Below are 144,179 nucleotides of genomic sequence, written 5' to 3' on the forward strand. Positions count from 1 at the left end.
CTCTACTCCACTCTTGTGAGACCTCACCTGGAGTACTGCATCCAGCTCTGGAGTCCCCAACATAAGAAGGACATGGACCTGCTGGAGTGTGTCCAGAGGAGAGCCATGAGGATGATCCGAGGGCTGGAGCCCTTCTCCTCTGAGGAGAGGCTGAGAGAGTTGGGGCTGTTCAGCCTGGAGAAGAGAAGGCTCCGGGGAGATCTTATGGCGGCCTTCCAGTACCTAAAGGGGGCCTACAGGAGAGCTGGGGAAGGACTTTTTACTAGGGCATGTAGCAATAGGACGAGAGGGAATGGCTTTAAAACTAGAAGAGGGCAGGTTCAGATTGAATATTAGGAAGAAGTTTTTCACTTTGAGGATGGTGCGGCACTGGCACAGGTTGCCCAGAGAGTTTGTTGAGGCCCCATCCCTGGAGGTGTTCAAGGCCAGGCTGGACGTGGTCTTGGGCACCCTGGTCTAGTGGGAGGTGTCCCTGTCTATGGCAGGGGGGTTGGAACTCGATGATGTTCAAGGTCCTTTCCAACCTAAACCATTCTATGATTTGGGCTCGGTTTCTGCTTCCCCCATAACTTTATATACCTTTATAGTGGCTTATGTACTTTGATTGTTATTCATCTTTTTTTCTTTAGGCATAGGTGTGCCTCCTGTTACGCCAGCATGGCAGGGTTGCATAACAACCATGCAGAGGCTAAAGATTTTAATTTCTTAAAGTGTTCCTTCTCCCCAGAAAATCTTTTTTAGTCATTTTCTTCTTCATTCAAAATTCAGTCCTCTTCCTCCAGTTCAGTGTCACTGCTAGCATTTGGTAAAATCACTCCTATAATGAATTTGAATTGAGACATATTAGGGTGACCAGTGGCTTAATGGCTCAATGGTAACTACTCCTTGAATCAGCTCCTGGGTAATAAGCGAGGTAAGAATAGCTCCTCATCTTGTGTGCTGCACTACCTGAGGCTCCTGCGGGCAATCATTATTACGTGCTACTTCCATATACTGTTTGGCCAGATAATGCCTTGCAATTAGGCCTTAAGAGCCAGCGATGGAAAGCTCTCCATAAAAGCTGATTATATTAGAGCCCAGCAGCGCATCTGTACCACCATTCTCTGAGATTTGTTGCCTTTTTAATGGCTCACTATTGCTGCTCTGATCCAGAGGCAAGCTGTTTATCCAGCCTGCTGCAGGCCAAATCTTCAGCAGTGGTGCTCTGGCATAGCTGCAGTGAAGTCAAGGGAAATAGGATCTGGCTCCTTCCCACTTATATCCCTTTAACATTCCATAATGTTAGTTGTATTCTGTCAGTACTTTTCTGTTTCTTTTATTGCCGCCTTCATCTTCAACCGGTAGAAATAGCAAGTCAACATTAACTCAATGGATCCGTTGTTGGAATCAGGTTTGCTTCATGCTTTTTGCATAGACAACCAAATATTTATAGGAACTGTGGGAGACAGCACAAAAATAGAAAACCTTGAGAGTCTGGTGAACGTCAATACAGTTTGGGACTAAATCTTCACTGACCCTTATGGTTAGACTGCCATGCATGGAAGGGATGGACAGCTTAATTTGGTCCCAACAGTAGGCCCGTATCTTGAGTAGACAGAAACTGCTTTGCTCACGCAGAGTAGCAAACAGGCATAACTGGCTCCTGAGGACAGCGCTGCGAGCCCGGGTGTAACAGATTATCCTGGGCTGGGGAATCTATAAGGAAATTTTCAACCTTCCTGCGTTCGGTAAGAGGGCATCCATATGCGGGCCAGGAGCCGCCTTTCCGCTTCCCAAAGCTGCTGTGCTTTGGGAAGGGTGCAAAACAATTGTCTTTTGTTTTGTATTTAGACAAGCAACAGTAACCTCCCCGAGGCTGTCAACGCGGCGCTTTCTCTCCAAGGGCGCACCGCGCGTTATTGTGCAAGCAGAGGCAAGGTCACTTTACCCACATGCCAGGCCAATCAGGAGTTATGAGAGTAAGACTGGTTAGCACTGAGCGTGAACTAATGAGTCCTAATGAGATTTCTGCTCAGCTTGGAGCACATGCAGAACAGGCTTGTAAAACACCATGCAGATGCTTTTTAAAAGACGCAGTGCAAAACCTCACCTGTGAGCTCTTTGGTCTCCAGGCATTTTGAACTTCACCCGGGCTACCAATAACTAGCCAATGTGTGGTCTTCATCACTTGGTTTGGCAGCGTTTAACGGATTGTGTTTCACCTTTGCGCTCCATCTTAGAAACAGCAAAGAAAGGTGATCATGAAAGCTAAAATAATCTTGCAGCCTTCCACAGGCAGTTTGGGTTTTGGTTGTTGTGGCCAATCTGCTTTCAGCTTAGTCCAAAAGGTACTTGTTTTTTTCATCTCAGACAGATGTAACGCAATAGGATGTGTCATTTGTTGATAAATTGTATCATGCTAAACCATGTCATGTGAGTCAAAAGGATAAGGAAAATTGTAGTGGAGGTAAGAAAAATGAAATATGTTGGTGGAGTATGGCTTTTCTTTCTGCTTTCAGTTTACAGCGTTCAATAGATTTAAATCTTTTTTGGATATCTAACGCTTTTCTCCTCTAACCATCATTGAACCATATCCCAGCATCATGACGAGGGTGGTAGCAGCCTGAAGAGCCTTTCTGAGTGGAAGACATGTAATCCCTCAGGGTGTGCCGGTGGGCAGGCTAACACAAATCTGTTAGCGCTTTTTTTTCCTACGCAGGTCACGACCTTCTGGTATATTGGCCAGGTTTCCATTTGGGTAGCTAGACATCTGTTGGGAGTTCAACTGTGGCTTGTAAAGTTTGTTTGAATCCTTTGAATAGCAAGTAAGTCCTATGTAAATGTCAGGTGTGATGGAGTTTTAGAGTCGAGGGGAAGCTGAGGTGTTGACTGGGATGTGGGAGGGAACCTCAGTGCATCTCCGTCCTTCCCCAGGCTTCCCCCGATGGATGCCAGTGAGTTCCCCAGGGCGCAGGCAGCAGCGCTGCTTCTCCATTGCCAGGTCAGAGCTGGATGTGCAGAGAAGCCCAGTGCAGATGCCAAAAGTGGCTGCAGGTGGGCCAGGGGGAGGCCAGGGGAAGGCCAGGAGTCCTATGTGTGCGTTTGCATTGTGGGGCCCTGAAGCACAGCTCCCGGGCTTGGGCCACATCACTGCAGGGATACGCTTGTGCCTCCCTGGGATCTGCCTCTGGAGATCTCTGCTCTGCTCTGATCTCGTCTCCGATCTCCGTGGCGGATCCACCAGGCTGTGGATGTGCCGTTAGTTTCCCTGACACTTAACCTGCATCATCCATAAAACGATGCTAGAGGTCTGTCTTTCTGTGCCGTAGAAGTGGGGACAAAAATGGGCATTAGAATTGTGAGGCGCTTTGAAAATATGGTAATGAGGATTGTAAGGTACCTGAGAGAGATGGAGAAGCTTCTTTTTCATCATCTGCAGAATCTCGTTAGTTTACCCGCCATTTCTTTCTTTGCCTTAAGAACAAGAGGACCTTATTCCTCTCCTCCCTTTGCAGAGAGCTGTGACTGACCTGCTCTCTGAGCTGAGAGCACCTGCAGGCACATCAAGAATCAGAGGCTCCTCTCTGTCACCTTCCATGCCATAACCTGCTTCCTGGCAGAAAAAGTGTCGAATGAAAAGGATTCCAAGGAGGAATATATCACTGGACAGTCCTATGGCACCAGTTCAAGCTTGCTGAAGTAACTGGAAGCTGCTCCTTTTTAATTTTGCCAGGACTCCAGTTGCGTGAAGCCTTAGACATGCCCACCTTTCCTTTCAATGCTCATTTGCTTACATTTAAGTCCGTGTGTCATTTTTCATTATTTTATACGCTGAGGGGCAGATTCTGAATTTTTTAGTCATGTTTGGCAGAACCTTGTTCCATAAATAATCTTATTAACCTCACTGGATCTGTTTGTGGAAAATAGTACTGTTCAGCAGCAGCTGAGGAGTCCCAGCGGGAAGAGCAGGGAAGAGCGGAAGAGGAAAATGGCTGCCAGAAATCAAATCAATATTTAGGTTTTAATGTAGCTCCACATTAATGCAGTAAAGTAATTCTTTTAATTTGTTGTAAAAGCTTCAGCAAGAGTAGGAAAAACCTTGGATGCCCTTCTAGGGATGCTTTAAAACAAAGGTGCAATATTCATTCTCACTGTATAGTGTTAAAAAAAAAGACTCTGTGACTCTTTGGCTCCTAATTATCACCTCAGGCAGCTTATTTAGCCTACCTGTCATGATGGTAAAAAGTATACAACACACTGTAACTCTTGCAAAGTAATTGAGCCACTTTTTTAGCCTTTCTCTATCAATATTAATAACCTACACTAATTGCACAATGCTTTCATTTTTTTTCCCTCCTTTTTCTTCAATCTGCTACAGGGATTAGTTAGTCATTTGCATCTTCTTTAGAGGCCTTAACAAATGTTAATTTGTCATTCTTACCTCTCTTTTTTTTCTTCTTTTTTTTCTATTAAGTGAATGAAATGAATTTCCCGGAAGGATATTTAGTGTCTTTCATGTATCAATCAGGGCTGAGCTCTTCCTTTTCTCATGCAGAGGTGGTTTCTCCTAAACTGTATGAGGTCAAGAAAAGAGAAGATATAGTTTTACGGATTGCAGATTACCTTGAAAATAAAGTCATAAGAAGTAGAAAGTTAAGTGACCTATGGTATGCTGTAAAGATATTTCCATTTCAGACCTCTTTAATGTATTTCAATGCCTGAAATGCTCATCTAATCTGAATGAATCTCGGCAAACTTAGGTTGTCTGCAGTCTATGGACAGGTTGTGAGTATTAGAGGAGTTAAGCAAGTTTTCTTTTTAGAGATGTGTCCGTACTTCAAGCCTTGAAATTCCTCATGTGTGCTCTGCCAGGCTGCTCCCTTTCTTTAACAGGAGATGTTAATTATGTGACACGCTGTGGAGGCATCATTAGGGTAAAGTTTCTTTAATTCATTTCATTTCATAATAAATTGTACTTGAAAGTATTAATGGCCTCTTGAATTTCAATGAGTAAGAAGTTTAGGTTTGCTGCTAAACTGCATAGCTTCCTGGATGGCAGGCTCATGAGCTTGGAAATGGTGGACGGGAAGCGTTGCCAGCCTATTTTTTTCATGCTGACGAACATTTCTCCTTTATTTATGGATTAAAGACTAATAGCCGAGTAGTATATTGTAACCATGCTCAAAAGCAACTCACAGCGTAGGTTTGAGGAAAAGCGTGAATAGTCAGTCTCTATTTTAAACATCCCGGGGAGATTTTTTTCTGAGCCATAAGTAGAATCACAAAAGAATTCAGGTGGAAAAGGAACCTTGGGAGGTCTCTGGTCCCACCTCCTGCTCGAAGTGAGGTCAGCTGTGAGGTCGGACTGGGTTGCCTAGGGGCTTATTCAATCTGGTCTTTTAAGCCTGCATGGAAGGAGACAGCACAACCTCTCCAGCAACCTGTGCCACAGCTTGACTGTCCTCAAGGTGAAAGATTATCTCCTTGTAGCCAGTCTGAATACATCTTGTTTTAACTCATGCCTGTTGCGTCTTGTTCTCCCACCCCTCACCTCTGCCATGAGCCTGGGTCCACCTCTTGATCACCTCCTCATAGCTGGGGACTGCTGTTATGTCCCCACAGGCCATGCCTTCCCCAGGCTGAGCAAGCTCACAGGGTGAGAGGTCCTGCCCTGGCCATCATGGTGGCCTTCCCTGAATTCCTCCACCCCCCCCAAGTTAAACGATGCCTTTCTTCTACTGGGCATCCCAGACTGGATGCAGTGCTGTCGACATGGACTAACAAGTGCCGAGTAAAGGGGAATTATCACTTTTCTCAATCTACTGGCAGAGCTGCTCCTGGCCAGGCCGCACCCAACCTGTATATCGCTGCAGGCCGTTCGTCCTCCCCAGGTTTGGGCTTTCGCATTTGTCCCTGTTGGATTTCATGAGGTTCAACTGGTGCTAATGTGAACGGTGTACGGTTATTGTTGTCCGTAGGCAGGTTGACTTGACACTGCAGTTAGGCAAGGTTTCTCTTGCCTCACATCTCTTCAGATAATGCTTTCCTGGCTGGGAAAGGCATTGGGGAAGAATATATGATGCAAAGTGTGATCCTAGGCAGGCTTCGGTGTCTCTTGCGCATTATTTTGGTCTAGTCAAACCCACTCGCGGACAGTGCAAAGAAAAAGTACTTCTATAATTGTGCTTCTACAGACATGTGATAGAAAGCTAGCAGATGGGCTGCGTCTTTTATTATTGACTGGGGGTGAACAGACCCGAACCTGGGGAGCAGTACTAGATCGGGCGGCAAAGTCTATTCTCTGACTTCAGTGTTGGCTCTTGCATCTGTCTCCCGCGGTCTGAAAATACATAAGGTGCTTATATCCTCAGATTGCCTCTGAAAAACCATATAGATAAAGGGCTGGGTGGGAGCTTGTCAGCCATCAAAGCCACAAAAGTATTGGCGCAGAGTGGAAAAAAAAAAACCACAGGAGAGCGATAACTCCCCCGCTCCCCTAGATCGTAACACAAGCACATCCTCACTGCTGAGAAGTGTCAGCTAAGACGGCAGAAGCGTCCGAGGCCCTTCTGCGCCGGGCAGTGTCCTTCCCCAGTCAAACAGATAGGCGAGGCCATTTCCATCAGATGCTAATTAGGTTTTAAGGAGCGGGGCAGGGGGTGGATAACAGGAGGGAAGCAAGAGACAGTGCATTCGGTTATTGCTGCATTAAAGTCAGTGCCATGCGGCGTGCTGCTCTGCGGTCTGCAGAGGTGCTATTTAATAAGGGAACTAATCACGGCCAAGTTCTGTAGTCAAAAGCCAGACACTCACAGGAAATCTGCATGAGCATAATTCCATACAATTTCTAATCTTCTCCTTATACTAGTGTGTTTTCTCTTCTCGAGTGAATGCACTCCCTCTGGTGGCTAATTTGCTATCTCCTTTTCGCTCTTTTTATACAGTTAGGGTTGCACGCGAGCAGCTGGCTAGAACTGAGAGAGCAATAAGCTACTGCTTTTATTAGGTTAGTTTAATGTTTTATGTTCTCAACACTGAGGGCAGAGATAAAGTCTGGGCATTCAAATGTATTTAAAAATAATCCTCATTCATGGAAACAGATGAAGCTAAAAAAAAAAAATCTGTTCACAAAGACTATTTCTGGAAAGAAGCCTAAACCACTATATTTTTATCAGGTAAATGTTCTGTTGGCCTCAGTGCTATGCTGTTGTAAAACCCAAGTTGGCTATTCACAAAAGGTAAATCAATGATGTGTCAGACTCCCTCTTCTTAATTTCCTCTTAGGCATCTCTCTGTTATGTCTCCCATTGCAAGCTTTTCTGGACAGAAAACAGCTTCTTTTGATCGTAGCACGGCGGTCAGGACAATAGATGCTATTGCTGCCTGTAGAGCCGTAGGAAGAACCTATGTGCTGGAAATCACCAACGGAGCGAGATCTCTCCACTCTTTGAAGGATAAGCTTCGTTTGGATGTATGTCATCTGTGCATACAGTCAACTTATTTGCCTACACGTTTTTATAGAACGCTTCTGGTTAAGCAATGCCAGTGTTACAGTGGCATTCAGTAATTAAACGCTATTCTGAGGCTGGGGAACATTAGCAGGAAGAGTATTTACTTAATTAGCTGTCGTGTTTTGCTTCAAAAGAGAGAAACACCTGCAACTGGTGCAAACTTGCTTGCCTGTAGGTTGATACGCTCCAACACCTGGTAAGCTTCCTGCCCTGCCAAAAAAGAGCTGTTCCCACAGCTCCGACAGCTGGATGTAGATGCTGAGCCAACCATGCCTGCACCGTGGTGGAAGGACTTGGAGTCATTTCAGGATATTTAGAGCAAGTTTAGTGAGGGCAAGAGGGAGAGAGCTGGGGTGGTTACGTCCCGCTGTATCCCCAGCAATCCAAGCGACAGTGTGGCCCGGGACAGTCTCACCGCTGCTTGGTCAGAGGATGGGATCTGCAAAACACCTCGATGTTTCTGGCTCAGTGTTTGCAGAATTAGACCAATGGTAAATTTAGAGGTCAATGCTAACTTTAGAGGCCAGTCCTACCAACCAGATTCTTTTACTACTGTCTTAAGAGAGATCCCTTGGTGACTGCGTAACCTTGAATTAACTGCCCATCCCAGAAGCCATCTAATTACATAATCTATAATATCATCATTGAATTTCTGTCATAATTCACTTAATTGCATGTCTGGTGCTGTAGCGCTTCAATTTGAGAAAATTTCTGTTTCCTTACTCAGGAAAACAGTTTACACTCTCAAGACCAATTTGCCAGCTGGAGCATAGTTCTTTTGCAAAGGGGTGCAAAGATAAGGCTCTTATAAATATCTGAAAGCACCATCATCTCTGCATTTATAGTTTTGACAGTATGTATGTCAATGGCATCACAATCAGCCGTCTCCACGAGATGGGTCCTTGCTCAGAGCACACTGATGCTCTGAAGGTGGCAGAGTGCATCGCTGGGGCAGGTCTAGGGAGGCATGGGTTTGCCCTCTGCGTTTCTTTGAACAAGCTACTGAGGAGAAAGTATTAAACCCTATGATGGCACAAAGATGTGGGGTATTCTATGCCTAGTTTTAAGTAGCTCTCACGGATGCCCTGCAACCGGTCCTCTGGGTTGCCAGGCGTGGAGGTAGCTCCAACTTTGTGCTCAAGAAGTGCTTTGGGAGTGCAACCTCCCAGAAAGAGACCAGGAGGTATCTTGACAGTTTTTTTACCCTCCTTTATGTAGATTTTCTTCTTGAGATGAGACAGTTGTGTTCCTGAGCTGGTAACACACCTGTTTAGAGAGGATCATCAGCTGATTAATCCACCCAGGGGACTGCAGTGATGTGGCTGTGTGTCATTTGGCAGTCGTGAACAGAAATCAGGAGAGTGATTTCCAGTTCACAAAATTAATAGACACCAGAGTCTATTCTCAAGGCCTTAGATTGCATATATAAAACAACCTGGAAATCCTTTTGAATCTCCATTTATCCTCAGATGGTTTTAGTGTGGTCTGGAAGGAGTGCGTGCTTTAGTATGAATGAAATGTCGCTTCCGTTTTGCATAGTAGTCTGATTTTATTGCATTTAATGGATTTAGCTAAATGTCTTATCTCCACAGTACTTCAGGACAATCTTGAGGGGGTTATTACTTATTCTTTTTTATTATTTACTAATCAGCATCTCACTCTTAACTGTTGTAAATGAAAGCGAAGCAATGCGTACTGTACTGATAAAATGGTCTTACCAAACAAAAATGGAAAGGCGTCAACCTCCCTCTAATTTCTCTTCATTATGCTCGCGATTTGCTGCTGGGCCTGACCTGAGGTTTTAAAAACATCTATGTTTTATTAGTTGTGTTAAAATAAAGCACACGATATAGTTTTGAAAGTCAATAATAATTTGGAAGATCTCTTGTAGCCCTAGTGATATTTTTTAATCTCCTGACTTTTGCATATAGAAGAATCGTTACTATCATCTGAAACAAATTTTGTAGTTTGATATATGAAAACCAAAGTTCATCAAATAGCAATGTCTTCATATCAGTGCAAATTATTTTGACATTCAGAAAATGTTATCACTTTTTTAAACTGTCATAAATATTACTATCCATTTCATCAGTATTACATGACCATTTATATTGATGTATTTCAGGATGAAGAGATATGGCTTACATTCATTTGTAACCAAATGTTCTTGTGCCCTGCATATTCCTCAGGCTCCGCCTTTTGTTTTGGGTTTGTTTTTCAGCCTACTTCCAGTCTACGGCTGTAGAAAGTAGAGACTTGCTATTGAATAGACAAAACCAGAAGAACCTCAAATGAGTTGTCTTCCTGGCATTCATTTAAATCCTGAAGCGTAGAGTTAGTTCAATTTGCAGTGGACTATAGCAAATTTTTACCCTATGGGAAATTCTTTGACCATAGGACTGACTTCTGCAGTTTTCATGCCACTGAGTGTGAAGGAAAGTAAAGGTGGTACTCATTTCAGGACGTATTGTAGGTCTAAGATCTCTCAAAGGAAAGAATATATATAAGAGGAAAAACTCACTAATATTTTAGAAAATCTTTTTTCTTTCATTCTCATGAAACTTATTTAACACCTTAGCAAAACAAACTCCATTTTACACTTACAGCTGAATGAACGCTCTGACAATTCATTACAAGCCTATGACTGTTAGAAAGAAGAGATTGTCATGATATTTTTTTGTTACCTTTTTTAGCTAAATCTCACTTTTTCTCATCCTAGGGGGGGGGGGGGCTTAAGTGAGTGGGGAAAAATAGCATATATTTGGTGAGATTTGGTAAAATTAGGGTAACTCTTAGGGTAACTAAAAGACTCAGTTGAATTAGTTTTGAAAATCATATTTGCCTCCTCTCAGAAACACCTACATTTTGATGCTTACTTGAAAGGTGAGAATAGCAGAATCTTTCGGTCAGCATACTTCAGAGAAAAGTTGCTGTATTGTGTCTCATTATGTTTGCTTATGCTTTTTGATGATGGCAGAATAATAATAAAAAAAAAACAAACCAACCCAAAAAACTCCCCAACCCTAACAGCTGCTTTTAACAAGATTAAAATCCTTCTGAGCAATGTGAAGGATCGAATGTGAGTCAAGTTCAGCAGAATTACCCATGGCAATCCAGCTCCAGCGCTCACGTAAAATGCATGTGACTTAACAGCTCTGTGTGTCTGAAACAGCTATTTACAGTTTAAAAGAAAAACAAACAAACAAACAAAAAAAAAACCCCAACGATAAAATACCCCCAAAACAACACTAACAGAAAACCCCACCGTTGTATCTCAGAATTCTCATGTCAGGTGTCTCGTAGCCAAACCCTGGTTCCAGATGACAGCCTGATGCAGCATGACTGAGAGACAGGAGAGACTTGGCAAGGTCCCTTCCCCAAGGATTAATATTTGTATTAATATTTGTAACAAGAGAGATATTTTAGCTCAGTCAAAAAGTAAACAAAACAATTGAGGACTCAGAGAACGGGATTCAGCGTCCAGGCTTTATGATGGTGCAATTGAAGCTGTTTTCCTCCTGTTGTGTCACAAATAGCCATTCTGTATGTTTCTGGGTTTTTTTTTTTCCCAGATGATGAAACTAGTTTGCCAGTCCCCAGGGGCCTTTGGGATGGTGGCGTTTTCTCCTGTTTGGGTTCCTATGGAGGCGTTAAGGAAAACAGGAGATGAATCAGTAAGTGCGTGAAAAATAATTAGTTGAAAATAAAGGCGTGTTACTTAGCTCTGGCTTTAGGACTGTTTATCTTTTAACCTATCCAATAGATTATATACCCTATAAAAAAAAAAAAAAAACAAACAAAAAACAAAACACATTTCTTTTGCCTAGGAGCAACACAAAAGCAGGGGGTCTTGGATCCACGAAGGGGAGCATAAATAGTGTCTCCCCTTCAGGGACAAACGTGCCTGGGCTGTAGAAAGTAAAAATGCTTTGTTGTCCCTTGGTCTTACCAAAAAAAGCATGCGAAATAGCATAGCTGAGAAGGAAGGACCTTTCCCCAGTGCAGAAACCCAGTGCCCTGGCTGGTTTGGCTGGGGCCCGTGATTTCAACACCACTTTAAATATAAAATACATCTGTTGTGGAAAATCAGCATTGCTCATCTCCATCCCCTACCCTAAGGTCATAAAGGATCTGGGGCCACGAACCGAAACCTGCTGAGAAGTCATCCCCCAAGAAGCCACGTGGTTCATCCCAGCTTTTGGGGCGGATCTTCCATTCAGGGAGTTGGGCTGGGAGGTCTGTGCGTTCCTCCCTTGGAGATGAAGGAGAGAGGCACAGATGTGAAGACGGAGATGTCTCCGGTCCTCGCCTGTTTGCTGGTTCTGCTGGCAGGCTGCACGGGATGCCAGCAGCACGCCTGCCGCTGCGCGGGCAGGGTCTTCATTTGTCAGGAGAGCAAAGTGGTCCAGGTTCCTCGGGACATCCCCACCAACACCACCGAACTGTAAGTAGGGAGAGGGAAGGGTTGCAAGCAGCAGCCTTGTTGCTGGCTCTCCAAACAAACTGCTGCCCGGCAAGCCAAGGGTCGGGCTTGGAGGGAGTCGCTCGGGAGACTTACGCCAGCTGTTTGGAAAGCACAGCCCTTCCTCCGCCACTCGCTTAATTAACATCTCGAAGCTCCTCTCCATTACTCTCATCGTGCTCGTTTTAAGATCTCTGTTGAGAAAAGATAGGGAACGTTATAATGCAAAGCGTAGACTAAATTTTAAACAAGCTTCCGTGGTGCCGTGACAGTAAATTGAAGCATAAAGCCTAAGCTTTCTTTACAGCTTGCTTTAGCGTTGTGGAAATGTGTAGTGCAACTTGTCTGCCCCAAACAACTTGATGACGGGCGTTTGTGTTTGTGCTGCGGGAGCTTTCCGAAGGTTTGTGCTTGTTTGCCAAGACGCAACGTAATGTTTTCTTTTCGAAATCGCAAAGGCATTACAGAAAGGACTCTGATAAACATTCAGAGAGTGATCCTCCTCCATCTGAGGAGCAGCAGGGCTGCAGTCGGAGAGAGGGAACGACATAAAGATACAGTACTGCGTTACTCAAGGAAGGGTTTTATCTGTCTTAAAGCCTCTCTTCGTTTTCCGTAAAATAACGTGAGCGATCCTGTATGACAGCTGTTTTCTGTGTCAGTAGCACAGGCGAGCAAAAGAGCTTACGCAATAGCCAGTATGTAACTGTGCAAGTGATTGTTTTCATTTTAACTTTTTTAAAAAAACACATCATATCCCCCCTTGCCTACACCCACAGCCGTCTGACATCGTTACGACCTAAAGCAAAAACAAAAGGAGTAATCCTGGATAAACCCTTTGATTAATAAGTGGAGTGGCAAGTTTGGAGGGAGGACACGAGGAAGAATGGTATGTCACTAATTGGAAAAATATACCCCTGTCCTGGTTTTACACACCACAATATATCCGTGGTTACTATCCCACAGTTTTCCTAGGGCTGGAGTTTTGTTTCATTCAGATAGAGGAGTTCTTACGCTCACTGAATTAGTAGGCTGAGCTAAAAACGTGAGAAAAATGTTTGAATTAACCACAGAAGGTCAGTAAAAGTTTAAATCGTTCTCGCAACTAGAGGGAAAAATAATCCATCTGTGATTTAGGTCATCTAAATCCTGAGTGAACAGTGTTCCAGGCATACACTGCTAATTTTGTTTAATCTTGTTTTGATTGTTTCTTTAGATTATACACTTAAGGTGTGGCTTCTAGGGATTAAGAAAAAGCGGTTTATAATTATTTCTGCAAAGAAGTAGAGTTTTATACTGGCAAAAAGCACCTGTTAGTAAAATGGAATTTGGTTGCAGCGGATCCTTGTTAACTTCTCGAGGATGCTAATTTGTGGGTTCCTCAGCACGCGTGTGCATTCGCTGAAGCAGGCAGACTACAATGTTAGTGCGACCGAAAACGATGAACGAATCTTTTCTTCTGGCAGGGCTGTGCAAATATTGGATTTAGAATCTCTCAGCTTGACTCTCTTCTCACTTACACCAACTTTTGGTTCCTTGGGAGGTAATTCTGGTCCTCTTGAACCAGTATAGCCCCAGGACTGATTTCAGCATGGCTTAAGAATTTGTCCGTGAAAACTGTGTAGAGTTGCTTTGAATATAGCAAATGCTAGTGCTGCGAAAGCCAGACACATTAGCTGAAGAGCTATTAAGTGACAGATAAATCTCAGATTTTTCCTTCAAGGTCAAAGGGGTCTAGAAAAGTGCCTTCCTATGCACCTCTCCGCTGAGTGCCCAGTAGGGTGATTCGGGTGGCTAAAATAGACTTTTCTGCTCCAGGTGCTGTTGCAAATGCATTCTTGGTAATGGAAAAAGTTTGCTTTATGTTTCTTCAAAAAGCCTCAATGAGTCAAAAGGGTTTTAAAGTCAGTGTAGCAACTTGAGCGTAGATGGCCATGATGTCTAAGGACCCTGTATAGGACACAAGCACAGGACTTCTTGCGAAGTATAGCTCCTGCAAGGTAGTTTTTTCACTTAAGAGCTCATTCTGGGAGTGCTGGATGCAGTTGATGTTCATTTGACGTAAAGGAGGGAGGCTTCTTCGGTACACTTAGAGCTCTTCACCTTCGCTTATGTGGTCTTGATAGCTTTTTTTTTAAGCTGTCCTAGTGTCCTTTCCTAGTGCCTTTTTGATTTTGAATAACCTGCCCGTGAAAGCTTTGGAGAGAGAACAGGAGCCTGATAAGCCTCAAGTACTTCTCCCGTTGCTGCGTGTTTCTGTTCCACTACAGCTGTTTCTTAACTTGGGACTCTGGCATGCGGCAGCCAGCTCTGTTACTTGGTAAGAAAACTCAGGATAAACGTAAAAACATTGCCCTCAACAGCCATTAACTCCGCTGTTTGCCGTGGCTGATCTTTTTTGTTATTATTCTTCTTTTTCATTTTGTGAGGGTTGGCCACTGACACGCTCTGCCGTGATGGCATTCCTTGTGGCTGGTTTCCCACCAGAGAGAGTTTACGCTCCGCAGCGAACGTGAGCTCTGCGGCGTGCTAGAGGAGGCGAGGTTTTGCTCCTGGTTGGATTAGCATCTGCTCTAGCAAGGCGCTGCAGAGGGGAGGGCTGGCAGCCTCTTACGGTGAGGGATTGCAGTTTGTACTTACCACGTGGAAACGGAGCAGGGATCAGGAGTCACGGGGTTTCATTCCTCTTCTTGCTGCAGCGTCAACTTTTGCACTTGGAGGCCGACGTCCCGTGAGAGGGTGGTTACAGCTTGCTTTGTACGTTGCTTCTTGCAGATTTGCGAGCCCTCTGGGGGGTGGCACGCTCCGAGTGCTTGCAGGGGAGACGGTGGTTATTAGCTGGTTCGCTTTATAATCTTTGCCTGCAAGAGGCGTTGGATAGAAGAGTTTTTGGCATTTTTTTTTTTTGTAGGCACCGAAATGCCTGTGAGAAATGTCGATGGCTCTGACCATAAGAAGCCAGAGGCTGAAAATTCAGATGGGAAACGTAGGTTCATCTTGTGTTAAAGTATTAGCTATTGATTGCCTCACAGAATGAGAGGGGGGAGCAACTCAGTAGACACCTAAGGCAGTTTACTCCTTGAAGATTTAAACCAGTTTTAAAATCCAGTGTCAAGCCTTGTAATCCATCCTTAGTAGTCACTGAGATTTCATTTAGTCATTAGAGGTCTTGCTTTGAGAAAGTAACGCAAACAAAAATAACTCAGTCTCAGAATAGAAGGGATCCTTCTTAAGATTTAGCGAACTACTTTAAGCAGAAACGTATGAATATCAACTGGGAGCACAACTCAAAATGCCAGGAAAAGCTTGCTCGTTCTCTTACAGCACCCTTCCTTGCTTTTGGGTTTCTCACCGCAGCAGTGCTTGAAATCACTCTTGTCCCAGGGAAAGAGCGAGCTCTGCCCCAGCAGCTATCTGCCACCGTGTGGGCGGTAGACTATATCTCTGATTTGGCAAAGTAACGCAACAATACAAAGCAGCTGAAGAAGGGAGGTGAAAAAGGCTGCTTGGTCCAATTCTGCTTGCAATCCTCTGGAGTTCTGCGAGAGAAATCTTAATATCAGCATTTTACCTGCATGCCATAACTAATGCTGTGATGAAAAGTTATCAGGAAATCAAATTTGGTCATGTTGTATTTGTTACCAAGAGAAACTGCCTCCAACTCAGTTACTTTCCTAATGTTCTCCTGCTCCTAAACTTTACCCCCCTGGTGTTTAGCCATCCTTAGCTGGCATATAAGTGCGGCAGCCGACAGCAGCAGGTACGTGTTGACCAGTTGGTTCCCTCTGCCTGACTTTTCTACACCATGGAGATGATATAAGAAACACCCCTTGAGCATGGAAGCTCCTCAAAGAAAGCTTGCAAACTTGGAAATGTGACTCAGCTAATTAAAAGGAATTGTTTAACGTGTTTGCTTGCCAGAGGCTTCAGTGGGAGAGTGGTGCCAGTTTTAGAAAGGAGCAACTGAGACGACTGAAATAATTGACAACAAAGACGGTCCATCAGTTGGCACCCATCTGTCAAAATGCTATCTAAGAGAAAATTGCAAGTAAAATAAATAAGGCCAGGCTTGATCATGTGGTGTTTTGTATTTTAAAACTGATTCTCTGGCTTCGCTAGACGTCTTAGCCGTTGTCAGAGCGGTTCAGAGGTATGTTATATAGAGCATTTTCTCCCAAGCATCTGCAAACTATAAACAGTGGAGTTCTTGCTCTCTGCATAGGTGTTTTTGTACAATTGCTCAAGGATATTTATTTTAGACTATCAAGTCAAGGCTGAGTAGATGTCTGACCACTAAAACAGTGGCTGCCTTGAAATAACAAGTTGTGTGTCATGTACTGAGTCAGACGTGCTTCCCTGCAACAGAAGCTGCAAATGATGTGAACAGTAGCTGCAGTGCTGTTATTGACAGCTGAAATTAGGATATTTCTTTTTTTTGTGCTTTCACACTTAAAGCTGAAACTACATGGAAACCTGCAAACAATTACAGCTCTTGCTCAGGTGTTTGTACTGGTGGACTGACCTTAATCTAAAAAAGACAGGGTGTGGACAGGGTAAAGTAAGCCAACAAAATGAAAACCCATGAAGTTTTCGAGTCTCTGTGTTATGGTGGTTAACCATGGAGTTAATCGATACACCCGCCTATTGTCAGCAGGGGAGGAGAATATTTGCACAGCAGAGCATAGTCAGAACATATTACATGATATCTAAAGATTCTTCTTCTTTTTTTTTTTTTTTTATTTAAAACAGCTTTGTTTCTGTTGGGGTAGGAAAAAGCCTGCAGTTAGTGCTACATTCGTCTCTTCCTGAATGTGTGATCAGTTCATACTTTGAAGCAGAAAGCCGTAGAGGTTGCTGAACAGTCACTGGCTGTGTATCGGTGGAGTGGTCCAACGCTTATGCTGGATTCTGTATTTGGCATTTTCACTGGGAGGATAAAAAGAAATAGGCAGGGCATAAGAGAGAGAGAAGAAAAAAAGTGACACTAAAGAAGGATAATAAACTCTGCAGGGCAGATCCTCAGCTGGTATGAATTACCGAGTACATATCTCTATAGAAACATCCAGTTTCCAAAGCTGCAGGAGCTTTTCAGCACAAGGAGGTGTGCTGCACGCAATAGGAGTTGCTTCGCAGTGCAGTACTCTCTGCTGGCTTACTCGTGATACTATGGCAATAAATACATAGGCATGACTTCCACCTGAGTTATAATGACTGCAGCTCGATGCATCTATGACAGATGCATGATCGAGTCTGAAGGTGTATATATGTGTGTATATATCTAATGTATCTTTGAAATGAAAGCGCATTCACTTGAAATTTAATGGCAAATATGTGACTTGTGAAATCACTAAGCTTTTTGCAGGGACAGACATCGAAAGCCACAACTTGATTTTGTTAGCATGCAGCATTGAGAGGTTACGAAGGTCTATACCGGCTGATGCCCTTCTCTGGGGTCAGCTACAAGGAGATACTCCCAGTGACCAAGTTCTGGCTTTTCTGGAAGCCTCTGTCTCATGAACACACACAAAAACCAGAGGGCCCGTGTCACACCCCCACACGTCTGATACCAGGCAAAATGGGCTCCACGTCTCCAAAATACAGTCTCTCTGTTCGATGTTTTAGGTATATTCTGCTTCACTTTATGCAAAGAATCAAAACTTGCCTGTTGAATGAGATTATCATCAATGTTTTTCTAAAGTGTTTGCAAGATTAGACTAGTCATTTGTAGGAGTTGGATTTTCTTGTCTTGAATAGGGAGTCTTCATCTTGGGTTCCTCCCCATTCAAATCTTGTTTCGTATAATTATAACCTAGGAGAGTTTGATCCTAATGTTATTCATGAGATACGAGCTGGTAAATACCGAGCTTTAGCGTAGAAACACAGCAAGAGAGAAAAGTCCTGGTAAGATCAGAAATCAGTAGCTTTTAAACTAAAATGTGCTTAACATGGAGAAGTTGGTAAGCTTAGGGGACATTACAAAGTAGGATGGAGGCCTTTTTACACCTCCGACAAGAACACGAATCACAAAACAGACTCGAGGAATCGTGAATTCACTGGCGTTATGCAGCTGTTAATTTTTCTTTGCTTTGAATGCTATGCCACGCTAAACTCTTCAACAGCATGGATGATTTCCTAGCTTCATTTACCCTTACTACGGCTTCTCACAACTCATCAGTTTTCACTGCACAAGACTAAAATGTTGTATTTTAGACTTTGTTGCTTTCTTCTTTCTAACATTAAAATGTATTAACTTCATATTTCATCCCACCCAGGGAGGCCAAGATATTTTGGCTCAGGGAATCTTATCGATACTCAAATGTGACTATTGCTACCTGGGAGAGCAGAGCATAGTTAGACCTATAGACCAGAGTTCTGATGAGTGCTTTTATGAGTTCGAAAGACGTTGAAGTGCTTATGTGCTTCTGTTGTAGTCTTCCGGCTTCGCTGAGTTGCCCTCCCATCCCGTACGCAGGGAGCTCAGGGTATTTATGCAGGGGCAGATGCAGAAAGGCGTGGGGGGGGTGCCCCTCGTGCTCTGACCCAGCAGGGCACAAGCTGCCGTACTGTAAGACCCATAAAGCCAGGACAACTCGTTTGTTATCCCTGTGTCTGCATTTGTCTATGTAGTATGCTCCTCACTCAGGCTTATAAATGACAGCTTGGGAATTTGGGTTAACCGTTTTCTGGATCTGGCTCTTAGCAAAGTCATATCAGCATTGCAGTCCTGAAGAATAAAGCTTATTATCTCCCTCAAAACCCAGCCTCTTAAATTTAAAAAAAAAAAAAAAAAAAAAAAATAAATTAAAAAAAGCTTCTCAAATATTTAATCTACCCAGCAGCATTTCTGAGGTGTAACGGAGAAGAGATCTCCAATGGAAGGTGTCTTTAAAAGCTCCAAATGGCATTCCTCTAGAAGAGTATCGCGCACGAAATGCGTCGCCTGAGTGGCCAGCGGGAGAGCCTGCCGTGCAGCTCAAGGGTTTCCTTTGCAGGTGCCAAGGGGCTCTCGTGGGGCTGGCGTGTCGCTGAAAATACCGGGTATGCGGAGAGCTTAACGAGGGTGGAAGAAGAGAGTGGATGAGGGATGCCGCAAGAACAGAGAGAGCAGTTGCACGGCAGAGGGATGCCAAGCGAATATACATCCCGAAGGGAACAGCTGCTCTAAGTGCCAGCGGTTTGTATGCAGGAGGGAGTCCTGCAAAGCCAAACCGAATTATCTGGCATAGCAAAGAAAAATAAACAAACCCGTTAAACACCCAGCTGAGGAGCGAAAGGAATCCACACAAAGTTCAACACACCTCACTCTCTTCTAACTTGATGGCTTTTTAGTTAGTTCTGCTTAACTTTCCTGAGTGTCCTTGTGCCGGCGAGCTAAAAGATAATTGGGGTAGGTTCACGGCTAATTTAAATTGTCATAGCTTCATTAACTTCAGTGGAAAGAACTAAGTTCGTCTTCCCTGTCTGGCGACGGGGACCTCTGTCAGCCACGTGTTGTTCATTTGGGCAGCAGCTGATTGGTAATTAATATGTGTGCGTCTGTGTTTGGTAAACAAGGTGCTTTGGGCACAAAAGACAGGTATTATTTTTCATAGCAGTCTATTAGTTTTACACAGCGAGGGGTAAGCACTTTGGTAGGAAAAGTCACTTCTCTTTGTTTAAGATCTTGACCTTTTCTGACAAAACCTGTAAATGATTTCACACACTTTGCCTGTACTTTGATTGGACTGCTCTTATTAGCAGTGAAATTTAAGTCATTAAAATGAAGCTCATTTCAAATTATAGGTCAGAGTCAAGCCCGGATTTCATATAAGAGTATAGAAAATTATTTCTTCTAATTATCTTGCATACACAGTAATAAGGAGCCCGTTTTCTGCCTTTACTCAGGTGTAGCTTCCTTGGGTTTGGGTGTCTAGGGTCAGGAAAGCTTGTGATATGTTTGCTTTTGCTTAATGTTTTCCTCCAAACATCCTTAGGTGTTTCAGGAGCTTAGCCTGGAAAGTATGGATGCTTCTTATCTCCCATTGCCTTATCAAGCCACTCAGACGTATTTGCTCCTGGTTAGCTAAAGGAGAATTTACAGACTGTTATTATATGCAGAGGGAGATATGTTTCTGAGTGAAATGCCTTCAACCCAACTCAGTATGAACAAGTTGGGTGTTTTTTTTTTTTGTTGTTTTTTTTTTTTTTTCACAAGTATGTTTCCATCACTTTTGAGCTTTCTGAGCCTCTGTCTTTGCCTGGACTAGCTAAATAACTCTGTATCCTTGACTGTAACATATTCAGAACTTGCTATAGACAGGGCAGCCTCAATTTTAAACGTGTATCTGCTGGATGAGCTGTGGGCTGAAGCTTTCCCCTCTCTCCGTTCTCTTATCTTCTCAAGAACGCGGTTACTACTCGGTGTTTTAGCATATTTGACTGAAAATCCTGTTTTGTGAACGCCTATGGAGCATTGCTCTGGTAGTGGTCGTCCTGACATAGTTTCCCCATAGCGCTCATGAGGTTCTACATTCTAATATGAATCCTTGCCTAAATACAGTTAGTTAATCGGAATTAATTTGTAAATATTTATTTGTAAAAAATCCGTAAATCTTCAGTGGTTTTTCAAAAACACTGCGTGCGTAAACATGCGGTGGGGAAATTCTAAGTCTTCAGTGTTTGATTCATCTTTTATAGGAGAGTGGAAGCAAGGAGGGAATATACTTTCAAATGATGGTCAGCAGATTATTTTTTTTTTTATTTGAAATGGGAGTGTGCAGTGAAGAACTGGACTGATTGTGTGAAGACTGGGAAAGAAAGTGGTGCTTGTTTTCTCAGGAAAGTTTCTGGTGTCCTGTATTTATGTTTGAACACAAAACTGTGGAACGCAGTGGGATACTCCTAAAGCCTCCCCTCAGCCTTATCCCCAAACCAGATCCCACCCAAAGAAGTGAAGGGAACAGCGTGCGTGCACACACCTGCGCACATGCACGGGGTGTCTGTGTGCTTTAACCTCTTCCTCCATCAGTTTGGCTCTGGGCAAAGAAGCTGAGAATGGAAAACAGTAGCACGTGTATGTAGCTGTAACTGATGAAATCACTAAGGTTGAGGTGGGAGAGAGTAGCAACGGAAGGAGGAACTATCTACCTGTCCCTTTTTTCCCCAAAACCTGGAGCATAGGATGGGAAGAACTGATATGTAGTTATTTGCGATTGGTTTTCTTCACCGAAAAGGATTGTCACGTAGGCAGGCTAAGGATTATAATGGTTTTCTTTACACACCTTCTGAAAGCCTTTTCATGGTTTTATATTCTGTGCGATGCCTTGTGCTTCGAAATGATCCCTAGTGTAACATGCTTGCCTACTTTTGGCTTTGAGAGGTTTGGATTTCAGTGCTAACTTCAGCGTAAGCTTTGATTTCTTTTTTTCACTTGTACCATCGCATGATATAAATGCACTGGACTCTTGCCTTTGCTAGCCCAGTAAGAATTTTTGAGGAAAGAGCCTTTGTCAAAGGGCACCCTATTTCAACGGGAAGCACTCGAGGCTGAAAGCACCACGGACACTCGCCCAGGTGAGAAAGCAAATCCGGCTTCAGCAGTGGAAGCGATGTCCTTGCTGCTTTCTCTGGCATCATCAGTCTCTCCACTGCTGAAAACAAGGAGCACAGATCTGACAAATCCATTTCTTCCTTCTTGTTAACTACTGGGAAGCGATCAATTCTGAAGAGTCTTTCCACGGAGTCCAGTCTCCCTGCAGGGATGCTTATAGACACACAGAAATTTCTGAACGAGCAAGGTATAAGAAGAGGGGCTATAAACGCCCCTGCTATGGGAACACAGCGGGCTGATGCTAAAAAACCTGCCTCGTCCCTGAAGTTTTCTTTAGCCAACAGAGCTCCTATGGAAATGTTTGCTTTTCTTTTTTTTTTTGGCAAGCGGAGAGTCATAAAAGAAGTACAGACTGTGTCAGAAAATGACAGCAAAACAAGAAATGCCCCGGCAGAACAACAACTCTCTCTAGGTGGAATTACTGGTTTGGGGAAATACTCACTGTATCCAAATCCCAGGAGCTGTAATTTTCTGTCTGCAGTATATTGTTGCCATGGCAGATGAAGCCCAGACCTCATTCCTCAGTGCTTTGAAATCGGCGTTAGTGGCCCCTGTGAGGAAATACCCTACAAGAAAATCTAGGGTTTGATTCCACTGGCGTTCGTATACATCCTAATTGCTTGCCCAAGCAGCTCCGCTGCCTTCCAGTGGGATGAAGCGCAGGTGTGAAACTACCCATCTGTACGTATTTGCAGATTCAGGAGTTTGTGCTATTGCCGTAGACAGGAAACTGCTCTGGGGAAAAATAAAACGGGTGTTGAAAGCACAAATGAAATAGGTAGCCAACTGTTTAAATTTATTTTAAATTAGTAGGGGAGATTTTAATTGTTTTAATCAACCATATGGAAATTATAAGATTTTCTTAGGGCTCACAAAGCTTTCTATAAATATGAAGAGATTTCACAACATTCTGGGTAAGTATGTAAACATAATTTTATCCATTGCAGAAACGGCAAAGCTGTAGGATGTAAAGGACAAGTAATTTCCCAAGGGTACAGGGTAACAAATCAGTGGTTTAGCTGGGACTATAGCCCCTTCAAGACCTTATTCACCAGACCGTACTCCCGTGACAATATATTTCCTTGTACAAAAGAAAAAAAATTACCTCTTGCACCTTCATATTCCTTTCTAATAACTATTTCTCATCACAGAAAGGCTCAGCGGCATGAAACGCAGGCCTGCTGCTGTGAATCTCCTAAATAAGGCAGTATGAAGTCATAGCTGTACTATTTTTTTAATGTTCAAGTGATGCATATACAGTTTCATGGTTTTTTTTCCCTCAAATATATATATTTACAGACGTGGTACCTCTGCATCATCACCTTTTCCACTTTCTTCATTTCTGTACTTTTTTTGTATCAGTTTCTGTCACTGTATTAGAAGAGCAGCATTTCACACTAGTGTTACAGTCAGTAATTTAAGGACAGCTGAGGTGGAGACTTTTGTGGGCATTTCAATTACGGATAACTGTTGGCTCTGTTATGGTCAGTAGCAGTGACCACAGTAGTTGGCTCTGTTATGGTCAGTGCCTATGGAGCACTAATTGGAAGGTTTTTACCCCTTTGTGAGTTTAGCCACTATCTGTATATGTCTCCTTAGCTAGAATCCTTCATAAATACGTGAATGGTGCATCTACAGCATTGCATTTTTATATACAGTATTCATGTAGCAAACAATATTACTTTGGTTTCCTTCATTTGTGTACATGTTATTGCTGCGTTATGTCGGCGTGGCTGAGCGTATTTCATGGGCCCACACCCCCGAAATCGGGTTGGGTTTTGAGCACTTTAGCCTAGAAGCTGGAGCGCGTCCATCCTGGGCTTTACAGGAGCACTGGACGGGCTGGACACAGAGGCGCGAGTCTCCACAAAATGCCCATCAAGGAGTGCTTGCCCTTGGGCCTACTGGTGGCCTGGTCTGGTGGGGACAGCCTTGTAGCTTCAGGGCTACGGACCACTAGCAGCTGGGCCTTTGCCGTTTTGTTTGTCCATCAGAGGCGTGAGCGCTGTCTGGAAGAAGCGTCCCAGTGGCGCTAGAAAACAGGGAGACTGGCTCTTTGTTCAAGGCTTTGAAAGACTTCCACCACCCCACCCCACCCCCCACGTCAGGCTGCCAAGAGGCGGCCTTGGTTCTAGGTGTAGATTCATCTGTTTAGTGTCCTCCAGGCTGAACACACGTAGAGTTGGTTATCAGCAAAAATAGGGAATGAGGCAGGGGGTGTTTCAGAAGTTCTTGCTTGCGTCGCCTTGAAGATTTTCTGCATTCCGCGGAAAGCTTGTTAACCTCTGCTTTGGAGGGATGGCAGGCTGCTATTTTTATTAGCAGTGCCTTACTTGCCAGCTAGAGTACATCTTTACAATATTCATGGTATAAAGGATTTTGTACATTTCCATAAAGCACCTTATGCTAGTATCCTACTTATATGAACAACAGCTTTGCGCTTCAGCCTTATATTGCACAGAAACACTCAGGGTTTTGTTAATCTGAACTCAACTGATTCAGGTTGGCTCTGGATCCTGGAAGCCCACAGTCCCAGAAACCTTAACCTTCAATATGATGTCAACTGCTTTTCTTAAAACACTCCAAAGGAGAAAGCTGCACCTAGGGTATACGGAGGTCTAAATTTTACCTTCACCTTACCTTCAAGTATAGCAACAGTATAGGAGTTTCCATGGTGTGGAGTTCCTCCAGTCCTTTTCCAACATCAGTATCTGTATTTCAGTAGCTGCTGTAGCAGAACGCAATGACCATGTTTTCTCTGCTAGCCTGCCTAAGAGCAAGGCAAGTTGCTTGGCTTGGCTTGCATGGTCATCTGGACGTTCTTCCCTCTTGTTGATCTTATTGAAGAGGTGATGACGGAAAATACTTTCTGGTAAAAAATGGTGTCAACCTGATCACTAACCATTCCCTGCTATCTCAATGCTGAAATAGTAATACTTAACTGTGTCAGAGGCAACTTCTGCCAGATAAAAGGCTAATCAGCTACAACATCTGTGTGTTTCAGAGGATTACCCTTGAGTGTGTATGCAAAAAGCATACACAAAGGCAGACAATACGTTCGTTGTGGCTTTCTAGACTTTCACTGCACGTTATTTGCTCTTTTGTAACTCAATATATGGGCCCTAAATATTGTTTTGGTGAATGATAACAACAGTAGCGCTCATACCAACTGCAACTTTTGCCAAAAGCAACATAAAATAATCTTGTAAAAACTTCAGTCTTATAAACAAAGCCCTAGGAAATAAACATCCTTTACAACTGTCAAACTCAGAGCAAGTGTTCATTTTCTCGTTGCCAAAAGTGTGCCTCGATCTGAAAAAGTGAGAGCGAATGACCACTATCATGCCTACTCTTTGAACGATCTATTTGCAAGAATAGATATGGATGTTTCATTAAAAAGGGGGAAAAAAAGAAGTGGTTGGTTACTGAGATGAAACAATCAAAAGGGCTGAAATAACAAGCACTACATCTAACCCAGCAGGTCAAGGGGTATAAATTAGTGGCACATTTTCTCGACAAAGTAATTAACTACAAAATTCATACATTCTCTCATTTTTTGCAAGGCCAACTCATCTTTAAAACTTGAGACCTCTTACCATGTAAAACAGAGCAAAAAAATAGGAGATCTTGCAAGGAAGCTGCAATTAGAGTAATATAGAGTAAAGTAATGATGCAGACCTTTGAAATAAATCTGAGGTAAAATGTAACGATTCTGGAAGGGTATGTGTGAAACCTTGCGATGACATTTCAGGTTCCATGGTGACGTTGACTGTCATTTTTGCTGGCCCTAGAGCAAAACCAAACATGGTTAAATAAGTCTCTTGCAGCAAATTCTATCAGCTAGATAAGATGTTCAGCACTTAATGTACAGGACATTGGCTGATTGTGAATGTCGCCGGAGAAGAATGTGAGGCCAACTCATTTTTTTGTTACAAACTCTGATCAGGACGATTCCATCTCCTCATAGAGATTATCACTATGCTGCTGATTGGTTAACCTCTGTTCCCATTATTCAGGCTTATGCATGTGATAAAAGGTCCATCCAATACATGCTGGAAAATCTGTGGAAGAATGCCTATTGATTTCCATTAGATTGTGCCATAATATTGGGCTCAGTCTTTCACTGCATCGCTTCAGCACGTGGTCATCAGTACTGAAGTGTCAGCTAACAAAAGCCATGGAGCTGTGGCAACATTTTTCTCATCTGACTCACGAATAGCTGTGTATATAAAATGGGAGCATTAGACAAAGCCAAGTCCTTATACAATTTATACCCCTTTAATTATCTTCTGTCACAGCGAGTTATCATTGTTTTTAATTAAGCAAATGTCCTTAAACTGGCAAGATGTGCTGTTTCATGCTTTATCCCTCTGGAAATGTTTATTTCTGTTTTGAAATTTTAATATGAAATATCAGGACGGTGGAAGGAGAGCAGAGGTTTCAAGCACTCTGATATCCGGTACTGTTATATTATGTTTCCCTAACTCTGTCCTCAAGGTGAGCAGTCAAGATAAGCCAATGATCTGCAGCCCATCTAATTTGTTTTTCCATCATTTTCTTAAGTTGTCTTATGTGCAATAATCATTACAGTGTAAGTGACACTGCTGGGAAAATCAATTCTTCCTCACTGAATAGAAAATAACTTACACTACACTTGAATCATAATTGGTATTTTGTTTATTTTGTCGGACTTGCAGTTAACCGCTGACTACTTTGACCAAGAAAGTTCTGCATCTTCTGGCAAAGGCACTGCTTGCCATAAAACATCATGAAACCCACTTCCAATTGAAACGTAATAAAAACCGCTTATGGATCTACACTGAATTTTCTGTCAGATATTCGATATTATGTCCTTGAAGATTAAAAAGTCTCTGAATATTTATTAGCAAGATGGAAGGCTATTCCAGATAGGCTTTGAACCATGCTCATCACTGGAGCATGTGAATGACTTTCAGCAGTACATCTGTCATATATTCTATTATTATAAGATTATTATTCCACTTCTGCTGTTTATCTGTAATTCAAGCACAACAATGAAAAAGACTCTTATGTGGGCACAAAGCCCACGTAAGTGATGCCGGCTTTTCAACCTGAGGATGAATGGGAGTTAGCAGAGGTTATCAGCATCATGCATTGTTCTCACACCTCTAGGGTGTCATGTGGCGTGCCAAAACCCGCTTCAGTTATACTGTATATGATGAAATAAATTCAGGGCTGGCAGTCTGTACTTGGCTAAATTTAATAAGAAAGTTATATTGGAGGTGGGGGGGGGAGGGGGGGGAAGGGGGTTTTTAAGTGCTTTAGTTTCCTGTGCGGCACTTGTGCTCCAGAGCTGATGCTCGGAGTGTTTGGGATAAAGCCCCTGCGATGAAGGGGATGCTCACGGTAATCTCCTGGTGATGAACAGTAGAAACCCTCCACCTGCAGACCCAGGGCTGGTTACCCGGGGTCCAACTGAGCCTTGACTAGCTGTTTGGAGCTGCAATATGCTTTTCCTGGGTTACGTTATCAGGCAAGGAGGCCGCTGTTAATCAAAACAAGCTTATCTGAAGCAGGGTCATCCCCCTATTACCCCAAGTAAGGAGGCAGCCAGGATTCTCCATTTTTCCCTGCCCTTGTAGGTGGTGTGTCCGTGCTGTACCCTTACGTGGCCAGGAGACATCTGGAGACCAGCTCTCGCTGTGAGCTCCCATACAGCCCAGGCGAAGGCTCCCTGTGCAGAGTGGGGACCCCACTGCTGGGGCGCTCCTGCTCGGCTCCTCGGTGAACTGGCCCTGGAGTGAGACACTGCAGCTTCCCCGGAGCAAAATACCTCTGGGATAAACAAAACAAACCAACCAACCAAAGAAACACAAAGAAGAAAACAAGGCGCCTGTGTGCAAATGCCCCCTCCCATTGCTAAAAAAATTATTGCGGTTAAGGGTGTCCCATTCACTCCCCTCCAGTGGATAATCCTTTGGGGGAGAGAGAACTCCCAAACGCTCTCCAACACCCTTTCCTAATGTAATATGTGGAGAGACACTTTTCCAGTGATTTGAACAAGAACCTCTTCACCCGAGCATTAAATCCCGTATATAATGAAAGATACTTTGTGCTTGTTTGCCTGTTTGGTTCTATCCTCCCTGTAAATTTCTGCATTTGTCTTCAGGACCAAAGATTCATTTCCTGATTTATTTATTAATTTTTATATTTTTTTTCCTGCTGGGGAAAGGAAAAAGAAAGGGAGGTTGTGTTTGTGTTTGGATAACCAGGAGCATTTTCAGGCTCTGTATCCAACTCTGCGTACAGCTGTTCTAGGAGAGATACTGAAAAGCTGCAAGTGGATTCTTGTGCTACCTTATCTCATTCAGACAAGAGAAGACACCCCTTGGCTTATAACGATAAGCTACAGCCTTGATCGATTTGATCTGTGCTTTTGTCCTTCTTCATAATTTGAGCTATTGATTCTATTTATTAAAACTAATTTAAAAAACACAAGCCCTGAGTGCTCTGCTGTTCCAGATCAGGCTGCTCTGGGCAGTCTGATGTGAAGCTAATCCGTTCACTGCTGATTTATTTTCACTCTGTTTTCAAGCAGAGTTCTGTTCTGTGATTCATTTTTTTGTCCTCTGTTTCTCTCTGAGAAAAAAGACATTTAATTTCACACCTCCAGTTAGAGCAGGGGGGTCTAGATTCCTTTTTCTGATATATGAAGTGAGCTCAGGAAAGTTTGCCTGGCTTATATTCATGCAGGTTTTGCTCAGATGGTGGCCCGCTGTGTATTGTTCTCTGTTGTCTTAAATCAAAGCTCTACCTTTATGCTAGAAAAGAAATCTGTGTATTTGTTTAAATGCACTCGTCTTGCCATATTGGAGTTAACAGGATTTATCATGTTCCTAAATTAAGGCCCAGCAGAGGAAATCCTTTCCCTGCTTCTTCCTGGGAAGCACAGGTTTGTCCAGGGGCTGGGGGATAGCTCTCTAAAAATAAATACCTTTATTCAACCTTAGAGAAAGCAAATGAAGCCTTCAGTATTAAAAACAGATAAAAAAAAAAATAAAGCCTTAATGAGCTCGGCACTTTTTAGGACCAAACTGGATTTGAGTCTCTGGCCAAGAATCAGCATTTAGTGGTATTTATTTACTGTCAGTGCATTTTGCTGGTGATGTTATTGTACCCTTTTTCCCCTTAATTTAACACAATTGTTTAACTCTTCAACCTTCAAATTCTTCAGGTGCTTAAAAGCTCTCTGGGAGTCCTGCTTGAGCAGGGACTGCATATCGTGCCTGCTGCATCTCGCAGCGGTTGCTGCTGTAGCATATTCTTTCCACACTAAAAACACTCACAGTCTGTTCCTAATTTATCCTGATGCCTGCTTGGTCATCGTCTCAGTCCACAGCCTGTGATCTCTTGTGCAATACGTCGTAACTATCAGCTGGAATCAAGCGGGCAAAATATAAGCCTAGATGTCATCATAAAGAAAAATAGGGTAATAGCCTCCAAAGCCTCGTGTTACACATTACTTCAGAATCAATATGGACGCAGAAAGATGGAGTCAGTATTACTGAATGGGCCTCTGTAGGTTAGAAATGCCTTAAGTAGGGCTGTAGGGAGATAGCTTTCTTTTGACTTGAGAGCCACAGGTAGAGTATTCATTGGATACTTGCTTCAACCAACATTTAAGCCAAACCCCAGCTGTTCAGATATGGTAAGAAAGCCAAGCCCCTCGGCTTGTTTATGATGCAATCGTGCCCCAAAACTTCACAGAGATGTTGTATAGCCCAGCAAGGACCTTCTGTGGGTGGTCAGCAGCTCAAATTTGCCCATCAGCACCAACAGAGAGCATGGTAGACCTTCTTTCCACAATCCCCTGCCTTGCCCCCCGGCCCGCAGGCGGGACGGGAGCCCAGCAGAGGCAGGTGACCGATCAGTCTTGCCTCTGTAGGAAAGGAGCCCCTCCTTTGCCACCTCTCTCCCTGAAATATAAGCCGTGGCTATGGTGGGGCAGATCAAGTCTCTTGCGTACAACAGGGATTCATAAGAGCTGCTAAGGGCAGAGTAAGAATAGGACAAGTGTTTAAGATGTATCACCACAATACTTCTCTGGCCTCCAACTAATTCCAGCCCAGGGGATTGCCTGAAGTTGTTGTTGTTGTTTGTTTAGTAACCCTAAATTATCTCTTCTCAAATTATTTGTACGTTCTACCCGTGAGCTCACAGCAGCTTTTTGCTTCCGGGCAAGCTGCACGAAGGAGTTCTGGCAGCCTATGTACGCTGCGTGAAGAGGCAGGTCCGCTTACTTGCTTTGAATCTAGCTGCCTGTGGCCTCACCTCTAAGCTTTTGTAAGGGAAGAGCTGATAAAGCATCGGTCCTTGCCCACCCTTTCCACGACATTTTGTAGACCTTTAGCATCCATTTAAGCTTTCCAGGCTGAAAGGTCCCAGACAAATTGGTTATTCCTCTTATGGAAGCCAGTTCATATCTTTGATCAGTCTTAATGCCCTTCTCTTTACCTTTCCCAACAGTAGTATACCCTTTTTGAGATGAAAGGGATCAGAGCTGCACCCTTTATTCAAAGGCTACGTGAACCACTGGGTTTTTTTTTTTTTACTGTAGAGAAAGGGGAGGAAGGTTTTAGAAAGAGTGCAGCAAACAGGTCACACAAAGCCCTTAAGCATTTAGAGTATTATGAGCCTGAGTCTGCTTTATAGTCCACCTCCCGAAGTGGGGGAGGACAGTAAGGGACAACTTCAGATTTCACGGTGGCAACACATTTCCCCTGTTTAGACAAAGATTATCAAAATGACCTAGCAAAAGAATTTGTGGAGAGCTGAAGCAGCCTTCTAATATTTTTGTTCTTAAAGAGTGCTGAAGTGTTCTTGTCTTGTCACATTTATTTTGGAAGTGTCTTGTAGAGCCAATTCTGTGCAACGAAACAGGAGTCTGAACGCGGCACTGAAAAGGTTACCCCTGGCTCAGTTTTACCCTTTGAACTTCTGGCGAAGGGAGGGCTCTAATCCTTTAATTGTTTTAACCTAAGGAGCGACCCCTTCTCCAGTGATGTACAATAACCTGCACCAGCTGTAATTATTGAAGAGTACTTCAATGCTTCGGTCTAGGCAGAGCTCGCCTGCTTCTGAGAGTGCTGGGATAGGTGGTGTTTGCTTGTGCTGAACTGGGTACGTCAAGCGGCGATCCCCATTTTGGCAGAGCTGTCTCAGGCTGGCTGATGTATATGTCGGCAGAGGGGTGTATCTCTGCAGCTCTGCTTGGCTCAGGGACACCTTGAGGAGAGGGATATCTTGCTTTCCTGTATTTATCCATTTCTCCTTGATTGTCTACCACCTATAGTGTCCTGTAGCAAGGCGTTACATAGCTTAACCACATGCTGTGTGAAGACCGAACTCCTCCTGCTTTGCAGATCTTCTCACCCAGCTCTTGTTTTACTACCCTTGTTATCATACATGTTGGTCACCTTGCTCCTCACTCCCTTTCCAGGTCGCTTAAGACTATGGTATGCAGGCCCCGTGCAGGTCTCCGTGGGATGCCATTCATGACCTTCCTTCGCTCAGATGACTGTTACATCTATCCTTGTTTCTTCCAGTCAGGTGTTATCCAATTTTATGCAGGAAGTTGCCTATCACAGTCATTTAGAAAGCGAATGGAAGGATTTGTAGGAAGCGGGCAGAAGTCTAGGTTTGAACCACTGGGGTTAGATGTTGAAAAGGATATATTTTCCCAGGCAAGCTCTTTCTTAGAGGTCTTTCATGATCTGTAGCTGTGCCATGAGCAGGTCTACTTTCTCCTGTCTCTATTTCACTTTTCTGTCACCCTTTTTAACAAACCCATGTATGTTCATTATTTTTAAGTGCTTCATACTGGGTTCATGTTCAAGAAGCACTCTGAAGGTGAAAGCGCTAAGCGCATCTTCATTCTAAACGTAAGCTAGTCTTCCAGTTGCCAGTGTGGTCAAGCTGGCATCTTTCTGAAACAAGACTTTCCAATGCATTAAAGATCCATGCTTGACCCCAGTGCAATCTTTGCACTGTGTGTTACTGGGAAGAGACCTGTTCATCTTAAAGGAAATAGTACAGTGGGTATTTTTAAGGATATTGGTACACTAGCTGCCATGCTATATTCATCCAGGATCATTATTTTAACATCTGAAAGTAAATCCACGGCTAGTGGAAGATAGAAAAACTCATCATTTGCAGTGTCAAGCTAATCCTTGGTAAAATAATGGAAAACATAATGTTTGGGGGGATTTTTTTTTAGTACAGCGAGAAGTAATAAGGATTCCTGACCTCGTCGTTCCCTTTATATCAAGCTGGTGAAGTCTGTGGGGAAGAGATCTCAATAACAGAGAAAGACTGAGGGAGAAGAGATGCTCTCAGGAGAGTGCAGGATGAAATTGAAAGAGTCCATCCACCTACAATTCATATCCCTGTGAACGTTTCCCTCAGCAATCTCTAAGAGATGAGCTGAGAAAAGTTCTTGACATGGAAAATGTGTGGCTAGGAAGAGCACCAGCGACGTGGGAACACGTGGTGAGCAATGGCAGTAAGCAATAATGTTTACAGGACTTAAATAAAATGTGCAAAGTGTTGCAGGCTGCACTGGATAACCTCCTCTTGGCAGTTGTCATTACAGCGCGAGGACTCCGAGCTCTCCTCTGCAGGCAGGAGAACGTTGCTCGCGTTACCCTCACGGGTGCCGCCATTCTCAGCGCGTTGGGCGTTTCATCCTCTTAGGCAGGCAGCAGCACTTCCAGGAGCCAGTTTCTGCCCCCTGGCAATAGTCAGCCGAGACATCCAGATCAGAGGAAGGTATGACCAGAGGGGATGAATAGGAGGTTTTGCTTCTTTGCATGGTGCTAGAGTAACAAAAGGTGGGGATTTTTCACCTTTGTTGCTTTTAGTCTTACTTCAAACCGTAAGTATCTAAAATGTAAATGTATGCTTTGGTACGTAAACAGAAGAAAATGCTCCGCTCACCACTGTGGGAGAGAAGTGGGAGCATATGGCATCGGCCCAGCATATTTCTGTATTTCAGTGTAGTCGTGTCAGTGCAAGTCTAGCTGGTGCCCTGAGAACAGCAGAGTACGTGCCCTTCATGTCCAGGACCCCTCCTTCGGGAGAAGCTGTTTTCCCAAGACTGCCAGTGGAGTTAGCTGTGTTTGGCACTCGCGCTGCTCTTTGGAAAATACAGCATGTATTAGATAGCAGAGAGAATATTTACTTTTACAAAGCTCATATTCCGATCCAGAGGAAAAAAAAAAAAACAAACAAACAAAACCAAAACAATCAAATCTCCAAGTGTTGTTCCTTAAATTGTTTCTGACCGCTCTGGCATCAAGGAGTATCTGATATCTCATTACAACTTCAAAGAAGCCTTTGGATGTACCCAGATTAATTCCAATATTTGGTGGGGACCCTGTTACTTATTAGCCTGTGTGTGCTAATTAGGGAATGTAACAATGAGTATTTTTCATTCTTTTTATTTTATTAATATTCTGTGATATTTCAGCTGTGTCCCATTAAGCAACGCAGGCATAGTGCCTATGAGGCTATGGATGAGAAAGGAGGTAAAAAGCACACTAACTCTTTCTAATGAATTTGTCAAGCAAGATAAAGTGACAGAGCTAAGTTATTTGGTGTTTTGCTAAACGACGATAGTTCAGCAAGACATTTTGCAGAAAAGCTTTCTCTTTCTCTTTTACCTTCAGTGAGGCATCCAACCCAGAGCTTAAGGAATTTGGTCCCTGGACAATTTGTCTCAGTCAATAAAAATAGCATCATGTATGGAGAGCCTGCCAAAGTCCTGAGGCCTTAGAGGTAGAAACACTACACACAAAGGACACTTGTCGCCTTTCTGCTATGACCTCAGCCCATGAACAAACCACTCTTCACTCCCTGCTGTGGATTAAGATCTTTTTTGCCACGTTCTTGGGACAGGAGAAGAGTTGAAGTGGCCAGCTGTGTGTGAGCAGGATGGCTATTCTTGCTCTGAATCAAAAGAGGGGAAGAAAGTTTTGAAGACAATAGCTAAAAAGCCCCCCATCTGGTTGGACCGTGGACATTTTCCATAATCTTATTTGCCTTGGCAAGTTGTCGACGAGAAAGAACGCAAAGTAAAATGCTCTTTGTGGAAGAACAAAATACCCAGGACTTGCACAATGCTCCTTTTGTTAGGAAAGTATGCAGAGATATATTAATATCAATGGATGCAACACCGAGGGCGTGCTCAGAGCGAATGAATTTTTAATGGCTCCTCACCATAAAGATGGTTGCAGATATCAAGGTCAGATTTTAAGCAAGTTGCACGTTTATCCCATGCTGTACGTTTCTCAAAGGCCCACGTGAGCGAGCTGTGAAGAACGGGGATGTGCTCTTCTAAAAGTAGCGTAGTGTCTAACAGGATAATCAATACTAATAAAGTATAGCTATTTGTAAAAGTAAAGCAATCACTATTTTCTTGCTCTCTGTAACCAAGAAGGGATAACTTCATTCACTTGTGTTATTTATCTCACACGAAACACTTTTCACAGCATGCCTTTGACATTAATAGAAGCAATTTTAACCGTGCTTTCAAGCTTACTGCTGCCCTTTTTTTGTGGGTAACTCATTCCAAGCAGTTAAACTCTTCCTGGATGCGAACATGATAACTGTGATTCTGCTCGTAGGCCTAAAGAGGTCTTGTTTGTTGTTGCAATTTGTGCTCGGTGGCAAACCTTTTTTTTTTTTTTTTTTTTTCTCTGGGTGTACGTTCTGTAGAGGAATTCGGAGCCCCAGCTTTGCTTTGCTTGAGCTTAAAGAAAGCGGGAGATCTTTCCTGCTGAGACGGTGTTGCTTTGCGGTCTGCTTTATCTGCTGCACGGGCGCAGGATGCAAACTTTGCCCTTTGACTTGCAGCCACCCGGATCCACCGAAGGGACCAACGTCCTTGTGTCAGAGGATGCTCTGCTGTGACTCTGCTCAGGGCAGATGTCGTTTGTGTTTGTTACCTGCCTTGTGCCTTACTGCTACTTGCACCTAAATCTTCAACAAAATTGTTTGTCAAAATGGGTTGGCACACGCAGGCAGCTGTGCTGAATAGTCACAACTCTGGTCCTCTCCAGCTTTAACTCAGCACAAAGCGACCCAGCCTAAGTACAGTGAAATAATTGCACGCAGGGTAGATAGCTAAACATCTCAGATTGAGTAAAAGTCCTAGTGTAGCATCTGTTTTTCTGCTCGTGAATTTTGCAGTCTTATCTTCTTTTATCTTCTTCTTTTTTTTTTTTTTTTGTTTTTCTCCATCTTCTGGGTGTTTTTTTTTTAATTCCCCATCTTCAGATTCATCCCATCCTATTCAAGCAGAGGTACTTAAAAGCATCTTGGAGCTTTGGTTTAAACTGCCTGCATGTGCGACCTCGGAAAGAAGTTCTCTGCAGCGTCGGGGGCGGGGGGAGATGTGCGGTGTTGCTGAGGACAGTGTACGCTTTGTCCAGCAATGAAAAGGGTATCAGTGCTGAGACTAAACATACCACAGTTTTGGAAAACTAAAGCGAAGGGTGGGGGGGGAGTAAGCTTTGCAAGTATGTTGCTTAACCACTTTTGCAGTTTTTTAGATGCCTTTTTTTTTTTTTTCCCCCTCAAAACCATTTTCTGTCCTTCCTTATCGCTCCTTATCAGCTGTTAGCTGCTGAGGGGGCACTGTGTGCAACTTATTAGCTGACCTAAGCAAGGTCTTGGGGGGAAAAAACCAAATCCCACAGCCACTTTGCTGCGTGCCTGTGTGAGCGGCGTCACAGCTCTCCTGGGGAAACGGGCATTTTGTCATCCCCGTCACGGTATCGTGGGCACTCTACAAGTGAGATGCCAACAGGACATCAGCTGTGGGATCTGAAAATGCTTCCCTTCAGCTTTTTGTGGCGGGCTGGCTTTATAACGCTGAGCGAGTACTCACTACGTTTAGAATAGGAATGCCATCGGTACTATTCATTACCCTTCTAATCTAATTCAAAAAAGAAAAGGAAATTGATTTTTAAGGGAGGCCACTGGTAAAGATTAAGGAGTGATTTTTCACGAGCAGCTGCACATACTGCCTTTTAGATTCAGACCTGCAAAGCAGAAAGGCGTCGCTAATAACTTTATCATTGCAGTTCTAATTGTATTTACCCTGTCTGTGCATTGCTTTGTTTAATAGCACACAAACCAAAATATTTTCTGTTTCGGAGGTGCCCTCTTACATCACTCCCTGACCCGAAGAGGTTCCTGAGTGGCGTACCTGAAAGGAGGAGGTGTGCCCTCACAGAGTTGTCCTGCATTTTGTCACTCAGATAGAAGAATGGTTTTCCCTTATATTGCTGAGCATGACATCATACGCTATGGAATATCTTCCTGGTTAGTTCGGGCCACCTGCCCGGTTGTGCTCCCCCCCACCCCCCCAGTCTGTGCACTGGGGGGGGGGGGGCAAAGAGAGAAACAGAGGCAGCCTTGATGCCGTGCAAGCGCTGTTCGGCGACAGCCAGAAGATTAGCGTGTTATCAGTATGGTTTTGGTCAAAAATCTAAATCACAGCACCATATGAGCTGCCGTAAAGGAAATTAACTGTCTCCTAGCCGGGCTCCATCCAGCCTGAAACGCAGGAGGCTATCTTTGGTTTCTGTCTTCTCCATGAAATGTACGTTGCCTAATTTTTCTTTGGAATGCTCCCCTTTACCTGCGTTTATTATCCCACAAAAGGAATCCCACAGCTGCACAGTCTGGATAACTTGTGCTTTCACAAGCATTCGAAGGGGATGAGCAGCTGATTTAAGCACATTAGGTGAACGCAGTGATTAGATGCTTCAAGCCAGATTGTGCATATTAGCGGGGGATTACGGTCTCTCCCTTGTAAGTCAATTTACAGATGGGTAAAGTAGGGGCTCTCAAATGCATGGATCGCGTCTTGGCTGAAAAAACAAATTGCAAAGCTCTTCCTCCATTATTCAAGCTTGCCTGTGCCATCGGGGTCCCCTTTTTGAAATGAGCCTGTAGTTACACGAATAGTCGTTATTGGACAGATATTCTGCTTGGCTTTGGTTTTCCCTTAAGATGACGGAGTAGCTCTCTGAAAAGACAAGCCAGTAGGATAGTGGGAGCAGTATTTTGTCACTGCCGGTGCCATTCCTTGTGATCCTGTCAGCTGTATGAAGTCTCAGCCTCGGCACCTCTAGGAACTGAGGCAACTAATAGAAATCTTTCTCTGTTTTTAAATTAAAGCCTCACGAGTGGTGAAAATAGCTTTCCAGCATGATATGAATGCACTCTAAAGGCTTTAAAACCAGCAAGCAAATAAAACCAATCTTTTTGCATTTAGCTTGATCGTTTTTGAAGCCTGATGTTTTAGCACCCGATTTATGAGTTTTGGACTCCTCTCCGCCTGCTGACAGAAAGGGGAAATTGTAGCTGTGTCTGAAAGCAGGAACGAGCTGCTTAATAGAGTAGGGAGATCTTCCACATAGGCAGTCGACTAGGAAAAATACTTCCATGTTCATATATATCCGCGTATGCCCCTTACTAGTGAGATGTTCACTAGAACCAGACCCTCGTCACAGTGAAGTCATATGGCAACGTGAACCCATTTCACTGAGCCAGGGGCTTACCAATGTTCTTCATAAATTTAAATTAAATCAGATTTAGCTCAAAGGAATCTCGTGATTCATTCCAGTGAGAATTAGGACAAAAGTTTAGGGGCCAAAATGACACAGCTCAATTGATTTACGCCATCTGGGACAGAGTCTGCAGTATCTATTTGTCTCCTATTACAGCATGAAAAGCAAAATAGTCTTTCACTGTTGCATTGACTAATCAAGCAAAAACAGAAAAAAAAAAAACCAACCAGGGACCAGGATTTTGTTGGTTTTTGCACTTAATCAAGAGCACACTAAATAGGTCATGGCATCATTTTGTCTTCTCCTGATGTAAAGCAAAGACTCATCTGCTGCTTGTGCTAGAACCTCCAGCACATCTCCAAACCGGAAAACAAAAACAAAGAAACAACCAAAGAAAATACCAAAGAGTAAATTTAATTTCACTGTAAATCTTTTTTGACAAAATACACATTGCTGCAGAGGATTAGAAGGTGATAGCATCAGTCTATTAGCACAGAGATTAAAGTAAAATGTTCTTCAAAATCCTATCACATTTATTTCTTTGGAACCGAATTTAGTGATTTAGCACTATGGTCACCAAATCTTTATTTTTTTCTCTGCTTTGGTCTTTAAGTTATAAAGTTTATAGTATCTGCTTGATATAGTTCATTTTAACATCATGAATTTGCAATTTACATGAGCCAGGGAAGATAATTCTACAACGCACACACTTTCTGATTAACTGTGTGTGACTTTAGTAGATCTGAGAAATGAGTTTTAAAGAGTGTTTTGAAAGACCTAAATACAGCCATGCTTTATGAAGCAGAAATTAATTTATTTTTTGTAACTAGTCTAATTTCTGATAATCAGCGCAGTCCTTTGTTGCGCAAGGTTATTGCCAGTGGTGGTGGGCGTTTGGCGAGGAAGGGGGCTGGGAGGAGAGGGCACCAGCGCAGTGCGGGAGTAAGTTCTGGTGGAGAATTTACGCATAAGAGCATCTTCATAATTGTTCAAGGAAGAGCTTGTGGGACCAAGGTCTGAGAACTCATTTGATGAATATGCAAAATACATCATTTTGCACATAAATGGCTAACCTCACAATCACAGTGTATTTATATTGATTTGCTTGATGTGCACACATCGCGTGGTTCCTATGCACTGGTTTTTTAGAGGTGTTTAGCGGAAATGACCCATATGAGTCCACTTTTGTTATCTTGTAATTTACCAAGTCTTTTTAATCACCCATACCTTGGGCACCAGATACTTGAATAACGACAGCCAGCCCTCCATCCTGTCGCGAAGAGGTCGGTCTGATTTCTGTCACTGGATTCACGTGGGGCTGGATGGAAGAATATTAATTTTTCTGGAGGTTTTTTTTTTCCCCTTTGTGTCTTGTGTTCTCTCTGTCTGAACTACTTCAGCTGCAGAAGACTATTTTAGGAAAAGTTCCATAAATCTCTTCATAACTGGAAAGGTTAGAGGGTTATTCGGGAACATTTTACCAGTACCTGCTGATTTCTGTTGTTTGCATCGTGTCCTCTATAGGCATTGAGGTTAAGTTGGCACTATGATATTTCTCTTATACTGGACACAGCCGTGCAGAAACAAGATGTGTTGGGGTTGTTTGCTCTTCACGGTGATATAAAGTGGTGTAAGTCACCTGTGTCAGTGGCTTCATATTAACTGAGACCCCACTGGTTTAAATAACCGGGTTTAGATGTCTCTGTATAAAGACACAAATCAGTAGGAGATAGTTCTGCCCTAGTTGGGCATCTGGCTCTGGGTTTTCAATTCTACGCCCTGCGCTGTGTGTTTAGGCTTTTCAGTGCTTTCCTTGCTGGTGCCTAAGTGCTAACACAATTTTTGAGGACCAAATACATGCAATACCGAGCACATGATTTTGTTTACTTGTTTATCTCAACATGAAACATACTTGAATGAAGGTGGAGTGTATTCATTTCTTTGACCTTAAAATACTGCCAGCAACAAAAGCAAGGAAATGCTTTTCAATTATTTTCTCCGTGTACCTCAGAAAGAATTGGTACTGAACAGCCAGTATCTCAAGTTAAGTAAGGATTGATTCTTGGAGCCTAACGGGTGAGATTTATTGACAGTACAGCATTTGGCTACTTATAATAGACTCCTATTCATTATACAGTTGATAATTCAACAAGTAACCAATTCTAATTTTCAGTGTTCGTTACAGCATTAAGGCTGACTTTATTAGCCTACTCAGGGATGTTTAAAAACAATTAACCTTAATTTTTTAAAGTGGAATGTGAGACTTCAGCTATTAAACTTCAATTCTACTTTAAGTGCTCCGGGGCATTAGACATGTGGCTCCTGAATTCTGGTACCTTATTAGTGCAGGTTATTCAACAAAGAAACTCAAGGTTTGATTTTCACTTCCGTGCACTTGTGGCATTGCTCATATAGATAACCTCATCTATGAATGAGGTTCCCTTCTTTTAATTAGTTTCGGGATCAGGCTGTAAATTCTTGTTGTGGTGAAGCATGGCGTAGGCCAGAGTTTAATTAAAGAATGGCAAACCTCCTGATGATCTGCGCCTGCAGAGAGTCGATTCATTTTAGAATATCGCCGTAAAAAAAAAAAAAAAAAAAAAATTGTAGGTGGCTTTTCAGACAGAGCCTGCTTTCTAGGGCTCCAAAATTAGGCGTGCGTTTCTACAAAGGAGAGTTTTAGAAAGGTTTCGAAGCAGATCAAAGTTAAAGAGTTTCCTGATGGATCGGCTCTGTAGCACTAAGCCTGCTGGGTGTTCTGCCAGGATCCATTGTACCTATCCGCACTCCGAAAGCACAGCCGTAGCTTTGCATGCATTACACCGGCCGTGTTTTCAGTAGGGCTTTACAAATTGCCTAATCCAGGTTAGCACTTTTCTGGAAGCTCTTTTAATCCTTCTAACGTTTGCCTAACGATCTCAATAGCGTAATTCTTGTGTGACAGTGTGTTGAAGCTCTTTCTGACTTACGTTAATGATAGCACAAGAATAATGGAATACCAAATTGACTTCATCATCTTTCAGGACTGAGAATACCATAAATTTCAATGTTTAAAAACGTGTGGGGCCAAATTCACTCCTGGTGTAATCACGGTGACATGTCTAGAGCTAGGTGAGGCGTGCATTGACTTTGTCCCGCTTAAGCAAATATTAACTCATATTTGGGAATTTAAACAAAGGGGTAGATTTTACTAAAGACTTACATTAAAAAAATAGCAACCTTTCACAGTGGGATTCTATCAGAATAATACTTTTTTCCCTAAGACTTTGATTAAAACATGATAGTCTCCCATGAAAATTCTAAACTAATCAGCTGGAATAAAAAATAGATGAGGATTGCATGAATACTTTATGTGAACAGTAAGAAAGTAAGTCTCTGGTTTTGAGGTATTGTGTTAAAATTTGCAGGACTACACAGCAGGTAATACCAGGCTGAGCTGCCATTTCTGTCCTCCTGCAGACATGACAGTAAGGCAGCACAGACACGAGCTGAAAGGCAATCCCAAGCAGCTGTGCAAAACCAGTTCTGAGATGATAAAAATGAGGGATGGTCTGGCAGGCATGCTCACAGCAGCAAAGACCTCCATAGTAATTCAGAAAACAATTGATTTCCATTTCCATGGGAAAACAGATGATGAAACTGAATCACAGGGTGATATTCATGTATGTAACACAGGTGATGTGTTTTTTTTAAGAAAAAGAAAAGACTGTTTTTTAACAACTGTCGCTCAATGCAGCCAATATTATCTGATGCCCTGCTTATTTATCTGCTTGGTGTTTAATACCTGGGAGTTTGAATACGAATACAAAAATACAATATTTCTCCCTACAAAATCTCTGTGGGCTTTCTCATGGCTCAGCTGTGCTTTCTTGACCCGGCATCTAGTCGTAAGCGTATCATGTGAAGCAGGTATCTCGATAAGCAGGTCGTGTTAATATATGCAATTGTTCATGCTCACTACCTATGAATTATTAAATGCGTGAAAGAAAACAATTACCCAGATAACACCTAATTTCTCCAAGGTGTAGTAGAAACCCTACCTTTCGTTTGCTCAGTGCCTTCGAAGGTTTTGTAGTCTTCTTTGTTTGTTGTGATAAAAGGAGATGAGTCCAGGTTAACAAAAAGGTTTACGTGATATTTTCAATGGTTTTAGCATATCCTGTGACCTTTAAAAAAATTATTAAAATGTGGTTTTGGTGCACGTGTGACTGAGTTGCGTATTCCAAAGTCCCAATTTCGTGGTGCGTTGTGAACTAATTATAAGAGAGAGAGACCGTGAGAAGCAATAAATGGTATTAAAGTTGCACCGACGGGAGACAGTAGCCGACTCCTTAAATTATCCGTGCAGCAGGTTGAGGCTTATCTTGCACAAGCACACACGCACCACCTTGCAGCCTTGTGTAAGCGACTCACCGTGGTCTGGCTCCACAGGGCTGCTTCATCCTGTGTTTGCGCGTCTCTCAAAAGAGAAGTTGACATGAGACAGACACTGTCCCCTCCCAGCAAAGCTGCGGTGGCTGGGTCTGGATTTCTTACTGAAGCAAACGGGGAAATTGCAACGGCTGAGAGATGCTTTTTCCCCTGAGGAGCTCCGGAGGTAACGCAAGGCTGTGCTGTAATTTCGGTCCGGGCAGGCAGTTGGAGTCCCATGAAGCCTTTGAACACTACAGCTGTATTTAGACGCCGAAGCCTTCAGCCTGGAGACTATCCTTATGCCTGTAATAAAGGCCTCTCCTGTGCTGGCGAGGCTGCTACGCAGTCCTGTGTTGAGAATGGTGAATAATCGCCCCATTTTCTCTATTTCCAGGAGATTTGTCCTCACCAAGATGAGAGTCATTCCAAAAGGAGCTTTCGCAGGACTGGGCGACCTAGAGAAAATGTATGTATGAAGTCAATATTTACTAGGAAGCAACTATTTTACTCCAAACAGCAGATTCTGATTGCAGCTCCTTTTATGTCCTGTGAGCAAGTCCCTATCTCTGAGCTTCACCATTTCATCTTTCTGTTTTAAAATAATAGAAACTTTTTTTTTAATGCCCCGTTCCAAAACGTTGTTGTCATAAATACTTTTTTATATCAGCAAGCGGGCAGTCCTCGGTCAAAGGGTTGGTTCAGCAAGGAGTGTCGTTGCAATTAATAAATGCAGTGCCATAGCAGAAGATCTTGGGAAACTGATTATTTTGAGAATTTTGGAATGATACAGTGGAAAAACTAGGGAGGAAAGCACTCCAGTTCATGACAGGTCAGCCAGTTCTCTTTTCAGTGATGAATAAATAGGATTGTTTTGTGCATGTTCAGAGTCAGCGGGCAGGATGTGCGAGAGAAGTTTCTTACGGGTGATAGGTCTGAAAATCTTAGCACATAAAGCGTTTAAGCACCTAATTTCTGTGAATTTTAGCGATAAGCCTGGAGATACAATTATGAGCACTTTTGATGAAGAGATGTATCATACATCCATTAGTATACTATTGTGGATGTATTGAAGCCCTCCACCACTCAAATTTAGTAATATGTTTCCTACTATTCTTTGGCGACATAAAATCTATGGGTTAACTGGTGCTGGCACCAGAAAGGCTAACGGTCACTGTCCAACCTGAAATATTATGAGGCATGTTCTGAATTATTTCATGTATGAGCAAGTCACCACATTTTGTTTCGAAACACACCCAGCGCTTGCACCTTGGCAGGAGAGGGTCACAAACGGGCTGTTCACCCGAGAGGACTCTGAGTGGGGAAACGCACTTAAACGCAGTGCCGTTTTCACTGCTGTGCGTGTAACAGCAAAACAAAAAAGGAATCGATGGCCGACATTTCTCTGCATCATTTCCACCCTTTCCCCTCATATTCATGCGTAAGTGAGGGATTCGCCAAGAAGGTGAACACACCAGGAGGTATGGCGAGGAAGGGGGAAAGGATTTTGAACTTCGAGAAGGATGAAGAACAAGCAGGGAACATGCGAGAAGGATTGAAGAGCTGCTGGTCAGCAGTGGGTGGTATAGCTCACATGGCACATGGCCCTTTCTGAAGCGCGAGATCCGTTTCAGCGCCCCGCTGTAGGTGCAGGAGTCTTGTATTCACATGGTACACGCTAAAAAGCCTCCAGTTCCTGCAGCCCACTCGTTGTTCCGAACCCTCATAATCCCATCAAGCACTGCTTGTAAACGGTCATTTTTCTTGAGAAAAGAAAAAGAAAGGCTTATTTTCTGTGGTCAGGAGTTACCAGTTAGGAATAAGGTCATCTCTCCTTCACCAGTTTTGTTGGCACTTTTTTCTCCCCAGTCCTGCAGGTTTCCTTTTAGCCTAGTCCTTGTGGAAAATCATTGAGCTCTCGGGACTATGAAGTGGGTTGCAAGTGCATTGTAAACTGCTCCCGTTATCTTTAATTACTCAGAAACCATATGTCAGATATGTATGAAGGCAGCGATTGGGTTGAATGGGGTATCTCTAAGTGGTGATTTATTGTTAACCAAAAAAAATTATATATGGAAATGAGCTCCATTTGAAAATATATCTATGTACTGTTAGTACATGGAGGAGAAATGGGGACAGACAGTTTATAGCAAAACATCCTTGAAAATAGAAGTCTGATAAATATGCAAATGAGACCAATCAACATCAACAAAGATGCGGTATTTGCAGATGATATGGCAAACAGATAAAATTTGAAATAGCTCACAAATCCTAAACCTAACCCATAAAACATTCATCAGAAATATTCATGATAATTTAGGGACAAAAAAAGTGTGTAATCAAATGATAGATTTGCATATAAAAACACAGCCTTGGTATGAAAGCCTTTTTACTCTTGCAAGTTCATGCATAGAAAGGAAGATTAAAGCAAACTGTAGTCTATTTAAGGAAAACGGCTATTAATAATGTGGTACCTCCATATGGTAAAATGTGGATAGCCTGATGTATACAAATGAGATACTTCAATGTAGTATATGTATGTGCTCACCTAGAACTCGGTGAAATAGACTGCAAATTGAGAGAGTGACAATATTTCCTGAGCGTGTTAGTGAAGAAAAACAGTGTCTTACACAGTCCAGCGTATCTGTACACATGATTTTTATTATTACTAGATCATTTCTAACTGTGTTTCTGAGAACGGGGTAGGTTTTAAAGCCCAGAAGTTACCGGCAAATAGTGGTCTTTGGAATCATCCATTGGGGATGAGCTGGTTGAGTACAAGTTAAATTAGAGATGAGTCCTCTATGAAAATCTCTACCTTAGATTTCATATGAAAGCCATTATTTATGGTCAAAGTGAATGAAGGTTTTTGAATACAGTGACCACGAATTTCTGGTTTTCAAAGAAAAATCATTCAGTAACATTTTTCAGTGTTCCTTCTTTCTCTGTGTATTTTAGTTTCTTCCTAACCACCCAAACAGCTTAGAGCTTTGAACAGATGTGTTTTGCCACAAAATATCAAATACTTCCAGAGACTTCCAGTCAGGCTCCAGTCACAGTATCCAGGAAAGATCTTGTTTAGTTTCCATTTAGAATGTCCAAAGACTTTCTGTAATGGACACTAAGTGACCATGAGTTATAATGGAAAAAAGTAGCGTGACCTGAAAACATCAGCATGGAACATCTGATCTGCCCTCCCTTGTGAAGCTCCAGTTTCAGTTACCAAGACAAAATCTTGTGGTTTTAATCTGATTTTTTTTAAATTATTATTTCTCTTTATTTGGCAAAGTACAGAATAGAACTTTATTTGGCAAAATTGTCACGGGAATACTTTTGCCACTTTGAAGTTTTTTGGAAGAATGAGAGCCCATTTGAACCACGTCTAGCTTGTTATTTTCTTCTCACCCATCTAAATTCCTTCATTTAATGAAAAACCATGAAATGTCCATTTTGCAGATTGTCAGATAGAGAAACAACTTCCCCAAGTATGTTCTAGGAGAAAGATCTTCTTTTCTTTTTAGATAAAATGTTTGCATTTGTGAAAGAAACTGACAGGCTCTAATTATCTGAGATTACTCTTGGGTGCAACTTGAATTTTCTTATAGAAAACTACTTCAGAAACCCACAGATCTGAGGAACAGCCCAACCAGGTTGTTGCTAGCAGCTCTCCAACTTCTGCACAGCTCTGGCTTCATGTTAATTTAGCAAATAGGTGTTCAGGGAAGCAGATTAGTTATTCTCGCTACACGTTTAGCCTGCTCCTAAGTCTTAGCCAACTGGAACGTGGCACCTTGTCTAGACTCCTGCTTAACCAACCTGTTTACACTCCCTGAACTAATTAATCCTCCAGTTACTAAATTAAAAATGAGCCCCATGCAGGCACATACCTGGCAAAATCAATTCAACATGCTCTGCAGCTGCTACGTCATCTTCAACCTGCACTGAAAGTGCTTAATTTGGAAGAGAGATAGTCTGAAGCAATATTAAGTCTCCCTTTTTCTCTTGCTAAGTTTCCTCTTGTTAATACAAGGTAGCAAAGTAGGTTTGTGAATGTTGGTCTAACGAGGCCTGATTTGGGCATCGTATTTATAGGAAGTTTGGTCTGATTGCCTTACCCTATGCAAGCCAAAGAGGCTTCACATTTGTACCCTCAGGCACAGTCCCCTTGAAAATTCATCATTGGTTATTCATTCTTTTGAAGGGTTTAAGCTAAAACATAATGTGTTCAATCTCAAATCTAACCTGTGTGTGGCGCAAGGAAATTCAGCTGTGTGGGTGAGGTACGTCTTGAACTAGAAGATGTCACAGACGCAAAACGTCTTAATTGGCACTGCTTTGTAGTTTGGAGTAATGGGAGAAGGGGATTTCTTTAGCGGATTTTGGCAAAGGGACATTTTAAGAACATGAACTGTGCTATGGTTAACAGAACTTGAAGACCTAAATCCTTTATGAGCTCTGAAAACCCTGGGAAGTGTTAAAACTTTAGCGAATGATACTCGGGCATGGAGTTGATGGACTCTGCCAGAGCTGACACTCCTGGAAACTGATGTCTTCTGTCTATGGAAGACAGCAGGAATATACGCACCAGCTATCTACAGCTTCCTCGTGAATACGTAGAGAAAATCGCTCTGAATCATGCATTTATTTAATCACTCAGTGCATTCAAGATTTATGTTTGGGTATTTTTTGCTGGGACCATTGATCCAGTGATGGTTCATGTGAACAAATACTGCTGGTCTGTGACCTAGGTACACAAGCACCAGCTTATTTCATGTACAACCACCAACCTGATGTATGATGCTAAAACCTCTCCTGTTTGCCCCTGTAGGCTAGAAGGCAGGCAGCACTTTCCTTTGACTCAATCAGACTGAGTTACCTTTTATGTTTTATCTAAACTGAGATGATATACTTAAGGACAGTGGAGACCACTCAATAGAGTATTTTGAGGCATGTGCTGAAGTACATGGCTGAATCAAGGTGTATATGTCTTCTTGTGAGTGAGGAAGGAGTAAAGTTCTTGACTTGATTGTAAAAGACTTATCGGGAGAATTTGGCATAGTGGGAAGCCTTCACTTTATTTAGCAAGTTTTAACAACCTGGCAAATTGGTAGATTCCCCATCCAGGCCTTCTTCAGCAGTAGCCATCAAAGCTGCCTGGGCTAGCAGATGGCTAAAGGATGGCCATTATCCCATCATCCCATGTGCTCCTGAAATCAGTTTAATTCAGTGCCAGCATGTGATTCTATAACACTTGGCCAAAAGATTCTATAACAGGCCAAAAAGATGGGGAGGCAGAATTTGCGTGATCACCTAAGGATGAGCAGTCTGTGTTTTCTGCCACCAAGAAAGGTGGTCAGTATTTTGCAGCTTCTGCAATTTTTCTTGCACAGTGTATCGTGTGCTGCCTCATTTGGTATGCGAAAGGGTGTGATTAAATAAGATCATTAAAGCTATTTTGAGAAAATGGTGAGGATTGAGTGTAACCAAGACGTTTGGAAATTGATTCTAAGCAGGAGTCCCTTTCTATCTTTTGTTGCATCATTTGAATAAATCTGCTACTTATTTTTTTTTGCAAGAAGCAAAATATGGATTTGCAGGATCTGCTGTGATAGATAAGTTAAATAGTGCCTGTTTACAAAAATATTTATTTACATCCCTAAGGTGAAAGGGGGACACGGCGCGTTATGTGTACCAAAACGTGTACTGAATCAGGTAACAATCACACTTCGGTAATAAATACTCCAGGGTATATTCTCAAGGTGCAGCTCCATGGATATTAAATTCTAATTTACATTATAGGAAGTTATGTGTAGCATTCTGCATCTTAAGGGCAAGGCATGAAAATAAGTATGCTACTTAATGCATTTAAATTAGTCTAAATATACGTTTTCTCTCAGGGAACAGAGGACTACAGTTCAAAAACATTAAGGCGAGTAACCAGCGTAAGGAAAGAAATGCAAAGTTCAGGCTGACGTCCCAAAGAATAAATGTTTTAATGGGGCCGCTCTTCTGATACACGTCTTTCCTTTCCGTCTGCCTGGTCTAATCCTGCTCAAGTCAGCAGGCACTAATGGCTGCCCACCCATGGCAGGCTGGTGGTTAGGCAGTGAGCAATCACAGGAGGCTTCCTGGTTCTTGCGGGTCGCAGATGCCCCCGTCCCAACTAACTGTCTGCGTTTGATGGTGATTGGTGGTTTTGAACGGGCTCTTTTCTGTACTGGAGGGGTTCAGCAGCAAAATCATGTAAGAAAGCTTATCCTCTGCTATACGCGACGTACGTGTTCCTCAGCCCAACAGCATCCAGGGTGTCAGTCTTCATTTGCCCGTTGCTACACTCTGCCCTTTGATATGGGTTTCTACAAATGAGATTCGAAAGGCGAACAGCTACGCCAGCTTCTCCCAGGGGTCCTGTAACACATCGTTAGTGGTGCCTGGGTGCCGCTGTCTCTCAGCATGGCCATGAGCGGCTTCTCAGTGAAGTGCCATTACTTCAGATGACCCTTCTGAAGCCTTTGCAAGTACCATCCCTTGGATAGCAAACTACCGTGTTTGGCATGAATGCACAGGAAGCCTGGTGTGCTCTTAATTCAGTTCATTTCCTGAAAGTAGAAGCTATGCCCTGTTTTCTAAACATAACGAGTAATGAACAAAGATGAAGTCTTTTTTATTATAATCCATAAATGTTTTGCTGCATCATCACCTGGCGTTCTGCTTTTCCCTGCCAAAGCTTATCTGTGGAAGAGCTCTGACACTTGCAGTTATTGTTGTCATCCCTTGCACAATTACAAAATGTGAAGTAGACATTTATTATCCGTGTCAGCAACTCACTGCTGGTGTCAAAGATCAAAGATTTTAATTACAGCTTTGTGATACTTCAGTAAATGCATAACCTGATCTCAATCGTGTGCTAACGCTTGGGCGGAACAAAATCACAAATAAAGTAAAAACCCTTAAAAAAAGAAGCTAGGAAATGTAAAATCAGTTCATAGTGTCCGTATCAACATTTTATAATTTTCCTATTGAAAAAGTCCCAAAAAATCATGCTGGTATTTGCATATTTTAATTGAAACATGTTAGAGTACAAGAAAGGAAGTATTCCATAATTCTTTCTGTGTCGTTTTGTAGCTTGATGCTTGCTTGCTTTGATAAAATAGATTTAGAAAGGGAAAAAAGAAAATACATTTTGTCGTTGCTTCCTTTTGTTGAGCAAGAATGAGTTTTGTGGTAATGAACTGTTAGCAGAATCTTTATTCGTTAACTGCATTGATATGAAGCCAGCGTTAGAGACTGAAGTATTTAACGGAAGAATCATCTTGGACATCATTTCTGGTCCCTGCTTTATAGCTGTCTAGACACAGGGAAAGGTAAAGCAAAAAAAAAAAAAAGGGAAATCCACTTACCTGAATGTATGCTAAATGCTTTAATGCCTCTCCCCAGTGACACACTGTTCAGATTACCTGAATTCATAAAAGACTAAATGTGGGCAAATGCTTGTGTGAGCTCACACTCTTCTTTAGGAGGAAACTTCAATCGAGTGTTCTTCCTGTCTTCCTCTACACAAACAAATCAGATAAAATTAAGTGCAGGCTAAATGAAGATAACGCTTTTGCATATCTAAGTATGGGCTCTAAATTAGCCTTATTCATTCAAAATGAGATTTAAAGGTCAAATGAACATTTCTAAAAAGAAGGTCCCAGCCCCTGGTCAAAAAAAAGTCTCCAAATGGAAACGTGAGGAATTATTAAGAAAAGGATAGGGAACAAACCAGGAAATACTCACTGAGATGAACACATTCATGGATGCTTTCCACCTGAGGAATAATGGAGCAGGACAAGACTCCTCCATCTGGGAGGAAGACCTTTGACAGGGTATATTGGAGTGGTCTGTACGGCAGGTTCAGTACAGGAAAGGTAGACAGGAATTATTATTCCTGCCCTTTCTAATACTACAACTGGAGGATGGGATTTCAAATAAAACTAGTAAGTGACAAATAAATAAAAATCCTGAAGGCTGTACGTCTTCACACCACGCATGGTTCAACCAGGGAACTCTGCTCTGAGACTTTGTTGATAGGAAGAGACCCTCTGGGAAAATTTGGGGAAGAAAATGCGTCTCACCTACTTACATACCAAACACCAAGACTTGAGCTGCAAATCACCCCAAAAAGTTGATTGAGTAGTCAGAGGGGCTTTCTCAATAAGCTTGCCCTGCTCTTGCACTGTTTTCTGGGCTTCCCCTACCACCGCTAGAGCAAGACACTGGGGAGGATGGACTTCAGGTTTGGCAAGCGGTGGTTGTTCATGTGGAGATACTTGCTTTCTCTGAATCATTCGGTTTTGGAAGGCATCCTCCCTCTAGGTCCTTCCATCAAAGGCATGAAGCTGATTATTGCAACTGATAAAGGTAGCGAGGAGCCTTGGAATTGACAGTCATCCCGTGGTGCAGAATTAATGCTATAATCTTTCTTCTTTTGTCCTGTGGGGTATGTTTTATGTGTACTGAAGAGGCTGATATGTTCACTTACTGGCCAACTTTCTGAGATTCATCTCAGGGGCTTTTGGGTGGGTTTTTTTCTTTCAAGAGGTGCCAGAACCGGTGTTGTAAAATGTAAATTTTTTTTCCCCCCAAAAGTGTCACTTATTCAAGTTCCATCTCTTCCTTCCAAGAGCTTCACTCTAATTTGAAGTAAAGGAAGTTTCAATTTATGGTTTATTACGAGATTCTTGTACTTTCAGAGTAGAATCAGTGACCTTCTAAGTGACTTTATAAATATAAAAATACCTATTTGCTAAGAAACAAAATAATTCTTATACTGGCTGAAAAATGCGTGTCTTAAACTTACATATGTATATCAGAAAATGAAATGAGAACTCAGGATTGCTGGTTCTAATTACATTTTGTATATTCAAATGTAATTCATAGCTCATACATGGCAAAAGGTGGTTCTCATGTTTCAGAATATTGCTCTGATTTAAATAATTACCCTTTCTTGTTAAAATAAGTGTATTCAGTTCTAATATCCCTAATTTTTTTTTTAAATTGTATTTTGTGTATTAATTACATATTCTCTGAAATTTCTGGAAAGATTTCCGAATCAAATGTATTGACTTGAAAACGAAGAGAATCATAAACACAAGATTAAATCAAAATTAATACAAGTAAGCAACATTAAAGTCAACAAATATTTTTTTAAAGAATTGTAAGAGGATTATTATAAAAGTGCTTCTTTCTGCAAAAGAAAAAAAAAGTCTACATTCTCGTGTAAAATCGAATAACGAAGCAATTCTGAGAGGAAACAGATATTCAGAATTACAGCAGTTGCCCCTCACTCGGTTGTTCAGCTCAAACATGTACACCTCCACTCCCTCCGCCTGACAGACAGACTGGTGAGGGTCTGTGCCTCCTGCGGCACCATGGGGCTGTGCTCTGGTGGGAGTCTGTGGGAATTCAGGTGACGGCATATCCCAAGAGGCATTGTAGTGCCATCTCTTTCCAGACATGCACAGTTTCTGATTTGCTTTAAAAAATGCTGCTATTAAAAAAAAAAAAAAAAAGTATGAAAAGTATGAATTAGAAAGGAAAGTTCTTTATTCATGAGAAAACAGGTTTTTATAGGATTTTTTTCTATTAAACTTGTGTGTGTGTCTAACTGTACCAGTGAGTGAGTGCAAAAGGTGTGACCTACTTGAAATTGTGCCCGATTTGCTCTAAATGGGATTTTCTGCAATATTTATTGTTGCCGCTCCTAAATATTTTTTGTTAGAAGGAGGAAGGCTGGCACCAGGTTGGAAATGGTAATTCAATTTCAGGAGGATTTCAGAAACGCCTTCCCATATTAATTTTATCTAGCTTTTCTGTTTATTTTAGAAATAATGTTAGTGGAATTGGCATGTTGCAATGAAGGATTGTTTCCCCATTGCTATACAAATGCTGCTACAAACCTCAGCGTTTATGGAAAACAAATGTTGAGATGAAGTCAAGACATTTATTTTCTAAGCAGGGGATGTTGATTCTCTGACAACGTTATACTGCACAGCCTTTATTTCTATTATGCCAAATGATTGATGTGGATTTAATCATTAGTTTGATGGCTGCTTTGCTCAGCGGAGAGGCAGCTGAGCATTTTGTCGTTATTAGTGAGCTGCATTTTGATTTCTCTATCAAAGACGCTGCTGGTCCCTATTCATCCCAGGTGTAAAACAAGAGACTCGCTGTACCCATTGTGTGTTTTGTGACCAAGCCAAGAACAATTTGCTCACAAAATACTGTGAATATTTGTTTTGCTTTCTCAAGCAGGAACATGTTTTTGATGAAGAGTTCCAGATATGTGCTTGATTCTTTAAAAATAAGTAAAGAGTGGTATACCCTTTGTGAGTAAAGTGCATGGTGGAATAGATATGCATATATATACTTGCATACGTGCATATGTGTACGTATACACATTGAGTAGTCTGGAAAAGATTTAAATTGCTAGGAGTTAGAACAGAAGACAGATACAAAGCCGTAAAATATTTTGAATGCTTGGGGAGCCAACACCGCAGATGGAAATTGCAAATGATTGCGAGACAAATGCAGAATGCTGAAAAACTATTGGTGTCTGTGCATTTTCCAATGCAGCCAGCAGAGGATTAGGAGCTGGAGACAGGGACAGGATGGTGGCTTTCCCGGTTCGGAACATCATCCCTGAGATGCTGCTGATGCCAATTGTTGAAGGAGGACGTTCAAGATAATGTTTCTGGAACAGTTTTGGAATAGCTCATCCATATGGAGGATTTTTTTTGTCCACCTCGTAGGGTGCTCTCTTCTGAGGAGGAGAAATGCACTAACAAATAATGAGCTATTCAACACAACTTTGTGCTGTGAAGTTTCTCCACTAAAACAAGGGATAATGCAGAATTTCACTTGTGGACTGAATTAAAGTAGTCTTTGTTGTTTGGAAGCATCATTTACTTCTGTCTTGCTTGTCTGCTCAAGAGCACAAAGATTTACATCTTTATCTGGAAATGTTTATCCTTTCTAGTGTAATTATGAAGTGAAGGTACTCATTAGACATGTCTAATCCTTTTGTCAATCTTATCTTTTATTTTGAATGTGATTTTATGACGATATGTTTTTCGGCTTTATTTTCCATATTTTAAAGACTTCTTGTGCTGGATTTTTAAGATTTTGGCTTGTCCCATCTGTGCTGTGAGAAGGGGCGAGCACGGCACAGTGAAAAGGATTTACTTATCTATTACTTCTGTTCCTGATTAGATAACGTTCTTTAGGAAAACTGGCAGCAGCAGAGCTCCCTGGAGGAAGGGGGATTGGGTATTCCCTTTGCGGGCTAATGGGCATGTTTGGAGAGGAGCAGCTTTGAGGTACCACAAGTGGCAGAAGATTTACAGGCCGGAGATGGATATGTGTCACTCAGAGACTGCGGTGGGGAGCAGGGAGCAGCCCCGGGGGTGAGGAACAGGGTTTTGCAGGAGGTCTGGTTAGAGATTCCTGCCACGTGGAATAAGCCATTGAGGAACTCCACACCTTCTCCAAAGGCACTGGATGTCAGGGGAGGCATTTTTTTAATTAGAACATAAATTAGGATAATTACCTTAAAAGCAGAAAACCCACAAAGAGCATTGGCTAGATGGAAGCGAGTGGAGAAGAGCAGCAGACTTAAGCATACTAACAAGTAATGTGGCTTTCCATGTGCCTTCATCTGTCAGTACCAAGGAGCCTGTTCGGTACTCCCAGGACCCAGAGTACCTCTGAATAGCACGTGACGTTTTCATCCTAGTGTGCTTTCAGGGTAAGAGATAACACGTTAACGACTGAAAAAAGGCTATAAAAATGAGGTGGAAATTGTGTCAGGATGCGCAATCACTCAGGTCACTAGAAGGAGGACTTCCTAATGGGATCTCAGCTAAGCACTGCACAGGTTTAAATCCCAGGGAGCATCTTCCTGTGAACTGGCCAGTCTCACCTTATCCCAGGTTTTAGGGATCCTTCCCACATTGATTTCAGATGCAGCAACATTGTTATAAATATATGACATTTAGTCTTGATTTTGATGGTGTTCAGTCAAAATGAGTCCCAGCAACGTGAGAGTGAGGTGTCTTTTTATCTGCAGATCTAAGGATGCTCCTGTTCTCCATATTTTGTGAATTTGTTGGCAGGTTAAAAGCTTTCTGCAGTCCGGGTGAGTGCCAAAGCTCTCATTTGCCACGACTGCCTTTGTTCATAGGAGAGTGAGTAATAGCAGAACAGCCACCATCCTTTGGGGAAGATCGTCCAGGAGCCCGCTCCTCCTCCTCTTCTTGCCGTTATTGACTCTCGGTAGCCTTTTTAAAAATCTATAGAGCTTACTCCAGCGCTGACCTTGTCTAATCGTATTGATTGTTAGTAACTGAAGGCTAATTAGGAAGCAAGTTGCTATGGTAATTCTTGAGTCATGCATATAAAGAGAAAATGCTGCTAAAACCACTAGTGCGTGGTGACTATTAGCATAGTTAAACAAATTAAAAAATATAATTCATTCAGATTTATTCTGGAATTCAAATGAAGATATAATATGCAAGAAGGAAGTTTTTCCCTTGCTACCACATTTCCCTCTTTCATAGGGATTTTGTGCTTTTATTTGTGTTGAGGGAGTTATGCATAATTTTAGGACTAAATGACAACTCTGGGTTGTTCTTCCCCACACGCACCGCAGCCCCCACAAAATATGTCACAGCAAGCTCCACGTGACAGGAGAATGACTCAGGCGAAGGGTAATAGGACTTGGAACCCCCCGGATTTCTAGGTCACCTGTTCATATCCAGTCCGCATGTGCGTGATGAATGGTTTATTTTCGCATGGGTAGGTTGACGGCTTGCGTACCATGAGATGGTGATCTCAGCCCCTGCCCTCAGGAGATGGTGATTCATTGCAAGCTAGGGCTGCCGCAGCTGGCTTTCAGCAGCAGCCTCTTTTGGCCAGGCTTTGAAATGGCTCTGCAGCAGAGCTGGTGTCTCAGTGGGTTGACCACGCTCCGTTGTGGGGCACTGCGGGAAGGTTGGATTGCTTTGGCTGGGCTGTGCCTCATCTGTGGATAAGTGGACGGTTTTGCCGGTCACATCTAATAGCATCCTTTCACCTCGTTTTTAACTAAATGTGACCCGAAGGAAAATCAAGGGCGTTCTTCCCTGGGGTTTTTCCTTCTCCTCCTTCGTCACCTTACTAACTAGTCATGTCACACACGAATCTTAGCTCTCCTAACGAGTCTCCATCTGCACATCTTTAAGGAGGAGGAGGAAGATGTAAGAGCATGCATCCTGTTGCTACCCTTCTGGCCGGTTTGAATGACGAGGCAAAATGTGTCTAGGAGAGCCACAGGGCTGGGTGGGAGATAGAATTTTACTGAGTTCTGGTCATATCCAAGTGAATGTGAGGTTCTCTGCCTCTCTCTCAGTCTTCAGTTCGTGAATGTCCTTAAATTGACTTGAGCAACACGTGAAGAAAAAAGCGAGCAGAAAGGCCGCTGCTGTGTAGCATGGATCTCTCTTAACAGGTCTCATAAATAAATGGAGTATTCTCTCTATGGCTTCTCGGGACTTGTATGCTCACAGAGTTGCATTCATTTAACTGAAAATAAGATATAAAATTGATTCCTAAGAATTGTGTGCCACTTAAAAGCAAAAAAAAAAAAAAAAAACCAACCAAAAAACAAAACCACAAACCACAACAACCAAACGCCAAAACCCCCAAAAAACAGAAACATGTTTAAATTGATTAGGATCGACTAAATCAGAGTAAAATTACTTGAACGATGAAACAGAAACATCTGTTTTGGGGCTTTGCGTGGTCCTCAAGGTAGATAGGTGCTACTGTAGAGACAAGTCCTGAGCCCGCCATTTTGAAGTACCCCCTCCCCCTTCATGTTACCAGTAATTTAGCCCCCAGGAAAAACACAAATTAAAAGCCTTTGTACTTAGCTGCTGCCTAACCTGTCTTCACCAAGGGCTCCCAGCTGGACAGAGGGCCCAAAGGATTCCCCTGGGGGAATCTCTTAACCAGAGCCATCCTACAGAGCCACCTTCAAACTAATAGAAATAATATAATGAAACCCTATTACCTTTGTGCAGAAGAATGAGGTGTGTGCTGGTACTGCTGGTTGCTTTCTGTTTGCATGTAAGAAAAATGCACTCCTGGCCAGGGATCCAGTCCAAATCCCTAAGGATTTGGGTATCTTCAAGACAGAACAGCAATCAGAGGGATCTCTGATCGTGTTCCATAATTTGACTTATATTTGTTTCTTCATTTTCCTCTTAAAATAATCCAAAAATTTATCTTGTGTTTTCAGTCTGATAGAAGAAAGAATATAGCAGTTGCCTTTTAGTTTTTAATTCAGTATTTTTTAGTTTTTAATTCAGTATTTAGCATACACAAAAAATTCCTTTAAATCTGAAAACTAAATTGCTCTCACAGGGTTGCCTTTGAGTGTGTGTACTTTTGTGTCCCTTTGTGTGTTGAGCTGTGTGCTTTCCAGAGACAATACTTATTTGAAATTGCAGGAAAATATGCACTCCTCTAAAATGTAGAATTTTAATGTAAATACAGATCCAATATATTAAAACCAATTGATTTCCATGCCTTCTGCTGCAGAAATCTCCCTCAGTCTCAGCTAAAGCAATGATAGTAATCAGAAATGATGGATTCTTTTTCTTCTTTTATTTTTAAGTGTATTCCATCAACATGATTTTTCCAAATGGTATTTTTTGTGGTTTGGGACCTCTTCAGGATTTATTTATTTTTCCTCTCTCATCAGTAGTATTTTTTCAAAATGTTTTACTGGAAACAAAAAAGGGTTTGCTAGGCTTGTGTGCTGTGAAAACACTGTAAGTTCCAGTTTGTTTACATCAGTACAGGAAGACAGGCAGAAAAATATCATAAGTATATGCAATGCAGTACAGCGAAGGAATAGATGCAGCAACTTCTAAGGAAAACATCCTTTTTTTTTATTCAAGCCACGTTTCTTGTTCAGCCTCTTTCTTTAAGTGCTGGGGCTGGGGTAGAAGATTCCGCTTACTTTTCCCTTGATGAAGAAAGAAGAACTACTTCCGATAAGGTTTTTTGCATCATTTCTAGCTCCAGCTTCTTTCTATGTCACCAGTCAGACATGACCCAGGATGGTATGGAGGAGAAGGGCTCCCAGGGAGATCAAAGAGCTCTTATATAGGGGAAAACAGGTCGTTCCCAAGTGGCCAGGAATTGCCTTTGGGTTCTCAAGGGTTCTGCTTCATTCCTACCGAGACTTCTGTGGGGGAATCAGTACTGAGGGCTCCCCATCAAAGGGCTGAGTCAAGCCTGAGGACTTTCTTATTAAAGCGCTGCAACAGCAGAAGATAGGAGGAAGCCGTTGGTTGCTCGGTGTTTCCACAAGCCTGAGCGCACAGCATAGTTCCGGCAGAAGCCCTTCATGGCATACACGAGCAACTCCCTTGTGAACGGGGTTGGACGTGCAGAAAGGCCGCTGCTCACTGATATTAGTGAGTAAGCACTATCGTGTGGCCGTGGGCCTATTATTTTCATCGCTGTTATCAGATTGCTGTGGGTATACACACACAAACGTAGAAACACGTCAATAAATTGAGTTTGGGCTCAAGTTTTATGACGTGTTCCCTTCCCCCTCTTCAGACTTTATCTGTGTGCAGTCTTGCAGTGTTTGCAGGTGAAGAGGCTTATTTATGTCAGGGAAACTCAGGTGGAAGCATGGGATTTTCCAGGGCTTCATAGTGGAGTTCAGTTATTTGTCAAATAAGACTCTAGATGTATTGAAACAGGCTCCTTTTTTGTTGCAATTAGCCACTTGCCAAAAGTGTTAGGGATTGTGCATAATTCCCATGTTTGTGTAGTATGTCGCCTCTGCAACCTTCATTATTAGAACCTGAAGATTTGGGCTTAATAGTATTTTTTTTTCTGCTTACGATAGCACAGTATCGCAATCAGCTAAATAACCCTCATTGCACACTTATTTTGTAAAACTTTTGACTCCGTATCTTCTTGCTGGTGCTTATGTTTTCTCTAGCAGTCTGCTACAAGGCAGAGGTTTGGTTTTAACTTTGGAAGCATAAGAGAAGATCCTTTTCCCGGGTAGGTTATATCTGAGGGCCCCAATCAGGCAAATATTTGTGCAATAAGGTCTTGGCTGAGCCTGGAGCGAAAGTTCAGGGATAAGAGTTTGTAGGGTCAAGGCCTCAGTTAGGCACCACCCATAAGAATAGTAAGTAATTATTATGTCAGGGAAGAATGAATGCAAATAGAATAGAAGACAGAAGGAAATCTCTGTGCTCGTAAAAGGTATTTCACAGGGAGACTGTAACATTGAATAAGAGAAACCTAAATCCCTTCAGAAGGACTTTCGAAAGATGTGGTGGATGGTGTTAGCAGCTGGAAGATAATGTCTGTATTCATAACTGTGTTTAACATTAGGCAATGTTAGTATTTTTCTCATGATGGGTCATGTCACGGGGATCTGTTTTCACTGAAGTGGGTGTAACATACTGCATGATTTGCTCAGAGTCCTCTCCTAAGCCTGGGAAGGTTTTTAATGCCAGAACTGAGGAGTAAGAGGGATTTTTTGCAATTTTCCCTCTTAGCTAAAAGGTTTAATTGTGCATGTGTGAGGCACTTGCTATTCTGGATCTTCCCATTTCTTTAATGCATTGAAGTTAGTAATGAACTGTCCTCCAGAGGCATCTCTTGTGCATGTGTGCTTCCTTAAACCATTTCAAAACTGTCTGTTGAAGTGTCTGGGAACATCTGCTTCAAGATGGTCTGTTTGGAAAGGTTGTCACTAGACTTTGGGTCCTGGAAGCCACATGTTCTCCTAATCCAAGACAATCTGCCTATTGATTTTCCCCAGAAATAATTCTCCCCTTTTCTTCATTCAGCCGCTCTCCTTAGTGATTATCCCAAATGTAATCTCCTCATCTGCCTGGGTCATCTTAATAAAACTATTCATCATTAGCTGGCTATCAAAGCCAAGAGAGAAGTAATAAAAGATAAGTGGCAATAAATGCTGCTAGCCCATTTCCATGGAAGGAGTTATGATGTGGACATGAAGCTTGTGTCAGCATCTCAGAATGAGGAGGTCCCTTCCTCAGCTGAATAACCATCTTTGTCTGCCAGCGTGGTCTCACGGTCCTCTGGAGCCCATCATGTCTGAGAAAAAAAGTGTCATTTGCTAGGGTGGATGTTTTATTTTGGAGACATTTTTCTGCCTTCCCTACAAGCTTTCACAGTCAAAGGTAAAATTTCGTGGTGCCCGAATGCAGGGGACAGCAGGTACCTCCGCCTCAGCGGCTGGGGGGCACTGAGTTACAAACCCCTTTTCTCCGCCAGGAGCCAGCATTTCTGCGGAAAGCCGCCGTTTCCTCCGAAGGACCCCGTCCTCGCTTGTTTGACTTTGCAAAGCTCCTCGCATTTTCAGCTTTGCTAGCAATAAACTGAAACTAGTGTAGTACGTTCCCTTAGTGCTAGAGTATGAGGAGATATCTACCCCCCCCCCAAACTGTACTGATTATAAAATCAATTCTTATAATGATGTGGCTTCTGCTGTTGGATCTGGTCGTTATCAGTTCCAATTCTGCAGACTAATCGCGTGCTTTTTCAGATTAGAGAGACCAATTTAAAACCATTACATGGGCAATTAATTTGATGCAACCAAACTCTCAACAGACTTTCATCTGGATTGCTGGCATGGTGCTAAAGCACCGATAGAAATAAAATCCCCTTTGCTTCCGTCTGCTGTGCAGAAATTTGCATTTTATTTTTCCCATGCCCGCATTGATTTATTTGAGAATATGGTGTCATGCCCTTTGGAGAAGGCAGGAATACACAGTATTGGTGCCTCCTGATAATCTCCTTCAAAGACTTACATGTACATGATTTTGCTTTAAGTGTGAAATCGCTATTAATACTCAGTTGGTGAAACGGGTATCCCACTTATTTAGTCAGGTCAGTACAACGCGTGTGTGTATCTTGAGTAAAGTAAAGAGATGATGAGAAGAGTCAGTGCTTGAATTCCTTTTTGAAATGTCAATAACTGCTAAGATATATTAGCCTGTAACTCCCTGATGTTCAATAAATCTTGGTAGAGAGACAAGTTTTTCATGTTCACAAGGAAAGTGGCAGGAGAAAGTGTCAACTATCTATTTTTGAAAGGTCAAAAGTCTCTAATACTTTTAAGAAAAATAGCTTTTCTTTTGTAACCTGTTTAAATCAATGTAGTAGCATTTTGCTGTCACTTTAGAGGGAAGTTTTCAAAAGGAGATTTCAGACTGGCTTGTTCCTGATCGGACTGAAAGAAATAAGATCTCCTCCGTCTACGACACGGAGACGATGGTAGCCAGGTGTTTCATTTTTCCGTTCAGACACATCGCAGGCTGTTGCCCGGGGTGCTCACCCAGTGAATGCTGGGCGGGATTGCCTGTCTGACCCCACACTACTGCTAATTCCTTCTTAAGCTTGACGTAAATTGTGGCATCAGTCAAACCACCGAGTAAAACTGACCTGGAAAATTGCTTTAAAGGGTATTCATATTTAAAGAAAGTGAGGAAAAAGATTCGGAAAAAAAAAAAAAAATGGCCTTTTTTTTCCCTTCCCTTTTCCCCTATATCAATGCCAAGCTATTGATTTGTTGCAGTGCCGAGAGCCCAGTGAGGCCACTTGCTCTGGGAATCAGTACCCGATACCTCCAGTATCTCTACTAATTGCAGGTACCTATAGAGTGAAAAAAATTGTTCACAGGAATCCACAGGATATTTATGTCACCAGAAAAACTGCCTCAAAGGCTGAGGATGAAAGGCCAAAAGGCCCAATTATGATGTATCGCAGGAAATACAGATTGTTATAGCTACGTATAGATATGCATAGCCCATATACGTACCTGCTCTGGAAGGGAATTTAAGGAAAGTTGGAGGAGTTTGCAGGGAGTGGGTCGCACCCAGCACTGCAGAGGAGGGCAGTGTGGCTGGAGGGGGGGAAATCCCCCCTTCACACTATGTGCCATGTCTGCAGGCAAGGTGCAGGCACCAAACAAGCGCCTGAGAAACCTCGATGCTCAGGGCAGCCCCCTCCGCTAGTCTGCCACGGGGAGATGAAGTGCAGAAATCCATAAATCCCACGTTTACTGTGGTCGTCTAACAGCCAAGCTCACCAGCTGGGCACCAGTTACTCTATGTCATTCCTGCTGCTGGTGTTATGTATTACAAGGTCTCTGTGCTCTGCAGCGTACGTCCCTGGCCACCGCGTAAGGGACTGATGCTGCGATCTGGCTCTAAGCTGGTCTTCTGCCATGCGTGTGCTTCGCTCTTCTTTTGACACAACTTTCCACTTACTCGTCTACGTTAAACGTCTATATTTGTATATACACACTCACACGCGTATTTGTTTTAAATAGGCACGTTTCCTAGCAGGGGGAAAATGACCCTCTCCTTGTCTGCGTGCCCTGCTCTGATCCTGAAAGGAATTTGTATCATAAAAGGCATATAAATGTCCAGCCTTTTATCCTTCCATTATTTTGAAATGTGGGACCACTTGGCTGCAAAACCATTAGTTTGTGAGTTTAATACAGTCTTGCTTTTGCTGTAAGACTTTGATTAGTCCAAGAGACTTTTTGTTTAGAGGACTACAAAGAAACTGCCACGAACTATAAATTCCTATGTAATAGAATTGTTTAAAAGGCCGTTTCAATGCATCTTGGTTTTTATGGGTCATGCTTTGAGTGCAGCAGGTTTGTAGAGGAATACTTCCTATGCTTCGTGCTGGGCTCTGTCACAGATGTCATGAAGATGGGCAGCTTTGCAGGCAGAGCCAAGTCTGTACTGCCACTAGACAGCACCTTCCTCCTCCTCTTCGTTTTCCACCCCTCTCCCGATGGACACTGGCTCTGGCTATAACACGTGGAAATGCTACACTGCAGTCAGTTGCTTGTGAATAGGTAATAACGATTACAGCTTGCTACCTTCGTGGCAAATTAGAGGAAATTCCTTAGTCGCGTGACGTTGTCACACTTTAAAATCTGACATTCTCTCTGAAGAAAAACGTAAACAATTATCCTTTGCGCCTTTGTAAAGCATTTTTACTGAATAGTTTCTCCTCTTTTAGGCTGTGTTTGAGTAAACAATTTATGCTTTTGAGGATCGCTGTTGATTTCAACGGAGCTGTGCACGCCGTGGAAACTAAGCTTAGCAGATGCCTAAGCACTTTGCAACCACTGGGTGCTTTGGGGTTTTGGAGGTTTGACCTTTTTTTTTAAGAAATTGCCCCTGACTGCTTTGCGTACCATCTATCCAAAGGCTTGCATGCATCAGAAATGATGCTCAAATTGCCGTCTGGATTTGCTGTGATAGCTAGCAGCAGAGCTAATAGTATCATTCATTACAAACAAACAACGTAATAACAGTCCCATCTTCTCTCGTGATGACATATAATAAGATATGCATTATGAGCAATCATCTGTTTGTGTGTATTTATACTGTAAGACAAATCACTTGTACAAATACTAGCCAGCAATCCCCTTTTTCTGCTTGTAGCTGCTGCTGCAGGTATTGTTTGCTCTCCTCTACAGAGGATCTGAGTCTGCCAAGTTGGTTGTTTGATTGAGCAGCAGTGGTTTGTACTTTTAATGCCAGAGATACCTGTGTCCAAGATAGTGTTCTCTCAGTTACCCATGAGCATGGCTGGACATTTTTCGCCAGGTACAAATACATTTTTCACACAAATTATGCAACCAGAACCCAGACTACTGCTGGCCATTCTTCATATTGTGTGACCGATCCCCTAAACTGAATGGTTGTTTTTTTTTATAAATTTATGCTTCTTGCCTGCATGACAGCCCGTAACAGGCACACGGACAGCCCCAATGGCCTTCTGTCAGAAAACGGCACTTTAGTGCTGTAAACTGGGATTTGTCTGTGAAGAACAATGATGAGTAAGGTCATCACCAACAGGGTTTCCTGGAGAGAGTGTAGCAGAGGATGCACAATTCATTGCGGGGGACAGAGAGTCTTGGCCTTTTCCCTCGCCCCCACAGTCCCCGGAACACAGAGGATGAAGCCCAACACCAGAAGAGTTGCTGCCTTCTGCCGTTGAGAGGTTCCCTTTTGTTCCCTTTACTTGTCTTCAGAGGCTCATAACCACAGTGGTTGCAGTAGTGGTTTTCTTGAGCTGGAAGACAGCAAAAAATAATTTTAAATGGACATATTTTCATTATCTGTTAAAAAATTACTGTCGTCTTTGTACCTGTGAATGGGAATATTGGAAGGAAAGCCAAGCCATTCCCCAGTCTCTCAAACACCCCCCTCATATAAGCATTATTCAATTCTCTTAAAAACTTAATCTTGTAAAAACAGTTTAGAGATTCCTAGCTTCCTACATTTCTTTCACTTCTTCCTTAACCATGCATTCTCCAAGCCTTCCAAAGTGTCGTCGCCAGCTCGTCAGGTCTTAATCGGATCTGTATCTTCCATTTCGCGAACGGAAAAAAAGCCCATAACCCATCACTCTCTTAGGAAACCAAAACACTCTCCTGAAGCAGAAACATTAGGTTTTAAGAATTCCATTAAAAGAGGTATATCATCCAAGTTGTTCCAAAGTTAGATAGCAGATTGGATCATAAAAAATTATTACCCTCGACAGCCCTATCTGTGGGGTGAGGTCACTACTGTATTGTGGTTTCTTAATAAACTTTTTTTGCCTGTGTAAGGCCAACAGATCCGCAACATTTTTTCATGAGCTGTTTAGTGGCATGAAATCTCTTCTGGCTAAATGGATTTGTTGGTATTAAATGTTCTGCTTTTCCTGTGATTTTTTTTGAAGAAAAACAGGAAGGTAATAAAAAGTCCCTGAAACATCCCTTGCAATGGCAGTGTACCTTGCATGGCGTGAAGGGATCCCAGTCTCAGCCGAAGCATTTTGTTGCTGCTGAAACCTAAATAATAGAGGAAAAAACGTGTTCACATGTGAACTGGTGGCTCAGCACTGCTAAACAAGCCCAGATCTCATCGCACCCTACCAAGCGCCTATTGTCGGTCCTCATGTCCTTTTATCTTTTTGGTCTCCAGTCAGGTTAGAGCTCCCAAAGCAGAGGAGAGCTGGATTTCTTCCGTAAAAATCTTTAAGGAAACAGGAGCGAGAACTTCTTATTAAACTAAAAAAATATCAAACCACTGAGGCGTTTTTTAAAGCCGAAAAGGTCAGATGAACAACTTCTCTTCTTCTGCAAGGCTTTTGTTTGTCTTAAATGGACAGGTAATTTGCCAGGTAGGGTTCAGTTGTTACTCAGAAGGAGGTGGAATACTTTTTATATTACTTGTAATAATTTTTGTGATTATTTTTTTGACTGTGCGCCTATTGTTACAATCTATTGTTTCACCTCAGGCCTGTTTGAATTTGCAACTATCGTAATTTCAAAAGAACAATATATGCAGGAATAAGTGCCAGCCAGTTTACAATCTGACTATTTATTGAAGGTTTCATTCCAAAGATGTGCACAGTTACCTTGCCATTAACATCCAATAGACCATCACAGTATCCCCGAATTACATCTATATTAAAAATTTTAATTTCTACAGCTGACCTCAGGCGGAGAAAATAGCATTTTTGCACCATTTCCAAAAAATGGCAGTGGGGAATCTTTTGGCATAGATGTCTTTACCTTGACTTTCCTGGTCACAGCATAAGGGACGTAATTGGGCATTAATTGTGTACAGCAGAGATTAAATAGGGTTTTCTCCAAGGTATGGAAGACATCTTCACATCTGTGGTCTCCAGCTCCTGCTAATAAGGATGTGTCTGCTGGTGGCTTAGCTTTAATCTCTGTGGTTTACCGTCAGGTCAAGGCGGCGGCATGTCCTACTGCTGAAGTTGTGTTCCATTTCATGGGAACATTTTATCTGTCTTCTCTATTTCAGTTGCCTTTCACCCCCTCTTTTCTTCACTGAGTTAAAAGCTTTCATTAAATCTCTGTCAGTAATTAGTGATGTCAGAGATGCGGTTGCCAATGATGGATGGGCTCTGCCTTGTAATACACGGGCAATGTGACAGCAGGAGGTACAGGACTGCCGTTACAGATACGAACTTCAGCCTCAGAAGATGTCTGTTCCTGACTGTTGGTGTTTGCCTTGGTGGCAGCTCATTGGTGTTTCTGGGGCCTGTTTTCTTATCTGATATCCACCTTGTTTTTAAAACTGATCAGTAATCTTGGAAGAAGTTCCATGCAAATTTTTCACCTGTCCATTTTCTGTTTCACGTTTTTATTGATAGCGTGGCTTGAAACATCTTGACTTTTAAATTGTTTTTCAGAGAGATCTCACAGAATGATGCCTTGGAGGTCATAGAAGCAAATGTGTTTTCCAACCTTCCCAAACTACATGAAATGTAAGTAATGAGCAATCTATATTCAAAGGAGACAATTATAAAGATTTATTATAGGCGAGTACCAAAGGTTTTACAGTTTGGTTCAGGTAAGCTCCAAAGAATTCATAGTGATACAGGAGCATTTGAAATCTCCCTTTGTCTTTTCCATCTTCTTATCTAACTGTCTCTTTCTTTCCCTGGTCAGCCTGGAACTTATCCTCAAACCACCGCCGATATCAAAAGGTGGTGGGGTTTGCTGGTCTGTTGTAGTCCGCTCTTTGAAATTGTGCAGATCTTCTGTTGTTAAAAAAAAAAAAAGAATCTAGTGTACAGTACCACTACATCCTGGGGTAACCAGAGATATTTTGAGATCGATATATTGATATATTTCCTCTGATGTTTCATTTTCTCTTTGCAGAAGAATTGAGAAGGCCAACAATCTCGTGTACATTGATCAAGATGCCTTCCAACACCTTCCAAGCCTCAGATATTTGTAAGATGTTTTGTTCTTTGCAAGTACCGTAGTAATTTTGAATGATACAAATGTTTTCTGTCCAACTTACGCTGAGCATTTGCAGTGATAGGACAGAATAATGCCCCCTCTTCCCCCACTAGTCGCACATTGTCAGTCCACAGTTTCGTCCCTAGGCCTGCACACAGTCCTCAGAAAAGCTGAAGATAATGTTTTCCATGGAGAAGTCCCATACACAAGATCCTTGAGCCTTTCTAAGCAACAGGTTGAAACTGAGTGACGAGAAAAGGTGTTGGGCATTTTCTATGTCTATACAGACAGGTTTAGGTTGAAATCCCTTTTGAGAACTTTGGGACAAAATGTCTCTCATCTGTCTCTGCTATGGCGCTGCCTCTGTTATGCTTTGTACACGGGGTCTTAAGCGTTCACATTCTCTTTTCTTCAGCAATGGCAGTGCTATAGCAATGGTTTTCATTAACACTTGATGTGCGATGATTAAAACCTTAGAATACAAATGTGTTGATGTATGGCATAGCTTTATTTCATTAGCCAGCCTCATCAAGAATGTTGCTTGCACAACTGTGGTTATCACATCTGCTCCTGTGGGGTTGCTGTCACAATTCAGTGATAATTGAGTCCATCCTTAAAATAAAGCATTACCCAAAAATATTTTCACAGCTCTTAGCGCATGATCTTAACGTGAGTAATAATCTCTCCTCTTCATTAAAACCCCAGTGAAGTCCAATGAACTTTGTTTAACAGTAATTGTTTATAATGACTGTAGGTTAAATAAGCTCCCACGGTGCTCTTTACTGAACAACGGCATATAGACCCAGCAGGAGGTTAGCTTAACTTTTATATGTCCATCCACCTGAACACATACACCTAACCTTGTTTTCTTTATACAAGAAGCCTTACTCATTCAAAAAGCCTGATCAGGATTTCTACATTCGAGTACGTAAGAGTAAGTGCTTAATTATCTGCTTAGATATTTCTCAAAGATGGGATGAAATCAGGTCAGTGGTCTAATAAGTATAGCTCCCAGTAAGCTAATGAGTCTTTAAGGTCTCTGAAAACCACCAGCATCTGACAGGTTCTGGGCTCAAAAATGCCAAGAGGCTCTGGTTTGAATTTGAACTTTAAGATTTGAGATTTAAGGCTTGGACTTAAAGAGATGAGGTGTATTTAGCGTGCTACACAAACTGTTATACTTTAAACCCTCATTGAACGGGACCATGTGGCTAGAGTTGTGGTAGGATTGTTATTCTCCTCAGACTTTTTACCAATATCTGCTTTATCAAATTCACCAGACACCTTGATAAACTTTAACTTTTGTATGTGCATAATTGAAACACCGATTTTCTGTTGGCAGCAGGGAAATAAAGCTTTAAATTTGCATTGTCATAAGGAGAAATCATATGGCTTTTTCCTCTGGTTTCAAGCCTGAGCCGTTCAGCGGTTACTGCTGTCTGAGTAATTCTGGCTACCTATGCACAAAACCACAACATTTGTTTATCCCATATTAAAAGCCCAGAACAAGCTCCTGTGGGTAGTACAGTTGTCAGGTGGGTTCGAAAGAATGAGAGCACATTTATCTCATACACAATTGAAGAAATTTGAACACAGTAATGAACACGCTAATTTCAGTGATTTTTTAAGCGTGGGACACACAAATTATAGGTCGTGAGGTAAAGGTAAAACCCCACTTTAAATGTCTGTAGTAGCAGAAGTTTTTCTCTTAACTTTACTGGATGCTCCCTCTTTTGAACTTCTGTCATTGCACACTCCCCTATACGTTGACTCAAACGTGCAGACATGTTACCTGTATAAAGATTCAGCTGCAACAGCTCTACTATGACCTATACAAGCAACAGGTTAAAAATACGGACTATTGCTTGTCTAGCTAGCCATTCCCTACTCCTCTTTAGCAAGTTCTACTCACTAGCTGAAATCAGAGGAAAATATATTTTGGGTCCTTTTTAAGGTTTTCTCTCTTGTGAGTATGTAGGACTGGAAGAGACTCTCCAGACTACTGTGTCCTATTTCTTGCTGGCTCCACTCCATGTATCCCATTAATTAAGTGCTTTATTGACATTCTTGATGTTCTCTGTTCCCTGCTTTCTCTCTTTTTTTCCAGGGGAGGCTTTTCCAGAAATTCAATGATTTGGTGACTAGAAAATTTCCTCTAATTTTATTCATGGCCACTTAATTCACATTCGTTCTCGTGCCAAAGCTTTTCTCTAATTTAAATTGACAAAATCCATCTTTGATGTTTACTCCACTAATGGATTTATGCTGCATCCCCCCCGTGCCTTCATTTTAGGAGGCAAAAAACCCGACCCTCTTGTAGGACTATAAATAGTACAAAAGGTGTAGGCTTCATTGCTGCGAATGTCTGAACAGATGAATGTGTCTTTTGTGCTAATGGCCTGAGGTAGCTGCGCTGGGGGTATAAATCACTGCAACACCTTTGCCTTCAGTGGAGCTACATCAGCTCACACCGCAGGGATCAGGAGCAGGACCCAAAGTCCCTGTAGGAGCCTTCCACGTAGCAGGGAGCTGGGTGTGATGCTGAGTTACACCAGGCTCAGGTCACTCTCTCTACGTACAGTCATGCCTTTGTGCTCTCTCTTGGCACATTTCTGTAGGAAAGACTGCCATTTTCTCCATCCCCTTGTTTCAGTCACTGGTGCCTGCCCTTTTAGAAACACACCCCCACCTTGAAAAGGCTGTGTTTTACTGTTTGGAAGAAAAGGACTGTGAATTTAACGAGAAAGCAGAAACCTTGATGGAAGGCTGCAAAATGGCAGCTGGTAAAGGTAACCCAGTATTCCTGTGACATACAACGAAGAGTCAGTTAGTGAAAATATAAGGCAAGACGCTGAGGGGAGTTAATGGATTGATGGGTTTTGTGTTCAGTTTTGGGGGGTTTTGTTGTGTGTTTTTGCTTTTTTTACACAATACAGAAGTAAAAGTTTGTAAACGTGGGACTCGATTTTAAAATAATTCAGAAAAGGGTTAAGCATCTGTGTGGATAGAAACACTATCAACAGCTATTTGAGAAATGATAAAAATTTTAAGGCCATGAAAGAAAACTAACAAACCTTTGTACATCACAGCCTAATTCTCCCATTAACTGTTGGAAGTTAGGAGAGAATAGCAAGTGGTTTCATAAATATTTTGTCACAAAACGGATTAGAAGGTTCTGTCCAACCATGTGCTGGGTTGTGTTTGAGTGGAAAAGCAAACCTGATGCTGGTCCCACTGGGCCGTACTCCTGTTGCTCATGTGGTATATCTTCTCCCTAGCTGGGGTCCATGCCAGCTTCCCAAATAGTCCACGTTGAGGCAGCAGAGCTGGAGATGGAGACCTGTAGTCAGAGAGGTCCTTGGCCCAACCTTCTGCTGCAGACCCCGCCGTACGCCTCTGGAGCCCTTCCTGGTCTGACCCACCAGTCAGAACAGCTGGCACAGGCCACAGCGTATCTCGTCATAAAGAGGTGTAATGAGACCCAGCTGCAACCAGCACACCAAAGCACGGGGACTCGGGTACCTGCCCTTTGCCGGGCTCATGGTTCTTCTGAAGCTTCCAGCCACGGTGGCAGTCTGGCAGGGTACGAGATGCATGGTCTGGTTCTGCGCAACAGTGCTGTGGCCGTGAAAAAACTGTTAAAACACAGGTCAGAAAATCTCGCAGAAAAATATATATTTACTGGTAGTTTTCATTAAAAAAAGGGGGGGGGGGGGAGAAAAATTAATTGGTGCTAATAACTGAGATTGAGCCTAGGCATCATGGTCCATCAGTTTAATGACCTTTGCAACATGTTGGTTGCAAGACTTTCTCTGTGCTCCTTCAAAAACAGTTGTATATCCACCAAGTCTTATTTATGGGCAGGCAAGAACCCTGGCTAGCCTTGTCAGTCCTCTCATCAGCTTCACGGGCTCGTTACAGCCACTAACTGTTGAACATTAATATGCTTTTATCTCTGTCAGCTTGGGTACAAAAACATTTCCTGCTCACCCCACTCCCTTTGTCTCCTGCATCGTCATTACTAGTATGGCAAAAATACTAAGGAGAGAAAAAAAAAAAAAAAAAAAAAACCACACTAAAAAAATGCAATGCTGAAATACTCTAAACCTTCTAGAAAAACGTAACCTTAACATTCTCACCAGTTTTTTAGAAGCGGTGAAGAGAATTGTTAATTGGTCTTCTTGGATGTATGCCAAAGAGACAGGCTGCTTCAAATTGGTAACTTATTGACCTTTTCATGGGTACAAGATTATTTATCTGGCTCTCATTAGGGAGAGCTGTGGCATTGTCTGTTTAATAATGTAGTGATGGGTTTTCAAACCTATTTTCTTTCCAAAATTAGTTCTTGTGTAATCTGTGTCCTTTGGTTCTTTTTTACAGTGGATGTGTCGACGTCCTGTATTAAGCAATCTCAGCTTAAAATAGAAAGATTTGAATGCAGCACTCCTTTTAGATCAATTTTGAGGGCATACAGCTGGATCGTTGGAGGGGAGGGGAAATTTAGGTCGCAAAAGCACACATTTTATCTGCAAAACAGTTTGCATTGTGGGAGAGCGGAGCCTGACTCCAAAGCCTTGCAGCTGCTATTACCTGCCCGGTCTTGGAGGACCTGACACACGTGTACCTGGCGCGCTTCCTAAACCCAAACCTGTACTTGCTGCAGATGCAGCGAAGTCCACAGAATCGCTGCCCCTCTGTGTGGAGTTGGCCCTTGAACAAAAAGAGGAGACGCTCCCCTCCTTCCTTTTGCATGGCAGCCCCACGGTTCAAGACTGTCCCTCAGAAGTGGGTGCTGTGGATTATAGACTCAGGCAAGGCTGGGACACCTGAGTCTGAGGAATCTCTTGCTGGAGTCAGGCTCGCTTGCGGTATAAAGTAACCGGCGTGATTAAGGGACGCAAAAATAATGCTTCCTGAGCGACGTTCTATTTATCTCTGCCTACCTTGGGTTTGCGATTCAGCAAATACCCACAATAAGTTGAGGTGGTGAACTGTGTGTTCCTCGTTTTGTCAGAGTAGCTCCTCCCAATTTGGTGTAAAAAAGAGCAGGCGCGTTGCTATATCTGGAGATAAGCAGACAGAATATTCCAGGAATTAGTTTCTGAAAGATTTTTTTGTTCTCTGCTGATCATAGTGCTATGTTTTCTTAAGTGCTGCCTCCAGTAAGCCTTTTCAGAAAGACAATTAATGCTTTGGAAAGCAGCCACCAGGCAGCTGAAAAACAGGTTCTTACCAAGCTGTTTATGCATGGCAAGGGGGGGCTCAGTTATAACACAGATTAAAGAGGACACTTGTTTAAAGTGAGGCTACTAAGGATGTATACATTATATGGTAAATATATTGACAAAACTGTCCTGCAGGAAAGATATTCAGTAAATTGGATTATCTACATTCTAACAAGATTATCCACTTAAAGGCCTCTGGAGGTTTGCTGGTTGAATAAAAAGAGAGGGAAGATCTCGGCTGCAGCCTAGCTAAATATTTTTTCAGTTCTTTTTCTGCAATTAATTAAAAGAACATCTTCTCCTGCTCCTAATCACTGTTCTGCGCCTCTGTGCAATCAGTGCTTTGTGCCACCTGTAGATTTACTTCAATATGTAATGATTTGTCAAAGATGCTTCCTCTTCATCTCATGCTGCTCGGTTGACACTAGCACAAATTGAGCCCTGAACACTTTGGGATTACTGGAAAGATCCGGACTACAGCATCACCCAAGGCCTTGGACGTGTTCTTTCACACATGTATGGTGAAAGCCCTGCTAACCAGCGTGGCATTTTGATATGTTGGGAGTAAGTCGCCATTAGGAGCAGTGTTTGAATAGTGTGTGTTAGAGTACTGTCACCTTTCGGTACTGCAACAGGAGGATTGAGATTCTCTTGGGAAGGTACTGTAGAAAGGAAAGCTTCTCATGTTTTCTCCTCTGTCCTGCAATAGCCACACGCTACTTGGCAGCGGTTTGCTTCTTCATTTACCTACTAAAGGAAACGCACGCCATAATTCATATTAAACAAGGGGCAGGTAAAAAGAATTGCATCAATTTTTAGCATATGACTTATTTAAAATTAAAGGCAGCTTTCAACTAAAACCCTGTACATCTCCAGTAATTTAGAGAGTGTACTTTAAAATACTGTAAGAGGGGAGCTACAGGTTCTTCTATTGCTTCCAATTTTTTCGTCTAATTCCTTTTACAAAGTATAAGTGCAGAAGCACTTTAAATAGTAAGGGCCTTATGAAATCCACCTGCTTCATTAATCATACTTTCTATTTAACTATATGTAATAGTTTTTCAAAGGCATTTTTCCAGAGCTTTCTTGGTCACATGTGACAGCTGCTATTTTTAAGCTAATGCAATGTCAGACCACTCTGACTCCTGAGACAAAACAGTTATGACATTTCAGCAACTTTCCCAAATTGGCTTCTTGAATATTCACTATACTTCTTTAATTTTTTTCCTGCACATAATGCATTGCTTTTTGTTATAAGATGAGACAGATAACAAGTTGGCTTTTCAACATCTGAGGATATCCAGATACCACCTCAGGGAGCTCAGAGCAGTGCTTATGTGAGCGAATGACTATTTTATGCACCTGTGTGTCACCCTGAGTGCCCAAATGAAGGATTTGGTCATCACATGGAGGAGTTCAGTTTCATTTCAGATTATGAATCCTGAAAGGTTGCAACTCTCCTGAAATAAAAAAACTCTCCTAGGTTCATAATAAATGCATCCTGATAAGAATGCTGTTACTTTTTCCCACTCTCAACCATTCCTTTTTGTCACCATTCAACTATTCAGGAATGAATTTGCAAAAAGAAAATCCCATCCAGTAATAAAAGAATATTGTTCTGTTTAAGTGCCAGGATAAAAAATACCTTCTATGTACTAGTAATACGTTCCTTAAGGAACCAATATTCTCAGTGAAAGGTTACCTTCTCTACCATCTCACATATTAAAAATACAAAGATATAACTATAAATTTTCTCTTTGTTTGGTAGAGTCAAAATGAGACATTTTGGTGGGTAGGAAAAACTCCCAGCTGGTCGGAGCTCAGCCTTGTCCAGCTCCTCCTCCCTCCTGCGCTCAGCCCTCCTTCCTGACATCAGCAGACACCAGCCATCTCCTGCTGCATGGCAATATCGTGTCCGTCCTGCCCTTGCTACTGCTCTGGATAACAAAATTTGTTTAAATTAGATACAGTACAGTTCTGTGGATACCTGTCACCGTGTTTCCTCACTGGCTGTGGGCATAGGTTATCCTTCGGAATTACCGTTTCTGGGATGGTGTTTCATCGACAGGAGCCGCAACGCAGAGGCCAGTGATGCTCAATGTGGTGGGAGGGTGGAGGTAGTTCAATATGGAGGCTCAGGCCCATTTCCAGTCACATAAACTGCCGAAACTTTCCCATGTGTTCGGTGCCTCGCTATTGGAGGTGCTGGGCAATAAAGTGTCCTGACTCTCTCTTACTTTCATGAGACAATGTTATTTCCAGTGGAATTAATGTATTAGAGTAGAAGGTGAAAATTGTGGTAAGTGAACTGATACTTTTGTCTTAAAAGAGCAACTGTCTTGTGTCAGTGCAATTTTTTTCTTAGAATATGGTTGGGAAATTAATACTGACAGTTTTCTGAGATCATCAGGAGGGACTACGTAATTATCCAAGGTAGGGTTTCTCCCTTGACTTCAGCGGGGCAGAATTCAGCTTGTGATTTGGCGAAAAATCTTTTTACATTACAATGTCAAGTTTCCTGTGAGCAAAACTCCCGGTTTTGGCTAAACTCTGCCTTTTGTGGCTGCCATTTTAAGTCCAATGTTTGTTCTTCTTTGTTAATTATTGCTTTGTTCCTGGGGCAGAGCGAATAATCTTCGTCTGTTCTCTCCCACTTAGGTTGATATCAAACACTGGCCTTCGGTTTTTGCCTGCTGTCCATAAAGTGCACTCTTTCCAGAAAGTTTTACTGTAAGTTTTAATGTCTGCTTTTTGCTTTTTAAAAGCTCCCTTTGAATGTTCTCCTGCTCCAACAAAACCTTTCAAGATGTGATTCCCCTTGTGTTCACTTGTTAGCTTCACGGTAGCGGTTTGGGTTGTAATTTTGTAGGCATTGATGATAATGTGGCCTAAAAGGTCTCAGTTCTCTATAGGCCTCCCTTCATACAAAGCATTATAACTCTTACTTTACAGACTGCTCTTTTCCTTTAACTATGAGTGTGTGCCTGGATGGCCCAGGGGACAGATAACAGCCTTTTACTCCTGTTTCACCAGTTGAAACCCAAGCCAGGCTGGTGGCAGTGGAAATTTGTTGCCACCTGGTGACAGTTCTCTGGCCTGCATGGGAAGAGTTGCTGATCTCGGAGTTGTTTTCCATGGAGAGGTGGCCACATCACAGGGGAAAAAAAAAGAAAGAAAAAAAATCAGTGGGAAATACTTCTACCATGCTCATTTTTTTCACTGGCAGTAAAACTGTCCAGAGAATGAGATATTTTTCTATGGAAAATTCCAGTGCTACCAGAGAAAAAAATATTTCTGTGAAATTTTGTGTGAAAGCAGGCTTCTTTTTTTTTTCTGTAGAAGCACCTTTTTTTTTTTTCCTGTAAGAAATGCATATCAGAAAAAGCTTGTTTTTTTTTTTTTTCCCTGAAGATCTTGACATAAATTTTTCAATCAGTTCTTAGTATAATTGAAAGCAGAAAACCCAGGAAATAAGCAACTATTTCCTTGCTTCCTTTGGACAAGTTATATTTTTAATGCACAGGCAGAGTTCTGCATGTTCAAATCTTTAATTAGAGGATTTCAAGCTGCAGAAACATTAATCCTGCAATTGTCTTAGTAGTGGCCATTAATATAAATAAAAATGCATAGAAAACATAGTTCAGCATGACTGAATATAGTGTACACACATATAAGATAAGAAATACATTTCTGTAATACGCTTGACGTACATAATTCTGTGAACTGCAGTTCAGGGGTCCCCAAAACCATCAAGCAAATGCAACAGATACGGAGGTACAGAACCTTCCTCTTGTATACCTTCATGTTTATCCTCAGTCTTAACTGGACTTCAACTATTGTGTCCTGCTGAGCAAGACCTATTTTTTTTTTCAGGTGAAACTCCTCCCTTTCCTGTAAGAATAAGCCCAGTAGGGTAGGGAAAAGAGGGAGAAAAGGAGAAGGCGGGAGGGGGACCACCAAAAAAAGAAACCCTAAAAACCCTAACCCCCCCAAAAAACCCTCATGGGTTGAGATAAAGACAGTTTAATAGAACAGTAATGGAAGAGGAAAATAGCAGCAGCAGTAGTAATAATAATGGTAAAAGAATAAACAAAATTAAGGGATACAAAGCAAGTCGCTCTCACCACCCGGTGATAGATTGCCCGGCCTGTCCCCAGCAGTGATTGCTGATTCCTGCCCCCCAGCCAACCCTTGTTTATATGCTGAGCATGACATCTGTGGTATGGAATATTCCTTTGGCCGGCTTGTCGTGTCTATGCTCCCTCTCAGCTTCTGTGGGAAGCTGGAAAAGTCCTTGACTAATGTAAACATCGCTTAGCAACAACTAAAACAATATGTGTTATTAGCATTATTCTCTTACTACATGCAAAACTAGAAAGAAAATTAACTCTATCCCAGCTGAAACCAGTACAATGGGTGCCACGCTCCCTCCCTGTTCCTACCTCTGCTGACCTCAGTTTGCAGAATGAAGCCTCTGTGTAAGTGTCACTTAATGCAGAGCTGTGGCCGTATTCAACTGTCAGCATGAGATAATTTTGGAATCACGCTTCGTTTCAAGCTTTGCAGATAATTCATTTTGTTCCATGCTTTCCCAACAGAAACAGCACGAAAACAACCACATCCCCAGTCTAAATTATGAGTAATACTGTTTAACTTCTTTGAGGTCTATTTTGAGCAAGCAACAGAATGTATATCTGCCGTTCCTTTTTCCCTATCAGTCAAAAACGCCGAAAGACTGAAATGCCTACTTGTCAGTTCAACAAACTGCATTGACAGGGGTCCCGCGCCTTAAGTTCTTAAGCGCATACAAAGCTTATAAGCAACCCCATTGACATCGGCAGGGGAATTATTCGTGGGCTGGCAGGTACCCTGCTGAATCAGGCCAGAAAGGCTAATGGCTTTTCCTTCTTCTGGTTGGGAGGCTGTGAGAAGGGGTGGCCTCGCAGCCCCTCAGCTTGCGTTTTCTGAGCAATATGTTTGCTGGAGGAGCTATTTCATCTGCCTCTGGATTATAAGACCTGGCTGGGCTTTTATGCATTTTAATCACTTCAGCCTATTTGGGAGGAAGTTATGGGGGTGTTGGAGATGTTTTAGCCCAGCCTTTTCTACCAGGAAGCTTCGTGCTCCGCAGACAAAATGTCTTAAAAACTTGTGTCTCTGCCTATAATGGTTCCTCAGATTAGATATAAGGAAAAATACTGTGTTTGAAATAGCATATCGTATTGAAAGGTTCACAGAGGTACAAAAAGGTGTAGTTTCCATTGTATTTTATTTTTCAGAGATATTCAAGACAATATCAATATACGTACAATCGAAAGAAATTCATTCACGGGCCTGAGTTCTGAAAGTGTGATTCTGTGAGTAAGACACAGCAAATCCATTATTCTCCTTGTTAGCTCATTTCTTCTCCAGAATAGGGGCGAGAAAACCAGGGGATGGGCACTATTTCGTATGCTTCCAAATTCAAATTAAGGTTTTAGATTTCTCCTTTTCCCCTGAAATTTCTGCATTCTGTTTCCCTGCCATGAAAAATGCATGCTTTTGTGGTTTTCTGTGGTGTTCTAATCCTGCTCTTTATTTTAGAAGCACAGCATAGAGCAAATTTAGTAATTACTGATGCCAAGGTTAAACATATTCCACCTACAACAACAGTTCCATGCGATAAAAATTGTGTTCAGAAGGCTGGTATGACTCATAAATATTTACAGTCAGACACATCATTCAAAGACATTTATTACTCAGGCAAAATACATGTAGATGTTGTGGGAATACGGCATATTTGTACACAATGTTAATGCGTTGATACAGGCCGGTTCACAATGCAGTTTCAAGCTGCGCGGTTAGATGACTCTACATTTGACTTGAACAGTCATGTATTTTAATGAACTATCTGGCTTCTTTGATCCTTTCTGTTGGTATATCAAATCTACCGTTTGCTTGCTAACAAGCTGCCTTCATTTCACCTAGCCAGTGGCCAGACTGGAAAAATTTCCCACTGTGTGTATGTGTAGAGTTTGCCTCGCATACCGAAGCAGACGAGCAAGATCTGATTGACTGATTGGGCTCACGTTGATTTTGGTGGGAGCAAGGTCGGACCATCAATATTTGAAGAGAGGCCAGTAACAAGTCACTTAGCTGCTCTCGCTCCTTTTTCTCCATCAGTTGTGCACAACCTCCGTCTGCATCAAGTTCCCTGAAGTTTTAAACACACACGCAGTTTTCTCAATTATATATTCAAGTCATGATACCCCCCCAAAATGCACTGGTTTATCTTTTCTTCTGTGATAATAATACTTACTACTCAGGTGGGACTTTGTGTTTTCAGAGCACCGCGCAAGGAGTACTGCATTTGTTTCCATTTGTACCACTAAGGGGTGAGAGAAATATCCCGGGTTTTTACTGTGATATGACCTCTCTGTGTCGCTTGAGCGGCGTGAGACTGGCTTCCCCTCCCTCCCCAGGACATCCCATTGTTTATACGATCAGTGCCTGAGTGTTGAAGGATGGTCCTCTCGCAGGACTTAAGGCTGCTGGTTTGCTAGCGAAGTTGGCTTAGGGAGGAAGGGAGGGAGGACCACCTCCTCTTCCAGCTGCTTTGCCCTGCATCCTGTCAACGGCCCCGTTGCCGTGGGCTCCCCACACCCACCGGTGTCTGCAGGAGCAGCAAGAGCAGTGCAAGCAGACCTGGCCACCACCCGCCTGGTTGGACCGTGTCCTGACTCCGCCGTAGTTCTCCTTTGGGTCAGAGGCCCCGTGTGCTCTTTGAGAGTCCCCGATTAAGTTTCCCTTGTGCTGTGATGCAGTTGCCTCATTTTAGACCCAAATGTGCTGGTTTTCTATACAAAACTGAAGTAACTATGCAACACAACAGAAAGTGACCCTTACAGCAACATCATTTTGTGAAACCAGGCATGTCAAGGTGTCATTAAAAACAGCCAGGACTCACTGAGCCCCCCACTTTCTGGAGAGACCCAATTTTAGCAGGTTTAGCTATGGCAGGCTCCAAGCCTATTTAAGCCAGTAATTTGGACTGTGTCTGATTTTACGCTGTTCATGGGATCACCACAGACTGGAACTGTGGATACATTTGGTTAAAAAGTGCTAAAAATTTATGGAAGAGCTTCACCTTGCTTCCAGGTCTGCGTGCCACTTAGAGCCTAAGATAGAGCTTTCCTGCCCTGAAATAGGGTATAAACTGCCCTCAGGGGCAGTGCGCTCCTGCACCAGGTGGTTTCCTGCACACAGAATTTTAAAGTGTGTTTTAGAAATATCACTATAGCCATGAAATGGCAAGTAAGAGCCCGGATGTCCATGCTCTGGATCTCTGCCTCCAGTCGTCACTTGTTGCTGGCATAAGAGTTCGTGGCGTCAGTAAGGATGCTGGTTGAAGTGAGGGGAGAATTCGTCTCAACAGAAACTTGTCTATATGTAGTTGAGTGAGGACTTGGGATTTAGGGAATTTTTTTTTTTTTTTTTTGCTCTTTTTACGACTTCAATGCAATTAGGACAGGAGTGTATAGTCCACGCTATATGGCAACAGTGACTCTGATTTTACGACCTTAGTATCTCATTGCATTAGCATCATGTTCGGTGAGAGAAGGCAGTAAGTGCTAATACTGTAATTAAAAGCATATCTATCAGCCTGGCAGCTATGAATGGATAAGATCAATGTAATATAATAAATGCTTTAAATGCTATAAGCAGGGACATGTCTCTCCTCTGTGCCTGCTCACTCATGTCTAATAGTGCTTGCAAGTGAAGGGGATGGTGACAGTTCTCCTGAGCCGACCTGACAGACATTATAGACACGGAGCTGTGTACATCTGCCTGTCGTGGGCAGAAGGGTAATCCTTTCAGCCAGACCCATAACTGATTTTCATGCTGACCTTAGCTCACCACCTCGGACCTTAGATAAGTGGGTCACTTGCATGCTCAGCTTTCAGCGTGAATTAGAAACAAAATGTCCACGTTTGCTGACAGTTTAATTAAATCGGGACATTTTTGCCATCAATCAGACCTGTCACTGCCTGTCGGAGAGGGCGGGAGTTGCAAAGTGACGTTTAAAGCCAGATGAAGGATTGCACCGTAAAGATGATAAATATAACTGACCCCCATGTAAATTTTTAGGACTGTGAAGGGAAGAGAGGGAAGGACGTTAAACGTTAATTCGTTAATGCACTACAGAAAAAAACTTGCCGGAAAGCCCCAGGGGCTTCGACTCCCTGGTTCACTCCCTGTGTCCCTTCTTTCGGGACGGAGCCCGGGGAGGTGGCACTGGGGCAGCGGGGCAGGCAGGGAGCGTAGCTTGTGGAGGCCGCAGATGTAGGAGGAATGGGCCGCTTGCCAGGCAGTTTGGCACCACCGCCACCCCCCTGCTGCCCTCCTGCCCGCCTCGGTGACGGTCGGCCTCCCGCCCCCACCTGCCCTGCCGAGGGCATGAGACCGCCACAGACGGTGGTCTTTTTTTTCTAATAACCGGCAAAGGTTAAGCTGCGGCCCAGCGTTTCAAAAGCATCTTGAAAAAAGAAAAACTAAGTGGCGCCGACAGCACCAGCAGGAAAGATCCTGGTCTCACCCCTCCTGGGAATAACCTGGAGCAGCCTCACTGACTCCGTTGCAGCCTTCCCAGGGGAGCTGTGAGCGGCGCCAGCATCTCCGTCAGCTCTGCCCTTGCCTCAGAAACTGACTCCAGCTATCATCTCTGGTGGTAGCGCTCATCTGCCCTACTCACAGCTACACTCTCCAAAGTCTTCCTCAAACTTTGGGATCTCACCAGCTAGTTTTCATTGAAATTTCAACATCTGAATATCCATTTAATAATTTTATTTGTTTGAGATCCCTTTCACTGATTTCAATTGCATACATTTTAGTTATAAATGTGAATAAAAACACAAGTCTGCTTTTTTTTTTTTCTCTATTTCAGATGGCTGAATAAAAATGGGATTCGGGAAATTGAGAATCATGCATTTAATGGAACCTACCTGGACGAGCTGTAACTATTTCTGTTGTTTACCATTCTGAAAAGTGACCGTTAGAAGGTAGTAAGAGCTGCAAGCTATTTTTTTAATCTCAGATTGTTTTAGCATCAATGTTGTTGTGTTTTTCAGAAATCTAAGTGATAACCACAACCTAGAAAAATTACCAAATGAGGTCTTCCAAGGAGCCAATGGGCCCGTTGTTTTGTAAGTAATACTCAGATATTATTTTTCTCATTATTAACTCCCTAGAAAAGAACAGAGAACATATGAATGCCAGTCTGGATTTCAACATCTCATAAATCTTGGAGTTCAAAACTGGAGGTGTAGTTCTGAACATAAACTGGAAGCCATAACTGAAATTTCAGTCTAGATCCATGTTTTCACATTGTCCTCAAGTTTTTGGGAGTATTTGGATCCAGGGTTTTAGATCCAGATTCCTCTCCACAGTTGATAAGGTCTGTAAGAAAGTAGTTCTTCATTTCCACCCCCTCCCCCCCGCCCCGAGAAAAATTCTGTAACTTTTTTGTTTGAGCAAAATCAAGAATAGGTGAGTGATGCTTAAATCTGAATTGTTTACCACTGAAGATCTGCCTCTCCATCTCTGAAGCTTAATTCTAAATCCCCAACAGGGCTAGGGATCGGGACGTCCCATCCCCTCTAGAGATAGGTATGAGATATATCTCATGCAGTTGCAGCAGCATGTCTTTGGTGGGTGATAAGCTGGAAAATGAGATCTCAGCGGAGAATTCAGCAGTAGGATGCTCATGGAGGCTGAAGGCCTTTTTCCCACGATGTAATGGTCAGTGCACCTATGATCTAAAGACCTATGGTATGGGTTGCTGCATTCTGCTCCACTTCGATCACTCCCTCAAAGTGACTTCCTTCTTTGGAAAAGACTGCCAGTGGAACATCTTTTCAGCAGTAATATCATTGATGTTTCTTTCGAAAAGCATTGTTTCCTGTAACGAAAAGTAAATGTGTTTTCTCTGCAAGCTGTAGCTGATACAATCATGTTCTGGAGGTTTATCAAATTGATTTGGCTGTAGTTCAGATTCATTTGATAGTTCAATTTCTAACACTGAGTTATTTGTGTAAGAAGTTTTCTGTTCCGTTACCAATACATCCACTGTTCTATGCATGGGAAATTACCTTTTTATCCTGACTGAGATCAGCAAAGAAGAGCCTTCTTAGTCATTCATCACTGTAGGATACACCAGAAATGCTCTTTCGCTTGTGGAAATGATTGACCAATAGTCATATCTTCGCTGGGACAAATAGTGTTTTTGCAATCAAATCTGTGTTGCAGACTGCAGTGTTTTATTAGAATGAACGTCAGGTTGTTTTAACTCTTGATCTTCCCAAATCAGTGTTGTACAGTCAATTAACACCAACTTCTATTTTACATTTCATCATATTAAAATAATGTGAAAGAAATGCAAATAGTAATATCAGAAAGCACTGTCTTAGTCCTTGTACAAGCTACACAGTTTCACAAATCAATTCTTCTCTCAGGCTTACAGCTCTTGGCTGAATTAGAATATCTCTTTTGGAAAGACATCAAGTTTTGAGTTAAAGGATTTCAGCGCTGACAGTAGGCAAGTAAATCAAATGGCTAATTACTCCCACACCTATACGCATTCCTTCTGTACGGAAATACACTGTATTTCCAATTTGGTGTTTCATAGCTTCAATTTTCAGCCAGATTGTTTCATTTAATCATCTTCTGGTGCTCACAGAGCTGTAGTGGCTTGCACCAGTTTTTAATGAAGTCCTTAGGAGTTGTCTGTCTGTGTCCTGACTCGGATGCAGGGCAAGATACGGCTGTGATCCATCCTGTCCTTAAAATTTGTCTTCAACAGGAAACCCACACGTGGGGGCCACAGGAGAGCTCCAGTAGATCCCCAGCTCGACAGCTGAGTCCCTGAAGCACAGCCAGAAATCAGTTCAGACACAAGCACAGAGAAAATTGTTCTCACCAACCAGTCTACCCCTCTCTGATTTCTGCTCCGCCAGCCATTTCTTGCTATTTCTATACATGCCTTTCAAACCTCATCAGTTGGTCAGTATTTTTACTAATCCAACAGAGACTCCCAGTGGGAAAGGGAAGGGATTGGAAGAGAAGTCAGGTTCATTTTGCTGTTCCTGCACTGGCTGCTGTCAAGGCTGATGACTAGCAGCCAAGCAATAATATTACAGGAATATGTACTCCAGTCACTGATGCTTTCTGGTTTGATTTTCTACTGCCACTTTATCGTCTTGTTCATCATGCTCATTTAATTTATCAAGCCTCTAACTAGGGAGCAACGTCCTAAAGAACCTCTGCATTAAGTTCTGTGCATGGTGACTCAGTGGAGTAAGTTACTAAAGCACCTGCACAACGTCTGTGTTTGCTGTTTGGGGCTTATCAGTGGTGTATCAATAACTATCCCTAACAGACATAGCAACAAACCCCGCAGGAGTATGCAAAGCACTTTCCCCTAACTCGCTTCTGTTCATGTGCAAAACTGAGAGTAAAAAAGAAAATTTTTTAAAAGAAAACATTTTCATGGAAAAATATTTAATATTTATGAAATTATTTAGAGATGCCCAGAGATCCAGTAACGTTTTAGCTATTTTTAAGTCTAGGTGATATTGCTATTCATATTTACTTGTTATTTCCGCCCGTTGTAATAACAGTTTGGATTCAATAAAGATTTTTAGCTAACAAGCCAAAGAAAACATTTGCCATGCTCGTGTTCAGAATTACGAGCCCTTGTGAAGCTTCATAGGCTCTTAATGATGCCATGAGTGATGCTGTCTCTGGATTTAGGCAGAAACCTGCTATTTAGTTGTTGAGTCATGCGCATATACTCTAGGTGACAGTTTTCATTAGGCAGCGTACTACAGGCAACAGTCAGTCCATGAAACAACTGAGGTTACTCATTGCAACCTAATTACCTCTCCAAGTGTCTAAGTCAGAAATCGATAGCCTAAAATTTCTCGTCGGCTGCTGTTTTTGCCTCCTGCGAGAAACAGGTCAGGCCCAGGACAACCTCAGAACCACAGTGTAGCTTCTCTCAGTCTGGCCTGCCAGAAGTTCAACGCATTCCTGGCTCCACCAGTCTGTCCTACCCTTCCAGTAGAAGTCACAGCCCTGGGTCAGGGTAGTGGAGTGGGGTCTGTGTTTGCTCCTCTGCTGCCACGGTTGATGGTCCAGTTGCTGAAGGTGGTACGTTCCTTCAGAGCCCGGATGCAAAGCCGCAGCCGTGGGCACAGCGTGTACACAATGATCATCTTTGCCAACCACCAATTTTACTAACTGCTTTATTAGCTGCCTATGAGTTTCTTAGACTTGGCCACCCTAAGCTAAAGACCGTGAGTTCAAACAGAGCTGTTTCCCGGTATTAATTTTGGTTTTGTATAATGGAGAACAGAGGTGCAAATGTGTGTATGGTACATAGCAACTGTCTAAGCTTTATTACGTGCTGCTAAAACCTGGTCTCCCCCTCATATGGCACCACTTTGCTGCATTAATATGATAATAAAAACGATTTGTGCACGTTGGGTAATAGAGATCAAATAACATGTTGTCCTGACATCATATTGTTACGGATGAATTGGAAACTGTAACTTGGAGGGGGGCACGGAGAAAATTAGAAATATTGTCAGTCCAATTCCTTGATTAGGGAAAATTCCTTTCTTTTGTTGGAGAATAAAGAGCAGAGCAGCCTCAGCAGGCGCTGCATCCTGGATCAGTCTCAGGCCATAAGAGCACAGGGGGTAAGGGAGGACAGGGTGGTTTTGTGCCCTTCATTTTTACTGTTGCTCTTAAGAGAAAGGAGTACGCCCTCCTGCTGTCACAAGCTGAGGGGGCACAGTTTGTGCCCTAGTGAGGGAAATGCGAGAATGTTTTGCCCCGACTGTTACACCCTGGAGCCATGGGGATGCGTTCCCAAGTATCTCTCAGCCTGGAGATGGAGCACCCTTGGTCCTTCTTCCCTTTCGCCACCTGCGTGGCACGAGTCAAGATTTATTGTTTGCACAGTATGTTTCCTTTTAAAAGCCCCACTAATGCTCTCTTTAATTCACTCAGAGCTGCTGCTTCCATCGCTGCCTTTGATAGCCTGTCCCACACGGTAATTGCCTTCCACGTAAATACATCTCTCCTAACCTCCTGTAATCTTGCCCCTTTCTTCACTTCAGTCTGGGCTCCCTTTATTTTTTAAACCTCTGGAAATGTTTTGTTATTTTTGTTCCTCGCAGTTTGAACCGTGTCACCTCTGTCTCTCTTTAATCTCTTTTTCTTCCTAATGAGTACAAAACCTGATATCCCCAACCTCTCCTCACATCTGTACCCCCTGTGAGCTTCTCTCTTTGTGTTTATTGCATTTTCCGCAGCAGCCTTCCCATGCTGTGATGTTCATGTAGCAAACTTCTGTTGTGATTTCATCAGCCTTTTGTACCCTGTAACAGTATTCTGGGATGATTGTTGCGTTTACTGGGTATTTACTAAATCCAGAATCATATGGCACTAAGGGTTTATGTCCCTGCTAGTTCTTACCCACAGGGTTATGGGATTAATTATTTTTTTTTTCCCAGACCAGAATAACATCCCTTGATTGTTGTTTGCAATGGATATTAGTTCAGGTTTCCTGGAGGAACACCTAATTTATCCCCGGATCCTCTTTTCAGTGTAGATTTCCAGCTGATCTCTTTCCAATCACTACTCTGAAAATGAGTAGGACAGTCTAAAACACATATCCACCATCCAGCAGAAGTAAATTTGCTTTTTACTGAGACTTTCATATGTTTTTTTAAAGGGATATTTCAAGGACGAGAATCAGTTTCCTGCCAAGTCATGGATTAGAACACATTAAGAAGCTAAGAGCAAGGTCTACATACAATTTAAAAAAGCTTCCTGATTTAAGCAAATTTAGATCTTTGATTGAGGCAAACTTCACCTATCCTAGCCATTGCTGTGCATTTACAAACTGGAAAAGACAAAAGTAAGTGATTCTTTTTTTTTTTTTTTTTGGTGCTTCTCAGCAGTTGAAGCTGAAATCGTGGACGTGATTTCTGAAACGGTTAACCTAGAGCAGACCCTTTTTACCCAAATCGACAGAGGGGGGATGGGAGGGCGAGGTGTCTTTTTAGACTCCCAAAGAAATTTTCCATGCTTGTTTTAATTTTCCATTAGCAAGTTGCAGCGCGACTTCAGGTATCAATGATTCTTATTTCTTATTGAGGATTTTTGGCTGCTCAGATAGACTTTAAATGTACGTGAGGAACATGTTAACTGATTAATGAACTTCCTCAATTTGTGCCACTGGAAAACCTGAGGAACTGGTACCTACGGAAACCCCTGTTATTTTTCAAAATTCTTCCTTTACTGGCTGTCCTCAAAGACCTGGAATTTGCCATAGCAGAAAAAAAAACAAAACACATGGATCATTGTTATAACTCAAGACACTGTCTTCAGAAGTTGCCTAAAACTTCAAAGACAAGTAAAACCGTGCAGAGAAAGCATAAACTATTAGTAGCTTCTATTTTAATACTTACGATAGCCGTTTATTTTGCTTTTAGCATTCTGTTGTCAGTGGGAAATGAAAGATAACTGATCTTGCTTGTGCTGATAACTAATAAATATCACCTACATGTGTTTGCAAGATTGTGTAAAGAGTGCAAGCCTGGTGGTGGAGACTGCAGTGATAAGGGAAGTGTCTGACTGAATACACCCCCATTGCCCATTTTGGATCCAAAATGCTAAACTTTTCGCTAGGACAGTTTATCAGCTGGCACCATTTTCACATACATCTGCAGGCTTACAGTGCTTGGTAGTTTGCTAAGTAGAAATGGGTCGAGTCCTTCCAGCACCGGTGGCAAAGTGATATTTGCCGAAGGGTCCAACAGAAGCATGTTTAATCTTGAATCTGCAAAGGGCTACCACCACGATTCATATTTTTGAAGGTAATTGGCTTCTGGTCTGCTTGGGCCAAATCAAGACCCAAATCCCGGAATCCATCCCTTAAATTGGGCAACTGGACTTTTCTAAAAACAGAGTAAGAGTCACTACTGATGGAAAGCTATGGGAGGAAATGACCCTGACCTTTTGGTAATGTCTCAGCCGCTCACTTGGGCTTTGAATAACTTCCATGTCACGCTTGCCCCGGGGAATTGGAGCCCACAGCACTCACTTTCCCCTTAGTGTAGCCCCACTTTCAGAAGCTTCTGCCCTGGCAGGTAAGAACCCAAGGGGGGACACTGACAGCCCTTCCCGCAGCCTGGGGAAGGGCGATTTTGCAAAGAAATGTCAATGAACTGTGCCGCGCTCCCATAACCCAGTGCAGATGGCCATGCGAGCTGGGCTGGAGCACCATGCGGCGGTGGGGCTGCTTCTGGAGCAAGTCTGGTCACGATTTCATCATCTCCTACAGCGTGATGCAACACTAAGTAATAGTATGGAAGTGGGAGATGCTTTCCTATATGATATGTATGATTACTGCATGTGAACTGTATCACCCTGGGTGACAGAACAAAGTTGAATGTATTTATATATGTCTTTAATAGTTACCAGATGTGTCTTTTACAAAATGCTAAAGCATAAACGCAATATTATTAGAACCAATTATTTAGATCCACTCTTCCTGTTAACTGCTTTAAAATATGCTTAAAATGGTAATTTCTTTCCTACAGTCATGTGTCTTGTACTGAAATTGGTGGGAGACTGACATCGTCTCTCCAGCTTCAAGAGAGAAAACGGCTGCATTTTAGTTCGGCATTACCATACACTGAAGGAGAGATTAGTCACACGTACAGTAGCTGCACCCGCTTTCATTTCAAAGCAGTTTTCTCGACAGCTGGCACAAGCTGCCTGCGCGTCGGAGACTGCTCAGTTTGTTTAAGAGTTAGTAATAGTTTGCAGCGCTCGATCACACAACGTGTATTATTTCTTTGGCGAGAGCTGTGCTTGCTCCAGTGCGGCGGGCGTTATGGTGCTGCTGAGAATCGTGGTGTGACCTGACGTGCCGTGCACCTTCACAGGAGACGGTCATTCCCCCGTGGCTCTTTGGGTCTCGGTATATCTCCAGGGAGGATAAGAAGGATGGGTGGTCACCCCTAGAAGTGCATTTCTAAGGATCACAGCAGCAGTGAGTGTTCACGTGGGAAATCTGGGAAGGAATTGAGACAGGGATGTGTGGCTTCTTTCTTGCTGCCTTGTTAAATTTCCCCTCTGAGACTTTTGCAGCACTCAAGAACCTCAGAAAAAATAAGATGCTCAATGACCTCTCCCAAATCCTTCTGCAGCGGCGAACGGGGGCTGTTGTGCTAACAGAAAGCTTAAACCTGTTACAGCGCCAGCGCTGTCTTAATTTTGGAGGACGTTGCGTCAAGCACAGCTGCTCCAGACTGAGAAACAAATTAAAACATAGGCCATTTTGATGCTTTTTTCCCCCCCATTCCAATAAGGATTATGTGATAAGTGTTGATCTGTAAATTTATCACACCGGAATATTGTGACGCTGGCCTAACAGAAGGCAAACTGCTTTCTTAGGACAAGCCCAGTGCAGTATGTTGAACTCCCCTCACATTTTCCTGTGACTGGAAAATAATATCCTTGAGTGTGGATGGGGCAGAGGCTGGATGTTAAAACACTCAACTTGACATAGACCATTATGAACTTCAGCAAGCTTTTGGCTTTCTTTGACATAAAGATCACCTTCTGCCTAAGAGAACGACATTGATATGACTCTGTCCTTACACTTGATCATTATTCTTTGGAGGAGCTGTCGCTTGAAATACTACTTTTTTTTTAAAGTGTGGCAGCATCAGGAGTCGTGTTTGGGCCACGTCTCATGAGAACGTTATATCGGTTGCTCACAACTCACTTGATGTCACTTTTCTGTGAGGACGATTGGTTTGAGATAGGGCTTAATACAGAACCTCGGTCGGGACTTTTTATTCTGCTGAGCGTGTTTCTCAGCACACAAGATCCTGCTGTCACCGGATCCAGACGAAGCGCATAAAATAACCACCTGTACAAAGGTAGTCATTTTTGTTTATTTTTGCCAGGGCGCTCTGCCAATTTTAATGTTATTCTTTAAGTTGTTCTTTCTCTAGTTTATTTTTCAGAGGGTTTACTTGAGCAAAGCAATGTTAAACAGTAACAGAAGGTTACAAAGAGACTGAATAAAGGCACTTGTGTTACAATACCAATTCGCAAAAGGAAGCAAGGGCCCCGTCCCTTGCCCAAAAATGTTTTCACGCGCTCCTCCGAATGCACCGTGCAGCCCAAAGGGCAAACATCCCAGGGCAAAGGAACCGGTAGGCAGCCAGTACCAGAGGATGGCTCTGCCTTCCCCCAGGAGCTTGCAGCTGCCCCCCTTACCTGCTCGCCGTACGGGTAACCAGCCGGGAGATGCCCCCCCCCCACCCCTCCTCGGAGCGAACGGAGCAGCTGACTCCACGGGACCCCGGTTTTTACTTGGGGACTGCTGGCTGTAAAATAATTCGGGAATTAATAAATCGGAATAATTTGAAATATTTAATTGGCCTTACGTAGCACTCTTATCAGGGGACAGATTTAGCTCCAGGCAGCCTGTCCGTAATTTGGGGAAAGGTTTATTTTTAACTCACAGCTGAGAAGCGATTGGGTAAAAACGTTTCCCTCGGTTCATTCACGAAGAAGCGCCAATTGCGGTAGCTTGCAGTGCCCTTGAGTGCCTGTTGCACTCAAAACTGAGGGACTTTCTCTCCCATTATTGCTCCTTGGAAGCATATATTCCCTTTCAGCTAGGGAACTGTTGATATATTGATCAATACGCTGGACGCCTCGCTCATCCTTATGCGAGCAGAACACAGGGGATCAAAATGTAATGCCTTGTTATTGCTATTGTGACCTTCATAGTGCATATTTGACCTCACAGAAAATCAGTTTTCTGCTTCAGTTGACAGGCAAGATAAAAAATACTGATAATAGTAGAGGATGTTCAGAACCTCATAGGAAATGTCCCTCACCTTCTGGTGCTGGGCCTTCATTAGTTTTCCTTTCTTGCAGACCTTTTAAACTCGATTTTTGGAAGATGTAGCGAGTGCAGAAAGTCAAAGGGTAAAATTAGGTTACAAAAAAGAATCGTCCCTTTTAAGCTGCTAGCAACGGTTTAAAAATTTCAACCTAACCTGCCTAGAAAGCTCTTCTCTCAACTGTACTGCAGGTCAGAGCGGAAGATAAGCTGGGGTCCGGTCCTAGAAATTATACCCCTAAATTGCTCTCTGGGCTGCAAATGAAAGTAGGCAAAGCTGAACTGAGTTGGTTTTGCAACATGTTGTCAGCTGTTCTATTCCCTAACTCAGATTAGGTCTGGATCCATTTTACGCAAAGCTATGGATGCAACTTTCTGGGACAGCAAACTTCAAAGGCGGCCTACAAGAAGCAGTTGTTAAAGTCTGACCTTTTATTTCCTGTAGATACACCTTGATGTTTTGTAGCTTGATGGAGCTGATCATCTTTCTATCATTTCAGGCAAAACGTTTGTTTCTTCCATTGGTCTAGGCATGGAGAAGGCCATACAGAGGCGTTTTTTTTAGAGGAAATAAAGCCAAACACAAAACTATTAAAAAATACTAGTTTTACCTTCAAAGGCATTTTTTATTTAAAACACTTTTCCTTTATTTACCTTTGCTACTGAAAATTCTCAAATATTTAAAAAATACTTTCTAACAGAAACAAAAACAACTACTGTTTCTATAGAAATGTTGGTTTGGTTTGGTTTGGTGTGGTTTGGTTTAGTTTGCTTTGGTTTGGGTTTTTTTTTGGCATGGTTTGGCTTGACTTGACTTCATTTTGCTTGGTTTGTAATCCATTTTTTTTTGAAAAACAATTTTTAAGCAGAGTGTTCTACCATGTCTTGCTTTTGCATCTGTGTTGGCATCTGGCTTCTAGAGATTATCTAGGCACCTGCATGAACTTATTTATGCTATTTATTTGTATTACTGGCCAGTTACCAATACGATATGAGATACTTAAAATGAATGGCGCAAACTGGAGTTGTTCTGTGCCTGAAGGAGTTACGAGGTTGAATATGGCACGCTAACTGTCAAAAACTTTAGGAAAAGGGGACTTCGAGAGTAATACTAAGGAATACTAGCATTATTGTGATTATCCAGACTCCTTATGGGCACAGATGAATTGACTCATTCTCCAAAGTTCAGTCATACATCAGAATTCATCACAATCTATTTCCCCCCATGCAAGAATCAGTTTATCAATGACAGGTTACGTGAGAAATTCTGTTGAAATAAGGGAGGATTCTTACCGAGTGTGTTATGCAGGTGGATAACTGCATCATGAGTGTTAGTAATGCAGACATCAGGCTTTCCTTTCCCTTACATTTTATGATGTTTCCAAATAATTTACACTTTCGTGTAATATTTTATAAATAGGGACCAGCCAGACTACTAATTTTGAGCTCCAGAGTAGTCTATATAATCAACTAACCAGAAAAACTCTGCTGTTAATGGAAACTGGATGATTTCATGTTTGTTGTATGCCTCTTGCTGTGTCTCTTAGTTTCCAATTCTACTCTTTTTACAATTTCAGCACCGAATTACATCCGATATGTAGCATATCTCAGGCCAAGCAAGACCTGGACGAGCAGCCTGGCGATAAGATCCATAGACGATCTGCAGCTGAAGATTTTTTTTCCAACTATGGCATAGGATTTGACCCAGCAGAGAATGAATTTGACTATGGTTTATGCAATGAAGTAGTTAATGTAGCTTGCTCACCTAAACCTGATGCTTTCAATCCATGTGAAGATATCATGGGATACAACGTTCTAAGAGTCTTGATATGGTTTATCAACATTTTAGCTATCACTGGGAACATTGTCGTCCTCATTATTTTAATAAGCAGTCAATACAAACTCACCGTACCGCGCTTTCTAATGTGCAATCTGGCATTTGCAGACCTCTGCATAGGTATCTATCTGTTGTTTATTGCATCTGTAGATATCCAGACCAAAAGCCAGTATTACAACTACGCCATAGACTGGCAAACTGGGGCAGGATGCAACGCTGCAGGATTTTTTACAGTGTTTGCAAGTGAACTCTCAGTCTACACACTGACTGTGATAACTCTGGAACGGTGGCACACCATCACCTACGCCATGCAACTGGACCGCAAGGTTCGATTTCGTCATGCTGTGATTATAATGATTTTTGGCTGGATGTTTGCTTTCACGGTGGCACTTCTTCCCATATTTGGAGTCAGCAGCTATATGAAGGTCAGCATCTGTTTGCCCATGGATATAGAAACACCGTTTTCTCAGGCTTATGTTATATTTCTTTTAGTGTTGAATGTACTTGCATTTGTGATTATATGTGCCTGCTACATCTGCATCTACTTCACTGTGAGAAACCCTAACATCGTCTCTTCAAACAGTGACACCAAGATTGCTAAGCGCATGGCCATACTGATCTTCACGGACTTCCTCTGCATGGCACCTATATCTTTTTTTGCAATATCAGCCTCGCTCAAGGTTCCTCTCATCACAGTGTCCAAATCCAAGATCCTTCTGGTTTTGTTTTACCCCATCAATTCCTGTGCTAACCCTTTCCTCTATGCCATTTTCACAAAGACTTTCCGCAGGGATTTCTTCATTCTGTTGAGCAAGTTTGGTTGTTGCGAAATGCAAGCCCAAATTTACAGAACAGAGACCTCCTCATCTGCTCATAATTTCCACACAAGAAATGGCCATTGCCCTCCTGCATCAAAAAACAGTGATGGGACTATTTATTCATCGGTTCCTCTGAATCACTTGAGCTGAAATGCTTGCATGAATTTGTGTCTGAGGCAGCGTGATAATCACTTTCAACTGTGAATTTGAATAATGACTTCAGCATAGCATGTAAACTTATTTTTTATGAGAAAAAAAAATTATTTCCACTTTGCTATTTTTGTTCAATGAACAGCCATCAGAGATGACCCATCATCTTCATCAGTTTTTGAAGGACAAAGAACAAAACTTTAGTATGTGCCAAAGTGTTTTTGTAGAATTGTCTCAAGAAATAAATGAGATTATAAACTGGTATCTCCCACCATACAGGCAGAGATTCCCTTCGTTCTAGGAAGATGTTAGCTGCTTATTGAGAATTAAATAGTGGTTATATACGGTTGAAAGAAAAAAAAAATAGGTAGAATTAATTTTCCTTTGCCTGCAAAGTGTGTTATAACAATGACAGATAATTAGCTCTTTTCATTGATCATATCTCCTGGGGTTACAGGAGACAGAAGGCCAACTTAACAACATCCTTCAGCACAGACTTACTGGAAATGAGAATAACTTGTGTGGTTTCCATTTCTGTTGACCACAGCAGAGGGGCAGGAGGATTCTCTAGCTATGCTGATGTTTGCTGTTCCACACTGCAGGGACCTGCCTTACTCTGCACAAATGTCACTTTGGGTAGGATTTGTGTTGATCTGGATTGGCAAGCTCAGAGAATCAGTGTTTGGATCAAGGAGTTTGATTCGGTTTGGGGTTTGTTTTCAAGGTGAGAAAAGGCAAAAAGGAGAGTAGGAGAAACCCTTCATAACAAGGGGGATGTTTTCTCACGTTGATCTCACAAAGTTGGGTTGAAGTCACTCTTGTGTGGCTGGGCCCCTTGGGTATAGCAAGCAAGATGGGCCAATGGGCTGCTCTAACGTGATACCTGAGGCAGGTTTGCCATACAGCAGTATTAGTGCATTACACTGTCTGGGCTATGTAAAGGACTGTGGTTCCAGATATGGCTTTTGAAAACCTGAACAAAAGTTTTTGTGGAATCCTAAAAGTTCTCTTTCCCCTTCCCGTCTGAAAAAAATCCTTCATGTGCACATTATCAGATGATGGTCCAGATTGAAAGACCTGAAAGAAACCATACACTACGTATGTTGACGTAACAAAAAAGAAAAAGACCTCTTAATCAAGATTTCCTGATTTTACAGGTTTTTTGAATAACATCTCAATGAACATACAGACCTTTTACATGATTTGAATATCAGACTTTTTTAAGGGTTAATCATTCCAAATCACACCAAAGATTGAGGGTTGAATAGAATTTTCTCATGCCGATTGCGCGTCTATGTGTGGGTATGTGGGCATAAAGAAAACGCCAGGACAGGAGTGTGGGCTTCATTCCCACCTCACAAACGATTCATGGGTTTGACCCATGAGATTATAAATCTTTGGAGTCTTCATGATTAAATATGATGAGCTTTGAATATTTCCTGCCTACAACTACTAAAATTTCAGTAGCGATTCTTGATGCTTCTATCCATAATTTCCCCTGTCATCAGCTTCACATTTCAGCATCTGAACCTGATGTGAATAACTACAGGAGATGATTATTCATTCAGTCCTAGCCAGGGAAGGAAGTATCAGTTCCCTAGTGCATAAAACAGGGGAGATCAAAGATAGCGTGTTTTGGGGGTAAATTTCATTACTCAACACAAGTAACACTCCCTCCAAGACCCAGGAGAAGGAAGAATGAAAGAGCAAAACAGGAAATACATTTCATCTCTGGGAAACTCTTCCGACTGCTCAAAGGAATCATTTCTTCACAAATGCGTTATGTCATATACTGGTGTGCAGCCATTAAAACCTTTCCCAATGGAAGTGTCTGAACGATTATGTTCCAAAATGACAAAAATTCTAGTTGCATTAAAAAAAGCTCCCAAATCTATTCTTGGGCCAAAAATGAGGGGCGGCGTTCTTTGGCAAATACTAGCCCATTTTTATTGATAAATAGGGCAATTCTTGTAGCATGTCACAGGTTTTTGCCTGGGTCCTGACCATTTGCAAAGGCAACAGCCTGGGACCTGGCAGTTCAGGAAAACACGAGCATGGTCTAGAAGCCAGTCTTGTAAATCCTCCCACAGCTACATCAAACACATGATCTTGGTGCAACTTATCTAATTCACAGAATCACAGAATCTCCTAGACTGGAAAAGACCTGTAAGATCATCTAGTCCAATCATTAACCTAACACTGACAAGCCCGACACTAAACCATGTCCCTAAGCACTATATCTACATGACCCTTAAATACCTCCAGGGACGGGGACTCCACCACTGCCCTGGATAACGCGTTCCAAAAATTCATGTGAAACCAGTGCCCAGGCATTTGCAGAATCAGGGCCCAGTTAAATATGCTTTACAAATAAACACCACTGAAGAGAGACCTCGTAGGGTTGTGTCTTGTAGCCAGTCAGACCAGGGCCCAAGGGGTGAAGCCATCTAGCCCATGGCTCTTCCTCCAGAGGGGACAAGGGATGGATGGTACTCAAAGAGCAAATAGAGCCTGCATAACCAAACACCTTGCCTGGCCCCTAGCAGGAGGACAGCATAGAAATGCTTGAGGCACGTCATCCTGCCCACACCAGCTGCACAAGAGCTCTGGTGGCAGCTCAGGCTCGGGCAGCAGCTCCAAAGCTAGGAGGCTGACCGTGTGGTTGCCAAGACAAAAACCATCTCCTTGTAGTCCTCAGATCTCCTTGGCTTTCACTATTCTTTGGATTTCAATTTTAAGCACTTTCCAAATTGTCGGGGGGAGTTGTAGGACCTGTATCTTTCCCTTTGTGGGACGTTGGTCTATTTATAGCAATTTTTAAAGCCGTGTTTTTTCTTCGAAGGAAGCAGTACAAGAAAAAAAAAATTCAATCTACATTTTATTCATGCTTATAATGTAAAAAAAGCCTGCTGGTGTCTGGTGTGGATTTTCTCAGCACTGAACAGCATGCTTATTTGTGTAATCTTTAAACTGTTTTACATTTGCCTTTCTGAAATCTGTTTTAATAAAACCAATATCAAAACAAAGTGCCTTGAGAACAAGTGTACGGCCAGAGATATGCTGACAAAGTATGCAATAAATGTTACTGCTTATCTGGAGAGCTCCGTTTATGCAGCACAGCCTCCACAGTCGGGTCACCGTGACCTATGAATGAAACTCAGCTGATGAGAGGCTCTGCAAAGAAAACCCTTCTGGAGCCTCCTGGAGAGTTAACAAAGCACAGAAAGGTATGCTTAAAACCTCTTAAGCAGATAACTTAGCATCACTGACCTGTCTTTGTTTTAACCAATGTCTTCTATTAATTCACATTTCTTATGAAATAAGATGTAAAGCTTTGACAGAACTTTGTTAGGAATTTTTCTCCTTTTTAATATATATAGATGGCTCTTCTCATACGACACACTGATTTTCTTTCCCTCTTTTATATATCCAGGGCTCGGAAGCTCTGTTTTGTTGAGTCTTCTGTTCAGACAAATAAGTGTGTATTTGTGTGTGCACATGTGTGTAGGAGAGACAGGCCACAGGTAACAAGGAAACCGAGTCAAAGCCTAGCTCTGGCTCACAGGAAAAGCCTTGGGGGTGTCCTAACTTGGAGCCTATTGCTAGCTCACTCTGAAAACCATCTAACTGTTGACAATATTGTAATACCTTCTGGCTTTCCTCCCTACCCTGATGTGGCCCTTGCGTTTCAGTCTCCACCAAGCCCCAGAAAATGCCCAGTTAGAGTTATGGCTGTCTTTGCCCTTATGGTGCCATCATCAGAGTGACATAGAGAGATTGTGCTGGCTGTGAGTTTGTTGCCTTTGAGGACGCAATAAACAGCTGCTTCGTGTGCCTGATAGAAGCATCACTCCTTCAGGCATGTACCTTGTGGGGAACCCATACCTGACCTCCCCAAGAAACACATACCTGGTGTGGTGATGGGAAGTGCCAAGATGGCTTGGCAGACCAAAGGCCACATCTTGAAAATTGCCACCACAGCTAAAGGTAATGGGAGCAACTGGTCGAAAGCATCGATAAAAGCAAAAACCTGACTCAGAAGAGAAAGTGAACCCATGAGCCATTTTCTTTACAACATTGCTCTAGGGGTTGCACAGATATGCCAAGCAGGGTTTGCTCATTAGAAGGCAGGTCTACATTTGAGCTTGTTAAGAATGCAAGATGAGGCTTTGCATCCCATTTAGCAAGTCTTCAAATCATTTGACCACATTTCTTTCCTGTAGATTCTCTCCTAATCATTCCACTGAGGACACAGCAGATAATCTTACATTTAATTTATGCAGCTTTGTTGTTAAGAAGAGTTAATAATGTGAAATGATTTATCCTCGAGGAATAATTTAACCATCCCGCCCCCTCCCTGAATGAAAGAACAGAAGAGAAAGGTGGGGCTGGTTCAAACAGTCAAGTAAGCACATGCAAACCTCCTCACAGATTTGCATCTTTAATATGGGCATGTGTAATCTCCCATTGTGTATGCAAATGTGAAGTGCATGTACACACTCTTCTTCAGAGTGAGTTTTTGGTCTAAATACTTGGTTGCAAGCACATATTTGAAAATCTGGGCCTTATTGCTTGAAAATATTCAAGCACGGGAGAAGGATTTTATAGCTGTCATCTGGATAATTAAACTCTTCATTAACAGTTGTTCTCAAACCAGTAGGTCACCTTTAATTAGGGGTGAAAGTACTCAGGAATGGATTTCAAGCGTTAAGAAACTGCAGAGGACCCTTTGCTCCCCACCCTCCCCCAAAGTCCATTGAAAACCTTTTGTAAAGCATTGGTTTTTCAAGAGAAATGATGCTGGGTGAGGCAAAAATATGTTTCCAGGTCCAACACATCAGATGAATGCTTCACTTAACCTTGTTGTAACTAAAATATCGGTTTTTATTTTTCTGTCTCATGCAGACTTTGCCGTGTGTTACCTGGATCTCTGTTACCCCAACCTGGACAGCTGCAGCAAGTTGTACCCACACCAAAAAAAGAACAGGAAAAATTAGCAAGATCACAATAAGAGCAGTACACAGGTGGGCATGTGCTGTATTTAGGAGTGGGTAGAAGATTGTAGGGTAAGATGGAGCAAATCGGGCTTTTCTGTTGTGTCATCCAAATATCCAGTGCTAAAATTCTGCATTAAAGGAGCCATTTTGGCTGAAGTAGAGTTCCCAGGGCACAAGCAATAGAAATTTGCATGGGGAAATCCTGTCAAGAGATAAACTTAAAAGGAAGTTCAAGTCTAGCATTTTTTATTTTACTGTTAAAGAACTGTATTAGAGAAAAAAAAGGAAAAGATTGATATAAATAGTGCGTATATGCTGCCTGTGGAAAAAGTGATAGGAGCTCCCTTAGAGGCCGTCCAGGCTTCACATTGCACCATCATCGCCATCGCAATTCTTTGTACTGCTTGTGAGCTACAAGTGCCTAATTAACTTTAAATGCTCCCGGTTTCTTCTTCTTTTCTTGCCTACGCTGTATGGACAGGCACGTGCCCCTTGGATGTCCATACTCTTGCCTCTTCATTGCCTCAGCTTTACCCCATCTTGGTCCTTTCCATGCTGATGGTTCATGCTGCCTGCGCTTAGAAATGCTCTGCTTTTACCTGTATCCACATATGAAAAGATTCCCTGACCCTTAGAAATATTACTTCATGAATCAGCAGTTTGAAAATCAGAAGAAGTCTGCTCGTTGTACTCTGTATACGGGGGTGGGCTTGTCTTCTTACGCCACCTGCCAGTTTCAATCTCCCATTTGGGCTATTTGTTTGAGTGACTGTTGTGAGGACAACTGGCCCTTTCCCAAGCTTGAAACATTCTGCTTTGAAACAGCCACTGTTCAAGCCAGCTGACTTCAGTAAATCAGGGTGAAAAGCACAGATCTCTCTCCCTGCCTTCTGCACATTCCCTAGGCTCTGCTGGGAAAAAAATCTTATTTTTACATAGGCGATTCAGAGTTTTCCTCCCCTCGTTGCCAGCTGCAGCTTTGCCTTGTCCCACAGATGTCTCCGTGGAACGAGGCATCCTCGAGTGCCTCGGGGGACGGCTGAGGAAGGAGGCGAGAGGAAACACAGTCTGGAGAAAGCGTGGCCATCAAAAGCTGGAAAAGTACAGTCAAGTTAGGGCTGCTTTTAAACAAACCCCACATGCCCCAAGGGCTGCCTGAAGCCACATCAAGGAAAAGCCCAAACTCTTTTTTTGGTCGTTGGGTTTTTTTTGGTTTTTTTTTTCATTCCTGTGCCAAGGGCTGCACTAAGACAGGATTCACTCTGCCATGGCATCTCTGTGTATGTCTGTACGGCATGAGGCCGTGCCAAAATACCGAGTTAGCAAGGACACCAGAAACAGTGGTTTTGCTCAAAGCTGTACCTGTGCTAATATACTCTGTTTCTCAGCAGAGCTAGCTGGCCTGGCCTAGGCAAAAATTGAATTGAACTAGACTTTTTTTTCTAGAGGTGACGTATCCATGTCACTGCATTTTCACCACGTTGACTTAACCAAGTTTTGAGGTTTTTTCCAGCGACTTCAGCTTCTCCTGCTACCCAATATTACCTTTCTCCTGGACTACTTGTTCTCTCCTCCTTCAACGACTGCTGTTGTCCACACCACTATCAGTTTTCCTTCCTCCTGTTGATGGTGGCATCTTATCATGTGATTCTGCCGGAGTCACAATTGAAACACTGATTAGTCACCGAAAAAGCTTTCAAGGCGTCAGTATTTTATTTTTTCACATAAAGGTGTTGTTTACCTCATGTTAACACTCTGCCTACAGAATTTTTCCATGCATTTAACACCATCGTAACTAGCTTTCAGCTTCAGCGCCCGTCCTGCAGCACACCATGAAGGAAGGCACCAGCTCAGTAATGACTTTGGTCTTGGTTTCATAGAATAGGTCAAAATCAGGCTAAGTACAAAGCTAATTATAACCTTAACAAAAGAACATGTGCTACTGCTTCCCAATAGCAGAGTAATTCTCGTGGCTGTAGGTAAAAAAAAAAAAAAAAAGGCAACAAAACAACAAGAAATGCAGATAAAGAAATTAGATTTTTTTTTATGCTTTTAGCAAAATATGATAAATATTGACAAGAATCACGTAACATCTAAAGGGTAAAGGAATTATAACAAAACATAAACCTTTTGCATTTCTTCCTTCATTTCACAGAGGCAAAATGAATAGCTCCAAAATTAAAATTAAATAATTACCCTGGAACTATTTTTCTTTTATTTTTGATATGAAAAAGTATATTATTTGATTTTAATGCATAAAGCATTTGTAGGTTGGAAACCGCTTTTCACTGAAGACCATATAAAACTCTAATTTAACACAATTCAGTTTTTCAGGAAAAAGAAAACACCTGCTGGGCTAGCAAAACGCCTTCAGAAAGGACAAATATATACCATAACACTTGAAGCAGCTATCCAATTTTTTTTTTTTTTTTTTTAAATACAGCACTGTTTCCCCATACAGGACGGTTTCACTGCCCCCTGTGCACCTGTGTTAACCAGGCAAGCATCATCATTCTCAGCTCCTCAAAAGCAACCTCCCAATTTCACTGCCCCGATTGTAGGTGCTAGTCCTGTTTTGATGTCCATCAGTGCCAGCAGAAGAGATCTGCTTTTGTCCGTGAGTAGGCCTGTCTGTGAAGTCACGCGAAACTGGGGAGGAAACAGGCGACCTGTGTTCAGAACGGTCCCGTCATTGCTCAAAGACATTGAACCCCACGTGAATGGCAGCCAAATCACAATATATGTAATTACAACCTGGTCTCTCTCCTTGTTGCTTCAGGTGAACCTCCATGTATCACGTAGCATCGCGGGGCAGCGTCACCATCGCTAAGCTGTGTCCCAGAACTTACCGTGTCGGAGCTGCTGTCTGCACAGCATTGTGGGACCTCTCATGTGAAACATACGTGCACGCATTTTTCACCACAAGTTAAAAAAGGTCACTAACAGTTAACTAGTTATGTAATTAAGCAACTAATTATGCAAGTAATTAGGTCTGACCTAATTTCTGGAAAATAACTGTCCAGGAATCCTTTAGTTTGTTTCCTCTGTATGAATAATTCATTAACAAGTACGTTTATTTTCTTTCTACGAAGGGTCCCGTGTAAGTCGTAGCCCAAGTGGCTTCTCGTTACCTCTTTCATAATTAAAGATCCTGTGTCGCTTTTTCCATAGGTGAGAGACATCGCCAGTGCTCTGCCTGGCGTCCTCTTGCCTAGCAGTCACAGGTGGCGATAAGGTGCCACCTTGCCAGTCGCAGGTGGCGATGCCTAAGGCTGTTGGCATCGTGCACGCTTCCTTCGCTCAGCGAGTTACTGCCGTCCGCCACCCTTTTCCTCGCTCTTGCAAAGTTCCGGTTAGCAGATGCATGCAGATCACAGTATGCTAGGGATTGGAAGGGACCTCAAAAGATCATCTAGTCCAATCCCCCTGTCGGAGCAGGAACACCTAGATGAGGTTGCACAGGAAGGCGTCCAGGCGAGTTTTGAATGTCTCCAGAGAAGGAGACTCCACAACCTCCCTGGGCAGCCTGTTCCAGTGCTCTGTCACCCTCACTAAGAAGAAGTTTCTTCTCAAATTTAAGTGGAACCTCTTGTGTTCCAGCTTGAATCCATTACCCCTTGTCCTATCATTGGTTGCTACTGAGAAGAGCCTGGCTCCATCCTCATGACATTCCCCCTTTATATATTTATAAACGCTAATAAGATCACCCCTCAGTCTCCTCTTCTCCAAACTAAAGAGACCCAGCTCCCTCAGTCTTTCCTCATAAGGGAGATGCTCCACTCCCTTAATGTAGACAATAGTGAAGACGTAGACAGAGATCTTCAGAGAGACCTAAGGAATTAGGTAGCCAGGATTCATGGGCATTCACAGGGAGACCTCCTGTGAAGACTTGGGGTTTTAGCATCCCTTTAGTCTCCAAAAATTGTCTGGGGGAAGGAGTTATGACTTTGCGTGAGACAAGGTGATCATCTGCCCTATGTTAATTAATACTTACGCAAATGCTAGTCCCCAGTGGTGCCCTTCCTACCCTCATGGTTTTCTCCCCTTCCCAAAAGACCACAAGAATAAAAAGGCTTTTGAGGGGTAATCCGGGAGAAGCACTTGCTGCCAGCATAGTGAGGAGAAATGAGAGAGGGAGGAAGGGAGGGATAGAGTCCGGGAAAACAAGATGCGCTAAAGCACTTAACCATTGCCACATGTCAGAAGTAGGATGATTTTCTTAGGGCTGCACCCAGAAACCAGATGGTATTGGGGCAAAATCTTCCATGTCCTATGCTCTTCAGCCAGCAAAGAGAAGATGGCTGGCTGTGAGGCTTTCACGGGCTTTATCACTTTTATAATGTCGGCAAACTCTGAAGAAAAAGTGTTGAGGAAGGAGGGAGAGGGAAGACAGGGAGAATGAAATTTCTCTTACTTAAAATAAGTCTATATAAATAATTCTTATGAGGGGAGTGAAAAGAATTGCGCTGAGGAGGCTCATAAAAAAACAATGTTTAATTTTTCTAAGCTGGGCCTCCTGTGAGCAATGCTTTGCAGTGAGACTAATATTCATCCCTGTTCAGAGAACCAGCACAAGGACTATTTCCACGATAAATGACCTTTAAAGCGGGCCTGACGTGACGTGTAAGTTTTGTGCTGGCCCTCTGCACTGCAGCGAATTGCGTGTTGAGGAGGGAACGCTTGCCTTTCGCCTGTGAAAAATTGCCCACGCCTGCCCCATCACCCCCAGCCACTCCTAACACACATTTGTTTATGTGCCCTTTTGGCTTCGAGGCTCTGCATCATGAAATAACACCAGAGCAACATACTATTAAAAAAAAAAAAAAAAAAAAAAAAAAGAAAAGGCACGGTAAATCTCAGAATCATAGAATAGTTTGGGTTGGAAGAGACTTTTAAAGGTCATCTAATCCAACCCCTCTGCAATAAGCAGGGACATCTTCAGCTAGATCAGGGTGCCCAGAGCCCTGTCCAACCTGACCTCAGATGTTTCCTGGGATGCATTGTTTACCACCTCTCCACAGGCAACTGGGATTGCCTGGGATTGGGACAGTCTTTTTTGAGTTGGAAGTCCCAGAAAGGAGGCAAACAGGCTACTAGAGGACCTGAGCTCCTGTCTGCGCTAGCTGTGTAGAAAAAAAAAAAAAAACAGAGGGAAGAAAGCCTGGGCAAAGGGAAGGTGTGTTGGAGCTCCCAGCCTCTCCAAGCAAGCACCCTCCCCTCTGCAGAGGGTGGTTGAGGGGCTGGGGAGCCCCACAAAATCTTTTGTCCTCTCAACAGCCAAGCAGCTGGGCTGGCCGGCGCTTCTGGCAGGGATTTATGCATATTCTTACTCAGAAAAACCAAATGAGCTCCTCTGCTGAATTACAGCCGAATTTACACACATACATGTGAAAAAAAAAAAAACCACAACACCTTGTTTCATTGCCAGGCACCACTTTTACCTCTGCTGAATGCAAGTCTCTCACCACCTCATCACCTCCAGGCTTTATCTCCATCTTTTCCTTCAGTTTTCGTGAAACCAATCCGTTTCTAACCAAGTCCTTCCTGCCACCAGAACGCCTGCCTGCAACGAGCATCCCATTTGTCACTCTCGCAGCGTTCCCCTGCCTGCGCAGGGTACTAATGCCTCCGCTCGCGACAAAGTAAACTCTTCCCGCCTCGTGCCTGCACGGCGACTGGCAGGCCGGGACCCTACCCCGCGCTACTCCCTGCACGATAATGTCAAAACCGACCATCACGGCGGTGTCTGCGGAGGGTCTGGCGCCTCTCCTTCGCTCCCCGGAGGTGGCTGGAGCTGCAACAGCCTGACAAACTTACACGTGTATATGCAAGGCGTGCTTTCCCCAAGGCAGCGTGTTAGGCCCTGCAAAACGAGAGCAAGCCCTCAGTGCTTGTGCAGCACTGCTTTTCGTCACGCGCCACAAGAGAGTAACTTGCGGAGAAAAGCATGTGAAAGAACGGAGCGTGGCTCGTCCCTCACCCACTGCGCGGGCATTAAAGCAGAACGGATCGCGGGGGCAGCACGGAGGAGAGCAGCCAGCGGGGCTGCGGAGTCCCTGCCCTCCTCTCCCTTTCACACCAGCTTCTTTGTCCGAGCGCAAAGGTTTTTTTTTTTGGTGTAAATGTGTACGATGAGCGAGGGAGCGAGAACGGGGCTGGGGAAATAAACATGTTGCGCTTTGCCACTGCCTTGTTCTAGCTACTTGTTAGAGCCACGATACAAAAATAAGATGGTGCTCGAACACCATTAACCACTCAACGGCGTGATCTGAGGGCTCTGCGGGAGCAAGTTGAGCCTGACAGCTACTTGAGGGCTGACCCTGGCATTTTGGGGGGGGGGGGCGGAGGGGGGGACGGACTAGCCCTTCTGCTTCCACCCTAAGCCAACATATTCTCTACATGTAGTGTTTTAAAAGCTGAAGCATCCACTTGTTCAGAGCAGGAGAAAGCACCCGGTCCAGCCGGTTACGAGGCTCAGGCAGCATTTGCAGTGCTTATGGCTCTGCCATCATTACAGCTCCTTCTTGTCGTGCCTCCTTCCTTATTCACCGAGCTGCACTACATTTCTCTTCTGTAATCCACGTCCCTGTGTTCCCCTACCACCTCTCAAGGCATTCATGTTCCTTTATCTGCTTTTCTGCTGCTGCCCTTTCCGTCCTTGTTACATCTCTTTGAACCAGTGCTTTTGCATCTCCCTCTTGCCTCAGCACTGGCCCTGCCTGTTAAGGGACACCCATTATGGAGTTACAAATTAGTGTCTGAAACAGGAAAACATTGCAATCAAGAGAAGTCCCTTTAAAAACTAAGAATATATTTTTCCTTTGATTTTTTTTTTTATGATGTCTTTTTTCCTTTGCAACATCCTTAGTAAACGCAAAAGGCACTGTGCAAGTGATACTGACAGTTTTCATTTACTTCAGAGAGGGCTTTTCATCACAGGAAGCATTTCAATGTTCTCTTCCTCCCCTCAGCACATCCATTTTCCTCTCCTCTTCCCCTGCCCGTGAACACTCTGGTTTTCTTTTGCTTTCTGTTTTCCATTCTGCGCTTACGAGGGTAGACAAGGCGCCCAGCCCTGGGGCAGATGGTTGACTTCTGGTGGGAATAACCTGCACTGCTCAAGACCACAACCAACTTGGGAGATTTGAGGGGCTCAGGGCAGGAAGCCTGAGCTTGGTCAGCGGCCCCCAGGGTAAGCAAGAGGCTGACAGGTGGGACAATTTGTTTAAGAGGTTTAGAAGAAGAAATGGAAGGAGAAGCTTTGGCCAAGCCCAAAGGATCCCTGAAAGCATTTCTGTCCTGGTTCAGGGTGGGCTTTTGCAACCAAGGACTAAACCCTTCAGAAGATCTGGGTTTACATAGCTTGAGATGGAGAGGTAGAGATGCTACCAATTATGAAAACTGATCATTGCATTATTTACATGACATTGGCTGGCATTTACCAGCTCATAAGAGCAATAGCAGGGTAAAGAAAGCTGCTGTATTTCAAAAACCCTGCCATAAAAAAAAAAAAAAAAAAAAAAGAACAAAACAAAACACTGCTAAGCAGCCTCTGGCCACAAAATCAGGCTGGCTGGATGCCTGCGCCCCTCGCCCTGCAGGTAGCCTGGCCAAGCTCCTAGCACCAAGCAGCTGCTCCAGGAAGCAGAAACGCCAGTTGCAGGGCAATGGCTGTGAACGTGCATTTTCCCCCTCTCCATGTTCCCAAGCTCTTTGCACGTTTTTCTCTCCGCCTGGTTAAGCCCCGCAGGCAGAGAGGAAGGGCGCAGCATCTGCAGATGGGGACCTGGTGGCGGGCTGTCCCCGCTGCTCGCCAGCTCTTGCCAGCTAGGTTGGGGAGGTGGGGGGGCAGAGGACAGGGAGAGCTTGGGCAGGGCTCCCGCGCTCACCCAGCACCAGGGTTTTGTGACCACTTGCTAGTTCGGTACTTGTGATGCTTCGTCATGGTTTGCTAGCCATTCCCTTTAATGGGATTCACTGGCAGTTGCATAGAATATCCAGTCTCAACCCATCCATATTAATAATTCAGAAGCTTCCCTTTCCTCTTAAAGTAGAAAGCAGCTGTCCTGCATTTCTACAACATCCAGTGCTTAGCATATGAATGGGATGACATTAGCACCACTGCTGCTCAATAGCTGTTTCTGTCCTATCGTTCAGCGTTATTTATAACCTGATTGCTCTGCTTTCTAGACTCGACTCATGCATCTGCTGGGAATGGACTTCAGGCTTTCTTCTCGGAGCAGTGAGTATTGTTTTCTCCTTTCTCACACCTGCAACCTCACAAGTTTTTTCTGGACAGCTCAGTTTAACCCTTTGTCTTACCAAGACTGAGGGTGAAGAAGCTGTTATCCTTTTCCGCCACATTTCTTCCCTTAAGGGAATTAGACCAATATTATTCCACCCATAGCTTTTTCTGGTTTATCTAGTAGAAGGCTGCGAGATTTTAGTGTAGCGTAATGAAAATGTGCACACGGTAATAGAAAAGAGGACTGACTTGTTGCTTTCAGTTTAGAGACCAATAGTCTTCACATTGCAACATACACTCTATAAGTTCAGTCAAGCTTCTCTTGACCTCTGAGCCATTTTGGACAAACGGTATAAATTTTTCTGCCGACACTTAAGGTCCTGACATGTTAGAAATTGTTGTGAAGTAAAACTTACTGGGTGATGCAGTTGCTCAAGACAGAGGTCCTTTTTGACCTCTGATTTATTTTTCCTTCTTGGAAAGTAAGGTACAATGGACCTGCAGGGAAGTTTTTGTTTACTAACCAGTTCAGTTGGAAAAAATGCTGTGGGTTAGCAAATCCCATGCTTTCACACCTCAGGAAAATGTGATCATTATGCTGGAGAACTTCTGACCTTGCAAAGCTTTTAGATACAGCATTTTAAAAAAAAAAGACAATCCTTTTTCCATAGTAACAACCACGTGCAGGCTACTGTCAGGACACTGCTGAGCACCTCTTGTTCTCCTCCACATCAGTCCTCAGGGACACCGGCACTCCTGGCACACGTGCACCAGCTGGAAGCGTTCACTCACCGCTCTGCTTCCCTAACGTCTTTGATCAGGTTGAGACCATCGCATCCCAGAGGAATTTAACTGATGGGCTTTCACAGCAGTCACTTTGTGCTAGCAAAATAATAAAAAATACTAATAAATTCTGCTTTTGCTCTGTGGCAATACAATAGGCTTTTTTATGCTGGAGGCTCAGGCTCGGAGAAAGACATGAAAACCAGGGCTGAGCAGCAGGAGATGACAGAAGTTTCTGAGCGACTCAGAACTTTTGAACGGTCTCAAAATCAGACGTTTTGCCTATGGGAATACAGCAGAGCTTGTGGCCAGGAAAGCTGGTGTACAAATGACGAGCAAGCCCCACAGCAACATCAGGCTCTTGGGGCACTCTGTGCATAAGTGGCGCATAGTCCCAAAGAGGTGGGTGAGCAGCACCCCGAAGGGCATGTCCAACGCGCTTGGAAACATCAGAGTGCGTGGGCAGCTCACCCATGCCCTTGCTCTATGGAAAACGTGCCAGTGATGCCTATGAGAATGTTTCAAGGGAAGTTTTGCCTTATCAGTGATGCGGCATCTCGCGCACCTCAGGCTTGCGAGGTGGTGGAAAGGGGCACCCTCCACTGTGATGCAACCCCCCTTTGTCCTTGGGAAATACCCAAAATGCCCCGCAATGGGCAGAGCAGCTCCCTCCTGCTGCAGCTTCTGGCTCAGCAGACAGCCATGGAGTGAAAGGTGAGAGGACCGAGCCACGTGAGGCCATCGCAGGGAGCCAGGGCCACGGTGCTTGGCTCTGCCTCCGTTCGCAGTACACTTTGAGGGGAGCTTTCTCCTGGACTGGCCGTCAATCCCAGACGGCAAACAGCGGGCAAAGCAGCCTCCGGCGCGGCGCTGTCTCCCGGCTGCTTCCCCCATCCAAGGTCAGCCCTGTGCCAGGGAGTCTCCTCCTCAGCGCTGCTGCGCCTGAAAAATGAGTTACTCCCAGACTGACATTGCAGCCTGCTCCCACACACAGCTGCAGAGTGAGTTATTTAACTGCGTAGATGTTATTGAAGCACAGACTGTAATGCCTGTTTTCTTTCCGAAGTGAAAAAAAAAAAAGGAGCATTACATCATGGCTATACTGAGAAATACTCCTTCCTTGAGGACAACAGCAGAAAGCTTATCTCAAGAAGCGTGATAAAAATGGGAGGGTGCTGGCAGGTAGGGACGGGAGAGGCCGACTCCTTCCACCCTGCTGCCTGTGACCTTGTCCATGTTGTTCCTCTGCTCCCCACCAGTGGGATGTAACTCCTTAGAGAGAGGATGGGGTGTGCGAGGGAAGTTTTGCGGTGCCTCCACCTCCTCTGCTGCCAGTGCAGGAATCACACCCTGTACCACAGAAATTTGCAGAATTTCTAGAAGGATTTTAGTATGATGGCCCACCTGTGTAAAAGCACTGAGGTGCTCGGCATCACCCGGCGGGTCTGAGGAGAGCAAAGCACTGTGAAGCTCCCTACAGCACACATTCAAGTTTGACGTAGGAGGGTGAAAGGGGACCTCAGGGGATGCTCACTTGGCCGGCCCTGACCCATGGCCAGCCCTGCTAGCCCATCAGAAGGACCTCGGCACAGGCAGGTGATACTGAATTTTTCCTAACTGCAAGCACAGAGCTCAGCATTTGCTGTCAACAGCGTCTGAAAGGTGCATAGGGGAAAAAAAAAAAAAAAAAGCTATAACTGGGCTGACTCAGATCACTGACAGTGACTGGGGTTGTAGTTTCTCCTGTGCTATGTAAAAGATCCCCAGATTTCATTTCTACTGTCCACGCATTTGAAGCTGACAGGAGTTAGGATGCATTTAATACCAGGTGAGAAGTTGGAGACAGTGCTGCACACATGAGCGAACCCTTACAGGAGTCTGACAGAAGAGATTCGCTCACAGCAAAAAGGCAGACATTTGTCTTGATATATCTTTTGTCACCTACTACTGCAAATATGTCATTTTGTTGCTCTTTCTCCTCTGTCTCAAATAAGCGTTTCACCTAGAAGGAAATTCCGAAAAATAGATTAGTTTATTTCCAGCCCTATAACAGGAGCACGTTCACTTCTCTCTCTGTGCATTGGTAAAGATTTACACTACGCTTTCAAAGGGGGGCTTTATGCTTTTCCACAATTTTACATTTATGGGAAAAAAAAGACTAACTATATCAATAAAAAGACAATTAGGTGCTGTGGGGGGTCAAGTCTGCTATATTGGGGCAATGACTCCTGTATAGGAGCCAGCTCTCTGAGCTTCTCAGTGCCTCCTACAAAATGCTCCACAGTTTAACTTACTCCTCAAGAGGAAAAAGATCTTCAGACTTGCCTTGGGAGGACCAAGGAAATAAGTATTTTCCATATGTCCTTGGACAAAAGTGGATGCCCACGTTCCAAGTTTTGCATAGAGACTGTTTAAAACGGTTGCAGTGGTGATGCTTACTGAAGATTGACATCAGATACTGTATGGTGATTATGCTGAGAAATCCGTATTAAATCCTCTCTAATAAGAAAACAAGTGAATATTTTGAAGAAGTAATAATCAAAGGAATAGCATTTCTGAATTGCTGGCTGTACCCATGTTATCTAACAAAATACCAAAAATTTGTGTCATATATTGGCCTAGTATATTCACACTCCGGTTATGAATGATAGTGATATAAAGAGATGCTTTCTTTGAAAAATTTGAGAAAAGTCTGAAAATTAAACCAGCAGCAACAGAACCCCCACAACATGAAACTTTAAACACCACCATGTTACCGGAGCTATTCTTGGAAAGGTTGTCATATTTGTGTGAAATCTCAGGGAGGGAATGTATGCAAGCATTCTGCTCAGCATGAACCCCAAACACCCACCACACTGCTAGATTAAATGTAATAACATGTTCCAAAAGGGAGATACACTGCAAAGCAAATTATGCAACGCTTCAGTGTGTTTTGACACCCAGAAGGGAAAGGTGCCAGGGGAATGAGGGTTTTTTTTTCCACCAAACACACCAGATCCACAACGGTGAACCATGAGGCTCCAAGAAAAACGTGCAGCCGGGTTGCCAGCAGCAGAAAAATATGACCACGGAAGGAAGAAGTCAGTCTCTGAGGAAGAAGGGACTCTCCGTTGGCTGGTTGCTCCCATCGGAGCTGTAGCTGTCATCTCCAGGACTGTGAGCAGACGCTGTGCCCTGCAAAATATTTGTGTCTTCTTAAAAGCAGCTTTATTGAGCGTACATGTTTATTGAGGAGCGTACTTTTTTTTTTGTGCAATAAGAAAACACGAGTGAAAAATGAAATTACTGACGTTTGCCTGCCTTTCCTACAGTAGACTGGAGACTCATTCCAGTGGGAGCATCTGAATTTTGTTAAATAATGAGAAAATGAATATCTGCAACATAAAGTGTGCTTTTTTCATGTGCTCTTACCCTATGTGGTTTTATTCCTTAATATTTGCTTCCTGTCATTGATCTTGTAAGAGTAATGAAGTCTTGAAAATAAAGGACATCCTACCTCACATCCTCTGTCATTGAACCTTTCGATGACACGTATGATTTTTCATATGAACATGCAGAGTATCACACTAGCAACATGCTCAGAGTAGGGTGTTGCTCTTAACCCCGCAAAGGTAAAAACTCTGCGACTCATTGCCTAAACTGTGGTGTAAATCGGGACAAAAAGGATCTAGTTTTCTGTTAGGTATGCACGTAGTACTTTCCAGGTTGCTAGAAGACTATATTCTTTTCAGGGCTAGCTCAAGGCTCCTCAGTTGTTTTGTTGCCTCAGGGATGAGGACAAAAATAACTAATGCAGGCACGAAGCGGTATTGCAGTGAGAGTCATCCAGCTCCACCCAGCGCTGATCCCCCCGGTTAAACTGAGCCCAACCAAGTTTGAAAAAACTCTTTCTTTAACATCTGCTTGATTGGAGGGTCACAGGAAAAAATTAGTCTTTTTTGAAAATGTTGCTACACGTTACGTTATTGCTTTCCTTCTAGAATCAGAAGTGACTGGCCTGTATTTATTGGAACACGCTCTATGGCATCAACTCTTGTATTAATTGTCTCCCTAGAATTAATCAGGGTGACCATCCCTGTAGGCAGGTTGGAGAATTGTGGTTTGCGGACCTGGGCAGCCTTTTACGTTCATATCACTGGGGGCCTAAAAACTGCAAGAAAATAAAGATTCTGGTACATAAAAAGTATCTAATAGGGACTGGCATCGAGACCATTTCTACCGACTCCTGTGTGTGAGCTCAGAAAAATGCAAGCCCGGAATACTTGCCATGTGACTTTTATTAACGACCTTGAAACAAATCAATGAGATTCTGACACCAGCAATTTGTGCTGCTCTGAAGGCAGCTAAATTATTCCATTTGCAATTTCTGCTGAAGATTTGCAGTCTCTAATAGATCTCAAAGAAAGTCCTGCTGGAGCTGGTCAGGAACCAGACACCAGTTGAGTTTCACAGGACTTCTGAGTTTGATGGAAAGTCTTGCTCACCGCTGGGTAGAAGGGAGTTACTGAATTTAATTATTTCAAGCTGCAATCATAAGAAAACATTTCAGATATATTTGTCTGTTTCACAACACAGGGAGAGACGAAGAAAAAAAAACAACAAAGAAAACGGCTTAATTTGGAAGTCTTGTCAAACTGTGCTAAAAGGCTTCATTAATGTTGTTAACCGAGTCTACGTCAGTGCAAAGCGGAATGCTTTAAATGCGCGAATATATTCAGCGCATCTGCACAGGAGACCCAGTTGTTTATGGTGACTGCTCTGTGAGGACAGATACTCGCCTGAGCCAGGGGTGCGTGAAGCTGCAAGCCCTTCTTCCCAGAGCGCGCGCATCCATAGTCTCAAGCGGCGATGCTCTGCAGAGACGCTCTGCCAGCTCAGAGGAAAAGGCAGACTACATTAATGATGTATTAGTGCGCCAAAGACTGCCGTTCTAGGATTCAAAGCCGCACGCCGGCGATGTAGTGTAACCACAGGAGGCTTGCGCTCAATATTGAGGTTACGCGAGGATTTTTTCTTTTAAAAGGAATCTCGCGCTCAGTTTATTTTGCTCGCTTTCGGTGTTCTGTTGGGTAGCTTAGGAAATAATGGATATTTTTTTCTTCTCAATTTCATGATTGATCTGAAAACTTACAAGAATTTTTTTTCCAGGTCAGATCAGTATATTTACACTTTCACCTGAAAAATGACAAAGAAAAATTCTAGAAAATATATATCCTGGACGAAGTAAAAAGATGTCAAATTTGACCTAAAAATCAAATGCTTTTGATAGACTTTTGTGTTAGATAGTCAGATCTTATATTTTAAAACAAAATTTGATTTAATTTTAAATGAAATATAACGTTATGGAAAATTTTTAAAAGTAATGTAAAATATCAAAAGAAAACCTTTAATTTCAAAAATAGTTAATAAATTCAAACTAAACATTTAATTAATTTTTAGTTCTTCAAAAGCATGTTTTTTTCAGTAAATTCATTGTCAGCTGTTTTGTTTTGTTTTGTTTTTTTCTCTCCCTTTGCTCAGTTGGTTACTAACTAACAGCAATGGGAAACTTCTGGTGCCACAAAAAGGAATAGGTTATAAAAACTGCTGTGATCACTGTTGTAAGCACACACCACAAATCCCCGATAATTCTGACAAACTCAAGAAAAACTACAAGTGAGTCCTGTCTTGCAGGTGGCAAACACGGGGCACAGATACTTGAAATCACTTGCTGTGGTCATGCAGGACATCTAAGACCTAGCAGGTAGCACAGGCCAGGAGGAGTGGAGCTGTAGGGAGGAATATCTGAAGACCAGAGGTCCGCGATATTTGTGTGTGGTTCACAGTACCCACATGGGTAGTCCTTGCTATTTCTTTATTTCTAGTCTGGTCCCGTAGAGCTGAACCCACATTCACAGACGGAGTGCATTAGGCACGTGTCTCTAGTTTGCTCTGAAAAGGCCATGCGGTCCAAGACTATTCCACAGGGGGGTACAGAGGAGGGATAGTCAGGAAATTCATTTCAAAACACACTCTGGTTCTGGTCAAAAATGCTGATGCAGATACTACATCGCGTGCACAATGAGAGCCCACATCTCCGAAATGCTAATTCTGGCCTCATTTATATTATCTTCTCACTTCTAACTTGCAAGAGGTATATTGTGAGAAGGTTTGAGTGTTTCAACGGTCGTAGCCAAAAAATGTAAGTTCAAGAAGTAGTCACATTCAGTCAACAGTTACTACTCATCGCCAGATGTGGGCTGTCCCAGTTCCGGTGTTCAAATGTACAGTTTTCTTGGTGACATCACCATTATCATGACTATTTATAAAGGGATTTGAAACTGCATACCAAGGAAAGAATAATTATGTAAGCTAAGAATAATACTGATAAAAAATCAAATAGCCATGCGTGAATCAAGAACAAATTTAGACTGGAAATTGGAAAACTGGTTCTGATTAACCAAAAAACGAAACTGTGAAGCCGTCCACATACAAGATAGTGGGACACTGGACCTCCCATTGTATTAAAATGAGGATGATAAATTTATGGGAGGGATTCTATAAAGAAGGGATTAAAACAGAGGATTGCTGTCTCGGTCCTGAGACCGCCAATTTCTCAATATCTGCAGGGCACAGAGTTGATCCAAGATTGCTTCTGAACAGTGCTTGCCCACACTTTATTTGTTCTGCACTCACACAAGCCTCAAGCCTCTGCGAGTACTAAGACAGGGGATGTGGGGGGGTGCTTTTGCTTTTTTCTTCCTCCTTATACATACGTATACGTATAGGCATGTATATATGTACGTATATGTATGTACATACATGTATACGTATGTATAAGGGCTGGGCTTTCTCCACCGCCCTCTGAAGCACAAGAGCTTGTCCACAGGAGACTGTAGATGTAGTGCTGAGGGACTCGGTTTAGTGGTAACTTGGCAGTGCTAGGTTAACGGTTGGGCTTGATGGTCTTAAAAGTCTCTTCCAACCAAAACGGTTCTATGTTTGTATTATTCTATGACACTATAGGGTGTGCTCAGTGATATTAACCCCCCCTCCCCACCCGGTACCCAGCTGGCCCGTTTCCCTCATTTGTTCAGGGTTAAACTCACCGTCTGTTTCGGAGCCGAAACCATTTTTCTCCGGATCAGTTTGCGATGATCATTGTTTCCTGGCTGACTGCTTTTCTTTGCTTTCCATCTTCTTCTGTTGCTTGGTATGGCCGACTTTGTGACAGTCTGGGCATTTTCTCCAACTAAAACCTCGCTTTTGCAAGACTTGGGACACTGGAAATGTCCTCAGCTCTCCTGTGGCACACTGTATTTGGAGGTTTTGGTCTTTTACCACATTTCTTCAGTTTGTTTTATAGCTGGTAAGGAAAGGAACAGTACATTCCAGAGGTGTTCAGTGGTTCTTTTTAACAAAGCGCCTAAAACATGGTTTCCTGTGATGGGGAGGGGCCTGTTATTAAAATACATATTTATTTACATGGAATTGAAAACACTCTTGTTTCATTTGGCTTCTATAAGTATATGGTAACGGTAAATGTATCGGGTCACTGGGCTTTTTGCATGATATTATCTCCTTCTAGATTCTGCTTGCAAATATAGGAATAGATTAAAGCAAAATATATTTTAATACACAGCTGCTTCATTGCAGTCCCACCTTCCTGTATGACAGCATTGACTCACTACATGCTGTTTCAGGCTAAGTAAGCAATAAATGTGAGAGCCGAAGGAGATGGAAGAGCCGAAGGAGGTGCTGGGACAACCACTTGTAGTTTCGACCTTGACTCTATGTGGTGAGTTGAGATAAAACCCAAGATCCAAACAGTACTGAACTCTGGCCAAAACCAGAATCTGACAACAGATTTGTGATAAAGTACAGGTTTTTTAATTTCTAGGTACTCCTATAGCTTATTCTTCATGCACCACTGCATGACATGTTTCTCCTGAAAGATACTTGTACAATTTGAAGGCAAAGCCAATGAGGAGTACTGACTATGACTGACATTACAGGGTTATGCTACCTGAGAAAAAGGGACTTTCTCTTCTTTACTTTTCTTGCAGATTCTGCCCGTGGTGGATAATGTCAAAGTACCACTGGGTGCTTTGTGCACATGCATTATTCAAGACATGCACTTTTTTGTGATAACATTTACATGGAGGAAGCAGGGACTGGTAAGATGTACTATGTAAACAACATGCGGAGAAATTATCAGTATGTACACAGTGATAATATTAGGCAATAAAGGTGCTACCAAAATTGATTGATATGCCTTAATAATGCCTTTCCACTTTCCTAAGGGAGGAAGAACAAAATGGAACTGAGACTTCCCTGTGTTGAAGATGGTATTTTGTAAGTTCATATTTCTTTTCAATCACTTTCTAGGAAAGGATTTTGCACCAGGAGTGTAATCTTCTCTTAAAGAACTCTCCTAGTGTGCTTCCCTTTATGAACTGACATTAACTGTTATTAAAATACATATTTATTTACGTGGAATTGAAAACACTCTTGTTTCATTTGGCTTCTATAAGTATATGGTAACGGTAAATGTATCGGGTCACTGGGCTTTTTGCATGATATTATCTCCTTCTAGATTCTGCTTGCAAATATAGGAATAGATTAGAGCAAAATATATTTTAATACACAGCAAAACACAAAGTACTTTAAAATAAAATCATTCTTTTCCAACTGCCTTTTTTTTTTTTTTTTAAATGAGTTTTGCCTAAGGGTTTGATTTCATAAAAGCTAGATGGGTGTTCTGCAGTTTTTGCCATCCAGAGGCTCTTATTGCAGGGATGGAGATTGTAAAGGTGGTTTGAGATTTCCAAGCTGAGCACTTGTGTTTGTAAGAAAGAACCACTTTCCCATAATGGCAAAGTTAAATCTGTACAGGATCGTTAAAACTCTGGAAGAGGAAGAAACAAATTAATGTGATTCTGTCAGTGTAAACAGCAGTTCAAATGAGCTTCTTTGTCAGAAGGGCCCAATCCTTCACTGTATGGACAACCTCAACTGCCCTTAAAACCAGGTCTTCCACCATTTTGCCAACCAAGCTTACTCAGCAGTCCAGGCTGAAAACCCTGCTCATTTAAACAGTGAAACGTTCCTCACTTCTAAGACTTTAAGGCCAGGAAGGCAATTCTGACAGCGCTGTCTGCATGGCACAAGCCAAACTCACCCCACCATCCTGCAGCTTTGGCGCACTTGTGCCAATACCCCTGGAAAGGTAACCGAGCGTGGGTAGAAATCTAAGTGGCGTAGTGACCCCAACATAAGCTGCCTGCATGGGTGATTATGTCCCTGTTTAAAAAAAAAAAAAATAAAAAAAGGAAAGAAAAGCATAAGCATGCAAGTATAGATTTAAGTCCGTCCTGAATATCTCTCCCATCTCTGTTCTTACTCTTTCTGCCTGCTGTATTACCGAGTTGGCTTTTTCTAGTGTCATCTTCTCCTCTAGGTAGTCATATACAATGAACAGCTCACCTCTTTACCTTGGATAAATTAGACACACCCTAGTAAAACGACCAAGTTTAATCTCTCTTTAAAACAAAATTTAATGGCAGTTGAAGCAGTCTGTGCAGTGAATGATCGGGCCGCTCTGATTAGAAGCTCGCTTATGCTGCAGGTTTACTGTCTTCCAGGCATGTTTTCAGACCTCCACATAACATAGTCGCTCTTTTCTGAGCCTTCTCCAATTTCTCAGTGCTTCGCAGTCAGGACAGGGTGCAGTGCAGCGTTAACCACATCGCTGCTGCTCCACAGAAAGCTACTGCCCCATCCCCATCGTGCTCTTGACAGCCTCTCGCCTGTACACCCAAGCACTGCACCCACCACCTCTGCCCCAAGAGCTCAGCTGCCACACGTGTTCAATGCGCCTTCCGCTGCAAGCCCTGAGCAGATCTCGGCGTTACTGCATTGGAAGATACAATGCTGTTAATGGGACGTTCGTTATGCTTCCTCCCTAGACACATTGCTTTGCATGCCCGCTGGTCTTCCCTCCAACGCTATTGACCACCTCACCAGTTTCACCAGCTCTGCAAGCTCTACAGACGATTATTCCAAATCAGTCATAAAACTGTTAAATAGCAATTGCTGAATGGTACTACACGGTTAGCTGCTCAAGTGTTAAACCAGTATCAGAACAAGTTCTCGTGGAGAGTCGACACACATACCCTTCTTTGGATAAGAGTTTTTCATTCACAGTTACATTTGCAATTTAGCGGATTAATTGGCATATGATCCACCTAGTAAGGCCCCACCCATGATGTTTGCAGACTGCCAATGTTTTTACCAAGACGGCAGATTTCAATTGTTTTGCAGAAATCAAAATATACTGCGTTGACATCATTAAGCTGAGTAAACTGATCTTTCATAAGCCTACAGCAGCAATACTTCTGCTATTATTTTTAAATCATTTCTTATGGATCCTCTTCTATTTTTACATGATGTCTCCTCCAGAGAGTTGCTAGATTAATCGGTCTATAATTTGCTGGGTCATTCAATTTACCCTTTTAAATTGTGGCATAATATTAGCTCTGGCATCCCTCAGCCCTCATGCTCCAAGACTTGCCAGAAATCAGTGCAAGCAGTTCATAAATCTCCTCAGGCAATCCTTTCAATGCTTCTGGATACAAGCACTGTAGTCCTGAGATTTTCAAATGTTTAACTTCAATAGCCGATGTTTAGCATCATCACTAATTAAGAACAGAAGAGAAAGTGTTTGTTACAATGCTGAGACACTGTCGTGGTTTGGCCTCAGCCAGCAACAAAGAACCACACAGCCGCTCACTCGACTCCCACAGCCGTGAGAAAAATCAGCAGAAAAGGGCAAAACTCGTGGGTTGAAATATTATAATTTAACGGAACAGACAAAGGGAAGAAGAAAGAAAAACAATAACACCGGTAAAGGAATATAAGAACGCGATAACAGTACCGCCGCGAAGTGCACTGACCTGACCCGCACCGCCGCAGCCCGCCCCCGAGTGGCGACTGACTCAGTGGCGACTAACTCCCTCTCCCCGGCTAGCTCCTTTTATAGCTGGGCATGGGTCACGTGGTATGGAATACTTGCCTCCCCTGCCGGCTCCTTGGGGAAATTAACCCCATCCTTGCCGGAACCAGGACATTACCACCCCTTATTCCATACCATCTATGTCATGCCCAGATCTTTCAATTCCCATAGTCTATGAGCCATCCCTTAAAAATGTCCATTAAGCTCACATAGTCCATGATGGTAGGCTCCAGCGGTGAGAACAGTCTCTCAGGGCACATAAGATGATGCGTAGTGCTGAACTGGTGGGTGCTGTATTTGAAGCTCGTGACTGGGGAACCCAATGCAGTCCATGCCCAAGGTCCACACGTTGAAGATGTTGATCTTAAGGAAAATTGCTGGGAGCCAGATACTGAGATCAGTTCTTATTACATCATCACGCACTTTACTCAGTCTCATCAAAGTCCATCTGTCATTGATTTGGGTGATTCTTCTGTAGTACCATTGATAGCAATGATAATGATAACATACACCAGCAAGGTTATTTAACATCATAAAATTATTCATTGGCTATTCTCACCCAAAATCAAATCCCCATGAGGTACACATCGGACCTCCCCATCCTCTCGCATCACCCACCAAGTGCACCCGGGTCCTTGTCCAAAAGCAATCCCACGGATGGGTTTGCCTTTGCCTGAGGCAGGGCTAACCCAGACTGTCTTTCCTAACATATTCTTCATATGCACTACAGGGACTTTATCCCCTTCTACTGTACGTGGAAGTTTTGATTGGGCAGGGCCAGCTCGATTGGCAGATCCCCTAGTGTTAACTAACCAGGTGGCTTTTGCTAAATGGGTATCCCAATGTTTGAAGGTCCCACCCCCCCATGGCTCTCAGGGTAGTCTTTAGCAGTCCATTATATCGTTCTATCTTACCCGAGGCTGGTGCGTGATAAGGAATGTGATATACCCACTCAATGCCATGCTCTTTGGCCCAGGTGTCTATGAGGCTGTTTTGGAAGTGAGTTCCGTTGTCCGACTCAATTCTTTCTGGGGTGCTATGTCGCCATAGGATTTGCTTTTCAAGGCCCAGGATAGTATTACGAGCGGTGGCATGGGCCACAGGGTATGTCTCCAGCCATCCAGAGGTTGCTTCCACCATTGTGAGCACATGGCGCTTGCCTTGGTGAGTTTGTGGGAGTGTGATATAATCAATCTGCCAGGCCTCCCCATATTTATATTTTAGCCATCGTCCTCCGTACCAAAGAGGCTTTAACCGCTTGGCTTGCTTAATGGCAGCACACATTTCACATTCGTGGATAACCTGTGCAATAGTGTCCATGGTCAAGTCCACCCCTCGGTCACGAGCCCATCTATATGTCACATCTCTTCCTTGATGGCCTGAGGCATCGTGGGCCCACCGAGCTATGAATAGTTCACCCTTACGTTGCCAGTCCAGATCCACCTCAGCCACTTCAATTTTAGCAGCCTGATCTACCTGCTGGTTGTTTTGATGTTCCTCAGTGGCCCGATTCTTGGGGACGTGGGCATCTACATGACGTACTTTCACAACCAGATTCTCAATCTGGGCAGCAATATCTTGCCACAGTTCAGCAGCCCAGATGGGCTTACCTCTGCGCTGCCAGTTGTTCTGCTTCCACTGCTGTAACCACCCCCACAGAGCATTTACCACCATCCATGAATCAGTATAGAGGTAAAGTACTGGCCATTTCTCTCGCTCAGCAATGTCCAAAGCCAGCTGGATGGCTTTTACCTCTGCAAACTGACTCGACTCACCTTGTCCTTCAGTGGCTTCTGCAACTCGTCGTGTCGGACTCCACACAGCAGCCTTCCACTTTCGATGCTTTCCCACAATTCGGGAGGACTCATCAGTGAACAGGGCATGTTTCTTCTCATTTTCTGGCAGTTCATTATATGGTGGGGCCTCTTCTGCATGCGTCACCTCTTCCTCTAGCGATATTCTGAAATCTTTGCCTTCTGGCCAGTCCATGATCACTTCCAGTATTCCTGGCCGACTGGGGTTTCCCATTTGAGTTCACTGTGTGATCAGTGCAATCCACTTACTCCACGTAGCATCAGTTGCATGATGTGTGGCAGGGACCCTTTCTTTGAACATCCAGCCCAGCACTGGCAGTCGAGGTGCTAAGAGGAGCTGTGCTTCAGTGCCAACCACCTCCGAAGCAGCTCGAACCCCCTCGTATGCTGCCAATATCTCCTTTTCTGTTGGGGTATAGTGGGCTTCAGATCCTCTGTATCCCTGACTCCAGAACCCCAGGGGTCGACCTCGAGTCTCCCCTGGCGCTTTTTGCCAGAGGCTCCAGGTAGGGCCATTCTCCCCAGCTGCAGCGTAGAGCACATTTTTAACATCTTGTCCCGCCCTGACTGGCCCCAGGGCTACTGCATGAACTATTTCCTGCTTAATTTGTTCGAAAGCTTGTCGTTGCTCAGGACCCCACTTAAAATAATTCTTTTTCCGCGTCACTTGATATAGAGGGCTCACAATCAGACTGTAATTTGGAATATGCATCCTCCAAAAACCCACAACACCCAAGAAAGCTTGTGTTTCCTTTTTACTAGTCGGTGGGGACATAGCTGCCATTTTGTTAATCACATCCATTGGGATCTGACGGCGTCCATCTTACCATTTTATTCCTAAAAATTGAATCTCCTGTGCAGGTCCCTTAACCTTACTTTGTTTTATGGCAAAGCCAGCTTTCAGAAGGATTTGAACTATTTTATTCCCTTTCTCAAAAACTTCTTCTGCTGTGTCGCCCCATACAATGATGTCATCAATGTACTGCAAATGTTCTGGAGCTTCACCCTGTTCCAGTGTGGTCTGGATCAGTCCATGACAAATGGTGGGGCTGTGTTTCCACCCCCGGGGCAGTCGATTCCAGGTGTACTGGATGCCCTTCCAAGTGAAAGCAAACTGTGGCCTGCACTCTGCCGCCAAAGGGATTGAGAAGAATGCATTGGCAATATCAATCGTTGCATACCACTTGGCTGCCTTCGACTCCAGTTCGTATTGAAGCTCTAGCATGTCTGGCACAGCAGCGCTCAGCGGTGGTGTGACTTCATTCAGGCCACGATAATCCACTGTTAGCCTCCACTCTCCATTAGATTTTCGCACTGGCCATATGGGACTATTAAAGGGTGAGCGAGTCTTGCTAATTACTCCTTGAGTCTCTAGTTGATGAATCAACTTATGGATGGGAATCACAGAGTCTCAGTTAGTGCGATATTGCCGTCTATGCACCATTGTGGTAGCAATCGGCACCTGTTGTTCTTTGACCCTCAACAACCCTACCACAGAGGGGTCCTCTGAGAGACCAGGCAAGGTGGATAACTGTTCAGTTTCCTCTGTCTCCAAGGCAGCTATGCCAAAAGCCCACCGGTATCCTTTTGGGTCCTTGAGGTATCCTCTCCTGAGATAGTCTATGCCAAGGATGCATGGAGCCTCTGGGCCAGTCACAGTGGCATGCTTTTGCCACTCATTTCCAGTTAGGCTTACTTCAGCTTCCAGTACAGTCAACTCTTGGGATCCCCCTGTCACTCCAGAAATACAAATGGGTTCTGCTCCTCTGTAATTTGATGGTATTAAGGTGCATTGTGCACCAGTGTCCACCAGAGCCTTATACTCCTGTGGCTCAGATGTGCCAGGCCATTGAATCCACACAGTCCAATAAACCCGGTTGTCCCTTTCCCCCCACCTGGCTGGAGGCAGGGCCCCTCTAATCCTGATCATAGTATATGTTACTCACTTGTTGCAGAAATGATTTGGAAGTCCCTTCAAGAGGATCAGAGGTAAGATCAGGCCTTCCGTTCTGTCTGGGGAACTGTCTGCTGGAAACAGGAGCTGCACTTTTCCTGGAGGGATCCCCTTTTGTGATTGTTCTTCCTTGCAGCTCACGTACCCGTGTCTGTAGGGTTGAGGTAGGTTGTCCATCCCACCTCTTCATGTCCTCTCCGTGGTCACACAGGTAAAACCACAGGGTGCCTCGTGGTGTGTACCCCCTATACTCTCCCTCTTGAGTAGGGAAACGCCTGCTCCTAATAGCTGAGATGCTGGCCTGTACAGGTGGGGAGTAAGACATGCTCTCTTCAAGTTGCTGGACCTTCTGGGACAGTTTCTCCACAGCTGAAACGAGGGGGGAAGATAGGCTTTCTTCATATTGACGGAGTCGTCCAGCCACCTCATCCACTGTTGGTCCCTCTTCACCTCTCCATTCCATCACTGCCAAGGAGTTGGCATATGATGATGGTGCGCTCCGTACAAACTTCCACCATATGGGCCTCGTGCACTGGACTTCATCAGGATCTGTGGGTAACTGTGCATTATATGTAAATAAATCATCTCTCGTACAGCTAATTCCCTCAGGTACTGGATACTTTTTTCCATGGTGGTCCACTTGCTTGGACAACATACAACATCTTCACTGAAAGGATACCTTTCCCTTACACCTGCCAGGAGTCACCTCCAGAGGCTGAGGGCTTGTGTCTTTTTCCCAATTGCCCTGTCAACGCCCACCTCCCTAGACAGGGATCCCAGCTGCTTAGCTTCCCTGCCCTCTAATTCAAGCTACTGGCCCCGTTATCCCAGCATCGGAGCAGCCAGGTGACAATGTGCTCACCAGGAAGTCGACTGAAATCTTTTCGCGTATCTCGCAGCTCACTCAGGGATAGGGATCGGGTGATTATCTCTGGTTCTGTCTCTTCCTCCTGTTCCTTTGATGGCCTTGGTTCATCATCATCCTTTACTATGCGAACTGATTTCTTGGTGTATTTCTTCTTCTGTATAGGAGCAACTGATACTGATACTGGCACAGGTTAGTTTTCCGGTTCAGCTGCAGTGCCTGCCGCTGGGGTTGGAGTGGCCACATTGTCTGCCACCGGGGTTGGAGTAGCCTCGTTGTCTGCTGGTCTGGCTTTCCCCTCTTTCCCCTGAGGGTCCTGCATAGTACTGAGCAGTGTTTGGTAGATACTGGCCAGGGCCCAACACAGTGCCATAAGTTGTGCCTCTCTGGAATAGCCACAGCATCACAGCATTTTCCTTTCAAATATTCTATTACTTTATCAGGGTCCTGTAGTTGTTCAAGGGTGAAGTCCCAAACCATTGGAGGTGAGAAGTTCTCTAGATACCTGCCCGTGTTCTCCCACATCCCATGCCACCCCTGACTATCTGGCCTTGGGACAGATTTGAGTGGTAGTCTTAAACAGCTGTTTTACCCTAAACAAGACTTGAAAAGCATTCAGGAGACACAGCAATAGGAACACACTGGTTTGAGCATCCCAAGGATATTCAAAATTCTCAAGAGGTGTTAGACCTGGATCAAAGGAGAAAAAGGAGGCAAAAGAGGTGGGGAAAGTGTCTCCCCCTGTTTCTCCCATAGATTGGGTGTGATTATTGATAACTTCTGAGAGACAGTAACCAAGGTATGGACAGGACAGCAATACTGCATAGAAACCCCAACAAAGCCACTTGAATAGCAATGTTACCATATCATAAGCTGATATTGCACAGGACAGCAAAATGATAGTCCTGATCCCTCTCCCCAAGATAACAAACAGCATCACAGGGAGTACATACAGCATATAAGAATTTACATAACACAGCCATGTAAACAAACAAAGCAACATTGTAACCGGCGACTATTTAACTAACTGGAGAAATAGATATAAGAAATCCGTTTTAACAAGCTCTGGTCAGATCTGTCGTTATTGCAACCCTTCCTGCCCCACGTTGGGCGCCACAAAGGACTGTTGTGGTTTGGCCTCAGCCAACAACAGAGAACCACACAGCCGCTCGCTCGACTCCCACAGCCGTGGGAAAAATCAGCAGAAAAGGGCAAGAACTCGTGGGTTGAAATATTATAATTTAACGGAACAGACAAAGGGAAGAAGAAAGAAAAACAATAACACCGGTAAAGGAATATAAGAACGTGATTACAGTACCGCCACAAAGCGCACCGACCTGACATGCACCGACCTGACATGCACCGACCTGACACGCACCACCGCAGCCCGTCCCCAAGTGGCAACTGACTTCTTCTCCCCGGCTAGCTCCTTTTATAGCTGGGCATGGGTCACGTGGTATGGAATACTTGCCTCCCCTGCCGGCTCCTTGGGGAAATTAACCCCATCCTTGCCGGAACCAGGACAGACACGAAACCATCATTCTGTGTCTTTCTGATCACAGAACAATTATTGAAAAATCCTAAGGCAAAGCTTTCAGGGAAAGGTGATATATTTATTAGACTAACAGATAGTTTTGAACATACTGATAACAAGTCTAATAAAAGATTTTATCACTCCCTGCAAAATTTGCTTTACCTAAATCTTTAAACCATCATGGCTCCAACAGCACCATTTTGAGAAAAATTCTATTTTTTTGTATCAAGACTAATAATTTTATCATGCGTATCTATGACTCTCCATGTATCAGTGCTAAGGTTTCACCTGTTCCTCATATGTTTAAGGAATCCCTTTAAAACAAAGAGGTTTAGGCTGCTCAGCACTGTCTTTAGCCTCTTTTCTGAATTTTCTGAATTTTCTGTTAAATTTAAAAGCCTCATATTCCCATTTGCTATATGGGAAGGTGCATGAACACGTATACGTGTATTTGGCCTCACATATAATCACTGCTCTCACTTCTAATCTGCAGCAGGTTGTAGCCTGGTTTTCCCCAATTGCTGAATTGCAGGGGATTGAAATTTAATAAACCTTTCTTGAAGAGTTTTCTATTATCATTTGGGCTCTGGTGTTTCAATTTTTCTCATTATGATTTTGTCTTTTGAGAATTATCCCTTTTTAAAGCAGAGAGGAAGCAAGGAAGAGAGATTGCTGGATAAATCTGTCTTCCAGATAGAACCAGCAAATGCAATAGGGTTTGATCACTTACATTTCAACAATGCTTTTTACTTTCTTCTGCAGTAACAGAGTCGCCTTATCCAACAGAATAATATCTAATACAGGGTTTTCTTAATGATATGTAAAACGGGTATTTCTTTTGTTCTCAGGAAACTACCTACCATTTTCAGAAACTCTAAGGTTATGGTGTGGGTGGAAGAATGTACATGTGCTCCAAAATTTGACCTCCTCTGCTTATTCCCTCTGCTTACCTCACTTAGATTATAAGGGGATGCTCTTGGTGACCTACAAAGGTCTTTCTCCTTCACTCTTTCTCCTCCATTCAACCACCACCTCCCAGCCCTTCTGCATGTAGCCCTGTGACCATCAGCGTAGAAGAGCTCTTAGTCCTTTGGAAATAAATCACTCTGGGGTACAAATGGCATCTTTGATGTAGAGAGCTCCTCCCAGCCTACCATAAGCACCCAAAATACACACACACCCCTGTCACCCCCTCCGGTGTGCTGTCACCCACAGCTCTGCAGCGCCAACACGCACACGCGTAAAACACTCCCTCTCTCACTTAAGAGACACTTAAAAGTAATGGTGTGAAGAATCATGCTGAAAACCCTTCTTAAATGTACTTCCTCCTGTACCTTCATGTCTCCAGTCTACATCATATGATGCTTAATCATAGGAATGTACTTAGGAGGAGAGCACCTACGTCCTATGACGCTTAAGCATCATTTATGAACTGCTTAAGCATCATAGGAGGTAGGTGCTCTCCTCCTAACAACATTCACCACAGAAAGCTCTTCTGTATGTCCATATAGCATTGTGACAGGTACCTCTTACACTGAAATTATTAACCATGCTGCTTTTGCTGACTACTATTTGTGCAATTCACTGCTGCAGCACATACGAGGTGCCTCCAGCCGCATTAATCACATCATTTCCCTAGGACGTTAGGCATTACAACCTCCGGGATGTGACCTGCTGCTCCTCTAATATCCGCTAGGTTATGGGCAGGCCACCTTATCACGATGCAAACTTGCAGCATCAACCGAGGCCTGAAAGAGTAAATATTCATTCTCTAATATATGAACCCACACGGAAAGCTCCACCCTCCCCCAAGTACTGTTCCTCCGGGTCTCACTGCTGTTATAAATAAACTGCACGCTGGCGATTTTGCTTTCACAAACTGGTGTTCCTCAGGCGGTTCTGCACAGCCTTGGGATGAGCTGTAGAGATTAGCTCTGGGCGTGCAGCCCTCAGGGATGTATTGTTGTCAACTTTTCTCATTTTTTTTTCTGCAAGGGAGAGGAAATTTGACAAGTGCATCCAGTCCTGATAACAAAGCCATTGTGGGAAGCCAAGTGAGAGCGGTGCTAGTTGCCGTGTTGTGTCTCCCTTTGTTCCCTTGGCACTTATGAGTCTATTTAAATTCTTTCTCGTGTCCATAGACCAAGTGTGGGACATGTCATACTTGCGAAAAGCAGCCTCCTCATCTTCACGCGACAAAACACGAGCAAGTCACCGCAGAACATTAGTTGGGCTAGAGAGCCTGGCTCTCTGACTGAGGGGAATGGCATCTTGCGTGTTTTAGCACAGCCATCTAGAAAAAGTATTTGCATTTTAAGGCAGCAGCGGGATAAATCCTCCCCTGGCTCTCTACAGTAAACAAACATTATCTTCAGCGGGACAGATTTGCAGATAATCAGTTCAGTGTGAGTTCTTAGTACAGCACTGTGGCTCTGGACAAATGTAGTCATTAGGTGCATAATTAAAGAGTATTGATAGAAGTAGAGAGCTTAGATTTTCTCTGCATATGAGTCACGCATCTGCGACGGAAACGGTGCGTCTATCACTCAAAAAAACTCTGAAAACTTAGAAAACATTCCAAGGAATTTCCTGAGAATGACTGGGGGATTTAAAAGCACATTTAAGAACAATCAGTTCCGGGGGCTCAAGCTATATATCCCATCAGGTCTGAGGGGTTACTCGGAAAGGTCCTAAATATTCCTACCTGGGGAAAAAGAATTTCAGCAGATCTCAGCCTGTTACCTAGCAGTCAAATGCATCAAAGATGAAATGGCTAGAACCTGAAGCTAGGAAAAAATTAGACTCAAAACCCAGTGTAGTTTTTAAACAGTGCCTGTACTTAATCACTGGACCAATTTACCAAAGGTAAATTGGATTCTCCATCACAGGAAAGTGTTGCATTAAAAGGGGAAGGTTTGGTTTGGTTTCACTAATAATTCAAATAAGAATTAACTCAGGGCTGTCTTGTGACCTTGATGGCTGCTTTTAACTTTTCACTCTGTTGCTTTCTCGTTCCCGAAGTGCAGAAGAGGCGGAGAGCTGTCCTGCCTTCTGCCACTCAGCCCTCCTGTCGTGGCCAAGGCAGGGTCCTCCATGGGAAACCTCAGCAGGCACAGAAAGGGACCGCAGCATCCCCTTCTCCAGCCACTACAGGCAGGGGAGCCACTCGAGATGTTCAAATACAAGTCTGTTCATGCCCTCGTTCCCTTTTATTTTGTTTCCTTTGATATAGTGTTCAGCCCCTTCTGAACTTACATCCCTATGGGGTTCAGCTCCTTCTACACCAACCTCACGCTGGCGTATTTTTCCCTTGAAGTGGGTAGTACAGACCTTTTGTCACTCAGCATCCCTGCCTATAGCAACAGTCTCAAGCTTATGGATTCAGTAAGAAAACCAGGCAACGTAACGAGGCAAACAGCAAAAGTGCCTTTTAATTCCCACGTGACTATTCCTGGGGTAACTGTGCCCTAGGTGACAGGAACGCTCAGCCATCCTCCCTCTCCTGTTCACCTCAGTAGGGCAGAAGCCCCTTTTTTAGGGCCTGTTTGCACACAGATGTACTCAGGAAGGTCAAGGCAAACTTGCTGCAGGCAGCTGGCCATGCACATAATTCAAAGCAGACCCGGTCTGCAAGAAGATGCTAAGATGGCTTCAGGGTCTTTAACACATAGGCTCTGCAAGATTTAGCTGGCGTGACAGAGGACGCTGCCTCTTCCACCTGCCTGTCCTCCCCACTTATTCGTATCACCAAAGCAAGAGTGCAGGAGACGGGGAAGGTCTATTTCCTAGTGCCACAGTTCATCGACTCGAGAGTTAATCCAAACTGCAATTGATTGTGCAAGCAATTAATAAGACGGAGTGATAACTGCAGCACTGCGGAGAGGCTGAAGGCAGGCCAAGTTATGACCCTGCTGGAAGAAGTCTCCAGCTAGAGGAGGGAGCAGACTGCTAATCGGTTAAATCTTCCCAACATGAATCACCTGAGTTTGTGCAGCAGAGTCTTTAATTCACTATAATTTAATTCTCTGAGGCATAAACTACAGAGATCTAAAGCCACTTAAAACTCCTGAGTGAGAGCATCCAGGCATGCTATGAATTTTCCTCAGTGTCTTCACAACTTCAGTTCAATTTCTACCTCTCATGCAGACGTGGACCAAGAGCCAGATAGCTGCTTTTCTGGCTCGTGCAGACTCCCAAGAAGAGGTCTGACCGCACAACGTCTCAACGCTTTGACCAGAAACGGGTTTTTTGAAAAGCTATATGGGCAAATCCTGCCCTGCTTTGCTGATTACATCTTTTACCCCTCCTGCCGTGAGAGGGGCATTTTCCACTAAACACTGTTTTTGTGATTAGGTGTGAAACGCTTATCGGTCTCATTTGGATTTGATATTGTCTTCTGCAGAGGTGTTTTGTTTCTTTTTTTACTTGGTGTCAGTACATAGTAGAGTTCCAGCTGACATAAAAACTCCAGCTCCTGGCATCTGAGAAGTGTATAAATTTTGAATGCATAAGGTCTTAAAAATTGAGTGTCCTTAATGAGGTATGGGTCATAAGCACTTCTGCTATTTCTCCATATCACTAAAAACTACCGTGAAGATTAAGGCAGCGAGGTTCAGAAATGTATTTTAATCATTATGGGTAGTTCATGCAAAAATTGTTGGTTTAGATCCACACTGCAGAATACATACCTAATACCTAGCTGGATTTTAAGAATAGCATGGCTTTTGATTTCTCTTTTATTCAAATATTTATATTTTTATAGAAAGCTAAAACTAGGCTTTAAGATCAATGAAATCTTTTATATTTAAAACTATAACTGCTAAAATTATCTTTATCTTGTCCCAGAATGTTGCTTCTTTTAAACTGTAAGGACAGAGTTTCCCTATACACTTGTTTGTAGAGAGATGGTGAGGAAATATTTAACTCCAGTACAATTTCATCAAGCTTATGAACATTACTATACTTTTATATTTACTTCAGAGATTTGGGTTGGGTATCGGGCTGTTTAGTTTTAAGAAAATGAACTTTTTTTCATACATCAGCAGTGTACCACTCTGAGTCTGTAGAAATTACCACAGCTCAAAAGTGGCTGATCTGTACCAGTCAGGAATTTACACTCATATACATAAATCAGCTCCTTCATTAATGCAATGAGCAATTCTGTCTGTTCCTATTCGATCCTTTATAGAAGAGGAAATATTGAGAGTGAACCAGGAGTACCTCATTAGAAATGTCAGATGCAGTTGGAAGGCAATCAGTGGGCCAGGTTCATCAACTATTTCCTCAGCTGACACCTATTCTGCAAAAATTTCGTGGTGACCCCCAAGAAGAGGGAAAACAGTTTGACCCACAAGAGCCGACAAGCCTAGATGCTCCAACACTCTGTCGTAGCTTTATTGACCCATCAGCTTCCACCTCTTCCATAGCAAACCTGCAACACAGCTGTCCAGGCTGCTGCTAGACAGCAAGAGAGAGGATCCGTACCACATCGGCACTTCTGCAGCGTCCACCCCTCTCCACGCTTTTGCCAGTTGCCTCTCTAGAGCTGAGGACCCACTGCCTCACCTTCTCTGTGGGGGTGGGAGCGCAGGTGCAGCAGTTACCAAGTACAAGCCATTGCGGTGTAGGATCACCCTTCCCCTCCTGGCATTCATCTCGTCCTGCTGATGATAAGCCTTCGTAGCTCGAGAAACAAACATCTTTGGAAACAAAGGCTTAGACTTTGTCTTGATTTCACTCCAGCTCCCCGCTGACAGATACTGTGAACAAGCTCTTACAACTTGTCTCACTTTTCTGATTAAAAGCATTATCTTCATGTGAGGCTAGAATTTAAGGCATCAGATTGGACTCCAGCCGTAGCTAAGTGACAGTGTTTGCTAGATAAGTATCCTGAAAGCTTTGCAGAGGGTTTGCTCTTCTGAAACAAACTGCAATGATACCATAAATAAAGAGTGGCACACAGGAGGGCTCAAATTGGATTTCAGCCTTAGTCGAGTGAGAAAAGGGCAGCGCATTTTAACGAGGATACAAAAAAAAACCCTTTCTGTAAGGAGTCCTCCAAAAATGAAATCCAATAAACACACACAATTAAAAGAGAAAGAGAAAAGCAAAGGGCCATGCAAGGACAGTCAGTTTTCCCAGATAAAGTGGAGACAATAAGAGAATATGCAAAGTACTCAGTCATAAGAAAACACATATGAGCACATAGATCACTTTAAACCATAATCCTCAAGCAAATACTAGTCTTTTTCTTACCTCTAAAATTAGAACTGGATCTTTAACCATGTCAGAGGAGTAGATGATAACCATCAGGAACCCGCAGAGACTTGAATACCAGCACGAAGATTTTCCACTGTACGAGAAACATCACAATTTTAGCTTTCCAAACATAAATGGGAAATGGCATAGGGGAAATCACAGTCTGCTGAGGGAAATATTTTTTCTGGGTGGGATAGTAATAGTTTTTTCAGCCTATGTCACATACATAATTGATTCTCTTTTTTCATTAATGAATTTCTATCGATGTCTTTACACTGAACTAGACCTCGTGAACAAAGGTGATCTAACAAAAAATAATATACTTCACATTAGTAAAATCATGCATCTGAACAGATGTGTGGGAGAGGAGAAGCAGACTTGTGGAAGAAAGAGCTCTTCTCCCATATATCCGTATAAATGAATGACTTTATTAATGTAAAGAGAGGTCTACCACTGTTAAGCCTTGTGAATGAGATCAGAGACACGGCCCTGCTGTCTGCTCCTTAAAGTATATTATTTTTTGTTAGATCACCTTTGTTCATAACACGGACATTGAAAATTTAATGTCCTTACATATATCACTGTCAGACTTTATTGCACATTCATGAAGGAAAGTAATTTCATCAAGTGATAGACTATGAAGGCTACTAAATATAGATTTATTGGAAATTCCTGTTGAAGGTAAGTGAATCCTTTTTGCCAGCTGGGATAGAGAGCTACAGCCAAGCTATTTTCTTACCTGCCTATCATTCTCGGTGTAGCGAAAATGATGACTGCTGAGTTCTAAAATCAGATTATCACTGCAGTGCCTATCAGCTTATTTTTAAGTACCCAGTGTTTGTCTTACCTCTAGAAGGAAAGCAGTTTTAGTCTCTAGGCTAAATATTTGGCCAGAACCTACTGATTAAAACAAATCATTAGGAAAAAAAAAAATAAATCTCCTTTTCAACAGAAGTCCAGTTCCTAGTTCCTATATTCAGCACATAGTTCCCAAGCCCGAACTCAAGTGCTGGTAGTCAGCAAGGTGATGGAGAGCATGTGAAGATGGCCTTAGCTCTGCACCATTAGACGACAGGCAAGCAAACCCTCTAGCAGATGCACCTCAAAATGGAGTCTGGGCAGCTGCAGGAGCAACAGGGTGGCACATGAGCACGCAATGCCATTCCTTGAAAGGAAGACATGCTCCATCTGACCTGAATAAGCCTATCAATAAGCCAGCTGGGGTGTCACAAGTTGCTTTTGTCTTCATTTCTCACTGCGAACCAGAAAGACCAGAGGGGGGCACATGAAGGCTGCAGCAGGCAGTGGCCGTCCACAGCGGACCTGCTGCTGCAAGTCGGCGGTCAGAGGAAGGGTTGCTGTCGCAGTCTGATCACCATGTGCCTCCTGGTGCCCAATTTTTTAACCAAAATGGTCTGGGTCTGTAGGGGTATCCCTGTTGGGGATCAAGGTGCCAGCTGATGGTTATCTCTGTTGCAGACAGTTCAGCACGCACTGAAGGTTGCTTTGGTCAGCATTTAAAATGGAGCTGGGGTGGACTTTAGTAGGTTAAAACCAAGATTTGGTAAATGTACTATTTTCCTTCTAATATACCACAGGTTTCCTTTGAAGTTATGACCAGCGTTATTTGATTTCCTAATTTTTCTGCTGCTGCTTTCTTGTTACATGAACTGGCTCACCATCCGATGCCATACAGGCTCACGCGTTTGCGTCCATGACCTACAGGTTTACTCTCCACGGGCGACTGCTGTAACGAGGCACAGTTACCTACGGTGCTCTGCAACCGGTGGCACACCTGTGACTCCCAGGGCCAGGTGAAGAAGGCATGACTAAAGAAGCCAAGTGTTTCATCGTGCTCTGACAAAGGGTTAAGTAACGCGAAAGCACGGCACCTCATGCATTTTCCTCTCTCTCCGACCACAGCATTGCCATTGCCTGCCCATTGCTGCTAGGGCTGGGGCTGAGCACCTCCGAGCCCAGGACTGGGGCTGCTGATGGGGAAAGTCTGTCTTGCAAGTGATCAGGCAAGCACAAGCAGAGGGAGACTGTGTTTAGATGTTTGGAATCTGATTAGATGACTGTGATGTTCATTTTGCCTTTTCTGTTATTTCTTTGTGGGCAGGCAGAATTGTCCCTTCAGTCTGAAGAGTGCTGCAAGACTCAGCCATCCATGTGAAACTTTGCTTATATGTTTGTGGCTGAAAATGCTCGTTCAAATCCCCAAGAGGTCAGAATTTGACCCTTTCTGCCACTGAGGAAGAGGTGACGTGATTCACGGAAAGCTCAGGACCCCTCCAGTGGAGAGCGTGCCCTTGCCTGAGCGCTCTCGACAGCACAGCTCTGCCACCCGCTCGCAGGCAGCCCTGAGGCTGGCCTTGCCAGGGCCAACCAAAGGGACATCCAGCTCATCACCTCTGACAGTGGCCAAGAGCAGATGCTTACGGGAGAATACAGAAACCGAGAGAAGCGGACAGCACTGCTTCCCAGTCTCCAGGGATGCCCTGAGGAGAGCTTTCTGAGCTGCCTTCCTCTCAGTCACTCTGTTTGCCCATCTCCATCCCACCAGAGTAGCTGGTCAACTGACCAGCAAGCAAAGGAGGATCCCGTGCTCTGTTTCTTCTAATATATTTCCCTAAGGCCCTCGTGCAGAGGAGGAGAGGGAGGTGGTGGCTGACGTCCATTACTGTCCTGCGGAGGAGAAGGTGGATTATCATGAGGGAACAGATGTGCAGTGGAAAGGAGTTAGGTGATCTCGAAATAAGCTACAGGGGACAAAGGTAGTGAAATGGTACGCGGGACAACCAAAGAAAAACTGTAACTCAAAAAAAAGAAAAGGAGAAAAGCAAAAGCAAACGATGAAGAACATGAAATGAGGCATGAGGGGAGAAGGGGGATAAAGAGAAGAAAACTGGTATGGATGCAAAAGAACAGGATAAAATAATAAAATTTGAGCCACAGGTGGACAGCAAAGGCAATGAAAGAGGAAGAACTGGGAACGGCTTTATTTTAACTGACAAAATTGCTATCCTTAAACCATCTGATCAAGTGACAATTCCACGCAATTCCACTCAGTGCAGGCTCGTTGTGTGCTGTCCTAATTTCAGTGTTTTTTCGTATGTATAGAGAACACACAAAATAACAAAGAGCAGCAGACATCCAGCCTTTTCCTGCACTCACACACATCCAGCCTGGGAAGTTACACCCTGCCACACAACTCACAGGTACCGATTTCCTCCCACTGAATTTGGAGGGTTCCGAAGGTGCTTCTCTTCCTCAGGATAAAACTAGACAGTGTGACGGCATGGTGACATTGCTCAATCTGGAGCTGAATGCTCTAGTCAGCTGTAGAAGAAAAAGTAAAGCAATATCACACTCAAAGATTTTGGTCTCAAAGTTATGTTCAATCATCCACTCTTTTATTGATAATTGCTCAGGTCAAGATCATGAAACTAAGGTCATAAACTGATACGTATGAATAGTGAATTAATTTTAGAGCATTTAAAGTTTGCTCAGGAATATGATTCTTTGTCTCCCCTATCTTGCACCTCAGTTATGCACGGCCCTTGCACACTAACAGATTTGATAAAGAAACTTTCTCCTTTTGACATGCAGAGAAGGAGGTCTTGGCCTACTATTTTGGGTTTTATTGGCGACATTCATTATCAAGTCCGCTGTCCCATAGCTCTTATTATCAGCTATTATCTAGTTTGAAAAAGCTATAAAGTAGGATTTATTTTGCTTAACTTCTAAGAGCTAAAATAATTAAGTTTTTTATTTCATTCCATTTTCATCAACAGTCAGGAATATTGTCTGAGTGCATCTACCTCAGATTTTATCGCTTGAGCTAATTGGCTTAATTTGAACTACCTTAACACATTAGTAAAGGGCTGGGTGTAGTCTCTAAATATTCTTTCCAGACCAGTAGAGCTAGCGGTTTATCCTCAAACTCCACCTTGTACCACAGATGTCCCCACCCAACCACGCCACTTACAGAACAAGCTCTGTTGCCATTGCAGTTGACTCCAGATACCCATTGACGGGTCAGTGTCACCTGCCCATTTCAGTCCACTCCACCAATTTTAGCTGTATCGTGAGCTGCTCTCTTTCCACAGGAATGGTAAATCCATCCCAAAGTGATCACCTTTATTTGAACCACAGTCATTACAGTGAAAAGATCTCCAGAAGCTCACAAGTCCTAACACAGCTCACTGACTAAGCCTAACTGGTACCACTACAGCAAAACCCCGGTTAAAAGAGAGAGGCGAGATGCATTAACCAAGTTAAGGGGGACAACCCATTCTGTTTAAAAGTCAGTATTCAGAGTGCTCAGGGGTTCATTTCGTTTACCTGGGCGCTGTATAAGGAAGGGTTTGAGCTCCATCTGCAGATGTTAGAGCACAGCTGAAAGGAGTGACAGGTTGACAGACCACCACACTGCCCTGCTAATACCAACTCGAGTCTCAAAGCAGGTTGTGATAATGTCCAAAGTGGTCTAGTTGCTCAGTGGCATAGAGCCATCCTTTAGTCTCAGGCCAAATAATAACATTTAGCACGCAAGAACAGATAGATCCAGGTATAGATGCAGATGGTTTATATATGATATAGCTGTCATAGGTAGAATAGGATAAGAATAAATATCAGTTTAGCATAGAGTAACGCAGCAGTCAGACTGCATCAGTGTAGCATTAGACAAGCTAATTGGAATTTGGATGCCCAGGAAATGCTAGAAAATCCAAGCAAAGGTGAGCTAGAGTTTTCATACCAGCAAATGAGAAAAAGACTGACTAGCTTTTGGACAGTAGCCAACAAAAATAATTTTTGCCTTATTTAGAATTATTTAAAATGTTAAGATCACATCTGATTACTTTAAGACTAAGATGCCTTTATAGTAGTAATCAAGAAACTTAAGGAAGGGCCAGGGAACAACATTCACCCCCCCTTGGGCCACTATTTATCCAGAGGTTTCTATGTGAAGATGCCCAAATTCTTCTCAAGACGTAATCGTTGCATTTGTTAAGGTTTCCACCCTACCAGGTGAACATTAGTGTTCTTCAGGATGATGTTTCCTTTGGATTTTAAGTATCTATCCCCTCATTTACATGTATTTGCCTTCTTGTTTAGTATCCCCGGCATCACTCGCTGCAGATGCTCCTCGTCACAGCAGCACAGGACGGTGCCGTGTGGTGCGGCGCGGCACCGCTCATTACTTACCCCGTGTGCCGCATGATCAGGCGGTTCGACACCATCCTTTCCATCTGTTACCATGACAGCCCACTCGTCTTGGGGAGGCTTCCTTGGACTCTCGCACTTCCCACACAATGGGGTCAAACAACAATTGCTTCAGTTAATGGCATCTACGGTACACCTGGGGACAGCACCATTCCCAACAACATCCAGTGAAGAGTTAAGCTCCGCGGAGAGGTAAAGATAGAGCCTAATGCTCATAGACCAAACAAATCGCACAGGGGATGTGTAGGCCAAGTAGCTGAAAGGCTGTCTAGCCTGCCAGATTTCACATCCACTGGGTAGCTTGGGGGGACACGCAGTAGCCACCAAATCTGACCTACACCCAGTCAGCATCAGCTCGGATCAGAGAGCTGGCAGGAGCCTGGAAAAGAAAAACGAACGTGGCTGCTGCCTGACTCTGTCAAAAGGGGTTTTATTACAGTACTTTTATCTTGGGGAGATGTGATCTGAGAAGAACAGAAGATGCTTATTTTCAAAGAGAAAGTGACAGACACATGCAAATGCTTACGGGGGGGATTAGGGAAGGGGAAGAGGAAGAGGATATGGGACGGGGACAAGGAGGATATGGGGTGTGTGAGAGGTAGAAAAGATCAGAGGACTCACATAAAAGATGGAGATGCAGATAAGGATAACAAGAGGTTACAAATAATGTGAGGGTAGATAGGCAAGCAAGGTTGATGCTCTATTTTCCTCTACCAGATGAGCTAAAGGATGGGGTTTTCCTGCACGATCTGGGGCCTCAGTGTCCCCGAGTCCCAGGAGGTTTCTTTTGTGAGCTGCACTTGGAAAAGCTCAGCCATGTGACATTGCCTTTTCCTATGTCCTGTATGTGTGCTGGATGTAGCGTGTCACCACCCTTGGAAGGTCCCTGAGCCCCTTCCTTGCAGTCCCGCAGCCTTTGATCTGGAAAAGCCTTTCCCATGTGTGCAGGAGCTCAGTTGCACGACTTGAACCCACCAAACCCAGCAGCCTGAATTGGTGGAAATGTTAGAGACACCCAAATGTCACCACCATCACAGCTGCCAGCAGTGGTTAGAGGGGGAGGAGGGGGCAGAAGAGACCCTCTGAGACGAACGGAGAGGGTCCTGCCGCTTGCAGCAGTTGCATCACGGGTTCTTCTTGCTCAGCTCACTACATCACATGCAGTCAAATGTAGCACATCATGCACCGCTGAAAAACCCGTTCAAAGGGTTTATAGGTTTAAAGGCCAAATACTGTACACCACAAGGGAGGGGGCTTATCCAGCACAGGAGCTGTTGAAAGCAGAAGTGCCCAGCGTTCAGCCCCTACCCACGCTCCTCCATCAAATACATCTTATTTTCTGCCTACTCACATGATCAACTGACCCGCATTTCTAATCAGAGCCCTAATCACTCATCATTTACAGTAAGTATTGCACATCCCTGTTAGGAAGGGAAAGGGACCGCCGCTCTAAGCGCCAGGTGAACATCTCTAGCCAGGGATGAGCTGACTCTCAGCGTCAGGGCAGGGGGGGCGCGGGAAACGGCTGCAAGAGGTGGGCAGTGGGGGACCTGCATCAAGTGCTCAAGAGTTACCATTACCTCCTTACAGAAAGATAAGCAGGACTTTCCAACACTGCACTGGAGAAACTGGTCTGTGGGGGATCGCGGCACCCGTTCCACTACCAGTAGAGTATAAACAGAAGAGGGTGGCAAATGGACGGAAATGACACGGATCTCTCAACCATGCCATAATGTGAACTGAAAATATGGACGGCAATTACAGGTCCCTGTATAATCCTAACTCTTACAAATAATGCTTTCATTCCCGCCAGAGAGACGGAAGGATTGAATTGCAAAGTTAAGAGCTAAGGTTGGCTGACGGAACTTTCCAATTCAGGAAAAGCCGCATCTTGAAAATCAGAAATTGGTAAATGAATGTAAATCCCCATAAAACCTTAATTCCCCCCTGTCTGAATGATGCCTCTGCATTCCCTTATAACTCAACTGTGACTCTGCTTTTGAACTGAACTGATCAGGAGCCAACAGCTCTGCTCCTGTAGGCTACCACTTAACTTTCTGCACAGATAGAGCAGCACAGCTGCTAAACCGTATAGCCCTCCACCTCTCTTACAGCCCTGCAGCCTTTTGCACGCAAGGCCACTTGCTGCTGCGCTTTCCTCCCCTCTAATTACATCGGCAGCCCATGGTCGCCTCCCACCAAAATGCTGGCGGTCCCTCAGCCAGAAAAGCGCTGTGGCCTTCCATTGACGCAACCCCTATGGTGCGGCAGTGAAATCAGAAAAGGCACACCGCATCTCGCCAGGGACATGCCGACATCTGTATTTGCACAGGGGTCAGGCAAAGGGCTGCGGTTTTCCCGGATCATTTCAGATGGGGCTGCTCCAAAGCGTTTGGTCGCTATGCAATGCAACCGCCTCTGATGCTGTGACTGCAGCTGGTGTGATTGCCCCTGCCAGGCTCAGGGAGGCCAGCTCACATTTGCATGTCTAAGTGCCTTAACGCTTTGTCACTGGGCTTGCAGAAATGTGGTTTTTGCCGGAATGGGCTCTCTGGGAGGACCCAAGTTCATTGAGACACTGGGCAGTGTCACTGAAGTTTCTTATGGTCTGATTTAATTTGAAACCTTCTGTAAAAGACAGCAGTGAAAAGTTTTATTCACACATTAAGCTTTGTGAGTTTGTAGTCTCTGTAGAACATAATATATGGAGGAAAAGCAGTAGAGAAGGGAAGAGCAAGATAAATTATAATGAGGTCTGAAATGCTGTCAGATATTTCATACACAACGAAGGCAGTTGTGCCAAACTAACTTTCCGGGCACGGTCTTTTCCTGACACAGCACATGCAGTTCTGATCACCTGGGGAGAAGGTTGAGATTTATATTATTTCCAAATTAAATTAGGTAGAAGAGTTTAAGTGCAATTTACATTTGTATTGCAGAAGAAAGGGCTGGAGGCGAGTTTCAATTTGAAAGCAGTATGAACCCAGGTTGAGAATCGCTGCTCTTGTGATGTGCTCGGTGTGTAACGCACCAGGCATTGCCACCCAGGCAGGGGGCACCGATGTGCTGCCAAAGGCAAGCAAGGGATTTGGTCACTGAATGTCCCACTGTCCCCAGAGTCGTCCATGGTGGAGGATGGTAGTGGTGGTAGTTTTTACATTAGGTGCGCATCACCAATTTCCTGAGGATGTAGAGGGGAAAGAGAGCCAAATCTGGAGCTTCGGTGCATAAAGACTCCTCTTTCACTACAAAACCTTTAAAAAGCATTTCTATTCCCAGGATCAGCCCTTTCTCCCTTCAGATGCACCGTGTGATGTTTTGTGTTGTGATGCACAACGTTGGGTACTGTCTGTCAGGTCACGTTAAGCTAAAGCAGTGGCCTGCAGCAGACACTCGGTGCGATTCCCAATAAATTGTCAGCAGAGTGGAAAGCAATAGTTGCCCATGATTTGAATTTCATGCCAACTCGTCATGGAAATCTTATGTGACAGTTTTACGTGCCCGAGAGCTTGCTCAAGTAGATGCCTGCATCCTTAGAAAGTCTGTCTGCTGGTCTGTGTTGCCCACACGACTTGCTGGACACTCGTTGCATGGCGTAACGTCGCTCCACCAGCATCACAAACGCTTAAAATGAAAGCTTCATCAGTAGTTTAGAGGGCCCAGATCCTAATTGTGACAGCTGTGTAGAAATGGAAAGCTGGAAACGGCTGAGATTGAATTTTAACTTGGCAACAGAAAAAAAAAACAACAAATTTAGACCCTTTTGTCCTGGCTCAAACAAGGCATACACACGCCATCCTTCTGGGCTGCTACTCTATTTTAGGCTCTCGTGCTGCCCAAAAGAGCTTCCTCCGGCATTTCTGTGGGGCAAATCCTTCTGCGGGAGACAGTGCAGCATCTTCTCAAGGTCTGCAGGAGCTCTATACTGAAATTCCACTGTTCACACAGGAAACTAAATGAAGGCAATATAAAACTGTGTCACCTGATGGGAGAAAACACTGAGGTGCTCTCAGTCACTCCAAGGACCAATGGTCTCTACACCCGATGGGTCTGTTATCAAGGGGTTTCTTCTGCATATCATAGCCTAGGAGAGTTTTTAAAAGGGATTTGAAGGAAGATAATGAGGGGTTTTGTGAATTTTTACAGGAAGTTTATTTAAGCATGAAAGGCAGCATGGGAGAAGACGGCGAAGTGTTTGCAATGTTAATACGGCAAAGGTATTGGAGGCTGCTGCCTTGGGCAGGAAAGAAACAGGAGCAATATCTTAATGACAGATAATATATAAGGGTAAGATATGTCACTGAAAGTCAGGACAGATAACAAGTATATTTACTGCTTGACAGAAAAGGGAGAGCTGTGGAGAAGTACAAAATGAGACAAGTAGTTGAAGGGATCGGCTAGGAAATTTCTCTCTGCAACAGAGTTCAGGACAGATACGTGCAAGTCGTAAATAAAGGGTAGTGCTTGTCCATCTCGCATACTTTGCATGGATGGATCTTTTGCTCGGAAAAATCCCTGATGAATTCTATCCTTCTCACAACATTTCACAGGACAGCTAGAAAACCTCCAGGATACTCTGATTTATTCTCCAGACCTTCAGAGCAGTATCTGTTGAAGCTTTTAATTCTAGCATTAGCAAATTTTATAGGCTTCCCACAGGAGCATTTGCTACAAAGGAGGTAACTAATGGCACATTCCAGACAGTGTTTGTAGCATTAGGGTGTCCACTCCAGCCTGAACTCCTCCAAGTCTGCTCTGGCCACCAGCCGATCAGCTATTTGAGAGAGAAAGCAAATCTCCCAAATACCAAGAACCCGTGCTCAAAACACTCACGCGTTCTTCAAGCTTTGTATGAACACAACCATAAATTTAATTCACGAGCCAAGGTAAATAATGAGGAACTACCTAACCTCAGCTAGTACCTTTCCTGAAGTTTTATTGACGGAAATATCCAGCAGCCTCATGAACAGTTCTGGGACTGGGCTTCCAGGCGCAAATACTGCACCGCTGTTATTGCTGTGATGATTGCTTCCACTACTAATTGTTCATAAAAAATGAGACACCATGTGCGTCTAAAGGTGAGAGTGCATCTGAAATAAACAGCAATCTCCAATCTCTGCTGCTGATATGAGGCAGAAAGTACACGCCAGCTTTTTGCTTATGATAATAAGCAGAGGGCGAGTGGCACGTCCACATTTTGCCAGGGAATACAGAAGGTGTTTTTCTCTCACATTGCCAAGGAACAGGTTGAATCCATTTATAATGCCTGGTAGAAAGCAGGTTGTATCTGCTCGGGGTGCCAAGGAACAGGTAAGTGGCATCTGCTCATCATGCCACCCAACTGTGAGTCAATGAACATTAGGGTTGATGCTTAAAATGCTTTAAAAGGATAAGAAGTTAATTAAAAAAAAAAAAAAAAAAGCTACATTTTTATCCCAGACTGTTTATCTCAGTTTGGAGACCATCTCTGACTCTCCTCAACCCATTGCAGATAACGTGCTAAACCAAACCCCGTTAGGGTTACCTCCTGCAAAGTTTTGTTCACGCAGTGATGAGCCCAAGAAATTGAACAGCTGAGCCACACCTCTGGAACATACTGCAGGACTCATAGGGTAAGACAGCGCTGAAGGAGGAAAAGTCAGTATGGTCTGGTCCCTCTCTGCAGCCCCCTTTTATTCCTAGTTCTGACATATGAAAACCCGAAATTTTAATTGCATTTAGTGCTTTTCCTCCTCTGTAGTAAAAGGCTGTAGTCCAGAAAGAGGGAATTCAGTAGTTTCCTAGATACGTGCCCTCGCATCAAGTGGCTTTCTGACAAGCTCATACCTTTGGACAGAATCTAGTTTTCCCACTTACCCTCCTCCAATAGCAGAAACAATGTGAGAAAACATCAGACAAAATTATATTAAGTAACAAGAATTATTTTTAAACAAAATTGAATATTTCATTTTGTAGCCAAAGCTCCAGGGATAGGTTATTTTGTTCTTTTCTAGATGGACCAGTTCCCTTCACCAGCTTCCCTGGCTGTCTTCAAGAGGATGGATACACTTATTCAGCCTGTCTCCTGGAAAATGAAAGCTGTTGTGAACACCTCGCAATGCCCACCAGATCGTCTATCCCAGTCTTTCATCTCTGGCCAGGGCTGACCCAAACACCTCCCAGGGCTCATTTAGGAAGGGGGTCCTTGTCCCGGTCCCAACTGGTTCATAATATGAGAAGATATTTCAGCAGTCAGGGTACTTAAATACGGGCCAAAAAGGAGTTGCAGAAATAGCATGGCAGTGATTCAGGCAGTCAGGCACTGTCTTTTCACAGAGTAATAGCCCCTTTTGGAGTGGGCAGGAGGCTTCAGTCAATGCTGACAGACACTGGTGGAAGAATAAGGATTAAGCCCAGTCATAAATCCATCGTGCTTAAAAACTCACCCCAGCTCAGTGCTGAGACCCTAGAGGAGCCCGCTCAGCTTCTGAGCCCCTAGAAGAACCACCCAGGAGAAATATTTATTACAGTGAAAATAAACACCCATGGACTCTCTCATTACTACTTCATCGATGTGGTTAAAAACTAGAAGCAATCTCCTGATTTGAGGGCTGTATAAACCCTCAACCTTTTAATTAAATGTTTTAGGTGTTAGCAAAACCCCAGTTGTTGCAAGAGGTGGTTAAAGCCCTGACTTGTAATATTAGCTCAGATCACCATCTTTTCAGGTCTATAAGTACAGGCAAAAAGGATAGACAGCTTAAATTTGATGAAACCTAAAATTAAGTTAATTTAACCTGAACTTTCAGGTTCTGAGACAGCTTCCTGCCTGACCTGTTCTCACACCTCTGCCACCAGCCAAACCAAATCTGCTTTTAATAAGGAAAGACATGTTAAATTATACAGGTTCAGTCCACTATGAGATAAACATTCAGGATAAAGCCGATTATAGTGATAAAATCAAGCAGAAGTAGCATTAGCACATCCTTTTCATGAAACATCAGTATGCACAAGCTATGGTAGCCCACAATTTACAGTGTAGTTGAACATTACCTGTATTTGACAAACATGCATTCAAGTCCATCAGCTCAAACGAATTTCAGTTCCTTCAGAGCAACAACTCCATTTATTGTCCTTTTAATCTTTGAATCTACCTGTTCTTGTAAAGTGAACTACGCCAAGTGGTCTTGGATGTGCTCTTTCCTCATGATCGTATAGCAATAATTACTGCTACGGAGTGGAAGCTTTTCTGAAAGATGTTTTGACATTTTTAGGCCCCGATTATAATTATGTGTTCCCAGCAGTTTAGCTAGAAAACGGGTACTTCAGCCTGCCATCGTCTCCCTTTGCCCCCTGCTCCCAGCCCCAATTCTCTAAACACGCACAGACACACTCGGATAAGCAGGAAGCAAATCTTATTATGCTAGCAGGAGGTCTAGGGGGTTCTGGTTTTGAGAGCTCTAAGATGCTATTTAGGGACTGAAGCGATATGCGAAGAGAATTCTAAGTTGGAGCAGTAGTAAAAACTCCCAAAGGCATTTAAAGTCCCTTTTCCGAGACGGGTTCTTTGAGCGAGGGCGGCATGTTGCTTCCCTTTTCGAGGTTTGCTTGTTTGTTTTACCGTAAGGTTTGCTGCACGTTTCGGTGGGGTGGGGTGGGCTCTTCCCCAGAGCTGTTCAGAGCCGTCGTTGTCTGCCTTCAGAGGGGCTGCCGGTAGCGTTGCCCGGGTTGCAGGGTATGAGAAAGTCCTTGGCCTCCCTGCCCCGTTCGTACAATATCCTTCTCCCTTTCTGCCTTTTTCGGGGGTGAGTAGAGAGAAGAGGATACCAGAGGCTGTGTCACGGTTCAAGCTCTGTGGCAGAAATCACGGCATGAGCCAAGCTCCCCCACCACTCCCGGAATTACATCCCTGCTTGCGAAGACACGGCCGACAATATGCTTCCGCATCTCCCATATACCACAAAAATAAACTTGAGGAATCCAAAGCTAAGTAGAAATAAAATGCAGGCTTTGTGCTCACAGTGAATTATTTATTAAAAAAAATCATTCTTTGAGGATTGCTGCTGCATTCAGCTTAAAATTCAGATAACCCAAGAATTTTTAAGCACGCTCATTTGTATTCTTAACAGCTATTCATTGCAGCCATGTTGATTTCCCACGATGTTTAATATTGGCTGCAACAAAGTTTTGTCTGCACAGATTCGTGCAAAAGGATTTTTCTTCATGCAAGCATCTATGTATCCCCACAAGAAAAAAATTCAGCCTGCAAACAAGAGTATATGTGATTAATTATTTAGCAAATGCTATCTCCCAATCTCCCATTTAAGAATTTTAAATTACCCAACCACAAGCCAGAAACAACATCGTTTAAGGTAGCTATTCTGTTACACAATGGTAACAAGAAACAGGGAGGCTGAACTGGCTGAAATCAACACAAAATCCACAGACAGTTAACTCAGACTGGCAAATGTGTGTAATTGAGGAATACATTAACAGAAAAACCCTCTCATTTCAGCAGTGTCGTGGCTGCAAAAATGCGAGGCTGCTAATGCCATGTAATCTGTTCCAACAACATGGGCACAACACACTTTTCAGCCAGTCTTGATGATAGAGCAGGATTGTCAGCCAGACATTCCTCCCCCTATCTCTACCAAAGGTACCATGTCTCGTGTTTCCACGTGCCTATCCCCTGGCACTGACTGTGGCTTGAAATGCGTATGGTGCCATTTGACAAGCCCATTTGGAGCAGAAGACACTTATTTACCCACCATACAGGTGGGCTGGAACAACAGGAGAACCGCCACGTCTCTGCTCCCGTCTCTGTGAGCTGCCAGCTGGGTAGGTTTCCAGACGCTACCTGCACTCCTAACACTGGGGGGGGACAGGTTGTTTTAACGGTCTGTACTACACCTGTACTAACATCTGTACTACAGAGTGAACCCACTTTACCACGTCCTGCAGGAGATGGATCTTGCTTCCCCAATGCTGAAAGTCAATGGGATTTTCTTGGTTTGAGGGCTGGCCCTCAAAATGCATCCCAAATCGAACCACCTGCCAGAGCTGATCCTCATTAGCATTCCTCGCTTTCCTTAATCTAATCAATCTTTCTGGATTGTAACTCACTAGATCAGTCATTAAAGATGAAAATCCTCCACAGCGAATCCATATTATTTCTGTGCAACTGCATGCCAGTGTCCACTTATTGCCTTTGTGGTAGTAACCACCTCTAACCCTGAAAAATGAAAGAGAGGAAATAGGTGCAGAACCCTTTTACAGTCACAGGCACAAGGCTGCCAGTTTCAGGGTCTCAAAAATTGATTTTTGACCTTTGGCCTGTTTTAGCAATAATTGCTTTGTGTTAGAAATACTGGTTTGTCGTCCCAGTGCCTATCTCCCCTATGTTTTTAACTTCTCAGACGATGACGTGTCCTTTTAGAAGCTGTCTCTGTTCACAAGTTCGGTCCAAATTCTTGTCCCAGAAGGCAACTCACCAACCACTTGACTAATTTCTTTGTCACTAATAGAAACATCCATTCCTTCCACTGGTTAGGATGAAAGCTTAGCAAAAGCCCATTCTTGGGGGGGAAAGCGCTTATGTCTTGAATAGATTATATCTGAGACAGAGGTTCTCATAATATCTTCAGAGCCACCAGTCAATTTCCTAAGGCACCTCTTATTCCTTTGGAGAAGGGATGGTCACAGAATTTTGTGAACTTTTTAAATCCCCTTAGCAAGCAGTCTTGCCACCCTGTGCAAAATATAGCTGTCAAGGTAGTTCCTCCCCCCCTTCTTCTAAGCTGAGAAAATTACCTCCCTGTGTGGAAGACAGAGTTACTATTAGCTGATGTCTGATACCCATCAGCTGTGATAAAATTGATCTACTCCTCTGGTTCAATTCAGGACACCGGAGCACTCCTTAGACATTTGAATATTATTTCTGCGGGTCTCAATAATTCAGCCTTTCTCCTTTCCTCCTCTAAGGCATACTTAATATACCCTCCACATAAGGCATTCAAACTCTCCCAAAAATGACTTCAGAGCCAGCGGGAGGCTCACTGGACTGCAGAAACTG

General features: G+C 43.3%; 1 protein-coding gene across 1 annotated transcript; it reads left to right on the plus strand.

The window, feature by feature from the left end:
• Positions 1–11,749: 11,749 nt before the first annotated feature.
• On the plus strand, positions 11,750–91,480 carry FSHR (follicle stimulating hormone receptor; the record flags this gene model as incomplete). The annotated part of the gene is made up of 10 exons (XM_082480668.1): positions 11,750–11,934; positions 41,966–42,037; positions 64,894–64,968; positions 65,366–65,440; positions 73,333–73,404; positions 75,954–76,031; positions 79,598–79,666; positions 79,782–79,856; positions 84,452–84,637; positions 90,229–91,480. The coding sequence occupies 10 exons, from the start codon at positions 11,750–11,752 to the stop codon at positions 91,454–91,456; spliced, it is 2,115 nt and encodes a 704-aa protein (XP_082336794.1). The 3' UTR covers positions 91,457–91,480.
• Positions 91,481–144,179: the final 52,699 nt, after the last annotated feature.

The sequence above is a fragment of the Vanellus vanellus genome, assembly GCF_965231255.1.
Source record: "Vanellus vanellus genome assembly, chromosome: 3".
Taxonomy (NCBI): domain Eukaryota; kingdom Metazoa; phylum Chordata; class Aves; order Charadriiformes; family Charadriidae; genus Vanellus; species Vanellus vanellus.